Source organism: Cebidichthys violaceus, unplaced genomic scaffold (assembly GCF_023349555.1).
Source record: "Cebidichthys violaceus isolate CVI_PGR_0920_01 unplaced genomic scaffold, fCebVio1.0.p SCAF_2, whole genome shotgun sequence".
In the NCBI taxonomy this organism is placed as follows: domain Eukaryota; kingdom Metazoa; phylum Chordata; class Actinopteri; order Perciformes; family Stichaeidae; genus Cebidichthys; species Cebidichthys violaceus.
In genome coordinates this window covers 1,901,019-2,045,197 of record NW_027176372.1, presented here as the reverse complement: position 1 = coordinate 2,045,197, position 144,179 = coordinate 1,901,019, and the positions used below count along the sequence as shown (strand labels likewise).

General features: G+C 41.1%; 3 protein-coding genes and 1 pseudogene across 7 annotated transcripts; 1 reads left to right on the top strand and 3 right to left on the bottom strand.

Moving 5' to 3' along the window:
* The first annotated feature begins 37,115 nt into the window (after positions 1 to 37,115).
* Positions 37,116 to 44,188, top strand: lman2 (lectin, mannose-binding 2). Of its 2 annotated transcripts, none has more exons than XM_068714081.1 (8): positions 37,116 to 37,321; positions 38,576 to 38,694; positions 39,163 to 39,280; positions 40,369 to 40,448; positions 41,088 to 41,249; positions 41,408 to 41,522; positions 41,926 to 42,045; positions 42,209 to 44,188. In XM_068714081.1, the coding sequence occupies exons 1-8, from the start codon at positions 37,186 to 37,188 to the stop codon at positions 42,367 to 42,369; spliced, it is 1,011 nt and encodes a 336-aa protein (XP_068570182.1). In that variant the 5' UTR covers positions 37,116 to 37,185; the 3' UTR covers positions 42,370 to 44,188. The 2 variants fall into 2 exon arrangements, with proteins under 2 accessions (XP_068570182.1, XP_068570181.1); XM_068714080.1 differs by lacking the exon at positions 40,369 to 40,448 and adding an exon at positions 40,217 to 40,299.
* Positions 44,189 to 47,217: 3,029 nt separating this feature from the next.
* Positions 47,218 to 94,736, bottom strand: LOC137875106 (NLR family CARD domain-containing protein 3-like; annotated as a pseudogene).
* Positions 57,147 to 74,612, bottom strand: LOC137875107 (protein NLRC3-like). Of its 2 annotated transcripts, none has more exons than XM_068714079.1 (5): positions 65,064 to 66,199; positions 64,790 to 64,963; positions 64,143 to 64,316; positions 60,344 to 60,517; positions 57,147 to 59,007 (listed from the first exon to the last, which is right to left on the bottom strand). In XM_068714079.1, exons 1-5 carry the CDS (start codon positions 66,140 to 66,142, stop codon positions 58,995 to 58,997), a joined length of 1,614 nt encoding a protein of 537 aa, XP_068570180.1. In that variant the 5' UTR covers positions 66,143 to 66,199; the 3' UTR covers positions 57,147 to 58,994. The 2 variants fall into 2 exon arrangements, with proteins under 2 accessions (XP_068570180.1, XP_068570179.1); XM_068714078.1 differs by lacking the exons at positions 57,147 to 59,007; positions 60,344 to 60,517; positions 64,143 to 64,316; positions 64,790 to 64,963 and adding exons at positions 67,185 to 67,467; positions 69,161 to 72,608; positions 73,575 to 73,748; positions 74,524 to 74,612 and having other exon boundaries at positions 65,060 to 66,846.
* A 4,344-nt stretch (positions 94,737 to 99,080) lies between the features above and the next one.
* On the bottom strand, positions 99,081 to 140,125 carry LOC137875105 (NLR family CARD domain-containing protein 3-like). 3 transcript variants are annotated; one of them, XM_068714075.1, is made up of 22 exons: positions 140,044 to 140,125; positions 137,815 to 137,975; positions 137,360 to 137,462; positions 137,159 to 137,272; positions 136,780 to 136,899; positions 135,480 to 135,599; positions 135,078 to 135,176; positions 134,721 to 134,793; positions 132,625 to 132,841; positions 130,742 to 132,542; positions 130,468 to 130,641; positions 129,819 to 129,992; positions 128,645 to 128,818; positions 118,567 to 118,740; positions 115,601 to 115,774; positions 114,404 to 114,577; positions 111,378 to 111,551; positions 108,409 to 108,582; positions 105,952 to 106,125; positions 103,520 to 103,693; positions 101,638 to 101,811; positions 99,081 to 100,341 (listed from the first exon to the last, which is right to left on the bottom strand). In XM_068714075.1, the coding sequence occupies exons 3-22, from the start codon at positions 137,446 to 137,448 to the stop codon at positions 100,251 to 100,253; spliced, it is 4,638 nt and encodes a 1,545-aa protein (XP_068570176.1). In that variant the 5' UTR covers positions 137,449 to 137,462; positions 137,815 to 137,975; positions 140,044 to 140,125; the 3' UTR covers positions 99,081 to 100,250. The 3 variants fall into 3 exon arrangements, with proteins under 3 accessions (XP_068570176.1, XP_068570175.1, XP_068570177.1); XM_068714074.1 differs by having other exon boundaries at positions 140,031 to 140,120; XM_068714076.1 differs by lacking the exon at positions 129,819 to 129,992 and having other exon boundaries at positions 140,031 to 140,120.
* Between the last annotated feature and the right edge of the window lie 4,054 nt (positions 140,126 to 144,179).

Genomic DNA, 144,179 nt, shown 5'->3' with positions numbered 1-144,179 from the left:
TGATTGGGACGTCTGATGACTCCAATTTGCATATTGTTGCTACAAGACGCAGCGTGACGCCTCTCAGACTCCCGACTTTATTCATGGACCCTTTCACACAGTCTGCTCCTTTGTCTTCTTTACTTCACACTGTTCTAGCCTCCCTCTATCGCCCACCTTTGGTTTCACTTAATCAGAACAAAGTAATGAGAGTCAGAGGAATATTAAACCTGCAACATGTTTTGATCTTGTTCTTATGAATTTTTGTGGTTCATTCTTTAACTCTTAAGAGTTTAGTTTACTACTAATAATTGAAAATCCGGCTGAAAGACGACACATTTTATTTAAAACAATAGAAAGAATCATCTTTGGTTAGATCAGAGCAACATGCAAAATGTACTAAAATCACACGCTCCACAAGAAAAAACAAGTCAGTAATGCAGTGACAGTTCATTCAAAGTTTAGTACCTGAGAGTCACATTTAACATTCATTTAGATTGATTAACAAATGCATTTAAATTTATGATATGGCCCAACTTTAGTCAAAGTGATAGGCTTACAGTGCTGTGAAAAAGAATTTGCCCCCTTCCTGGTTTCTTATTTTTTTGCATATTCGTCACACTTAAATGTTTCAGATCATCAAACAAATTTTAATATTAGACAAAGATAACCTGAGTAAATACAAAATGCAGTTTTTAAATGATGATTTAATTTATTAAAATTAAAAAAGCAAAATTAAGGTTTTGGAGTGGCCTAGTCAAAGTCTGGACTTAAATCTGATTGAGATGCTGTGGCGTGACCTTCAACAAGCCGTTTCTGATCGAAAACCATCCAATGTGGCTGAATTAAAACAATTCTGCAAGACAAAATTCTTCCACAGCGATGTGAAAGACTCATTGCCAGTTATCGCAAACGCTGGATTGCAATTGTTGCCTCCAAGGGTGACAAAACCAGTTATCAGGTTTAGGGGGCAATTACTTTTTCACACAGGGCCAAGTAGGTTTGGATAGCTTTTCTCCCTTAATAAATTAAATCATCATTTAAAAACAGCATTTTGTATTTACTCGGGTTATCTTTGTCTAATATTAAAATTTGTTTGATGATCTGAAACATTTAAGTGTGACAAATATGCAAAAAAATAAGAAACCAGGAACGGGGCAAATACTTTTTCACAGCACTGTAAGTTCAATGAATAAAAATGTCTGAATTTACCTATTTGGGAATTTAATAATGTAGTTTTGTAATGCCGCCTTTAGGTATTTGTTTTCAATGCTTTACTCGTGTGTCACATTAATGTAATGCTTTGAGTTAAAACCTCTTCATTTGAGGCTTTTCCCAAACAAGTGTATGTATATCTATCTCCACACATTTACAGTCTGCTACAGAAGCGCCATGGATAGAAGAAACAACTCAAGGAATGGGGGCCAAGCACAAGATAAGGCAAGGAAACCAGTGTTTTATGGGCCCTTTTGCAATAGCGTTTGCTAGGAAGTGGGCTGTACCCCCACCAATGTGGCCATCGCCGGTCGATTGGTACCATCCCCGAGGTTCTAGGACCTTGGGAAGGGCATTTCCGTGGTCACACTTGATCATTTTTCGTGCCCCTCCAAACTGGTTATGTTTAGTAAACTTTCACTGGCAAGGTTGTAGATACTTGAACTTAACCTTGACCAATACCCTTATCCTAACCTTAACCCCATCCAAATTTCAGGTCATTTGGAGCAAGCAGAGTGGAGTTATTAATTTTTCACACAAATAAGTAATAGCTTTTGAAGAGTTAGTGCCAGACTTACAAAATGTACTGTGTGTGTTTGTCTTATGCCAGTTGTTACGCGTCTTGTGTTTTAGCGCTCTCCCTCCGCTTACCCTCAGTGTCCTATCGGGTGCCACCCTCCGTCCCGGATGCCAGCTGCAGCGGCTGATTGGACGCGGCTGTGTTTAATCGCGATTAGCGGTGGTTAAAAGGAGAGGAGCTCCTCATGGACAACCCCCGACATAGCTCAGATGGATGTGGAAGATGAGCTTTTAGATGTGGGCAGCAAAAAAATACCACAATTCTCTTTGATAATTTTGAAGAGAATGAAAAAGTCATAAATTTCATGAATGCCGATTTGCATGTGCCTGTGCACTGCGGTCTCATATCCACATCACTTTCTGAAATATGTTTGACATTGATGGTGTGGTAGCCTTCACAACCTCCTCCCCAGCCTTTTCCCAAAGACATTACCATTTTCTAAAAAACAAACAAACATGTGGAGCTTAGCACTTACAGCCAAGCTGGTGAAAGGGCACTCCGAAATGCAGTTGGCCACACCCTGGGATATATGTTGATAGTGGATACCATCTTGTGATGACTGCCTTACCTGTCAGCACCACCGCTCCAGACTTTTTAGAAAAGAGCTGTACAACGTAATGGCCAATGACCTGTTAAAACAGTGGTGTACAATTTCTAGAAGTTGCTGCACAGCATCTCTTCTGAAGATAAAGCCAGGTCCACTGTTCATTACATTAGTCATTTAGCAGACTCTTTTATCCAAAGCAACTTACAATAAATTCAACATTGGTAATCAAAAGAACTACTAGTCACCAGAAGTCATAAGTACATTTCCTTTTCCAAACAATCTAAGAGCATGAAGCGGAGCATAACTCAGAGCCAAAGTACAGTGCAGAAACCAGAAAAACAGTTAGTGCTATAAGTAATACGAATACAATAAGTGCAACAAGCTAGTATGAATACATTAAGTGCTAAGTGGAAGGCTCAGGGTAGCACTTCCTGAAGAGGTGGGTCTTCAGCCTGCGCCGAAAGATGGGCAGCGACTCCGCTGTCCTGACGTCAGTGGGAAGTTCATTCCACCACTGTGGGGCCAGGACAGAAAACAGATGTGACCGGGTCGATCGGCCGCCAGGACCTCTGAGCGACGAGGCGACCGATCGCCCCGAGGCATCAGAGCGAAGTGGTCGGGCAGGGGTGTAGGGCTTGACCATGGCCTGGAGATAGGAAGGAGCTGTTCCTTTCACTGCCCTGTAGGCTAGCACCAGAGTCTTAAACTGGATGTAAGCTCTTACAGGTAGCCAGTGTCGGCGGCGAGTAGCCGGCGAGTAGAGAGTTGCAGTAGTCCAGGCGGGAGATGACAAGAGCCTGGATAAGAACCTGCGCCGTCTCGTCAGTGAGGAAGGGCCGAATCCTCCTGATGTTGTGGAGCAGGAATCTGCAGGAGCGTGTAATGGATGAAATGTTTGCTGAGTGACAGTTGGTCATCCAGGGTCACACCCAGGTTCCTCGCAGTCCGAGTTGGCGTCGTCACGGTATCATCAATGGTGATGGACAGGTCCCGGTGCGGGCAACCCTTCCCCGGGAGGAACAGAAGCTCGGTTTTGTCTAGGTTGAGCTTGAGGTGGTGTGTCGTCTCCACTTTGAGATGTCAGCCAAGCACGCAGCGATGCGCGTCTCCACTTGGGTGTCACCGGGGGGAAATGACAAGACCAGCTGGGTGTCATCGGCATAACAATGGTAGGAGAAGTCATGCAAGCGAATAACAGGACCCAGAGATGTTATGTAGAGCGAGAAGAGAAGGGGGCCCAGGACTGAACCTTGCGGAATGAAGCTCTGTTCAGAAACAGAGCTCTGGCGACATGGTGAGGTATTGCGTGTTGAGGCAGGACCTCAACTTTATCCTGTCCTTACTCAACAAGGCAGTTGAGGAGGTTAATACCGGCAACTTCCTCAAGGTTGTTGAGGTCACTGATTTTGTGGATCCAAGGGATGTCAATCCACTTTGCTTGTAAATTTGTTGCCAGGGACCCTGACACCCATATCCTGTTCTCCAGGTATGGGTTGTAATAACTGGTGGATGTCAGGGGAACACTGTTCTCCACTCTGGGATTCAATGAGGCAACAAATTTCCAAAACAATTTAGACGCCAATGGAATGGATGAGAGCCAAAAGTTGCTGAATGTTCTTGGGAAGGAAGGCAAGGTGACGTTTCTCCAGCTCTATGTCGACTCACCACATGCCCACCTCCAGACTCCTTTCAAGTACTCTGTCACTGGTGCTATCGTTACATGTGGGTGAGCGCACCCCAAATTTCAAACATCCCTCTTCATCAGGGCAGAGAGCTACCTCAGGCACATGAGGCACATCAGGGCCAAACTTGTGTGTCAGTTGGGGTGCCGCATTGAACAGTGTGCAATTTGATGGGGAAATCCCAGTCTTCCTTGGACCCAACCGAACATTTCAATTTAGAAGCCCTACAGTTTCTTCTTGCAGAGCATGCCGTTATTGTTCCCTTCAAGGACACCATCCCTGGTATGGGTCTGCTGTCAACCACAAACAGTGTGCTTGGCTTTCTGCTCGAAACCCTCACAGAAGTATACTCTTCCAGCCAAGGAGTGGCATGGTATGATGCGTCCTGGAAGTCATATCAGATAGAACTGGCATTCAAAGAGTTGTTTTATGGCCGCCCCTCTCACCCCTGGACTTCCAGGGTTAGGGGATCAGCTATTGATCGTGCTAACAGGCACATCTACAGTCTGACTTGTCAGATAAACACTGACTGGATTCAAGAAGGCGACCACCTGCAGGGGCTTATATAGCGCATGGAGCTCTTTTTTGAGTCCTCTGAGACCATCATAGAGTATGAGGATGAAATCTCCCATCTCAAAAAACAGAAATGAAAAGAAAAATGTTCAAATAAGGAGATGGAAAAACAGGAGAAGAGCAAGATGGAAGGGTTTTCGGAGCTGGATGGACCTCAACGAGACGTGAGCAGAAACCTGGAGGCTTCTGGCTGTTCATCTCAGGCTGGACAACAGTAGCTCCCTCTTCCTCCCCCTTCACCCTCCTCCTCCCCCTCAAACCCCTTACCCCTTACATCATTGTGTGAACGGGTAAATGATAACGGAGTTTCTTATATTCTCCGTGCCCGTTTTTCTCCTGGTGCTCAGGTCTCCCACACTGCAGGCTAATTTCTTAAAAATAAAATAATCAAATACAAGGTCACTGTATTGGCCTCTCTGAATGAATAAATACAGTATAAATACAATACCTTGATGTTTTGGTGAATATAAAGTGCTAGTATCTTTTTAAGTTTTTGTCGTCAAGGGAGTTCTGGGCACGACCACGAGACAGAAACTGATTTATTTCATAAGGTAGAGCATGCAGGATCGACGGTGTGGTTCTCCGTGGGCCGATACCGGAAGACAGGCAGAATTACTGTGTGGATCCCTTGGTCCGACACAGGGTTGCAAGCAGATCATTAGTGGGATCTGGATCTGGTCTGTCAGCCTGCAGGAGGTAATTAACTGAAGTGTCTGCTGCTGTGTGGCCATGAGAGGCGTCTGGTCCGACAGGGAACTTGACAGTTGTGATTTAAACACTGAAGCTGATCAATAAAACAAAGTATGTAAAATATGTTGTTAGGTGCTGATTAATAAGGTGCTGGTTGGCTATTAAACAATAACCCTGCAGCGAAGAAAAAACAAAACAAAAAACAGGCATATAAATATTTTTTATAGTAAACGATCACTGGTAATTATTTAGCATTTAATTATAAACAAGACAGTTGTAAACTGCTTTAACATCTTTTCTTTCTAAATTTTGAATCACCAATATAGCTTGAAGTGGGCCAGTACTTTCCAGAACACAGTACCACTTCTAAATTTGACTGTTTGGCGTAAAGTGACACGAGGTGTAGGTACTCCTTTCCGCCCTCTCTGCATGTCAGGTTCTCTGGTGATTCAAGATCAAACGGGGCAGCAACAGTGCTTTATTGTGCACCTCAACACTATTCTATCTCTGCTCTTATAAATTTAAGAATTACAGGGCAAACTTCATCAGAATAATTACATGTTTCGATGAAGGATGTTAAGTTTCTTGTTAAGCTTTTAGGGTTTAACTATATACTAATAGTAGTCATCCAAAATTTTTTTTTTTTTTCAGTCAAAAGCTTTCAAATTCACTTGAGAGTGGACCCCAAAACTCAATACCTCCTAGTATCTTTTATTCACTGTAGAAACTCATAATGTGTCTCTTTATCCTGCTGCATCATATGTACGAGCATTATTCATAGGTATTGGCTGGAAGGTCAGGCATAAATGCGGCGAACGATCTGGCTGAGAGAGAGAGAGAGAGAGAGAGAGAGAGAGAGAGAGAGAGAGAGAGAGAGAGAGAGAGAGAGAGAGAGAGAGAGAGAGAGAGAGAGAGAGAGAGAGAGAGAGAGAGAGAGAGAGAGAGAGAGAGAGATTTAAATAGTGGGTGCAGCAGACTGAGCAGGTGAGAGTAATGAGCTGATGAGGTGGGTGTGACTAGCAGGTGCACTGAATAAGCTGATTAGGTGAGCGGGAGACAGATAAACTGGACAGAAGTACTACTAAATTAACACTATGGGTAAATATTAATAACATAAACATCTATACCTGTAACGTATCAGTTGGAACATTATCAAAGTACTATAGGCCTGATATGAAAATGCAACGCCCAAGTATAATATCAATAAAAGCACAACTATCTATGGTCCGTCCTATTTGCTGGAGCAGTGGGCAGCCTTCCCATCGCATAACAACCTTACTGGAGGGTAACGTTTATGATTGTTCCAGGTATCAGGAAACCCTCAGCGTTACCAGGGAAAAGGAGTGAATAGTATATGAAAAAACATCAGATTTTAGTTGCAAAATGCATGCAAATATAAATTAATGATCTTCATTTTTTTCTTCAGTAAGTGGCCATGATATGAGGAATAATGTCTTCATGCAGGAAACAAAAAATGTAATCAAAGACATTTTGAAAACGCACTAAAAACTAGTTTTTCTCTGACAGTATCACACATGTCACTAAAGTGAAGAAAACGTAAAAGCTGCTGTGAACAAAGACAACGTCTTTTATTAAATGAGTGCGGCGGTTCTCTGGCTTCATGTAGCTACATGTCAAACAGGTATAATTCCCTAAACCGACCTTCCTGTGAAGTCACAAGTTTGTTTTGAAAGGATACTATGAAGGTGTTGGTAGCTAACGTTATGGTACAGGCGTACGTAACCACGTGCACATTTTCATTTTCAAGATAATACTCACAAAGGCTAAATATTACGAGCAGGGATGAGTTGACATTGCGATGGTGGATTAAACGGAGAAGGAGGGATTTGTGTAGAGTAAGAATACAGTTTCTATCAGCATTGAAATTACAGAAGTGACACGTTTGTAAAGTCTCTGATCATTCCAGAATATTTTTTGCATTTATTCAAACTGCTTTATTTTCATTGATGCATCACATTCCACCCCCCCTTTGTTCTTTGAACATGTTTTTCTATATTTATGTCCATATTTTCACAAACTTGGAAGCTTTTCTGAAACTTAATTACCTTATTATCCCATTTAAGTGTGTGCCAAACATCTCAATCCCCATGAAATTGTGCTCACGTGTAGAAGTCTGCATGTCTACTCCCACAATTACCCCCAGATGGATGTTAACCCACTCCTATTTGACTGCACTCGGACATAAACCAGACTCACACCGCCACTTTGGATGGCTCCGGTGATTTGCTGTAACAGTGCCGAAAGCAACTTTTGTGTCATTAGACACAGCGAATATGTGTTTCCGAACTGTAATAACCTACTGATTGATGACGCATAAACGTGTTTAATTTATGATCCAATGAGCATTATTCTCATTCTCACATCTCTATGTACAAACACCAATAAAGTGATGCTGACGAAGGAAACGCGTTGAGCTGCCAATAAATTCTCACCGTCATTTCCTCTTTTTACCTTCTCTCAACCAGTTTGCTGTGTCACACTCAGAAAGTCTGTTTGCTGTAATTCGGTCGTGGAGACAAACGTTTTCTGACAGCGCGTTTCTTTTTTTCTCTTTGTAAAGTGCATTTTTGTTTATATATCTGGTCTCAGGTTTAACTTCTGTGATTATTAAAGCAGGTAATCTGAAACGAGACCAACAAGAACGACAGCATACAAATGTCAAACACAAATGAGAATTATTTCTGACACTGAATTTATATAGAAGATACAATTCACAAGGTTTAAAGCATTGCAATATCTCCATTATTACATGAATCTCTGCTGAGTCAAGAGGAAAAAAGATGTTTAAAAGCCCAGAAATGAACGAGAGAATGAACTTAATGTCTTGTGCAAAAGAAAATCTTTCCAACCTGAGACACTTTTGTTTCATTTTGTGGATCCACTTAGACAGAAAATGTTTGATTACTGACATTTCTTTGCCAAAAATGTAATGGCAGTCATTAAAAGCCACAAAATAATAATGGAGACAGTGTTTCCAAAGAAAACATCCATTAAGGGAAATCTCTCCTATCTTGTTCTGTCTTAACACGCATGATAGCAAATATAAAATGTCAACATGAAGTGTTAAAATTATAGACATAATCGGAGGATTGAGAAAATCATGAGGGCTATCCTGCTCCGACCGTCTCATTTCACTCCAGACCAAAACTGCTGACACTGCCGTCATTTTTCAGAAGTCACACAGCTACTAATAAAAGTTCTTCATTCTGACCGCTCATCAAAACCATTCAGTACTACTGCATTACTCTGAATATGTACGCATGTCACCATCTGTTCAGAGGTTCTAACCAAACGACGTTGACGGAAATGCATTCTCCCATGATTTACAAGCACACCAAACGCATTTCCCTCCTTCCTCATCCTGCATTGTTTTATGTTTAGCAGTTTTCTTATTATCTGGCTTTGTTGCCGTGTACTTGTACATGTAAAGCAAATTAAAACAGCGATCGTACCCAGTGAGCACCAACCGGGATTTCAACATCAAGATGCTCAGTCGCAAATAAAACGCATTCCCAGCCGTAACACGCTTCTCCGACGCTGTTAGCCAGGAATACCGTTCGTACAAACCCTTTTCCTGGCTGGGTCAGGGCTGCTAGCTGTGTGGTTGGCCGACCCTTTCTTACATTTCTGGAAATTTCTCCAGAAAGGCGTTGCCAGTAACTATCTAACTAGTAACTTAAGCCATTGAGTGTTAAAAAAACAAAGCTACACCAAGCAAAACGCTAAAAATGTCAAGTCAATGTCATAACTTCAACTTGAACTCTTACTACTACTACTAAGTTCTGCTAGCTGCTTCAGTTTCACAACAGTCACGCTATTCCACTGACCAATCACGTTAATGCTGACGTACTTGTGGGCCACCTAGACAGCTCTGACACGTCAAAGAACACGCCCAACATGTCAAACAGAAAATCTGATTGGTTGAAGACTATAACAATCAACAATATCGTGCAATATCTGTGCAACGAGAAAATAAGCTAATGGGGAAAAATAATGAACATAGTGTATTTATGAAAAAATATTAAATAGCTATAACTTTGTGATTCTATTTAGGCCAGCAGAGAAGGCTTTGTTGGCCCTGACGGCCCACCACTGCTGGGTACACTGTAAACAAGATTCTGTAGTTTTCACAGTATTATTACTGTATACTGGCCAAATGCTTACTGTAGAACATGCTGTATTATAAGTGTTTGCTGTAGATCTGCAAAGCATTATGGTCAAAATTCATTCCCGGGTGAATCCTTAAGTAAATCCATTTTAACTGTGAATCACAATACAGTTATTTTCAGCGGGATTGTTTTTTTTCCAGAAGTGTAAACAATAATCAGTTTTAATTATCTTATTATGTGAAGATAATGTTAACGTTACGTGAGAAAGACACTTTACTGCACTAGTAAACTAACGTTAGTGTTACTAATATTACCACTTTAAATGTTTAAAAAAAATCATTTGGTGTCATTTAGTTGATAAACATTTAGTGTAAATTGAAAATTAATTGGAATTGTTGTGTGTGTGTGTGTGTGTGTGTGTGTGTGTGTGTGTGTGTGTGTGTGTGTGTGTGTGTGTGTGTGTGTGTGTGTGTATATTGGTGCAGTGTATTTGGAGAAGTTTGGTCACGCTTTTCTCTCTTGCTAGCTACCGTGTGGCATGGGTAACGTTACCAAGTAAAATGGGTCATTCTCCATAATTAGTACTTTTACTTTTGTACTTGGTACACTGTGGTATTATTAATTTTACTTAATTATAAAAGATCAGAGCGCTTCTTCCACCACCGTGTATCAGGGAAAGTCATCACACACAAGTTCAGAGACGATAAATGAAGTAAAGAAAGTTGAGATATACAGTTTATTTCGAAATATTCATATGGCATAAGATAAGAATGCTTCTCAAAGTCACATCTGGTTATGAACATTTTTATTCATTTTGCGTTATATCTGAAGGAATAAATCAGTTCCGACATTGACTCGTCGAACAGCAGCTGCATAATAATAATATAAAGTTTCTTTCTTCCATTGCTTATGTCCCATCACCAACAACATTCAGTCACAACTCATCAGATGTGGAAAAGTATCAAATCTGCGCTCACTAATTACATGAAATCATGCTAAAAACCTGCTTTGACAGATTTTTTTTTATCTTTGAGCTCGTTCAAACTATAAGAAAGATAAGGAGATGTGACTTCAGCAGCTGTTTCCCACCTACTCCTAATTGTTTTGTTTTGTTTATTCTATTGTAAATTTTAATATTTTTAAATTGTCTTTGCTATTACAGTGTTTATTGTTATGCATCGATCACCAAGCCAAATTCCTTGTATGTACTTGTCAATAAACCGATTTGATGTGTTTAGGTGAATCATACTTTATTTTTTTTGGAAATGGGTGACTTGATTGAGCTTTTCCGATTTGTTTGTGTTTTTGATATTAAGTCATGCTTCAAATGCAATCAGATGTAAAAGAAAAATGTGTTAATAATCAGCAGTACAAGTAAACAACAGTAAACAAAGAGTTGTTCACCATATACACCGCTCTGTTTTGCTTTGAGAATAAGTTTTGCTCAGCAAGTCCTGTGCAAGTGGTTATTGAGCAAATAGTAAACAACTGTACTTATGCTTTTCTATACATGTGCCATAAACAAGTTCAATTCGAGGACATCAAATCTGTTGGGAACAACAAACTAAATGTTCCGAGATTTTGAAAAATAATTAGAAGATATTCAAGAATCGAACCAAAGCAAATGAGACAAATTGTAATCAAGATAATATAAAGTGCACAAATTAGTGATTCATGCAAATTATTGAATTGAGACTGAGAATAATTAAATCATGCACATGAATTAGTTATTTTCTTTTCCAGGACACTTTCCGGGCTCTTTAGGTTTGTTCTCCAACAACTCCTGAGAAAATAATATGCAACAGAAAGCAAATAAAATGACCTTCTGTTCTGAATGTCACTGATGTAATATGGCTTCATATAGAGCTTTAACAGCAGGACTACATGGGGCAAACGCTGCAATATAGATTGAAGCTTGTAACGTTATTCTGAATTACTTTATCCAGGGAGGTCAGGGTCAACCACAGAACACAAAAGATAGATGGATGGATGGAATGGTAGATGTATAGATGGATAGATTGGTTGATAGATATATAGATAGATAGATAGATTGGTTGGTTGATAGATAGATAGATAGATAGATAGATAGGTTGGTAGATAGGTTGCTTGGTTGATGAGCTGTTGGACTGCCTGGTTGTTTAACTGAATGGCTGCATGACTATCTGATATGTTAATGTCAATACCCTTCCAGCAGTGACATTTGGCAGAAGGCACTATGAATAGCAACCGCCCGGAGGACCCATAATGCATTAGTGTTTTTATTGTGACAGAGCAGTGAGGGTGAAGGTCTCCGTTTGTGTATCCATCTGCACACCAATCTGGGTGTATATGTACAATGTTTGTGGTTCGTAGCAGCAACAATGTCCACGAGTAAAGCCGGTCCTCCGGGGGGTGACCCGTGACCCGGCCCCATGCTGCTCTTTATTTTACCCCCGAGGCCGTCCGCTGTTGAGTGTTCCTATATGCTAACCTCCACATTCTTGTGTTATGTGCTCTTGAAAAGATGAATGTTGCTGACAGAATAGATTAATGCTACCATGTAGGTTTCATAATGAGTCAACCCTCTGTAAGGGAAAAGTACCAATGTCCTGTATCTCCTGTCCAGACCGTAGAAGCCACACGTCACTGCATGCTTGTGAAATGATTGCCTTACTTTAATTTCCTTAAATATTTTGATAAGAAACAGGAAACCAGCATTTGCCATCCCTAATATCTAGCTAGCAGAGACAAACTACAGAGAGTCCTGTCTGGTCAACACATTCTCACTCCTCTCTCGTCAAACACCAACGCTTGTTCAGTGGCCCTACGCTTCAAACTACGTACAGTTTTGTTTTTGTCGGGACAGCACGTCAATAAACTATTGTTACATGCAAGTGTCTTTTCTAGATAAACTTCTGTCTGCAAAGTAACTTAGGGTAAGAAAAGCCATGTAGTTAGGGAAAGAAAAAGACAGTGGTTTGACATTTACTTGACTGACAACTGACAAAATAAATGAATGTTTTAGTTTCACAAGGGACACAAACAGCGGTCTGCTGGGTGAAAGTCCTGTGTATGTTTGACCCAGCCAACCTGCCCAGTACAGTGTTTCTCACTCTATGGGGTCTTATACAGACGCTATAGTTTGCCCGGTGCGTCGGTATCAGACTCAAGAGTCTGAAGAGTTGGGTGTGAGTAGCTTATAGTGGGCTCATAACAGCTTGTTCAGTGAAAACATCTGCCTGCTGCTGCTAGAAATGAGGCCGATTCAAGGATTGTATAACCGGATTGACAATAAACACCTTGAATCTTGAACGCTCGCTCTCATGGATCACAACAAAGTCTCTCTTATCTCCCACAAAGCTGAATTCCTCTATGTGCACGCCATGTTTTGCTCGTATGTGAATAAGAATTGTGATATCCCGCAAATGGCATTTAAAAGGAAGCGGAGCAGGCGTGTCAGTGCTGCGTAGCTCAGCCGGTCTCTGCTGTCTCTTCACATTTCTGCTGAGCTGATGTGAAAAGAGCAGGGTGTGAACGGCTGTTTAAAATGATGTGCTAATACAGCTGGATGGCGGGGCTGAACGTATGCTGGAACATGACTTATTGGTTGTGTTTTAAAACGACGTCTCCTCATCACTCCACAGCGTCTGGGTGAATAGTAGCCCAGGGTCTCCTTGTTTACTCTCCATAACTCTTTCTCTCTGTTTTTCTTACTCACTATCATCTTTTTCTTTTGCATACCTCTCTGCCTAATTGTGTCTGATTCAGTGTCTCTAACACATTCACCCGGACAGAAAGTAGCTATTTCTTCATTTCCTCCAGTTACTATGGGGGTATAGCCTTCATCCCCTCAGGAGGGAGGAAAATATTTACTGTACTTCTGTGAAAAGAGGAATGTGTTTTTTCTGTGTGAAGGGGATTGTTTCATGTATTTATAGTTCATCCAGTAGGATTTGAAAGGTGTACATGAAACGAGGCGGTCGCAGCGGTTAAGAAACCCACAGAACTGTGTGTAATCCATCTTGTTTCGTACGTTGTAACTCCACGTTGTTGTTGTTACGCTGGAGCAGGTGATGGGATTTTGGGAGTTTCATCACGCGCTACCATACAAGGGAATATCATCAAAACCTTTGTATCTCCAGAATGTGAACTTCCCAGAAACAAAACGCCTTGTTTTCAGCTTGGTGAAGATACCCAAATGATTTTAAGATGTTTTGTATAGCTGGACGTTTTTTTTGGCTAATAAGGTCCAGCAGGAACCGGCTTAACACTGACGTATTGTCACCTTGTAAAGTCAAAATTGGGAATTTAGTAGCTTATTTACACAAGTAGCAGTGGGTCGTTGTTTGGCAGCAGCAGGGGGACTCCAGTCTCTGGCATGAATGTCGGCTACATGGACATTCACTCTGACCTCCACACCCTTCACTTTCTGCTTTGCTTCATAACTTACCAAACGGTGGCATTGGACGTAAATCATGTGCAGCAGATTCATCCAACATCAACAGAATTCTTTGGGATATTGTGCTGCCTTATTTGGTAATCTTGTTTTTGTTTTTTTTTAGTTCCATTCTGCCTAAAAATTTCATAAAAAGTCACTTTTTAACAAGACTGTGAGCCTCGCAAGCAGTTTTGCGAGGATGTACCGAGACACGGCGGTGCTTTAAACTAATTGTTTATTAGTTAAGCATGTTAGACAAGGCAGGTTTAAGTTCAGAGTGCTTTACACACATGACTTAAATACATCAGTTAGCATGCTAACATTAGCATTACAAAACAAAGTAGAGCCAGGCAACGACCTCTGGTTCTGAAAAGTGAAAATTTCCCTAAAAAATGTAAAATGTTGAGCTTGTGGCGGCACGAGAGGAAGAGTCGGGATCTCCAAAGTCTGTCGGATTCATCTCAGTGATGCATCCAATAGTAGATATTTCAGTCTGGAGCGAGGTGGTGGATTCACACGACGGTCTCACATCACCATCCCTAAAAAAAGTGATTATTAATATTTGCGTTGTGACCGTTTATGCAAGAACGGCTACGGATCAATACATCTATGTGTTGAAAACATTAATTTGCTGGGCAGAGAGACAACAAGAGAGACTGACAGCAAAGTCCGGCTATGACATTTAATGACTCACAGGGCTGACTTCATCACACACACACACACACACACACACACACACACACACACACACACACACACACACACACACCCTCTCAGAGGACAGAGGGAGTTTGAGGGGTCCAAATGTCTCTGTGACTCGGAGGTCACACGTCAATCACTCTGCTGTGATCTGTTAAATGTCGGTTTGATTCCTGTCCTTTGATTTGATATTGACTGACGAACCTGCTCAGTCTGTCACACACACACACACACACACACACACACACACACACACACACACACACAGAGAACATTAACCCCATCAGGTAAAAACCTCACATCTCCTAAATATTAGTATTTCACAGGGATAAAACAGCCTTGGTTTATTTGGATGCTCAGACATTTCTGACGTTGTCCCCAAAGGATTTAAGAGGTTTGATGATCCTGAAGGGTGAAATTGGTTCAACTCATGGAGCTGCTCAAACTAATAAGTGGAAGAGGAGTGAAAAGAAAGAAAAGGACTTGTTTTTGGAGAGAAAGAACAAGAGGACAGACAAAGTGACATATGCTGCAAACATTGAAGAAAAAAAGAAGATGAGAGAGAAGAAGAAGAGAGGAAATATGAGAGAGGAAAGAGAGGAAGTGAGTCCTGCTTGCCGTCTTTCCTCTTCCTCCTGACCACTGCATTGCCATCCTCCATCCATCCACCAGAGGCCCTCAGACTCTCCCACCTGCTCACCTGTTTCCACTTTCCCTCATCGGCCCTGCAGTTTAAAACCGGCCCATTTCCACTCATTCCCTCCTGCTGCGTTGTCACTGTGGCTGTGTGCGTTGCTCTTGATCTCTTCCTGGAACCTAACTTCTACCTGCCTGTATAAGCTCATATATCTCCCCCTGAATCACTCAACTGTTCCTGTCTGCCTGGACGGCATGTTGACGTTGAGGGCGATCTGTGTTTGGACGTGATGATGACCACACTACACCACACTCACTAATGAGAATGATGACGGTGTAAATTGTTGTGTCCATGGGGAGCTAGAAGCTAATGGATGTGAGGAAGATGTCAAGCAAGCCCAGTTTTGTGAGCAGAAGGCTAATCTGGCAACATAAGTGAAATCACCTGTGGGAATTAGAATATACAGCTTTCTCTATTATCATAAAACCAATATGGAAATATAATAAACGTTCCCACTCCCAACTCGTCACATACTGATACTTGGTGAAGACCCTTGGCGTCACTTTATATCTTAATGGGTCGGCCAGCGGGTTGAATTGTGACACACCGATATTGAATTTTAATAAATACCTTGCTTATGTTTAGGCAACAAATCCAATTCTTTAAGTTTAGGGATAACATCGTGATAAGTACGTAAAACGTAAACGACATAAGTATGGAAAACACATTCACAAACGTCACTATAATAATGTTATGTGGTGGTTATTTTTAACCCAAACACGATCTTTTCCTAAACCTAACTAAGTTGTTTCCTGTGAAGAAGGGAGTTTATTTTGAAAAGACTGTATTCGTGTAACGAGCGGAAATTGACACGTTTTGCTGAACATTTGTAGGAAAACGCAATAAAAATAAGGAGTAACTTTTCGGAAAATATCATACGAACCGTTGTATGAGGCCCAACCGCCATGTGTGGGTCAGTACACTACGACAACAACATTAGATGAACAATTCATTGCGAGTATAAGCGTTACACCTCCAAATTATAAGGAAATGTTAAACACAGTTCTAGTTCTGCCCACTCTCTATTGGAACAGTAAACTTTAAAGAGTTTACAAAATGCTCGTGTCAAAGTCACTGAAGTTATGGAGGCTGCTGACCCGAGTGTCATCACTGTCACCCTGTGATATCCGTTATCCCACCACCTCTGTCAGACTCTAAGCTCTGCTCAGCATTCATTAATAATGCTGTCAACCTCAATTCCCCCGCCGGGCAGAGCTCAAGCAAGCCGGGTGCATCTCCCCCAGAATAATAACTCTCCAATTATGGCTTCAGCATTAATGTGGACTTTAGTGCATATTTAGGAATGATGCATATAATTTCAGAACGATTGGGAGTTATTCTCATGTATGGAAAGTGTGCATTTTGTTTAAAATAACTTTGGGAGATTGGGGAACATTATCAGGAGACATCTCTAATCTTCTTCTACCAAACTTTCCTGCTGAGCAGCTGTTGTGTTGGAGCGATTGCGCGTTTGCCGTTACAGCGATAACCAGCGCTCATCAGTCATGGGATTGACACCAGCTCGAGAATCGCTGACACGTCGGCCCGTGCCGCAAAGGCAATTAGGGCCGAGAGCAAGAGTTGGAGACGACTTTTTTTACCGTCAGGATGCAGATTCAAACCCCATCACTCATGGAGGTGTTCAACAACATCCTGTCCCACACTCGAGTCCGTTTGTGTAAGTTCAAGTGCGCACTTCAGCAAAGTAGTTTTTAAACTTTGATTATTATACCCGTTACATTCATTTGACTCCGGTCGTTTGAAGGCACAGATGGGCCATGCAGTCGCACAATCATCTTACAGCTAACGGCTCTTCAGGATATGCCGGCCGTTTATAGCTTCGGTAACTCTCCTAGTGGAAGTTTAAAAAAACACAGCCCGCCTTTTATTTCAAAGTAATGCTAAAAACACGCGTTTGACAAGTACTTTGAAAGGATAGGAAGCTCAAGAAAGAAGTCATGGATTGTATTTAAATGTGAGCTACAGTCGAGGAACGAGTAGAACACTTGGAGAACATGTTTTATTCATCTCAGAGCAATTAAATAGACACAGCGTGAAGCTCAGAGCTCCTTCACTGTCTGGATCCTGGTTCTGTCGGGAGGAGTGTGACCTTTTTCGTGAAGTTCGCCTTTATCAAATTAACCAAACTTGCTTCAGCTCAGTGTTTTTGTGCAATTTTTTTTATATCTGATTTTGGACATTATTATGATTTAATTGGCAACGTGATCTCATCCGTGTTCCTCATATTTCTTTTTGCAGAAGACTTTTTTTTTTGTGTAGCATGTTGGTGCTCAAGGTTCACGAGTGGTTAACTTTAGAAGAGCAGTCTTCCTATTGAATTAAGAGACGGCACTAATTACGTAACATTTAAGGATAAACAAACAAACAAACAAAAGACTAACTAACCTCATCTCTGGTACTGCCGTTAGACACTTTTACATTTCTGCTACTTTTTAATTAAATTTTATTGTGCTGTTCAGTGTTTTACAGTAGTGCTTGCTGTGGCATTGTATTGATAATATCAGGCCACTACAGACGAAAAGTTTCTCTTTAGCTTAGTGTGGCACGTTTACATCGAGGTGGAAACTGAAACGTTGATTAATGTTCATTGTCTCTAGAAAATAAATTCAAAAAAATAAGAGAGAACTTTATTAATCCCGAAGGAAATTCTTGTGCCAGAGTTTCATAAAAAAAATTACAACAGAAGATCAAAACACTAGAATAAATATATAAAGATATGAACAATAGAATAACAATTCTTAAGTCTAAAAGAAATAATACTAACACCATTGCATATAAGAATACAATAGCAATAAGAGTAAGATAAATAAAGTAGTAAGCAGTAGTAGGTTATATTGCACATAGATCAATGAAAATAATATTGCACATGGATTTGAAATGTAATAATGCACGATGTTGAAAAGAGTACTATTGCACATGATGTGGTTACTATTGTTGAAAGTGTCAGATGAGTTTAAAAATGAAGTTATTACAGTTAGGTTGAGCAAAATGCCTTTGTTTTGGTTGGACAAAACATCGTGAGTTAGTCTAAAATAAGAACGCTTGTTGCAAAACTTAATTAAGTTACGGACTCAACGTTTGGCTGAGCGTTGGTTTGACCCTCCCTCCCTCATTGGACGTTCTCCCTCACTTCATACTACGTAAACGCTCTGAGCGTCTAATAAGCTCTCATGCAGACGCTCAAGGGTACCTTGTGCGTTCGTATCAGGAGCGTTTGGGGATCCGACGCCCTGTGAGCGACGCCAGGCTGTAATTAGAAAAACATCTTTCACAAAAAGGAAAAAAGCCACATCTTGTCTTCCTGAGCTAACGCGCAGCGGTGTTGTGTAGTGACCGAAGAACTCGGAGAGGTCACACTTCACCTTTCATGACGGCACACATCTGTTGTATTCTGGCGTCTTTCAGCAAAACTGAACCCTCGCCAGGTCCACAAATGCTCAGTAGGCTGAATAAAGTTCATGCTCTTCCAGTTTTAGTGTCTTTAGCAGCAGAACTTCCTTTGTGCGGAGCTCTGTGCGTCGTTCTATTTAAGTACTGCAGTGTGTCTGCAGAACAGGAGCTGCCCATTAACTCTTTATGGAGTGAAACTTCTGTATCGTCACATCTGTGCGGACTCATTCAATTACCTTTTTTTTTTTCTTTTTTTTTTTGTCAGCTCTGAGTCCGAGCCAGGTCAGACCTGCTGGCTCATTACGTCTCTTGCGGTTAATGAACCGAGTCCAGAGACGCAGACGGCCACACGTCGCATCACGTCGTCAGCGGGTTCCAGTTAAGTGCCGTCGCTCCATAACGTAAACCTCTACGGCGGTTAAAGTCTGGGCTCCGCATTCGATCTGTTTGAAAGATACCAGCCACCGTGAAAGCGTTGCCGTACGTTTGTGAAGGGCAGTTTGTGCAGATGCACAGTTTAGAATGCTTCCTCAGGTACAGGACAAAAAAAATACTAAACTGCAGGACACACGGGAGGCCTAAAAATAAAGAACAATTATTTATTTGTAGCCTAAAAACGTCTTTTGTGTCCTGCTTTCTTAACCATTGCCAAACTTTGGCGTCGTCCTTCAGTGTCTCGAGGGAGAATGACATGTTGATCTCTTTTTGGGTTGTTTTAAATTACACAAAAAAAGGTGACTGTTTTGAATTCTATATTGATTTGGTCTTTCTAATACGTTGGGATGAAGATAAAGTTCATGGTCCGTGAGCCCTTTGCTGCAGCGGGGATCGAGGATCGGGGCTTTAAGACCCACTGAACCTCGGCTTGTTTGTTTGTTTCGTTTGTCCAACTCGGTCCTCTGAACCGTGGACATTACAAGAGCTGCTTTTTCTTTACGGAGGTCTGCTGCCTTCATCCCTGACTGGAACTGCTGTACACAGTACCATCTGTCCGCCCGGTGCTTTCCTCCTCTCCTGATCCCTTTTCTGCTTTACTGTGTTACAGTTAAAGGGAAGGAGTAAACATGCAACAGTCAGAGCTACTGACGGAGTCCGAAATATTGAGAAAGACCATTTATGGTGGACGTGCAGAGTAATTATGTACAAAACTCAATGCAAAACTGATAGATTGTATTTCCTGAATTGAGTTAGACTGTGTTGAAATATGTGCATGAATCTATACGCATAGTTTATAAAGACTATTTATATCCTGGTCACTGAGAGTTCCCTGATGGATTCATGCTTGTCTTAGACTGCAGGTAAAAAAGCCTCATAAGAACTACATTTATTGTGTTTCATTCCCATAGACTGGGTAGAGACTGACAGGTTTGATAACAGTTTTTGTCGTTGTTGGGCACGTTTCCATGAAACCCTATAGTTTTGGCTGCTTTGCTCTCCTTAATGTCAACGCATCGCTTTTTCTGGGACCGTTCAAGAGCCTTGAGAGGTGAGCACTACATGCAGGTGATATTGTTTTGGGGTGAACTATTCCTTTAATAAAGATGAGTCAGGTCGTATCTCTGGGATTTATAGGAGTTGAAGAAGTGCATGCACAGACAACTGATGGTGGTCAAAGACACTTTGAGTTGTGTGTCGCATAGACACTGTGTCCCATAGAGCTTATTTTCTGCAATAATCCAAAATCCAACAGAAGATTCTCGTTTGCTTTTTGTTGAGTGAACCAGGGGCGACGCTAACTTCCTGTTTGCCTACAAAAATACGTCATCCGTGCGGCTCTCTATATTAAATGTAAAAATATCAAAATGTGAAATATTCACTACGCTGACCTCTATAGGTGACCAGAAGGAATCAGAAAGAAACCGGAACTTTAAGAACTTAAAAACAAGTTCCTGGCATAATATTGTCCTATCTTTAACATTCCTAACGAGCGGTAAAATGATTTGTCGTCAGTTGAATTCACCCAAACACACAGTGATGGACTTGATTGGGGTTTATCCATCATCATGTTCTTCTTAATCATAAAATAAAGTTAACAAACCTTTCTTTGTATCTCCCATAGCTCAGACTTCTCCACATCTGTCTTGGGAGTGGAGCCTCCGCCCGGCAGACACAATGTGGTTAAAAGAAAAGAAAAGAAAGTGAAAGATCTCTTGTGGCTTCATCCGTTGCTCTGCCGTCGGATAGGTTTCATCACAACATGAACTCGTTGCATTTGCACACACCATCTTTTCTGTACAAACACGAGGACGCCAATGCAGCGACCTGTCGTTATTGAGGCCGAAGGTGAGATGGGAGGAATACAGATAAACGGGAGGGATTCTTAGCATAAATCTGAGGTCCAAAGGTTTTACCTGTGCTGTTACCTAAAGTGCCAACAAAGTGTACCGTTCTTTAACCACCTCTCCGCTGGAAACAACGTTTGGCTGACGTAACGCAGGAACACTTTCTCTCACTTTGAGAAGAAAAACAGTGTTCAGATATTCCAGACTTTTATTCTAACACATTTGTCTTGGTCACTTTGAGACATATGGATGTATTCCATGCATATATGTATGAATATAATGTTTGTATATATCATGTTTATGGCTGTTTGTGTGTGGTACAACAGTCCCATCTGTGATTGTCTTCATCATCACTCAGAATGATTTAGAGTCAACACAAAGAGTCCTCCGTCTGGTTTTAAACGTCCTCATCAGTCTTTATTTTGCTTTGTCTTTTTGCATTTAGTCAAATCTGCAATGAGACGTTGTTTGATCTGATGTCCTTCTTTTCATCCTTGAGATGCTTGTTGGAGAAACTCTGTAGCAGCTGAACAATGTTATTTGTTATTTTCATGTCACCCACCAGCCGCCCCCCCGTCACTGTAACGTCATCTGACAGATTCTTTTTTCTTTCTTTTTTCCGGGCAGGGGAACATGGAACGCTGACCTGACGACGACGCTTCCTTTTGTTCCCGAAGATGTCACCTCCCCTCTGGGCCGAGATGCCTCTCGTAGCTGCGCCGCCCTGCGGGAGAAGAAAACACCCTTTCTGATCTCATGGCGTGCAGGAAGGAGCTGGATGACAGCATGACGAGGCACCAACAAGTCTGACCTCAACAGAAGGAAGCAGAGATGTGTGTGTGTGTGTGTGTGTGTGTGTGTGTGTGTGTGTGTGTGTGTGTGTGTGTGTGTGTGTGTGTGTGTGTGTGTGTGTGTGTGTGTGTGTGTGTCACACACAGCAAGCAGGTGAATCCAGGACGAAGATATTCGTTATTTCAGGAAACTGTAGAGACATTTTTATTTTTTTTTGCCTCAGGTTGGTTTCTGTGTTCCTCATGTTGCATTCGACTGAAGCACAACAGAAGCTGTGTTTGGATGGTGAAGCTCTCGCCTCCTGTGGGCTTGAAAGGCGGGTCGCTTCATTATGTGAGGGAGACTTTAACGACGACGTGTTTTAAGAACAGAAACATCCGCTGAAATGGATTAAATGCTTTAACGACGACCACGACACATTCGGCTGAGAGTCACCGGCTGATGCGGTCACTCGTTTAACCAAAACACCGCCTATGGCTGCGAGCTATTAAACGTGTTTAAACCACTGGACTCTTTGTAGCTCCATTTCAAAACCCACTAAAGTGAAACCTGTGAGTGTCCCACTTGAGTTGTGTTAATTTGCAGAAGATTTTTAAACCCGTGAAGAGATCAGCATGTGCATTTGGTTAAGGGGTGAAGACCTCCAGAACACCGACGCTTTAAAACAATACGTTTTCCAACAATTGCACCTCTAATCAGAGGACTTCACTCCACAGACTGGAGACAACAGACACAAATTTCATTCATAACTCTGCAATCCGAGCTGGTTTTGAAGACGGGGGGGCTCTCTTCCTGCGGCCGAACCATTCTATTGAAGTTGCTCCGGTTCTGTCATTATACAGCACATTTACCTCGACCCATGCGGCACTTCTCAGCCAAAAACAAGAGGCAGACAAAGACCAGGGGCGCTCGGTTTTCACCTCGGATCAGATTCCACCTGTCCATCTGGACCGTCGGTGAGGTACTGGTCTGCGGTTTGGCGAGCAGGTTGTGTTTTTTCAGCGGAATGAGGATTTTCTTTTTTTGGTAATTTTATACTTAGCAGTTCTGGGAGAGAGAAGAACAGTCATTTGGGCAAAATATGACACTTTTGACAAAGTGGTTTACAGTGAATGAAGAGTGAAACACAGATGAAGAGGGGCGGGTTCTTCAGCCGGTTCCCTTGCTGTTCTGAATAAGTGTGTGGAGCACATTGGTGGATGTGAGAGCACTTGTTGTAGTAGTTCTGAGTTAAGGCAGATCTTCTTATGGGAAATTTTGTTTAAAAATTCTGCTGTTAACCCCTTAAACCCCACCTGTTACATTTGTTCTCTTTTGCATCATTTCCTCTGGGTCAGTCATCCCCGTCTCCTCGAAAATGACGTGTTTATTTTACTAAAACGTTTTTCTTTTTAAATCACGGTGACAAACATAATCACTGCTTGAATTGCGTCCAGGGTGAACGTTAGTGGACGTACACAAACGTTCACCCTGGACACGTTTGTGCAGGAAGGTGACAACAAACTTTTCTTAAACCTAACTTGAGTTGTTTCCTGTGAAGACCGAAGTTTATTTTGAAAAGACTGGATCCATGTAGCAGAAATTGACACGTGTTGCTGTCATTTTGAAGGAAAACGCACCAGAAATGGGAAGCAACTGCTTTTGTGTCAAACCAAGACTACAAACTTTCCCAAACCTCAACCAAGGTTTACGGTTGTTGTTGTTTTTTAATTTCAATGGCTTTAAAGAAATACTTACACCCACAAAATGCTAATTTTTCATATCAATTGCTTACCGTGTTGCCTTGAATTCTCATGCCTCCACTGTGAACGGAGAATGAAGAAACAGAGAAAAGTCTGATGATGAACATTTAACGACAGTAAAACTAGATCAAAACATCTGCTTTACAATCACATGTATTCAGTTTGTATGCTCCCTGCTTCACAAACGCGTGCATCTTCACTAAAACCTCATTTAAAACAGACGCGTCTGACTGTTTATGTGGAAGTGTTTTCAATATTAAGGCTATTAAGAATTGAAGGAAACGCGGGATGACTAATTGATATACATGTGATCAAGTATTCCTCTAATACACCTTTTTTTTTTTAATGCATGAGGCTCTGACTGGGTAGTTTCTAGTCTTTTGAATATTTAATTTCAACCAAAGGAATAATGAATGCCTCATTCCTCAACCTTTGGAGAACTAATGTTTCCGCTAACGCTGACGGACGATGGCTCTGGTTTCATAGCACACAGAAGACTGGACCCCGTGTCCCCCTGAGAGACACATTTTGAATTTCCAGGTTTGTGGAGGTGTTTGACAATCTAACACAGCTGGGAAAAAGAAAACCACGTTGTTGTGTAAATGAGGTCGGTAAGCCCAGCTGGCTTCCACAGTGAAGTGTCTGGACTCTAATGGGCTAAATAATGAAACGTGAAATCATGGGCCGACTGAGGCCGACTGTTGTCTCCCTGAACCGCTGCTGTCAAAGCCTAAAAGTGTGCTTTTTCTTCATGCCTGCCCCCCGCTGTGGCGTATCCAGGTGTTTGGCTCTGCAGCTGGATGTACGGTTTAATCAGGACTTAATTATGCAGAGTCTCTGTTTAGCGCACGGATCCTTGAGGATCGGCCGTGCACGTAGGGGTAGAAGACGGATGCGGAGCGGTTACAGTTAATTAACCAACAGTAATTGGCAATCCCACCTAAAGACATTGTAGCGCTGCCACTTTTTTTTATTTATTTTTTTACTGCATGCATCAACTGCTGCTGAACTTTGGCTCCAAACCTCAGGAGGAGCTGCTCCCCGAAATCAGGTTTCACTGTCTCCGTCAGTCAAGAGAGTTAAGTTACTGGAACCTTCTATGTACCCCTCATCTCTGCTGGTACTGTGCATTTATTCATCTGAATCCAGTGGTGGGAGATAACAAAGTATATCTACAAATGTGAGGTACTTGTGCTTTACTTGAGTATTTCCATTTACTGCTACTTTATACTTCTACTCCCCCACAAATCTCAGAGGCAAATATTGTGCGTTTCACTACCGTTTGTCTTGACCGCGTTCAGCCAGGGCTCCTCAAAGTGATGTTCCAATACAATCTTTGTAGGAGACGACTCAAGTTGGGTTCATGCAACAAAACTAGTTTTGATTTAGGAAAGTATTGTGAAATACATCCATATCAACGGTGACTTCTCATTTCACACAGCGGCCTCTTCTCTTTGCTTTTTGCCTGAATTAAATAAAGAAATCAAGTTGAGTCATTATTTTTCAAAAACAGGTGATTTGTAAAACACTAGCTAAAGCGAGGGAATAAGAGAAAGGGAGCGCTCGCGTGAGAAACAATCGTTGAACGACTCATCTAAACACGCAATTTATTTCTTTATCTTCTCGACACTGAAGTGGCGATTATCGTTCACGTCGCCTCACGGGTTTGAACGAATGCTTAACGCAGCGTTACCCGTCACTCCGCATTCACACAGAAGCAGACGACGGACGGGCCTCGGCATCGACTCTGACGGGTGATCATCATCGGACCACGTCACCTCCACGAGCTCAGATGACACGCGTCACATCAGCCGTTTGGAGCCGAGCCGCCACACTGTGACAGACCGTGCTCTGTGGTGTCTCTGTGTACACAGTCCACCACCGTATATTATGTTATACTGCCTAGAACCTCTATAATGCCCCTGAAGTGAATGTAAGCGCCTATTAAACACGTAGAGTCTTTTCATCATGCTGTCAGAGTCAATTCAGCTCCACTGTCCAGTAGCACCGTTTAGTTTTCCTTCCTTCATTCAGACGTGTTGACGTTAATGGATTTCTTATTGGTTTTTCTCTTTTTTTATCGTTATTATTCAGTAGCGACTGGTTGTTTCCATCCCACCAATGTTTCATTTCATTCCTCCAGCCGATGGAAACTCAAAAATACTCAAATAAAAATAGGAAAATCGCGTAAATAAAAATATTTAACATTGATGTTTAAATAGCTGAAGGAATCCGATTTATTTCAATTTGACTCTTGTTATTTATTTTTGCCTTTGATCGTCATCGTATTGTTTGTTGTGTATTTTGCTTGTTACATAAGAAAGGACTAGATCTGATAAGTCACTATGTCTTTAAAGGTTAGATTTGTAAACTTTAGGTAAAGGAATAAAGGAGAATTTATGTGACTCAGATTCAGTCATTTCATTGTTTCTCCAGCTGGTGGAAACTTTGAAGAAGAAAAGTGTGTCAAACAAAAACATGTTATCCTGATATCATACTCCTTTAGCGTTTTAAGGTTTAAAACATCTTGACAAAGTAAAGGACAAATGAGACGAGTGAAAACGCTGACTCAGTGAGACCCTTAGTTAAATGTCGGAGCAGATCGGCTGACTAACTGCAGATGAGTGACTTCAGACTGAAGAGCCGTCAGCAATCTGAAAGTGAATCTCATTTCCATCAGAACAGCAATCTGACGGGTCGAAGATGAACTCAGAGAGCGATATTCCCCCAGCATGCATTGTTCCCTGTGATTAAAGAATAATCAACCCGGGACTTAATACTTTCCATGACTGTCCATCATCCATATTGATTCTGAGCCGCGTTCATTTCTTCATTATGGGCTAATTAAACCACAAACATCTGTTACAGCATATTGACAACATCTCGCTCCTGTTGTTCTCATAGCAGCTTTCATACTAGAAGACAGACGAGAGCAATTCAGCAAAGTCGTATAGTAACAGTACTAGTGTTAAAACAGCATGAATTAAAAAACAGATCAATGAAATGATACACTTTAAATACAGTGTAAAAGTCGTCCAACTGATGAACTGAAGCTCCATTCAGACTGGATGTATGTCTCCATAACAAGCTGTAATTGTTCATCCTCTCACCAGTATTACCTACTTTTATTTAAGTCCCTTTTTTATTTTGTTAAAACTGGTGTTGTCTTTGTCTTCAAGTTCTCAGTAAACGTTTTGATTTGTGTACTTCACTTTGTTCTTGTTGGATCTTTACATTTGAGTCTGTCTGACCTTCTTGAGGCTGAGGACTCATTGTTGATGCTGTTTCATACATGCAATCATTTATAATCACAAAACAATAAAAGAATATGAACATCATGCTGTATTGAAGAAGACTGTAAACTAGAGATTGAGACCATAAACTCATGTTTACAATGTTTACTGAGGGAATAAATCAAGAGAGAAGTAGAGTCATTTTAGACTAGACTTCTATACAACCAGAGGAGTCGCCCCCTGGTGGACATTAGAGAGAATGCAAAGCTGAGCGGTAAAGTACCTTCTATAATCATTACGGTTTACAGACCAGCTAACTGCTACAACTTTGTCACTTAAAGAACTTAAAGTAAAGAAAAACTTAAAGTGCTCGCTCACAGTTTTTCTGTGCAATGAAGAACCATTACAGACATTTCAGGAGAGCTCACTTTCAGTTTTACCTCCTAGCTGTGTGACGGTCTGACGTCTGATTGTTGCTTCGCTGGACTGAAATGGGCTCCAACAAACACCTCAAACTTGCTCATGTCTTTATAATTCGTGCCGACACGTCTTTAAAACCTCTGCGCTCGTTTTATGGGCTCTGCTGCAGAATCAGACAACTCACTGTTTGTTTCTCTTCGCCCCGCTGCGTCTTTTTCTGTCATCTGAAAACATCACAAAGAGCTCAAAAGTTTCACGCTGCTTTCTTGTTTTTAACAGAACGAACCCCGTTGCACCTCGTTACTCCTCCCTCTCCCCGCTGAGGTTTGCCCCGCTCAGAGGAGGAGCGGAGGGGCGGAGGTCATGGGGAGCGATTTGAGATTTGAATATGTGACAGACACGCCTAGCTGGAAACCTGCCGTCTGTCTGACTAAACTAGAACACATAGTCGGCGTCTCCTGACCGGGAAACATTTTGGCAGCCGAAGGTTAAAATCTAAGATGGAGAGAAGAAGAGGAGGAGGCGGAACCCTTTCTATCTCCTTTTCTTTGTAGGAAGGCAAATCGCTGAGGGGTTTGTTAGTTGTGTTTCCTAAACCTGACCAAGTAGTTTTGTTGCTTTAACCTCACATGAGTTGTTTCCTGTGACAACGGGAGTTTATTTTGAAAAGACTGTATGCATGGAACGAGTGGAAATTGACACGTGTGGCTGGATTTCGTAGGAAAGTGCACGAAAAATGAGGAGTACGTTTTTGTGCGATATCGTACGAACCGTTGAGGATGCGTTGCTGTAATGATGAAGCGGAGGAGCACACCAGGATGTGATCTATCTTGTTCTTTGCTCCTTATCTGTTCAAAAGTATCTTGCTTTATGCCGCAGGCTTTACAGTCCTGCATGTTTGGCTCGATGTTCTTCCACCTACGTTTTCAATGTGGTTTGATAAATTATCATCTCTTCCCTACGAAAAGGTCAGCCAACTCGGTACCGATTCTGGTTATGAATGATCAGCAATAACCTGCATTAGAGTAGATTGTGCTTCATTTTCTCAGTAAGCATTTTATGTTACTACAAATGTGTCCCCCGTGTGTTCTGTCCTTTGGTTTTATGTTTTCATGTGTTCATACTGGGACAGAGAATTGTTGTTTGTGGGGGAAAAAATATACATATTTTCAAAATCCTTTAACTTTATTTCACTTGTTTTAAATAATGTATCCCTTGAGATGAAAATTAAGAAAATTGGTTATTTATGCCTCGATGAGTTGGAACATAATAACTTTGTTACACTCATTTAAGACTTAAAAATGTTTCCATATCAACAGAAACTGTAATCTTTCCAGCAGACCTTTAAATGAATTGTATGTAGCAGCAAGAGGTAGAAAGATATTTGGGCCTTGATGTCTTTTAGAACAGAGGTAGACTCACTTCACCGACTGACAGCGCCTGTCTTCACCGTGTCATCCCTGCTTTAGCTCTCTTTCCTCCTCTCTCCTTTCCTGTTCCCTTCTCCTCTTTCACTCTCTCCGCTTCATCTCCTCTTCTTCTTTTGTTCATCTCCTCTCAATAACAAATCCCAACTTCCCATTGCCCCACAACAATGTCCCCATGTGTCCAAATCCTGTCAAACAGATGATGTTTTAGTGCCTCCTTCCCCAGAGCCCTGCAACATATTAACAGAGTGGTTTATGGGTATTTATCATGCCCAGAGGGGTTTGGCTGGTAATCACTTACAACGCGGTGCAATCTATCACTTAAATACACAACGTTATCTCCTCTCTGCCCGTGTTTCCTTTTTATCGCTGCCTCTTCTCTGTTGTTGGGTTTGCTGTAGAGGTTAATAATGTCCTCATTGTTTCTGGGAGTAATATGCCTATTAATAGAAGGGGGGGGGGGGGGGGGCTGAGATGCAGAGGGACAAAGTCTCCTATTAGCAAGTCAGGCTGTTCGCATAGCTTATACCTGCGAAAAGAGATGCACTGTAATTCATATTTAACCCACGGAAATACAATTTTAAAATATAGAGAGACGAACTCTGCGACTTTCACCCGGCAGACAGCTGTCCGTGTCCCGAGTAGAAACCCAAGCTGATCTCATGGGAAGCCGTTTAAATAGCAAGACATTTTAAGGACATTCTGCGTGACCGTAAATTTTCGTAAGATGTTACATCAGATGTTGCATGAGGACACGTTGCACAAGTCTCAAATCTCGGCAATGAAGTCTCAAGTCCTAACGTTTGAGTTTTGATCAACCAAACAACTTATTATGGGATGGTAAACAGCAGCAAACTGAGGCTAACGTTACTGCTGTGACCTTCCCCCGTCTAGAGGATTGATGACTTGATTCCATGATTGTACACATATTTAGATCAACATCATCAAAACAAAGAATGCTCAGCTGTTGGTGGCTAGTCTCACATATCTCAGAGGTTCTGGGGGAAGATGATACTGACCTCAGTATTTCTAAAACCATGTCTACACCCCTGAATGTTACCAAAGAAACAGAAACGGTACATGTTAAGTTTTCAGCAGCTGTAAATGATAAACGCGCTGTTTAAAGTTACGACACACACTATGACAAATAAAAGAGCTTTGATGTTTGGTTTTAGGCCACAAGAATGAAATGCGATCACAGAAATCCAAATCCGATATGCACCAGTCTTGCTTCTGTCTTTGGACCCTTTTTACTTTTTCCACATTTTGTTGTGTTGTTGCAAAGAGTCGCATCAATCAGGCTTTAATGGGATAATCCAAACAGAAACCACCTGGAGGTAAAAGGAAAGTGAACGCCTGCAAGGAGTCTGCCAGATGACAGCGTCGGCATCAGGGAGACTGGAGAGGTTTGTGAGGGAAAACCTGCTCCGTGGTTGATCTGAGACGAAGATTTCAAACGATGATCTGAACGAAAGACGACGCTGGAGGACGGAGAATCAGAGAATCTGTGACGAACACAGGCACAACATTTTGAAACGCAACATATAAATAAAACACATAAAGTGAAGCGGGCTGAATGCTTTTTGAAGCCAGCGGTCGCTGTGTCACTATGACGACAGACACAGGACTTTAGATTGGATCTGCATGGGGTGTTTAAAAATCCTGAATCTGTAAAGACACAGAGAGAGGAGTGGAGAGAGGGAGCTGGAAGATTAGAGGGGTTATCGTGTCTTCTGGGAGTCCAGATGAGTCATTCTTTAGGCACAGAAAGAAAAGCTGCAGGTTGATGAGGAAACAGGGCGAGGATAGTCCACCTTCAAATGAAACGTTCATCTGTGGTTCAGCCTCAGATTCTAAGATCCCAAACTCAAGATGCAAGTTACCAAACACCTCGACTAACAAGTGAACAATGCTACCAGTGTTGCATCGCACTGACCAAGAGAGGATTTACAATCATCAGAGCGTTGTCAAGTCCAAAAGTCAACATTTATTGCAAAATAATAGATGTAATCATGTCCAAAATGTATTTTATCTACGAAATATTCTGCTTCAATCAATATTTGTTGCCGTTTAGCGTTTCATAAACATTTTCACAGCTGTCCTTTTTTCACTCAAAGGAAAAGTTAGAAAATATTTTGGAGAAATCCAGGTTGGTATATGGTTATTAATATTGACTTGAACATTTTCCATATTTAAAGACAAATCAGCTCCGTCACAGACGTTGCTCATAAGAAACAGCTCCCATGAAAAATCTAGTTGTAATCTCTAAAAACGTGATTGCTAGCCTGCGAACATCTAGGGCTTGTGGGTAATGGTGTTTAATAGAGGCCGTCAAAAAAAACACATAAAAACTGCATTGTTTGTTCCTTGTACAATATATTTTTCTTAAGCAGCAGTATTAACCCTCGTAACCTCACTTCTCACACAACCTGTTTGAACTTACAAAGATGTAATTCATAAAATAGATAAGACCGCACACCAGCAGCCTCGTTTGAAATGATCATCAACAAGCTTTATGGAACCTTTGTTTACAGCCTCAGCATTCGACCTTTCCCGGTGTAACGGTGTGTGTGTGTGTGTGTGTGTGTGTGTGTGTGTGTGTGTGTGTGTGTGTGTGTGTGTGTGTGTGTGTGTGTGTGTGTGTGTGTGTGTGTGTGTGTGTGTGTGAGTGAGAGCTGTCATCCATCAGAGGCTGACAGTTAAAACACTGAGCACTATCTCACCACAGCAGAGGCCTGGCATCACACAACACCGCTGGCTTTAGGCTCTGTGTGTGTGTGTGTGTGTGTGTGTGTGTGTGTGTGTGTGTGTGTGTGTGTGTGTGTGTGTGTGTGTGTGTGTGTGTGTGTGTGTGTGTGTGTGTGTGTGTGTTTAGAGGTCACAGGGATTCAAATCATTCAGTCCAAAAAACCGACTGTTATCAAAGCTCTACAGATGAATGGAGCTCTCAGTGCACACGAGGAGGTAAGAGGAGGAGGAGGCATGAAGCTTGAAGCTCTGATCAGACTCATCGTGTTTTAGCAGACCTTTCTTTGTCGATGTTTTTAACGACAGTAAAGCATTTTGCACACTGCTTTTTAAAAAAAAATGTCAACTCAAAGCAGGAAGGCGCCAAACGTCATTGGTGTTTATTTGCAGCGCGCACAAGATCCACGCCTTCCTTACCTTTCACAATAAAAGCTCTAGACATATAATATCCGCAGGGTAATGTTTCGGATTATTGTTTATTTTATAATATTAGTAAATAGTATTTATATTTTACACAGACACACACACACACACACACACACACACACACACACACACACACACACACACACACTAAAAGAGTTACCCAACTCTCCCCACTCTTTCATTTACAGGTGCTCAATCATCCCGTCAGCTGAAACGACAGCTTTAGTTCGGTTTTTTTAATCAAATGCGACTTTAATATCTTTCCCGGCTCGGACTCTGGAGGCTGGTGCGTCTCGCCACGGGTGAAATTAGACCATCAGCCTGAGTTAACAGCCACTGCCTCCGCCATGATTAGAGGTTTAACATCTCACTTGGCAATCAGACCACGCAGCAGACATTTCCAATTCTCATAGACTTTCTGTGCAGCAATGGATGTTTTTTTTTTTAAAACATGGGGGAGAGTACTGAGAGATTAGGCGGAGATTCTCTCTTTTTTTTTTCCCTGCATAATTAATAAGGTGTTTTGTACTCAAAGGGCTTGAATCTGCTGAAGGCTTCATTAAATTCTGGGAGTTACTTGGTTGTGGTTCTCTCTTTTTTTAATGTGAACAGAATATTAAATGCTGCACAATGTGCAGATAAGTCACTCCAGTGTTGACTGTGGCGCATTTAAAGGAGACCTGCAGCATTGAAAGCGCTGGAGTAGTAGTAGTAGTACATGTGTCTAATTTGGAATAATTTGTGTCAGCTGGAGACATCTTCAAATACTGCTCCCATTTGTTTTCTTCTTCCAGTTTCAACATTTCGTCTCTGCAGAAATGAATGACGTATGAAGGGATGCACAGAGCGGAATGTACTCGCACTGTCACAGAACTTTTTCATATTCAGATATATACACACAGCAGGGAATCGCAACTCTCTGATGGCTTCATTTCTAACTTTTTGATACGAACAACTTTAGTTTGCTGAAGTTTACGTCGACGCAATTAAAGAAAAAGCCCCAAAGCTCACATGCCTGCAAAGTGATCACACGCAGACTCATGACAACACAACCTAACGAACTGCAAGCTTAGATGCACACAATCACCAGGATCGGCTGCATGAGGCCAGGTGTCAAACCTCTCTCCTTGGAGCTATAGAGGTCGGCCCCCGTGGGACCTAAATTTGGAAGAAATATGTCGCCAACGGTTTGAGACAATTCCCGTTTGAATTGAAGTGAATAAGCGTGATTAGAAACACTTAACACCCAAAACGCACACCCGTTACATCTCTCTCTGAAGCTGAGATGCCGGTGTGTTTCGTACGAGGATGTTCTACACACACACACACACACACACACACACACACACACACACACACACACACACACACGATAATGGGTTTTATGTTTGTGATTATCTTTCAGTCACTGCAGGTCTTTTTTCAAACACACGCGTATAGGCTTTGCATTCATCGTCAGTGTTTGTAACAGTCGGTGTCTGAATGAGCTTCAGATCTTCTGTAATTATCTAACACTGGGTTCTCATCACTCACGGGGAGATCCGCCCTAAAATAAGACATCTACTCAGACAAAATGGGGTCGGCTGCTATTTTAAAAATTACTGACAGCATGAGATTATGGGTTGGTGCAGTACAGTGGGGACGACTGTAAATGAGACACACTGAGGTCGACCGCAAGTTACTGGACCTCAGCCGTCTGAGGTCTCGTCTAAATTACACCGTTCTCTCGTCCCCGGGGCCCCCGATCAATACGCTGTTGATCGGGGGCCCCGGGGACACTTTCCACGGCACAGTGACGGCCTGCGGGGCTCAGAGAATACACTGACGTGATCGCATTGATCACGACCAGCATCCATACGTCCACCGCACACCGAGAGGGACAAAGAGAGGTTTGAATGCAAATGTGCACTGAATGATATTTAAATAATGAGTTCTGATTTCTTTGATTGATCTGTTCACCAGCCGAAACGGTGACGCTGGTATCGGTTTTTACATTGTGTGTGTTTGTGTCGTCATGGTTAAACCATAGTCTGTAGATAAGAAGTAGACGTAGTCATCGTGACGTCACTCATTGGTTTGTGGACTGAAGTTCAGCGATTTCGCCATCTTGGATTACGGCCGTCGCCATGTTGTTGTTTTTGCAACCAGTGAACAGAAGTGACCATATCTGGACTGAGGAGGAGTGACGTAGAGACGCCGTATATGTCTCTATACGACCTGTCAATCACAGTAAGCCCCGCCCCTAAATCACCCCCTGCTTTATGGTCTGTTTGACTCTAAATGGAGCATAATGTACTAAATGAACATCATGCTGTATTGAAGAAGACTTGAAACTAGAGATTGAGACCATAAACTCATGTTTACAACGTTTACTGAGGGAATAAATCAGTTTGTTCTGCCTCTCGCTGCCTGAACACGGTGTACGACGACACATCAGAGCGTCCGACCTCACCGAACCACAAAGCCATCTGGCTCTGTCTGATCCGCATCAGACCAATCTGAGGCCGTTTACACAGATCAGACGGGGAAGCCAAACAACATGTGAGGGTCATTTCACAGGGAAACGCAGCAGAGGTCTCGAAGAGACGGATGCCAGCTTGTTACTGGAAGGTTGTGACTTCAACCCTCAGATTCACTGGGAGAAATGAAAAGAAATGGACCATGAAAAGTGGACGACAGTGGACCTTTACAAACATGGTGGACTCTGTGAAGAGGACCCATGTAGATATGAAGAGATAATGAGCTGACGAACACACAGTGAATCCTACACACTGTTCCTTTAAGAGGTCTATACTGTCAGGTTTGTTATATGAAAACAGCTTCCACAAACTGAAAGCCTTTCATTGTTTGATTGAGATATAACGGTAAAAAAAAATGGAGGTAGAGGTCACGGGAGAGAGACAAAAAAGCAACAGAACAAAGGACAAGTTAAAAGAGGTTGTGAGTATTTTAGGTGGCACACCAGAGGATTTTCAGGTCACGGCGTCCGTGAGGTGACGTGAGTATGATGAGAGATGAAGGTGAAGTAATAAAACTGCCTCCCTGCTGCTGGTCGGAGGACTCAAACCTCCAGATTGATGCCAGCGACCCTGAGAGGCTGTTACGTCTGAGGCGTTCATACGACATCACACACACACACACACACACACACACACACACACACACACACACACACACACACACACACACACACACGGGAAAGACTCATCCAGGTTCCTTCATCTGTTAAATCATTCAATGCAACTGCAAGTTGTCGAAACTCTACGCCTCTTCCCTGTGTTCACCTTGCTCCTGATGTGAGCTGGTGTTGTCATAACAGTGAAATATTTGCACATCGTACAGTTAAGCTGGAACACTGGAATGTAAAAGTGGATTCAAAGCGTCTCTCTGCTCTCCACGTCTGTTTCAGCCCATTAAAATCAGGAGAGTGTGCTTTTAAAAGCTCAGTTTAATGGCTTTTTGTTGGGGGTTTTTTTTTTTTTTCCTCCTGCAGACTGGTGAGTCACGGAGCTGGCGGTGGAGCAGCCATGACATTTATGGCGTGATTCAGGTGGAGACAAAGCCAGACGGAGAAATGTGAAGTCGGGGGCGCTCGCCTAACTGAGTTGGGTCTCGTCCCACATTATGAGACGGCCGTCTGATGGCTGACGCAGACGGACATCAGACGCATTTCAGCTCCCTGAGTTTGTGAGATTTATGTGTTGTTGTTTTTCAGCCTTTTCCTTCTCAGGCTGTTCTCATACGACGCACATAGTGCATTGTGGTGCATTTTGTAGATTTCCCACTGAATCAATTCATATGTGATCCAAGTAGTAACGAACCAGGAAGCATTTGGGCCGCAAACAAAATACGCAAGTGAGGAGTAACTTGTGTGTAAGATATGGTAGGAGCAGTTGTGTGAGGACACGCTGTTCTTCTTAGTAGTTGGATGTTTGCATGTTGTGTTTTCCTGTGTACAGACCTGGTGTGTCTTGGTGCGTATTCATCCTGGATGCATGCTTTTCTCTGCTGGTGTTCATCTGTTTGTGTTAAGATGCTTTTAATGTGTGTGTCTCTGCGTGTCTATGCACGCCTCGTGTGTGTGTGTGTGTGTGTGTGTGTGTGTGTGTGTGTGTGTGTGTGTGTGTGTGTGTGTGTGTGTGTGTGTGTGTGTGTGTGTGTGTGTGTGTGTGTGTGTGTGTGTGTGTGTGTGTGTGTGTGTACTTCACTGTGTGTGCACATGATTGTCATGTGTGTTCAGGAATTTAACACACATCAGTTAGTTGTTTGTGTTGTTGTGCATCACCTGCAAAATGTAACTCAAAGAGACACGTAGCAACCAGGAAGAGACTCCAAATGACCACAAAGACACATAAAAGGACTACAAAGAGACACACAAAGACTACAAGGAGACGAAAACAACTACAAAGAGACACAAGTCATCAGAGACACGAGAGTCGACGTCTAGCTCACCTGGTAGAGCTCCCTGTGTCGGCCGAGTCCTCGGCAGCTGTCGGGTTTGATTTCTGTCCCGTGGTCTCTCACCTCTTTCCTGTCCTTCTCCAGCTGCTCGAATAAATGCAATAACGTCCCAAAAAGACGACTTCAAAGAGACACAAAGCAACGCAAAATGACCACAAGGCGACACAAAAACAATCACAAGGGGGGAAGTTAACGGGGACTTAGAAGCTTTAGTCTGATATTGTTTTATAAGACCTTCATGCAGACTGTATGGACCTTTTGTGTTTGCATTGTCTGGACAAAACAAGAAGTTGCTCCTGATGTCCTCAATAAATTCCCCCAGTGATGATTTTATGATGCTTATGTTCTAAATTGTGTTGTCATGTATGGTTGTTGATTTTACTTTGATATTATTTGATGCTCCTTGCTCAAAGCAAATTCCCCAAGAGACAATACAGGTTTTATTCATTCACTGACATTATTATTATTATTATTATTATTATGTTTGCCCAGTAAATGTAATAAACTCTTTGACTATGCATTGCAAGTTATTTATAGAGTACTGTAAGTATAGTTTAGCTTAGTTTAGACTACTGTATCTCTGAGAAAACTACACAGACCTCTGTACCTGTTTTTATTGTTTGTCTTTTGTCGCCCTCTAGTGGAAAACCAGCGCATACCAAGTGCTCTCTGATTGGCCTAATTTGCGATGTGCTTTTCTCTGATTGGCTGGTACAATTTTCGCCGTCTACAAAAGTCCTCCGTGCGGAAACACACACAGCTCAACGCTTCCACCGTATTATTTAACTTAGAATATATCAAGCAAATCAGATTTATTGTACCGGTAACATGTTCGTCTTTATAAAAGAATGATTTTTAAAAATAAGAAAGCGAACAATATGACCCCTCGGTTTAAGAAGTGCGGCAACAAACGTTGGACGGGTGTGTTGTTTCCTTCCGGAAGATAATAGAGAAGGGACCGGCTCGATTTATGGAGTTTCGAAGAGGAAATTTGTTTTGAGAGTTTCTCTCCGAGGCTGTTTTGAACCCAAACAATGGGGAACTTTAGAGCATTTCTGTGCGCCCCGCTGGTCTTCTTGATTTTCCAATCGTATCTGGTGTGCTGCGACATAACGGACGGGAACACGGAGCATCTGAAGAGGGAGCACTCGTTAATGAAGCCGTACCAAGGTAACACGGCTCAGCTAGCTCGTTAGCTAACCTGCTGCTAGTTACTACTTCTCTGTTTTTCGCTGCCTTTTTAGAGGATTATATTATATATGGATTATATATGATTATATATGATTATATTAAGCGACACGCGCGACTTCTGTGCTAACTAAACTAACCGACTCTCGTGTTACGACTCGTTCATGCGGACTAAATGTACAACTAGATAGCTTAACATGCATGTGTTGTAATGCAGAGGTTGTGAATTGTTCTTTAACCAAGGACCACCTTATATCATCATCATCATCATCATCATCATCATCATCATCATCATCATCATCATCATTATTATTATTATTATTATTATTATTATTATTATTATTATTATTATTATTCTCTCTCTCTCTCTCTCTCTCTCTCTCTCTCTCTCTCTCTCTCTCTCTCTCTCTCTCTCTCTCTCTCTCTCTCTCTCTCTCTCTCTCTCTCTCTGTGTGTGGCACAAAAGTTCATACTAACAGCATTTAACCAGAGTGCAAAAAGCAGTTAAGTGCTGCACATGCACAGAATAATAGAAGAATTAAAATCTAGAATACATATAGAATGTATGAGAAGAGATTTTTTTTTTTTTTTTTTGCATGTTTCAGTTTATTTGCAAATGATTTAACAACTAACCCACCGTGTTGCTTTGTTTTAGAAATGTAAATACAATATTCTAGATGTGTTATCTGTAGTTCAGGAGCTACTGGTGTGACATCTGATCCACGAGGCAGCTCGTGCTTCTGTGGTGAGTCTCAGCAGGAAGTTCTTTTGTAACGAAACCCTCTGAAGACGAAACTGAAGCACCGATCTAACCGTGCGCAGCAGGGGGCTGGGACTGTTGCAGTCATTCAGGTCGAGCCAAGAATGCCATCATAGTGTAAATGTGTGTTGATGACGACACCTGCGGAGCTCCCTCACCCCGCCCCTCAGCATACGGGAGTGTTTGTCAGGACGTGTCCTTAGAAGTGCAGGTGTGTCTGTTTAATTCAGCATCTCCAGATCGGACTCACAACTAGGGATTCCTGACAATTCTGAAGGTTGACATGTTTCTTGGTGCACCGCGTGTTTGCACAGTAGCTGTTGAGTAACCGTCATGGCGTCCATGTTTTACAAGGGTTCCATTCACACAGGAGCACCGGCCTGTGGCCTTAAGTGGGCCACTGAGCACGGTTTGTGTAGACGAAGCATGGATATTCCTCTGACCGTGTCTGGTCCTCTCATGCGTTGGTCTCTCAGGTGTCGGCAGCAGCCCCAGCAGTCAGTGGGACTTCTGGGGAAGCACGCTGGTGACGAGCTCCTACGTCCGACTCACTCCGGATGAGAAGAGCAAGCAGGGATCCATCTGGAACACTGTGGTGAGGAAAGACTACAAACATGGCTGCTGTCTGCCGGTCTGACTCGGATGTGTTTGTTCATAGCAACGTCAAAAGCTACTTCAGCCTTTGGTTGAGAGCACATCAGACTCATTTTGAACCATTCTCAACCTACATCCAGCCTCATTTTTATATTTTCTCTATTTCTTTGAATGGAAGAGATGTACAAAAAACTCATATAATATAGTTACACTATAAAAGGTTTGTTTCCTCACATTAACTTTTGGTGGATAAAAGGGGAAAATATGCAATTCAGTAATTAAATATGTTTAATTTTATACCTGATCAACATTTGTGTATTATATTCAGACAAATACTCTATGAAAGCTCTTTAAAGATGGCCGGTGATTTTGACCGTTTCTGTCTCTTTGACCCGTTTTTAAAACACTCTGCTGGTCTCAGGATGCTGCTGTAGAAAGTCAATACTTCTGTTCTGGTTCTGGTCCACAGCCGTGTTACCTGAAGGACTGGGAGATGCACGTGCAGTTTAAAGTTCATGGGTCAGGAAAGAAGAACCTTCACGGCGACGGCATCGCAGTCTGGTACACCAAGGACAGACTCCACCCAGGTAACGTTGTCTCCACCCAGCCTGACCTCACTGCAGGTCAAGCTGGTCCTTCTTGCAGCAACGGTAACATTTAGAAGTACTGTGTTCTGGAAAGTACCTCTGAATGTGTGCATGCTGCTGCTACCCTAAAGTGGAGACAGCAGCAGTGGTCAGAATGCCCCGATGCATTCTCCAGTAAACTCCATTCATCCTCCACTCATGTCTACGACTGAAGACTCACCGGGACCGGAGGCCGGCGTCTCAGAGACAGACGACGTCGTTAGACGGTCGTCCTGCTCTAGAGACCGGATTCATGGGAACATGGAGGCTTTAAGGCTGATTTAAAGACAAACACGCAGATGTATGAATACTCGTTTTAACTGGAAGCATTACATTAATGTGACGCACGAGTGAAGCACTGAAAACAAATACCTAACGGTGGAATTACAAAACTAAGTTTTTAAATTCCCATTTAAAGAATGAACCACAAACATTCATAAGAACAAGATCCAAACATGTTGCAGGTTTAATATTCCTCTGACTCTCATTACTTTGTTCTGATTAAGTGAAACCAAAGGTGGGCGATAGAGGGAGGCTAGAACAGTGTGAAGTAAAGAAGACGAAGGAGCAGACTGTGTGAAAGGGTCCATGAATAAAGTCTGGAGTGTGAGAGGCGTCACGCTGCGTCCTGTAGCTTTAAGACAGAGACAACCGTTTAAAAGAAGTCTCCACATTGTTGGGTTTTAATGAAAACCAGCCTCACACCAGCCCAGTTATTGTGACTTACCCTTCACTGTAGATGAACGCTCATCATGCTCGCTCCGTCAGGAAGCTGTTTTATTTGTATTTTTGAATCATGTCCAGATGTGTGTCGACCCGCTCGGCTTCACTGCTGACCACAGGAAAGTGTCTCTTGTCGTCTGCTCATGTGTCGCCTCGTCTCTGCCTCCATCCTAGGCCCTGTGTTTGGAAACCAAGATCAGTTTCTTGGCCTGGCTTTGTTTGTGGATACCTTCCGCAATGACCTCCATGGGATGGATGTAAGTGTGTGTGTGTGTGTGTGTGTGTGTGTGCGGCTCGAGGCGATTGACCGGCTCGTTTCTTTTCAGGGCCTGTGTTTTCCAACAATGCTCTCTTCCACGGGCTGGCCGCTTTTATAGACACGTACTCTAACGATGACGCCACGGATGTGAGTGGTTTGTCAGGTTTTACTCGTCAGCACGCCATGTTTCTTTAACTTTAACTCGGCATGTTGGTAGAATGTTTTAAGCATGTTAACATTTGCAAACCCCACAGAATTAATTTGCCATATTTTCACGTGTTTGTCTTGACTTTAATGACACGGGTCCATGTCTTTAAAGGTTTGTTTCTGTCTCACCAGAACTTGTCTGGTGAATTATGCTTTCTACTTTCACATTGCAGCGGAACGTGTCCAGTTCTTTCTTACCTCTCAAGGGAGACATATCCACAGATTAATAATCTACACTCACACACAAGTCAAAGCTTGTCAAAGATGAGGAGCAAGAAGACTTAATACCGACAAAACATGTAGTTTGCGTTAATTACAAGTCTTTTTGGTAACTTAGAAAATACAGAAAATACAGTAATACGTCAGTTCAAAACATCAGATATGACTTAAAGAATACCTGCAGTGTGAAGGTAGTGTGTGTGTGTGTGTGTGTGTGTGTGTGTGTGTGTGTGTGTGTGTCACGTGGGCTTCTTATATTTTTTTTTCCTGTATTATTTTGTGCATCATCTCCATTTAAGAGTTCATATAATACCTTCTTATCTCCACACGCGCGTTGATTCTCTCGTCCCCCGTCTGTAGCGCTCCTTCCCGTTCATCTCGGCCATGGTGAACAACGGCTCGGTGAACTACGACCACGGCAAAGACGGCCGCTCGTCGGAGCTCGGCGGCTGCTCGGCTGAGATCCGGAACCGAGAGCACGACACGTACCTCGCCATCCGCTACTCCAAAGGAAGACTCACGGTACGCACAGACAGCTTCTCCTCTAGTCCAAACAAGAACGTGTGATCCAGACACACACGAGTGCAGTAAATAACCCATGTTTGTGTCTGGATGTAAACACGCTTTCCAACGTAAAGAGTATTTTCTTGATTATTTAAAAAGTCGTCTTTGTCCTGCAGGTGATGGTTGATGTGGAGGACAAGAACGAATGGAAGGAGTGCATCGACATCGGAGGCGTTCGTCTTCCTACCGGGTATTTCTTCGGTGCCTCGGCAGCTACAGGAGATCTGTCTGGTGAGTTTACACACCAGCCAACCACGGACGTAGAGAAGTCATGATGTTCACGACTGAAGTTCTGAAGCAGACGTTTGTTGAGGGCCATTGTAGGTAAAAAACAAAAAAACAATCTGGCATCTGAATTTTGAAGAGACTTTGCTGTGAATTTGGCCTGTTGAGAACGAGGTAGTGGTGAATCTTAGAGACTATCAGAGTTTTTATTGTTAATTTCTGACTTTGATCTCCGATGTTTTTTTGGAATATTACCCTCTGCCTCCGTAACTTATGTATTTATTATTATGACAGCGTTCTTCTACATTGTCATGGAGTGTTGTCATCAGAGGTATTTATGACATATTTAAAGTAATATGTCGCAGATTGTTACAGGTTTTCTAAGCCCATCGTTTATGTCGTTTTCCAGATAACCACGACATCATCTCGATGAAGCTCTACCAGCTGATGGTGGAACACACCCCCGAGGAGGAGAACCTGGACTGGACCAAGATCGAGCCCAGCGTCAGCCTCCTCAAGTCCCCCAAAGGTAGATTCAAGTTCCCCGAGTTCTTTAAATACTCTAAAGACAGCGTGCTCTTGAACAGATCTTGATATTTTTTGGTGTCTAGCATCTGTAGAAACATCTGCACTAACCCTTTAAAAACACAGCGCCTGAACCAGGAAACTATTTTTTTTTTTTTCCTTCGTAGACAACATCGACGATCCCACCGGAAACTTCCGTGGCACGCCGCTCACGGGCTGGAAGGTCTTCCTGCTGCTGCTGTGCGCTCTGCTGGGGATCGTGGTGTGCGCCGTGGTGGGAGCTGTGGTTTTCCAGAAGAGACAGGAGAGGAACAAGAGGTTCTACTAGAGGAGAGGAGAACCCCGTCCAGAGAGGTGTTTGTTGCGGAATGAACTGGTTCCAGATGACGGCACATTCAATGTGAATTCTTTTCTAAAGATTGTACAAATGTTTATATCTTTTTGAAGCACTGCGTTTCGGAGGGAGACGTGGTAAGTCGTGACGGCGGTGAGAAGGCCCGTCACGATGCTGTCTCTGTTTTCTTTAGTTCCAGGGTTAGAATATAGACTTGCTGTCCTAAACAAACTTTAAAGAGTTTCTATTGGTTTCTCGGCTGCAGACGTGAGGCTACAAAATGGCGAATTAGGCTGTTTCAAGCTTCATACAAAAACAACCACATCAGATAAAAACGTAGCGGGAACAGGAAACGTCCTCGTGAGAGTCTGAAGCGTTGAGCTGGAGGCCTTATTGACTCACGACTCGTGAAGCGTAACTTCTTCCTGTTCCGTCTTCCGGTCTGATTGCCGGTTACGTGATTGCGTAACGTAGCGTTTCTCTGACATTTGAACCGCCTGAGTCGCACGTCGGCGCTACGATGTCTCTGTCCCTTATGTTCGACTCATGGAGTTAGATGTTTAGCTGTGTTGGTCTCAGCCGCGTTAACGCTCTCTGTTCATGCTACAGGTCTTCTGTTTCATCACCTCTGATGAAGGACAGACCACTACTGCTGCAACCGACCACCGTTTCATCCGTCAATCTGGTTCTCAGTTCATGATTTGGTCCAGAAAATGTTGAGAAATTATGAAATATAAATATACGGTATGAAATACCCAAGTGCTCGTTTTGTCTAACAGAGAGGTTTCGTTGAATCTCAGAGAAAAATATTCACATTCTAGTAGCTGGAACCTTTTTTTGGTTTGATAAACGATTTGATAATTCGTCATCAAAGTAGCTTTCATATAGTTTTATGAAATGAAACGTTAACGTTTAGGGCGGAAGGAGCAGAGGCGCTACATCACGCAGCAGATACCTTTTTATATTCAATGAGTTTAGGTCGGGGTTCGTCTGGATCTGTGTGATTTACCACCTCTGCTGAACCCTTAAAAACACCACTGGTGGTAGTAAATGTCAGATAGCACATGGCCAGAGAGTGGAAAGCTTCACAAACGGTTCTGTCAGAGTTACAGAGGTTGTGAATCTGCATTGATCAATTTATGTTATTATACCGTTTAAAGTCAGTTAAATATGAATGACAACTCGTGAAGCTCGTACCAACTAGCACAACAACTTTTTATATATATATATATATATATATATATATATATATATATATATATATATATATATATATATATATATAATTACAGCAGGATGAGGCCACTCTAAGGGTTCAGTGCACACATGGATGCATCTTCAAAACTGAACACGCTGAAATATTTTCTGCTTCTTTTCTTCATTTCTCTTTAGGGTCTTTTGAGCAGCGTTTTTTTTATCCACAATATGCCTTTGTTGTTTTTCTAAGTGTGTTTGGGTTGAATTAACTTCTTCAGTATAATGAACATTAGAATAAAACCAGTGACTGATGAAATGCTCGCTTGCTAGTGATGAAGCTTAAAGGAACAGAGGTTGTTGAACCCTCAAGTCCATGAATGATTTCAGACACATTTACATTTGATCAGTTTCTTTCAGTGTCATGTTTACTTCCTCCATTTCAGAAAGTAAAATTTGTTTGTAACTTTTCGTTATTGATGAAATGCAGCGTGCTCTTTCAGCCTGACTCGGCGTTCTGGATTTGTTTCTGCCACATCAGTTGTTTTTCGTGATGGGACTTAAAACAGCTCGTCTCAGCAGTATAAATGTATTCAAATAAATGAAGAAACCATTTGAATGTGAGTCGTTTTCATTTTGACAACCATTTATTTAACTGGAATAATCATAAATCATCAGCAAATAATTCAGGTGTTAGTCCCTTAAATGCTTCTTACTCAAACATTGTAATTTAGAAAGATTAGAATAATAATAAATAAAAAGGGAAGCTTTAACAAATTCACAGTATATATACTGTATAACAGAACTGGATTATTGAAGTATTATCAGGTAAAAATACCTGTGACAAAAGCAAAAGTCAGGATTACAAGTGCCCCCTTTTTAAAGTGCTACAACTAATACATGTTATATTTTATATTTATTACCATAATATCACGTAAACGGTATTCTGATGTAGCTGTTGGGTTTAATCAAAAACAATGTCATATTTCATAAGATCACATGATGTCTGCACATAGCTGTCAGATAAATATCTTGCAGTAAAGGAAACAGTGTTTTCCTCTGAAATTGAGTGCAGTATAATTATACAGCATAATGAAGATACTAAAGTAAGTATTAATTCACATGAGTTGAATAATGTTTATTTCATTCTTGAAAGTAAATACGTAACCAAGTCTAGTAGCTAACAGATGAAGATCTATGTACAGTGCCCTCCAGAATTATTGGCACCCTTTAGTAAAAATCAGCAAAACGAGATGCAAAAAAATGTCTTTATTGTTTATCCTCACCTTTCATTCAAAATATTCACAAAAATCTAACCTTTAACTGAAGTAACATAATTGAAAGAAACATTACATTTTTATCATGAAACAAATATTTTTCTCAAAAATATGTGCCACAATTATTGGCACCCCTTCATTCAATATTTGGTGCAGCCTCCCTTTACCAAGATAACAGCTGTGAGTCTTCTCCTATATTGCATGATGAGGTTGGTGACCACATGGCTCTGGATCTGAGACCATTCCTCCATGCAGAATCTCTCCAGATCCTTCAGATTCCGAGGTCGACGCTTGTGGACTCTCCTCTTCAGCTCATCCCACAGATCTTCTCTGGGGTTTAGGTCGGGGGACTGTGATGGCCATGGCAAAACCTTTATTCTGTGGTGGGTGAACCATTTTTGTGTAGGTTTTGAGGTGTGCTTCGGATCATTGTCCTGCTGGAAGGTCCAACCACGGCCCATTTCAAGCTTCCTGGCAGAGGCTGTTAGGTTTTCATTTAATATCTGCTGGTATTTGATGGAGTCCATGATACCATGTATCCTATCAAGATGTCCAGGGCCTTTGGAAGAAAAACAGCCCCACAACATCAAAGATCCACCACCATACTTCACAGTGGGTATGAGGTGCTTCTCTGTGTGGCTATCTTTCTGTCTACGCCAAACCCACCTTTGATGTTTGTTGCCAAAAAGCTCTATTTTGGTCTCATCTGACCGTATAACCCGGTCCCATTGAAAGTCCCAGTAACATTTGGCAAACTGTAGGCGCTTTAGCTTGTTGTTGATTGACAGCAGAGGCTTTTTTCTGGCAACTCTCCCAAACAACTTGTGGTGATGTAGGTGGCATCTGATGGTAGTTTTGAAGACTTTCTGACCCCAAGACTCAACTAACCTCTGCAATTCTCCAGCTGTGATCCTTGGAGATTCTTTTACCAGTCGACTCATCCTCCTCACGGTGCGTGGGGTCGATGTACACACACGTCCTCTTCCAGGCTGATTCTTAACATCTCCTGTCACTTTAAACTTCTTAATTATTGCCCTGATAGTGGAAATGGGTATTTTCAACTGTTTAGAGATTTTCTTATATCCATTTTCTGATTTGTGAAGCTCAACAACATTTCGTCGTACATCGTCACTGTGTTCTCGGGTTTTTCCCATTGTGATGAATGACCAAGGGAATTTGGCCTGTATTATCTCATATTTATACCCCAGTGAAACTGGAAGTCATGGTTGACCACTTAAGAGTTCCTAATCAAACAGGTGAACTTACAAATGTAAAATATGACTGGAATTATACTAGTTAGATTTTAATCATGATATTTTCTAGGGGTGCCAATAATTGTGGCACACATGTTTTGGAGAAAAATATTTATTTAATGTCAACATTTTTTTTTCTTTCAATAATTTTACTTCAATGAAAAGGTAAGATTTTTGTGAATATTTTGAGTGAAAGACCAAGAGGATAAACAGCAAAGACATTTTTTCACAGCCTGTTTTGCTCATATCTACTAAGGGTGCCAATGATTCTGGAGGGCACTGTATATGAGTGATAATAAACAATAACTTGGAGTAATTTGAAGTGTTGATGTAGCAGCTACACTGTTAGCATAGCATAGCCCTGATCGATTCAGAAAACAAGCATTTTTTAAAATTGTTTGCTAATCTTGTGGACAGACTCTACAACGCATTCATTTTTTACAATTGCAGCAATTTTTTGGGTTGTTCGTACAGTCGTAATAAGCCAGATGAATTCAGCCGATGTGTACCAACAAATATTTTATTTATAGTGTAGATGAGATAGATGGTTACTATATTAATCCTCGCTACCGCAGCAATTATGGTACAGGTAAATAAAATAACAGTAAAAATATTGAATATAAAATCCACAATATATACAATGAAATAGAATAATATTCAATAAACTACCTAAATAGTAGTGCAAAGCATATGTATGATTTGTGTCTTTTATTATAATTGGGTCAGATCAAGGCGATTAAGCTCACCTGGTCCTTCCAGACTGTAAAATATAATTTGTAATATTGTCAAAATGTGCTACAGTTTCCCCAAAATGTCAGTTTACTCCCCAAATGTACAATTTACACAGCCACAATATTCTGTATTTGAGTGTTGTACAGCCCCAGAAACTTATTTGTTACAGTCTAATCTAGTCTGTTGTGTTGTTGAGTGTTGGAGATGGTTATTGTAATGTGTATTATGCTTTCTCAAACCAAATCCAGTTTTCACTGAGTCCTTCCTTTCCTTTATAACGCGTCCTCACAGCGAGCCAATCAGACAAATCACAGATGAGGTGATGTAGTTCTCCTATCTGTCCACCAGATGATGCTAACTAACCATCTAAAGAGATAAAGATCAGCTCAGTTCAGAAAGATTTAATGAAGCAGCAGCAACTTGGATCACATGCATGTCTCACTGATGAGACACAATGTGACATTTACATGTATTTATTTATAAAAGTGTTACTTTGAATGTTCATCAATCACATTCTTCTATCATGATTTATAACCTGCATGTTGTAACTTTTCTGAGCAGCAGTTTATAAAAGTTTACAGTCAAAACAATCAGTGTGAACCCGTGAAATAAGCAAAAGATCACATGACGATGAAGAAGTATAGAAACAAAAAATACTTTCAGAGTTTGTTTCAGTCACTCTTGTGGACAATTTCTGCAAGTTTTGTGGAGATTGGAGTTTAGGAGGAGATAGCAAACATCTGTATACGGTCCAAAAGGCTGTTTTGTAGAGCAGACTGAGCTGAACATGGGTGTCAAATGTCCAGTCAATGGGTCTTCTGGTGTGAGGGGCGTGGCTTTTCAAAAATTGCATTTGGGGACGTTCATTACAGCGCCACCATGTGGCCGATCAGAGTTCTATGTCTTGAGAAGCACATGAAGATCATTTCCAGTTATTGTTCCAAGTTTCATTTTTCTACCTCATTCCAGCTCACGGGAGTTTGAGGTGAAGCGGCAGACAACAAATATGAACCCTAACAAAAATAATCAGTAGAATTTCCAAAGGTCCTCGGGCCTTAAATAAGAGTACATCTGTTGTTATATGAGGCCCAATGTCTTCATATGTGAGAGGGAGTAAGACTTTAGTCTTTTAAAAGTCTTCTGGTGTTTGGTACACTAAATAAAATCCAGGTGGAGGAGGTGGAGCAGTCTCCAGTCTCCAGATGCTCTCTGGATCATCAGGACTCAGCTTACAGAGATCACTTCCATATGCTGAGAGAAGAAGAAGACAAGAGAAGAGATGAATGAGTGTTTACAGAGACTCCCTTTCATCAGCCGTCAGTCAGTGACAGCACATCCAGTAGAAAGAGCAGCTTCCTCTCAGCTCTCATGTTAACTACACTGAGCTCCAAGCTCACACACCTGCAGACACTTTGGGCCTCCAGTCTGTTGACTCTGCAGGTTTCACTGAAATAAAGTGCTGAGGGTCCTGAACGTATCATGATTGCAGAACCAGAGAGGTGTTCACTGCTCACTGTAAAGATGGATTTAACCCTGTTATGGGGTGACTGTGGCTAAGTGGAGAGCAGTTGTGCCTATGGTGTGTAGATAGATACTGAATTGTAAATCGCTTTAGATAAAAGCACCTGCTAAATAACTGTAATGTAATGTAATGTTGTGCTGTGTTCACAACAAACGCCAAGCGGATTTTTCCCGGGATGCGATTACATACAAAGTAAATGCAAAGTCGCAAATACACGTGAGGCTGTGTTGTTAAAGCCTTTCAGCGGTGAGCTTCTCCTCCTTCATCACTGACGTCCTGATGGTGTTGAATCAGAAATGGAGGATAAACATATTGTATCCGTCTGTGTTCACCCAGAGGTCTATGATACCTCATACAGAGACCAAACTATGTGTATAAATGTATGAGTATGAACCACAGACTGTCTATGGTACAAACAATAACCACACTGACCTATTTACGCCTAGATGATGGAGCAGCTACAATGTTAGCATAGCCTAGCATTTATTGATCCAAACTTCATTCAGAAAACAACCACTTTAACAGTTGTTTGCTTGTCATCTTGTGGACAGACCTGACAAAGCATGAATTCAGACTTTTTACAAATCAACATCATTATATAGTTATTTCAGCATCCTTTGAATGTTTGTTGAACTGAAATCACAGCTGAATCTGTTCATTCTGGGTTCATACAGCTGTAGTAAACCAGCCGACGAGTGTCTGGATAGATACAGTGAATACAGCCTCCAGATGATGTTATGAACCAGACATGATGTTTGGTTTCAGATATCTGGGACTTCCTCAACTTGTACAAAGCAGCACTAGTACTTATTTCAGCCATGATTGATGATTGGCTACATGTAACGCTGGTTCTATGAAGTGAGAGACAGTGATGTGCAGGCTTCAGTCAGACTGATCTCAGAGCTGTGACAAAGATGAACTGATCAACAGTTTGCTAGTTTGATGAATGAGGACCACTGTCTCTAAACATCTGGTGATGCCGTCAGCTGTTAGCAAGCTTCACTTCCTGTAGACGTGAACAACAACACATCCACTTAAACACAATCACAACAAGCCTGTGGATCTGTGTTTGGTACAATACTGCAGAAACTGGAATGGACTGACTCCAACCCTCTACTGACCCAAAAGTCTCCAGTCTACAATGTGGACTCCTCTTAAGATCAGACAGCAGCTTCACGTCTGAATCCTTCAGGTTGTTTCCTCTCAGACTCAGTTCTCTCAGATGGGAGGGGTTTGACTTCAGAGCTGAGCCCAGAGAAGAACAGCCTTCCTCTGTGATCTGACACCATGACAGCCTGCAAACACACAAAACAACATACAGAGTTTCTTATATTGATACACAATGAAGAATTATATTCATCATAAAAATGAGTGGCTTTCATTTTGGTTTCATCTTCTTTTGTAAACAGACATTTTGTGAAAATCCTGTCACTGTAAAGACATTTAAAATCATTGATCAGTATTGATCCAGATTCTTCAGAGTGGATCAGAAAATTAAATATTTATTCAAAGTGTTGGACGAGCCATCCAACACTTTGATCCCGAGCAGGATAGTGGTCAGTTCACCATTCAGTTTACACCATTATATCCAAACGCATATGAGCAGAGACACTAGTAGACATTGTTATCCCACAGTCACACAAAAAAGAAAAGCTAAATGTTTTGAAAAAAAGTCAGTATCAGAAATATATTTTTTTAAATATTACTTTAATAGTTATTTTCCTACAACTTAAAAAAAAGTTTGGTTCTTTACGTGTAACTAAATTACATTTCCTTTGTTAGAGTGAACATTGAGTCACTCAAGTATAGTATACATTATTCATCAGGTATAGTATAGTATATTCAAGTAACTTGTATTGTCTCTTTGTAGTCTTTGTGTCTTTTTGTTTCTCTTTGTGTCTCTTTGTAGTCATTTTGTGTCTCTTTGTAGTTTTTTTGTGTCTCTTTGAGTGACATTTCGTAGGTGAAGGTCAGAGACCAAAAGACCAAAAACAAATAAATAAAGTAACAAAGAGGCTACAGGGACCTGTGGCTCTCCAAAGCGTGCACCTGCTGCACACATATCCTACACTGAGTGCAGTCCGAGACACACACACACACACACACACACACACACACACACACACATATACACACACACACACACACACGCACACACATAGTGACCATGAATGGTCAAATTTCGAATACATACAGTAATTTCAAAACGCACACACAAAGACGATTGGCAAAGATCAGGATCAATCTGGGGCCTCTTAGTTCCTCTTGTCGTGTTCTTTTGTTGATATTTCATGATCAAAAAGAGTAATCTAAGGGTTAAGCAACCTAAAGTTCTTCTGTTGTGGTGTGCTACAGGTTGTATCAGGCACCTGAGGACCATTGTAACCTTTTAACCTATGAATTGTATGAACCATATGAACTATCATTGATCACATATTTTTTTAATTGCTTGATGGAAGTTCACTTATTGCTTGGGATAGGGCTCCTACCTCATAAAGGTAGCAGTCAGACAACCCTGCCTAAAGAGTACATATATTAAAGAGTACATATATTTGGAAGTTTACTCTGTTATATACCTGTCTTGGCCAGGTCTCCCTTGAAAAAGAGATTTTTAATCTCAATGGGACTCTCCTGGTTAAATAAAGGTTTAAATAAAAAAAAATATATGTAATATATGCTTGGCAACAAAGCTCATATAATCGGCTGTTACTGTAATATCATGTTCTCATTGTGTTGTACCTAACAGTGAGCAAGAGTGTCATAAGTCCAGAGTGAAATTAGGAACTACTAAATTCAGTCTTAAAAGAAAAGTTCAACTAAAGGCCGTAACCAGGCCACATAGCCTGTCCGGGCGGGGTGCAGTGCTCCGAGCTGTCTCGCAAGACCGACACGTGAGGGCAGCACTTCCTCTGGTGCATGCTCAGACTGATATAAACCATTGATTTTGAAGAATTGGAGGCTGGCTTTTTGGCTTGCGTGCTGGCAGAGGAAAGGGAAGGTGCAGGGATAGGTTTATCTCTTTAAAAATGTATTCTTAGAACGTGCAGGAGAGAAAGGAGAAGCACGTGACAACATATTACCAGAAAATGTAACACTTTATGGATCTACACGTCGATAAATCAAAAAGAGTTATTGATGAAACATGAAGGTGCTGCACTAGCAGCAGACAGTGAACCCACCTCAGAGTCTCCAGTCTACAATGTGGACTCTCCAGAAAACCACTCAGCAGCTTCACTCCTGAATCCTTCAGGTTGTTGGAACTCAGATCCAGTTTTCTCAGATGGGAGGGGTTTGACTTCAGAGCTGAGACCAGAGAAGAACAGCCTTCCTCTGTGATCTGACAGCCTGACAGACTGCAAACACACAAAACAACACACAGTTTCTTATATTGATACACAATGAATAATTATTTTCATCATAAACATGAGTGGCTTTCATTTTGGTTTCATCTTCTTTTTTAAACTTTTTGAAAATCCTGTCACTGTAAAGACATTTAAAATCATTATTAACAGTGAAATACATTATTCCAGTGTATTGCTCTAACAAACTAAAAGCACGACTTAAACCGTCCTGGTTCCCTGAAAGCAGGTGGGCCAAAGGATGTTCATGTTGGTTGGACAAGCCATCCAACACTTTGATCCTGAGCAGGATAGTGGCCAGTTCACCATTCAGTTTACACCATTATTTCCAAACACATATTAGCAGAGACACTAGTAGACATTGTTATCCAACAGTAACATTTTGGTAACACCACCATGGACTTAGCAGATCCGACACTTAGACCACTTCGTCATCTTTGTAGTAAATCATCTGATCCTGACCTTAGACTTTCAAGTGTACAGTGTGGACTCGCCAGTCCAGCAGAGAGCAGCTTCACTCCTGAGTCCTGCAAATTGTTGTCAATCAGGTCTAGTTCTTTCAGACTAGAGGACTGGGAGCTGAGGACTGAGGACAGAGCTCCACAGCTTCTCTGTGAGAGGTTACAGCTTCTCAGCCTAGGGGAGGAACAGGGATTAATACAAACAAAATGTTTAATCAAAGTAAAATATCAAACATATTTAGTAATGGTAATGGATCTGTAGTGTATCCGCCTACAGAGCTTTGTTGGAGGCTTTGACCACTGGCAGCAGCCTCAGAAAAGCCTTCTCTGAAGCAGAGTATTTTTTCAGGTCAAACACATCCAGATTTCTTTCTGATGACAGTAAGATGAAGACCAGAGCTGACCACTGAGCAGGAGACAATTTATCTGTGGAGAGACATCCTGAACTCAGGGACTTTTGGATCTCCTCCACTAGAGAACCATCATTCAGTTCATTCAGACAGTAAAACAGATTGATGCTTTTCTCTGGAGACACATTCTCACTGATCTTCTTCTTGATGTACTGGACTGTTTCCTGATTGGTCTGTGAGCTACTTCCTGTCTGTGTCAACAGACCGTATAGGAGTTTCTGATTGGTCTCCAGTGAAAGACCAAGAAGGAAGCGGAGGAACAAGTCCAGGTGTCCATTTGGACTCTGTAAGGCCTTGTCCATAGCACTCTGATAGAGATGTTTAGGTTTGTTTCTGAAGACTTTAGACCACCAGGACAGCAGCAGGTTGACACCAGAGTTGATGAAGGTTAGATGGACATGAAGAGCAGCCAGAAACTCCTGAACAGTCAGATGGACGAAGCCGAACATCCTGTCCTGGTACAGTCCACTCTCCTCCCTAAAGATCTGTGTGAACACTCCTGAGCACTTTGAGGCTGCTCCGATATCGATGCCACACTCTGTCAGGTCGGATTCATAGAAGATCAGGTTTCCTTTCTGCAGCTGATCAAAAGCCAGTTTCCCCAGAGACTCAGTCATCTCCCTGCTCTCTGGACTCCAGTGTGGATCTGTCTCAGCTCCTCCATCATATTTGACGTTCTTCAGTTTGGACTGAACCACCAGGAAGTGGATGTACATCTCAGTCAGGGTCTTGGGCAGCTCTCCTCCCTCTCTGGTCTTCAACACCTTCTCCAAAACTCCAGCAGTGATCCAGCAGAAGACTGGGATGTGGCACATTATGTGGAGGCTTCGTGAGGTCTTGATGTGGGAGATGATCCTGCTGGCCTGCTCCTCATCACTGAATCTCTTCCTGAAGTACTCCTCCTTCTGTGGGTCAGTGAACCCTCTGACCTCTGTCACCATGTCAACACACTCAGGGGGGATCTGATTGGCTGCTGCAGGTCGTGTGGTTATCCAGAGGCGAGCAGAGGGAAGCAGTTTCCCCTTGATGAGGTTTGTCAGCAGCACATCCACTGAGGTGGACTCTGTAACATCAGTCAGGATCTCAGTGTTTTGGAAGTCCAGAGGAAGTCGAAACTCATCCAGACCGTCAAAGATGAACACAACCAGGAACTCTTCAAAGCTGTAGATTCCTGCTTCTTTGGTTTCACTGAAGAAGTGATGAACAAGTTCCACCAAGCTGAACTTTTTCTTTTTCAGCACATTGAGCTCTCTGAAAGTGAATGGAAAGATGAACTGTATGTCCTGGTTGGCTTTGCCTACTGCCCAGTCCAGAGTGAACTTCTGTGTTAAGACTGTTTTCCCAATGCCAGCCACTCCCTTTGTCATCAATGTTCTGATTGGTTCCTCTCTTTCAGGTGAGGCTTTGAAGATTTCTTCTTGTCTGATGGTTGTTTCTGGTCTGTCTGGATTGCTGTATGCTGTTTCAATCTGTCTGACCTCATGTTCATCATTGACCTCTGCAGTCCCTCCCTCTGTGATGTAGAGCTCTGTGTAGATCTGATTCAGAAGGGTTTTGTTTCCTGCTTTAGCAATTCCCTCAAACACATTCTTGAACTTCTTCTTCAGGTTAGATTTGAGTTTCCGCTGACACTCAGTAAGAATCTCTGGATGAATAAAACAAAATCAATGAGGGGTTGTTTCAGTGAATGTGAGTAATTTCTAACAAGTATACACATTTCTGTATTAATGAAATCTATTTATCTCATTTGATAACTAAAGGCTCTGAATAGGTTATTGATTGTAAAATGGCTTAGTATCATTTAACATCAACTGACATGTTGTGCTTCATGTGTCCATGAACTCTGTGTTCTCCAAATAACCAGAAGGTTTATTACTTAATTACAGAGGGAATCAATGACGTCCAAGCAGTACCTTACAGTCACACCAGTGTGCTAATTCTAAACATTAGAGGCAACAAAAACAGGATTGTCTGCCTTTGTTTCGTTGCTTTTTCTGAAAATTTTAAATGTATTTTCTCCGGTGGATGTGTGTTTGGTAGCTTCTTCTGAAAGCTGCAAGATGCAAGAAAGATGAAAGATGCAACTCGCTTTTTTATATTTAAAGTCTTTGTGAGATGTAAGTTTGATCTTTTTGTTCATACCATGACTTACCTTTGGGTTCCGATTTGCTTTTTGATAAACTCTTCACGAGATCGTTCTCACACATCTCCACTAAAACTATTCGGGTCACTTTAATAGTGTTTATGCTGTAGTTCTTGACCATCTGATCCACTGTGTCCATCCGGTCTGCATTCTCCAGTCGACTCTTTGGGATTGCTTGAAAGCCTTCTAGGACCTCCTGCTCCAAAAACCACTTGAATTTTTTAAACTGGTCGGCTCCTAACTTCTCCAAAGTGTCCAAGAGGACCTTTTTAGGTGTCTCCATCTGTCCTCTCTGTCAAGATACAATATATATTGTTTCATAATACTATAATTCTTACATTTTAAAATCATGTGATGAAAGAATAATAATCATGCTGTACATATTTACTGACAATCAGCCACTTAAAGGAGAGGATGAAGGAGATTGCTTGATTGCGTAATGTACATGTGAGGATTAATTACAGGCCTGTGGATGTTTTCTGAGGTATAACAGGAGATTCATAAGATGGCTAACATGCTGTGACTTATTTACAGTCTATTACATACATTTTACAGGGTATTATAGCATTTTCCCTGTTACTACACCATCAGACACACAGGTCATCTAGGACTGGTTTTGTCCTCTGGGACAGTTGAGACATGAACTGAGCAAACAGGAGAATATGTGAATAATATTTGAATGGTCCCTGCTCTTCAGTGTGTGGATGAATATGTGTTTTAGCGCCGCAGTGTTGCTGGATTGATTTGTCATGCTTTGTTGTTATATAAATATATGTGACTGGTTCTTGTGAGTTTGTTCTTGTCATTGTGTTAATTGCCTTGATTTTGACTATATTGTGCGTTAATAACAAAGCATCTTGTCATGCGTGTATTCATGTATCTGCACGTAGTGTATTTGTAGGTGTTGAGCTTCAATTTTTCACAAAACAAATAATAACCTGTATGGGTTAGGGGTCGGACATTTGGTTCTCTGCTTGGGCTTTTGTTTTCTTTTACAAAGCAGGAATTATGCTCTGGAGAAATGGGGAGTGTGTTTCTCCGCTGCAGGGAGAGTTTGTAGCGTGTGTGCTGTTGGTTTTCCTGCTAACCTAGTTTAGCACAGCTTCCCAGAACACACGTGCCTCACCAGAGTACAATGTTGTTCTTCCATGGTGGGCGTGTCAGACAGCACGTTGTCTGTGACGTTGGGTGGGTTTGCCATCTCTCCACTGAGAGAGCATTAGATTTCCCACAATTTAAGCTTCTGCATTTCCCAAATTAACTAGTTTCATACAAATGTCTTGTTTGATTCATAATGCGTACTGAACCGTGAGCCTCGTACTGAACGGTTCAATACGAATATGTGTTTTGTTAGACCCCTAATAACCTGTGGCTGTGGCGTCATAATGAGGTTATTAGGAGGTGGCTCAACTGTAGTAGGACAGCACTGAAGGCCCAGGTATAAAACACACGGCCTGCCACTCATAAGCAAAACTAACAAATAGTTTATTCTCAGTTTATGCAGTGAAATAAATTTACTCTCAAAACATTTTTTTTTTGCGTAATAAAGACAAATATACCTTCATATTCCTCATATCCGTTATGTTAACAAACATGCACGATCATCACTGTGTTGTGAAACAGAGAAGCAGCTCTGAACTCTTACAAAATGTTGAGCAGAAGAAGATTCAACTGTTTCACCACCAGGAAGTGTGTCTCTCTGTTCCTCTTTTCACTGAAAAAACAGACTTCTACAGCCTGGAAATGTGAAGAAGTTACAGAAACACACTTTACCTTCATTCATGCTGACAAAAACACACTTTACCTTCATTAATACTGACATAAACACACTTTACCTTCATTAATACTCACAGAAACACACTTTACCTTCATGAGCTGAGCATGTTTGTTGAACTGCACTTTAACACTGAATAAATAATGTGCAGTTGAAGCCCCGCAGCCTCAGGTAGAGTGGCCACACCTGGACCGACTTCACATCATCCAAAGAGTCAGAAACATCCAGCAAAGATCCTCTCTGGTGTCCGCTCCTCACCGCTCAAGTGTTTCCTCAGATCTGTATCAAACTCCGGGAGAAGTTACGAGGCTTCATGTCTGTGATTTGATCTGCAGAGGAAGGGCCTGGAGCACCGACAGACCCGTCACATTCCTCCGTCCTGCTGCTGCTGCAACCACCTGAGCGGGGCGGAGCCACGAGCACCTCTCACTCCGCTGCTGTTTCCAGGAACCAAAGTCTGACGAATGAGCAGAAAGTCCAGGAAGTTCCTTTCTTTCAAATTTAAACACCGGTTTTATTTTGCCAAACATTTTCTTCAAAAGAAAAGTAACATTTTCAAGGATATTTTCTCAAGAACTGCACTTGAGTACAAGAGCTACTTGTACTCAGTGGTGTAAGAAGTATTCAGATCCTTTACCACAATAAGTACAAAGTTACTATTTATTATTAATATTTATTTCTGAGATCTAGTACAGTAAAAAATACACTATTTACCTCTGAGATGTAGTACAGTAAAAAGTACACTATTTACCTCTGACATGTAATACAGTAAAAATGCGACAGGTAGTGGAGGACTGGAACTAGTCCAGGATGGACCTGTTTAAAAGGCCACCACAGGAGGAGGAACCCCGTGGGGTTGGGATCCTCCCTCGGTTATGAAGGTCAGCTTCAGGACTCTGACCCTAACACCCTCAAATTAGGAACCAATCTGACCCCTACTGCTTCACCACAAACACAACAGTTATGTCTAAGTCCTGTAATCACATGAACACCAAGCATGATAAACCAGCAGAGCATCAAAACTATCTGAGGCAACCAAGTTAGTAAATCACATAGGTTTGAACAACACCATTTAAGATCAGCTTGTAGCAGGTCTGTTATTCATATTCATATCCAATCATTCACTGCTGTCAGCCTCTCCCAGGAGAAGAGCTCTCTGACCTTATGGAGACTACGCAGACACCCTCAGAGACCAGCAACACTGGACTTTGGTTGGAATGTACAAATTACAAACCAGTTTAATTGGTTTATACAATAAAAAGAAGATTACAAGTTACAAAAATGGATAATATAAAAAGCAAATAATTAAAAATTAAAAAGTTCAAATCATCAAATAATCCTCGTCAAGAAGACTCCAAGCTAGAAACACCTGAATAAGCCCAAAAAGCCCTGATTGTTTGTAGTCTGCTCCTATTTCTACCTTTTTATTTGGAGCATTGTTAATCTCTTGCTCCATATATCGTCGACTACTTAACATTAGTAAATAATTGGATGAAGCTGTTTACGTAGTCTTATAGTTCATGAAAGACTTCTTTAGGTTAGCACTTATTTCTAAGGTTCCTGTCTGGTCTTCCTGGTGGAACATCAGTCAGGGTGTTTCCTAAACAGTTACCATGGTTACAGCATCTGACCTTACATCCTGTTTCTTTTGCTGACTGACAAAGATCAGAGCAAAGTATGTCAAACCAAGATTATCTCATTAAATCATCTGAAACCGATTATGGTTCACAAAGCATATCAGATATGACATCGATAAACTATTTTCACAATAGTTTTACAAATGTGGTTGAACATTATCATGAAACAAATCCTGCAAGTTTTGTGATGATGGGATTTATAGTCTGATTTATGTTATGATATGACCAGTTTTGGATTTGTAGCGCCCCCTGGTGTCTGATTTAAAAATACTTTCAGAGTTTGTTTCAGTCACTCTTGTGGACAATTTTCTGGTTTAGACAGTTTTGTGGAGATTGGAGTTTAGGAGGAGATAGCAAACATCTGTATACGGTCCAAAAGGCTGTTTTGTAGAGCAGACTTAGCTGAACATGGGTGTCAAATTTCAAGTCAATGACTTCTGGTGTGAGGGGCGTGGCTTTTCAAAAATCGCATTTTGGGATGTTAATTACAGCGCCACCATGTGGCTGATTGGAGTCATATTTCCTGAGAAGCACATGAAGATCATTTCCAGTTATTGTTCCAAGTTTCATTTTTCTACCTCATTCCAGCTCACGGGAGTTTGAGCTGAAGCGGCAGACAACAAATATGAACCCTAACAAAAATAATCACTAAAATTTCCAAAGGTCCTCGGGCCTTAAATAAGAGTACATCTGTTGTTATATGAGGCCCAATGCCTTCATATGTGAGAGGGAGTCAGACTTTAGTCTTTTAAAAGTCTTCAGGTGTTTGGTACACTAAATAAAATCCAGGTGGAGGAGGTGGAGCAGTCTCCAGTCTCCAGATGCTCTCTGGATCATCAGGACTCAGCTGACAGAGATCACTTCCATATGCTGAGAGAAGAAGAAGACAAGAGAAGAGATGAATGAGTGTTTACAGAGACTCCCTTCATCAGCCGTCAGTCAGTGACGCAGCACATCCAGTAGAAAGAGCAGCTTCCTCTCAGCTCTCATGTTAACTACACTGAGCTCCAAGCTCACACACCTGCAGACACTTTGGGCCTCCAGTCTGTTGACTCTGCAGGTTTCACTGAAATAAAGTGCTGAGGGTCCTGAACGTATCATGACTGCAGAACCAGAGAGGTGTTCACTGCTCACTGTAAAGATGGATTTAACCCTGTTATGCTGCGTTCACAACAAACATCAAGCGGACTTTTCACGCCACGCGATTACATACAAAGTAAATGCAAAGTCGCTAATAGACATAAATTTGAGCCAAAAGACGCGATGCAAATTTAAATATTTCCAACGGAGTAAGAAATACACCTGAGGCTGTGTCATTAAAGCCTTTCAGCGGTGAGCTTCTCCTCCTTCATCACTGACGTCCTGATGGTGTTGAATCAGAAATGGAGGATAAACATATTGTATCCGTCTGTGTTCACCCAGAGGTCTATGATACCTCATACAGAGACCAAACTATGTGTATAAATGTATGAGTATGAACCACAGACTGTCTATGGTACAAACAATAACCACACTGACCTATTTACACCTAGATGATGGAGCAGCTACAATGTTAGCATAGCCTAGCATTTATTGATCCAAACTTCATTCAGAAAACAACCACTTTAACAGTTGTTTGCTTGTCATCTTGTGGACAGACCTGACAAAGCATGAATTCAGACTTTTTACAAATCAACATCATTATATAGTTATTTCAGCATCCTTTGAATGTTTGTTGAACTTAAATCACAGCTGAATCTGTTCATTTTGGGTTCATACAGCTGTAGTAAACCAGCCGACGAGTGTCTGGATAGATACAGTGAATACAGCCTCCAGATGATGTTATGAACCAGACATGATGGAGTTTGGTTTCAGATATCTGGGACTTCCTCAACTTGTACAAAGCAGCACTAGTGCTTATTTCAGCCATGATTGATGATTGGCTACATGTAACGCTGGTTCTATGAAGTGAGAGCCAGTGATGTGCAGGCTTCAGTCAGACTGATCTCAGAGCTGTGACAAAGATGAACTGATAGTTTGATAGTTTGATGAATGAGGACCACTGTCTCTAAACATCTGGTGATGCCGTCAGGTGTTAGTAAGCTTCACTTCCTGTAGACGTGAACAACAACACATCCACTCAAACACAATCACAACAAGCCTGTGGATCTGTGTTTGGTACAATACTGCAGAAACCGGCATGGACTGACTCCAACCCTCTACTGACCCAAAAGTCTCCAGTCTACAATGTGGACTCCTCTTAAGATCAGACAGCAGCTTCACGTCTGAATCCTTCAGGTTGTTTCCTCTCAGATCCAGTTCTCTCAGATGAGAGGGGTTTGACTTCAGAGCTGAGCCCAGAGAAGAACAGCCTTCCTTTGTGATTTGACAGTGTAACAGCCTGCAAACACACAAAACAACACAGAGTTTCTTATATCGATACACAATGAAGAATTATTTTCATCATCAACATGAGTGGCTTTCATTTTGGTTTCATCTTCTTTTGTAAACAGACATTTTGTGAAAATCCTGTCACTGTAAAGACATTTAAAATCATTGATCAGTATTGATCCAGATTCTTCAGAGTGGATCAGAAAATTAAATATTTATTCAAAGTGTTGGACGAGCCATCCAACACTTTGATCCCGAGCAGGATAGTGGTCAGTTCACCATTCAGTTTACACCATTATATCCAAACGCATATGAGCAGAGACACTAGTAGACATTGTTATCCCACAGTCACACAAAAAAGAAGAGCTAAATGTTTTGAAAAAAAGTCAGTATCAGAAATATATTTTTTTAAATATTACTTTAAAAGTTATTTTCCTAAAACTTAAAAAAAAAAGTTTGGTTCTTTACGTGTGATTAAATTACATTTCCTTTGTTATAGTGAACACTGAGTCACTCAAGTATAGTATACTTTATTCATCAGGTATAGTATATATAGTATATTCAAGTAACTTTTAGTGTCTCTTTGTAGTTTTTGTGTCTTTTTTGAGTCTTTTTGTCTCTTTGTAGTCTTTTTGTGTCTCTTTGTGTGTAATGGAGTGAGACCTCTGCTCGCAGGAGGCCGCGGACCTCTCGCTCTTTCGTTGTTGTTTGAGCAACGAAGTCACGCTAAGAAAAATCAGCTGGATCCGGCTTACAATGAAAAAGTATTTATAATTCACAAATGCTAAAAAGACAATTACAAACTGAATTACACTGTCGACAGTAAGGAATTGCGAAACCGAGTTCAAACACTCTCCCCCCCTAACCGGCCAACAAACGCCAGTTTACAGTAAAGAAGATCGCCAAGAACTGAACAGCGTCTCTCCGAAAAATGTTTTTATACCCAAAAGTCAACGGTTTACATTCAAAATCTAGTAACAACTTCAGTGGCTGGCTAAAATTCAATTGTCTCCTCCTGGCCTCAGACAATGCTCTCCATTGGTCCATATGATGATCCTGGTAATGTCCGTTGGTCCACCTCCTCGTAAAAGCTCCGTCCATCCGACCCCTGCTTGACCACCGTCCTGTATCCCGCGGCGCCGATTCACCTCCGACCCATCACATCTCCATATATGGTCATGAAAAACTCTGAAACTCTCGCCCTTCCTCTCCTTGCCCTCTCTCTACTCTAAACAGTCAACTACTATACTTCTAGTCTAATACATTCAATTGATTAAGATTGTGTGGTTTAACACTTTTGTAAGTAATATATGTTACACTTATACTATCCTTTACAAGTGAATATACTGTAAACCTATTCTACATTTCATAAGTGAATATTTTGTGAACATATGATATTTTATACTTTCTTTAGGTGTGCTTTAAATCAAACTATTGTACTTCTAAACTTAAATTCCTCACAGTGTCTCTTTGTAGTCATTTTGTGTCTCTTTGTAGTTTTTTTGTCTCTTTGTAGTCTTTTTGTGTCTCTTTGTTTCTCTTTGTGTCTTTTTGTAGTCTTTTTGTGTCTCTTTGTAGTCTTTTTGTGTCTCTTTGTTTCTCTTTGTGTCTTTTTGTAGTCTTTTTGTGTCTCTTTGTGTCTCTTTGTAGTCATTTTGTGTCTCTTTGTAGTTTTTTTGTGTCTCTTTGAGTGACATTTCGTAGGTGAAGGTCAGAGACCAAAAGACCAAAAACAAATAAATAAAGTAACAAAGAGGCTACAGGGACCTGCTCTCCAAAGCGTGCACCTGCTGCACACATGTCCTACACTGAGTGCAGTCCGAGACACACACACACACACACACACACACACACACACACACACACACACACATACACACACACACACACACACATACACACACACACACACACACGCACACACATAGTGACCATGAATGGTCAAATTTCGAATACATACAGTAATTTCAAAACGCACACACAAAGACGATTGGCAAAGATCAGGATCAGTCTGGGGCCTCTTAGTTCCTCTTGTCGTGTTCTTTTGTTGATATTTCATGATCAAAAAGAGTAATCTAAGGGTTAAGCAACCTAAAGTTCTTCTGTTGTGGTGTGCTACAGGTTGTATCAGGCACCTGAGGACCATTGTAACCTTTTAACCTATGAATTGTATGAACCATATGAACTATCATTGATCACATATTTTTTTAATTGCTTGATGGAAGTTCACTTATTGCTTGGGATAGGGCTCCTACCTCATAAAGGTAGCAGTCAGACAACCCTGCCTAAAGAGTACATATATTAAAGAGTACATATATTAAAGAGTACATATATTTGGAAGTTTACTCTGTTATATACCTGTCTTGGCCAGGTCTCCCTTGAAAAAGAGATTTTTAATCTCAATGGGACTCTCCTGGTTAAATAAAGGTTTAAATAAAAAAAAAATATATGTAATATATGCATGGCAACAAAGCTCATATAATCGGCTGTTACTGTAATATCATGTTCTCATTGTGTTGTACCTAACAGTGAGCAAGAGTGTCATAAGTCCAGAGTGAAATTAGGAACTACTAAATTCAGTCTTAAAAGAAAAGTTCAACTAAAGGCCGTAACCAGGCCACATAGCCTGTCCGGGCGGGGTGCAGTGCTCCGAGCTGTCTCGCAAGACCGACACGTGAGGGCAGCACTTCCTCTGGTGCATGCTCAGACTGATATAAACCATTGATTTTGAAGAATTGGAGGCTGGCTTTTTGGCTTGCGTGCTGACAGAGGAAAGGGAAGGTGCAAGTCTTAACTTGTGTTCAATTTTAAATTGAACTTTTCTCCGGACTTTTGGCACGACACTTTGCTCACTGTTGTAGGCTTCATTCTATACGGGTGTTGCAAACTGTTTGTGAACCATTTTTTCCTCTATATTTGTAACAAAATAGATATACTTTGAATTGATTTAAATACACAAGTTAAAGCTTAACTATTTTCTACGGCTCCATCTTTTCATCTTGATCCGGACAAAGAACCTAGAGAGAGGGGCCTCTTCTACGGGGTGCCGCTCAGCCCCTGAGGTAAGCTGTAGAAATACTCACACTACGGTGCATGTACTGATTTCACACACGCACACACACACACACACACACATACACACACACACGCACGCACGCACGCACACACACACACACACACACACACACACACACACACACACACACACACACACACTCACACACAAAGTCACAGGCAGCAGGGAAGGAGGAGAGACCTGGTGACAGTGTGAAAAGATTCAAACCAGTGGATCACAGAGTAGGAAGATAAAAATGATTCTTCTTGCCCGTAATAGCTATCCGAGCACTATAGTACATCAAAACCAAAGTATCAGGAGTAGAGGGTGAATCAGAATAGAATTAGAAGAAGAAACAAAAGATCCATGTTCCGCGGTCTAAAACAATAAACTAGCAAACCGCTGTTATAGGTTTATCTCTTTAAAAATGTATTATTAGAACGTGCAAGAGAGAAAGGAGGAGCATGCGACAACATATTACCAGAAAATGTACCACTTTATGGATCTATACGTAGATAAATCAAATAGAGTTATTAATGAAACATGAAGGTGCTGCACTAGCAGCAGACAGTGAACCCACCTCAGAGACTCCAGTCTACAATGTGGACTCTCCAGAAAACCACTCAGCAGCTTCACCCCTGAATCCTTCAGGTTGTTCCAACTCAAAATCAATTGTCTCAGATGGGAGGGGTTTGACTTCAGAGCTGAGACCAGAGAAGAACAGCCTTCCTCTGTGATAAGACAGCCTGACAGCCTGCAAACACACAAAACAACACACAGAGTTTCTTATATCGAAACACAATGAATAATTATTTTCATCAAGTGGCTTTCATTTTGGTTTCATCTTCTTTTGTAAACAGACATTTTGTGAAAATCCTGTCACTGTAAAGACATTTAAAATAATTATTACAGTGAAATAAGTTATTCCATTAGAAGTAGATTGCTCTAACAAACTAAAACCACAAGTTAAACCGTCCTGGTTCCCTGAAAGCAGGTGGGCCAAAGGATGTTCATGTTGGTTGGACGAGCCATCCAACACTTTGATCCCGAGCAGGATAGTGGCCAGTTCACCATTCAGTTTACACCGTTATTTCCAAATGCATATTAGCAGAGACACTAGTAGACATTGTTATCCCACAGTAACATTTTGGTAACACCACCATGAACTTAGCAGATCCGATATTTAGACCACTTCGTCATCTTTGTAGTAAATCACCTGATCCTGACCTTAGAGTTTCAAGTGTACAGTGTGGACTCGCCAGCCCAGCAGAGAGCAGCTTCACTCCTGAGTCCTGCAGGTCATTTTTACTCACGTCCAACTCTTTCATACTCGAGGACTGGGAGCTAAGGACTGAGGATAGAGCTCCACAGCTTCTCTGTGAGAGGTTACAGTCTCTCAGCCTAGGGGAGGAACAGGGATTAATACAAACAAAATGTTTAATCAAAGTAAAATATCAAACATATTTAGTAATGGTAATGTATCCGTAGTGTATCTGCCTACAGAGCTTTGTTGGAGGCTTTGACCACTGGCAGCAGCCTCAGAAGAGCCTTCTCTGAAGCAGAGTATTTTTTCAGGTCAAACACGTCCAGATTTTTTTCTGATGAGAGTAAGATGAAGACCAGAGCTGACCACTGAGCAGGAGACAATTTATCTGTGGACAGACATCCTGAACTCAGGGACTTTTGGATCTCCTCCACTAGAGAACCATCATTCAGTTCATTCAGACAGTGGAACAGATTGATGCTTTTCTCTGGAGACACATTCTCACTGATCTTCTTCTTGATGTACTGGACTGTTTCCTGATTGGTCTGTGAGCTACTTCCTGTCTGTGTCAGCAGACCATGTAGGAGTTTCTGATTGGTCTCCAGAGAAAGACCAAGAAGGAAGCGGAGGAACAAGTCCAGGTGTCCATTTGGACTTTGTAAGGCCTTATCCACAGCAATCTGATAGAGATGTTTAGGTTTGTTTCTGAAGACTTTAGACCACCAGGAGGACAGCAGCAGGTTGACACCAGAGTTGATGAAGGTTAGATGGACATGAAGAGCAGCCAGAAACTCCTGAACAGTCAGATGGACGAAGCAGAACACCTTGTCCTGGTACAGTCCACTCTCCTCCCTAAAGATCTGTGTGAACACTCCTGAGCACTTTGAGGCTGCTCTGATATCGATGCAACACTCTGTCAGGTCGGATTCATAGAAGATCAGGTTGCCTTTCTGCAGCTGATCAAAAGCCAGTTTTCCCAGAGACTCAGTCATCTCCCTGCTCTCTGGACTCCAGTGTGGATCTGTCTCAGCTCCTCCATCATATTTGACCTTCTTCAGTTTGGACTGAACCACCAGGAAGTGGATGTACATCTCAGTCAGGGTCTTGGGCAGCTCTCCTCCCTCTCTGGTCTTCAACACCTTCTCCAGAACTCCAGCAGTGATCCAGCAGAAGACTGGGATGTGACACATTATGTGGAGGCTTCGTGAGGTCTTGATGTGGGAGATGATCCTGCTGGCCTGCTCCTCATCTCTGAATCTCTTCCTGAAGTACTCCTCCTTCTGTGGGTCAGTGAACCCTCTGACCTCTGTCATCATGTCAACAGACTCAGGGGGGATCTGATTGGCTGCTGCAGGTCGTGTGGTTATCCAGAGGCAAGCAGAGGGAAGCAGTTTCCCCTTGATGAGGTTTGTCAGCAGCACATCCACTGAGGTGGACTCTGTAACATCAGTCAGGATCTCAGTGTTTTGGAAATCCAGAGGAAGTCGAAACTCATCCAGACCATCAAAGATGAACACAACCAGGAACTCTTCAAAGCTGTAGATTCCTGCTTCTTTGGTTTCACTGAAGAAGTGATGAACAAGTTCCACCAAGCTGAACTTTTTCTTTTTCAGAACATTGAGCTCTCTGAAAGTGAATGGAAAGATGAACTGTATGTCCTGGTTGGCTTTGCCTACTGCCCAGTCCAGAGTGAACTTCTGTGTTAAGACTGTTTTCCCAATGCCAGCCACTCCCTTTGTCATCAATGTTCTGATTGGTTCCTCTCTTTCAGGTGAGGCTTTGAAGATGTCTTCTTGTCTGATGGTTGTTTCTGGTCTGTCTGGATTGCTGTATGCTGTTTCAATCTGTCTGACCTCATGTTCATCATTGACCTCTGCAGTCCCTCCCTCTGTGATGTAGAGCTCTGTGTAGATCTGATTCAGAAGGGTTTTGTTTCCTGCTTTAGCAATTCCCTCAAACACATTCTTGAACTTCTTCTTCAGGTTAGATTTGAGTTTCCGCTGACACTCAGTAAGAATCTCTGGATGAATAAAACAAAATCAATGAGGGGTTGTTTCAGTGAATGTGAGTAATTTCTAACAAGTATACACATTTCTGTATTAATGAAATCTATTTATCTCATTTGATAACTAAATGCTCTGAATAGGTTATTGATTGTAAAATGGCTTAGTATCATTTAACATCAACTGACATGTTGTGCTTCATGTTTCCATGAAGTATGTTGTCTCCAAATAAAGAAGGTTTATTACTTAATTACAGGAATTAGGAACAATAACTGGTTAGGGAATCAATGACATCCAAGCAGTACCTTACAGTCACACCAGTGTGCTAATTCTTTTTGTTCATACCATGACTTACCTTTGGGTTCCGATTTGCTTTTTGATAAACTCTTCACTAGATTGTTCTCACACATCTCCACTAAAACTATTCGGGTCACTTTAATAGTGTTTATGCTGTAGTTCTTGACCATCTGATCCACTGTGTCCATCCGGTCTGCATTCTCCAGTCGACTCTTTGGGATTGCTTGGAAGCCTTCTAGGACCTCCTGCTCCAAAAACCACTTGAATTTTTTAAACTGGTCGGCTCCTAACTTCTCCAAAGTGTCCAAGAGGACCTTTTTAGCTGTCTCCATCTGTCCTCTCTGTCAAGATACAAAATATATTGTTTCATAATACTATAATTCTTACATTTTAAAATCATGTGATGAAAGAATAATAATCATGCTGTACATATTTACTGACAATCAGTCACTTAAAGGAGAGGATGAAGAAGATTGCTTGATTGCGTAATGCACATGTGAGGATTAATTACAGGCCTGTGGATGTTTTCTGAGGTATAACAGGAGATTCATAAGACGGCTAACATGCTGTGACTTATTTACAGTCTATTACATACATTTTACAGGGTATTATAGCATTTTCCCTGTTACTACACCATCAGACACACAGGTCATCTAGGACTGGTTTTGTCCTCTGGGACAGTTGAGACATGAACTGAGCAAACAGGAGAATATGTGAATAATATTTGAATGGTCCCTGCTCTTCAGTGTGTGGATGAATATGTGTTTTAGCGCCGCAGTGTTGCTGGATTGATTTGTCATGCTTTGTTGTTATATAAATATATGTGACTGGTTCTTGTGAGTTTGTTCTTGTCATTGTGTTAATTGCCTTGATTTTGACTATATTGTGCGTTAATAACAAAGCATCTTGTCATGCGTGTATTCATGTATCTGCACGTAGTGTATTTGTAGGTGTTGAGCTTCAATTTTTCACAAAACAAATAATAACCTGTATGGGTTAGGGGTCGGACATTTGGTTCTCTGCTTGGGCTTTTGTTTTCTTTTACAAAGCAGGAATTATGCTCTGGAGAAATGGGGAGTGTGTTTCTCCGCTGCAGGGAGAGTTTGTAGCGTGTGTGCTGTTGGTTTTCCTGCTAACCTAGTTTAGCACAGCTTCCCAGAACACACGTGCCTCACCAGAGTACAATGTTGTTCTTCCATGGTGGGCGTGTCAGACAGCACGTTGTCTGTGACGTTGGGTGGGTTTGCCATCTCTCCACTGAGAGAACATTAGATTTCCCACAATTTAAGCTTCTGCATTTCCCAAATTAACTAGTTTCATACAAATGTCTTGTTTGATTCATAATGCGTACTGAACCGTGAGCCTCGTACTGAACGGTTCAATACGAATATGTGTTTTGTTAGACCCCTAATAACCTGTGGCTGTGGCGTCATAATGAGGTTATTAGGAGGTGGCTCAACTGTAGTAGGACAGCACTGAAGGCCCAGGTATAAAACACACGGCCTGCCACTCATAAGCAAAACTAACAAATAGTTTATTCTCAGTTTATGCAGTGAGATAAATTTACTCTCAAAACATTTTTTTTGTTTGCGTAATAAAGACAAATATACCTTCATATTCCTCATATCCGTTATGTTAACAAACATGCACGATCATCACTGTGTTGTGAAACAGAGAAGCAGCTCTGAACTCTTACAAAATGTTGAGCAGAAGAAGATTTAACTGTTTCACCACCAGGAAGTGTGTCTCTCTGTTCCTCTTTTCACTGAAAAAACAGACTTCTACAGCCTGGAAATGTGAAGAAGTTACAGAAACACACTTTACCTTCATTCATGCTGACAAAAACACATTTTACCTTCATTAATACTCACAGAAACACACTTTAACTTCATTAATACTCACAGAAACACACTTTACCTTCATTCATGCTGACAAAAACACACTTTACCTTCATTAATACTCACAGAAACACTCACAGAAACACACTTTACCTTCATTAATACTCACAGAAATACTCACAGAAACACACTTTACCTTCATGAGCTGAGCATGTTTGTTGAACTGCACTTTAACACTGAATAAATAATGTGCAGTTGAAGCCCCGCAGCCTCAGGTAGAGTGGCCACACCTGGACCGACTTCACATCATCCAAAGAGTCAGAAACATCCAGCAAAGATCCTCTCTGGTGTCCGCTCCTCACCGCTCAAGTGTTTCCTCAGATCTGTATCAAACTCCGGGAGAAGTTACGAGGCTTCATGTCTGTGATTTGATCTGCAGAGGAAGGGCCTGGAGCACCGACAGACCCGTCACATTCCTCCGTCCTGCTGCTGCTGCAACCACCTGAGCGGGGCGGAGCCACGAGCACCTCTCACTCCGCTGCTGTTTCCAGGAACCAAAGTCTGACGAATGAGCAGAAAGTCCAGGAAGTTCCTTTCTTTCAAATTTAAACACCGGTTTTATTTTGCCAAACATTTTCTTCAAAAGAAAAGTAACATTTTGAAGGATATTTTCTCAAGAACTGCACTTGAGTACAAGAGCTACTTGTACTCAGTGGTGTAAGAAGTATTCAGATCTTTTAACACAATAAGTACAAAGTAAAAAGTGCAATATTTATTTCTGAGATGTAGTACAGTAAAAAGTACAATATTTAGCTCTGATATGTAGTATAGTAAAAAGTACACTATTTACCTCTGAGATGTAGTACAGTAAAAAGAACAATATTTAGCTCTGATATGTAGTACAGTAAAAAGTACACTATTTACCTCTGAGATGTAGTACAGTAAAAAGTACACTATTTACCTCTGACATGTAGTACAGTAAAAATGTGACAGGTAGTGGAGGACTGGAACTAGTCCAGGATGGACCTGTTTAAAAGGCCACCACAGGAGGAGGAACCCCGTGGGGTTGGGATCGTCCCTCGGTTATGAAGGTCAGCTTCAGGACTCTGACCCTAACACCCTCAAATTAGGAACCAATCTGACCCCTACTGCTTCACCACAAACACAACAGTTATGTCTAAGTCCTGTAATCACATGAACACCAAGCATGATAAACCAGCAGAGCATCAAAACTATCTGAGGCAACTAAGTTAGTAAATCACATCAGATTGAACAACATCATTTAAACTCAGCTTGTAGCAGGTCTGTTATTCATATTCATATCCAATCATTCACTGCTGTCAGCCTCTCCCAGGAGAAGAGCTCTCTGACCTTATGGAGAGTATGCAGACACCCTCAGAGACCAGCAACACTGGACTTTGGTTGGAATGTACAAATTACAAACCAGTTTTATTGGTTTATACAATAAAAAGAAGATTACAAGTTACAAAAATGGATAATATACAAAGTAAATAATTAAAAATTCAAAAGTTCAAATCACCAAATAAACCTTGTCAAAAAGATTCATTCTTTGTTGTCTCCTCCTATTTCTACCTTTTTACTTGGAGCATCGTTAACTTCCTGGTCCAGATATGGTCCAGTCAGGGTGTCTCCTCAACAGTTACCATGGTTACAGCATCTGACCTTACATCCTGTTTCCTTTGCTGACTGACAAAGATCCGAGCAAAGTATGTCAAACCAAGATTATCTCATTAAATCATCTGAACCAATTATGGTTCACAAAGCATATCGGATATCACATCATAAATGACTGGAAGTCACTTCAACATTATCATCATTAAATGATCACTCAGTAATAATAGAAATCAAAGAAGTAAAATCATGACAGATTCATTGATAGGAGAGAAATCAATAGTAACTCACTGAGTAGAATACAACTTAAAAGCATCAAGACTTTATGAGTCTAAAATAGAACTAAAGAAAACAAGCCAAGTCTGTTTCACAGCGCCGGGGTTACAACTAAAAGAATAAGACTAAAATATTGTTATTCATGTCATCAGAATACATCTGCAACACGTTAATGTAACAGAATACACACATGTAGTAGATGTTGTGCTCTACATGAGACAGTGATATTATAAATCTGTTCATTTCATCATTCACACAGTCTGTGATTTATTGCCAGCTGTTCTTTCTGCATTAAGCAGTTTGAACTGCGTTACTTTTATGACTTAACTTCTTATTTGTTCAATATTTCCTAACGATCCACGTACTGAGCTCTGATTGGTCAGTAGGCGGTGCTTTTATACGAGTTGATGTCTCATCTAGAACGTCACCTACTAATAACCAATAACAGCTAATATTTTATTCTGACCTATGAATGTAATTGGTGGGCGGGGCTACACCAACATTACAGAGTCAAGACTCCTGCTGCACAGAATAAAACCTCTTTTTGTGAGTAGGAGTTCTTTAACCCTGAGACTCTGTGAACACAGTTGATGTCACCCGTCACTGATCAAACCTAATTCACATAATATTGGAGATTATATTTTAATATTTATGAGTGAGGATCGTGGTGCAGAAGCAAATTTTAGTTTGAAAGTTACTTTTTTTAAATAAGGTTGTGTATAGTGAACGTATTTTAACAACATTTTAGTGACAGTTTTTAACTTTACTACGTACTTAAAATAACTGAAAAGGACCATGCACATCATTACTACTGGTGGTGCCCCCTATTGAACATTTTCACATTAGTTTTACAAATGTGGTTGAACATTATCATGAAACAAATCCTGCAAGTTTTGTGATGATGGGATTTATAGTCTGATTTATGTTATGATATGACCAGTTTTGGATTTGTAGCGCCCCCTAGTGCCTTATTTAAAAAAACGTTAATTTTGTTTCAGTCACTCTTGTGGCCAATTTCTGCAAGATTTGTGGAGATTGGCCAAAGAGTTGTTGACTTAAGTCTGGTTATGTGCTGAGCCACGCCCCTTTTGATGTTCTACGGGTCAATATCTTGAAAACTAAATAAGTTATCCACAAGATTTTGTTAAGTTGTGAAAATGTTTTAGCATTAATGATTCTCAGAACATTTGGTATCATCAGAGGTAAGGTTTAGGAGGAGATAGCAAACATCTGTATACGGTCCAAAAGGCTGTTTTGTAGAGCAGACTGAACATGGGTGTCAAATATCCAGTCAATGGGTCTTCTGGTGTGAGGGGCGTGGCTTTTCAAAAATTGCATTTTGTGACGTTAATTACAGCGCCACCATGTGGCCGATCAGAGTTCTATGTCTTGAGAAGCACATGAACATAATTTCCAGTTATTGTTCCAAGTTTCATTTTTCTACCTCATTCCAGCTCACGGGAGTTTGAGGTGAAGCGGCAGACAACAAATATGAACCCTAACAAAAATAATCAGTAGAATTTCAAAAGGTCCTCGGGCCTTAAATAAGAGTACATCTGTTGTTATATGAGGCCCAATGTCTTCATATGTGAGAGGGAGTAAGACTTTAGTCTTTTAAAAGTCTTCAGGTGTTTGGTACACTAAATAAAATCCAGGTGGAGGAGGTGGAGCAGTCTCTAGTCTCCAGATGCTCTCTGGATCATCAGGACTCAGCTGACAGAGATCACTTCCATATGCTGAGAGAAGAAGAAGACAAGAGAAGAGATGAACGAGTGTTTACAGAGACTCCCTTCATCAGCCGTCAGTCAGTGACGCAGCACATCCAGTAGAAAGAGCAGCTTCCTCTCAGCTCTCATGTTAACTACACTGAGCTCCAAGCTCACACACCTGCAGACACTTTGGGCCTCCAGTCTGTTGACTCTGCAGGTTTCACTGAAATAAAGTGCTGAGAGTCCTGAACGCATCATGACTGCAGAACCAGAGAGGTGTTCACTGCTCACTGTAAAGATGGATTTAACCCTGTTATGCTGCGTTCACAACAAATGCCAAGCAGATTCTTCACGCAACGCGATTACATACAAAGTAAATGCAAAGTTGCTAATAGATGTAAATTTGAGCCAAAAGACGCGATGCAAATTTAATTAAATATTTCCAACGGAGTAAGAAATACACGTGAGGCTGTGTCGTTAAAACCTTTCAGCGGTGAGCTTCTCCTCCTTCATCACTGACGTCCTGATGGTGTTGAATCAGAAATGGAGGATAAACATATTGTATCCGTCTGTGTTCACCCAGAGCTCTACGATACCTCATACAGAGACCAAACTATGTGTATAAATGTATGAGTATGAACCACAGACTGTCTATGGTACAAACAATAACCACGCTGACCTATTTATCTGGGACTTCCTCAACTTGTACAAAGCAGCACTAGTGCTTATTTCAGCCATGATTGATGATTGGCTACATGTAACGCTGGTTCTATGAAGTGAGAGCCAGTGATGTGCAGGCCTCAGTCAGACTGATTTCAGAGTGAGGACCACTGTCTTTAAACATCTGGTGATGCCGTCAGCTGTTAGCAAGCTTCACTTCCTGTAGACGTGAACAACAACACATCCACTTAAACACAATCACAACAAGCCTGTGGATCTGTTTGGTACAATACTGCAGAAACCAGCACGGACTGACTCCAACCCTCTACTGACCTCAGAGTCTCCAGTCTACAATGTGGACTCTCCTCAAGATCAGACAGCAGCTTCACTCCTGAATCCTTCAGGTCGTTTCCCCACAGATACAGTTTTCTCAAATGGGAGGGGTTTGACTTCAGAGCTGAGACCAGAGAAGAACAGCCTTCCTCTGTGATCTCACAGTTGAACAGACTGCAAACACACAAAACAACACACAGAGTTTCTTATATCGATACACAATGAATAATTATTTTCATCATAAACATGAGTGGCTTTCATTTTGGTTTCATCTTCTTTTGTAAACTTTTGTGAAAATCCTGTCACTGTAAAGACATTTAAAAATCATTGATCAGTATTGATCCAGATTCTTCAGAGCGGATCAGAAAATAAAATGTTATTATTATTAATTAATATATATTATATATTAATATATTGAAAAATACCAAATGCTCTGAAAAAATGGCAGCATCAGACATGTTTTAAAGAAAAATTACTTTAGCAGTTATTTTCCTAAAAATTAAAAAGAGGTTTGGTTCTTTAAATGTGATTCAATTAAACTTTCTTTTTTTAATAATGAAAATTGAGTTTTTCAAGTATAGTATATTAAGTATATTCATCAAGTATAGTACATTCTACTGTATTCAATTAACTTTTTGTGTCACTTTGTAGTCTTTTTGTGTCTCTTTGAGTGACATTTCATAGGTGAAGGTCAGCGGGGCCCCTGCCACTTTGGGCCCCTGGGCCTGTGCCCGGTCGGCCTGTTCAGTAATCCATCCAACAGCAGGAAGAAGCCAGACAAGTTATACATTTCATGATTGTAGAGGATGACATGCAGACGAGGCAGCTGATGTGAAGTGGAACATATTACCAGAAAATGTATCACTTTATGGATCTATACATAGATAAATCAAATAGAGTTATTGATGAAACATGAAGGTGCTGCACTAGCAGCAGACAGTGAACCCACCTCAGAGTCTCCAGTCTACAATGTGGACTCTCCAGAAAACCACTCAGCAGCTTCACTCCTGAATCCTTCAGGTTGTTTCTACTCAGATCCAGTTCTCTCAGATGGGAGGGGTTTGACTTCAGAGCTGAGTCCAGAGAAGAACAGCCTTCCTCTGTGATCTTACAGCCTGATAGACTGCAAACACACAAAACAACACACAGAGTTTCTTATATCGATACGCAATGAATACTTATTTTCATCATAAACATGAGTGGCTTTCATTTTGGTTTCATATTCTTTTGTAAACAGACATTTAGTGAAAATCCTGTTACTGTAAAGACATTTTAAAATCATCATTACAGTGAAATAAGTGTAGCGCCCTGCTAATTTGTTTACATGTGTTTTTTGAAATTTCTGTAAAATAGTACATTTGCATTTGTGTTCATAGGCAGAGAAATATAGTTTGGAAAAGTACTCAAGTGTCCTACAGTTCGAGTTGCCCTAGTACCTATCATGTCCTTACCGTATTGGTTGGTCAGGTGTCAATGTGTTTCCAGCCAATCAGGAGAATCAGAGGAGACTTTTTGGTAACCTACTGGGTTCTTAGAGGGGCGGAACTAACGACCGGAGAGTGCGAAGCGGAGAAAGAGAGAGAAAAAGAGGGAAAGCGGGTGAAGATAGAGAGAGATGTAGCACTAGTTATAAGTTCAGAAAATGTGTGTTATTGTTCTTAGTTGATGGAGTTAGAACCAGAGTATTTTGTAGCCGTGTATGGTCCAATAATACCAGAAAGTGAGCCGTGTTGGAAGCCGGGTGGGTCGGTAAAACTTTTAAGTGCCGCTGAGGTCATCGCTGCATCTGGACTTAGCTGCTAACAAGCTAGCGGCTTCGCTAGCTGGGTGAAGAGAGCCAGCGTGTGCGCGGGAAAACCCCTTTGTTTTGCACCGAGTGTGTGAGTGAGTCTGGGAGATAAACATGTGATGACACGGACCTTTGTAGTAGCAACATAGGAAACTCATTGGGGTTTGTGAATTTCTGGCTAGTGTGTGTCTAGAACTGCCACAAGCTGCTGCAGTAGATGTGCTCAGGACTACGCTGCAACCGAGAGATAGAGACGCAGGACAGATGTTCCTCTCATCACAGCGCCTCCTGCTGGACCCAGGGTTTACCAAGTCTGTTATCTACCGCTCTCTGAGTAACTGAAGATCAGTGAGTACTGACCACAACTTTTCCTTGAGGAATCAAATGAGCTCCAACAAGCGCGCCAACGTTATGGTACCATCACACTGACTATCAAATCCCAGGTACTGTTATTGTGTGATTTTTATTTTTCTGTGGGTCACAATTTTGGTGTTATAATAAATGTTGACTGTTTAGATATTCATGTGTTAAAGTAATGTCTGTCAATGTATAAAGTAAGGGCTAAACAGGGCTACAAATGAATGCATGGGAGTTTGAACTCACAGGACAGTATAGCTGTATCATCAGCTACATCCCTCTCCTACACCCCATAACTTCAATGTCCAGCTGAAGAATGATTATGACATTCTTGCCGTACACGACTTCCCTCCTCTGGCTAGGGACTCCCAGCTTCCTACACCATCCCAGCTGCCGCGTCAAGGGACCCACAGCCCCGGGTCCCCCGAGATCCCTATGCCAGTCATTCCTGAGCCCTCCTCTCGCACCGGGACTTCGGTCCCCCGTTCTCTCAGTCCTTGCCCGTCCACTCCGCCACCACTGGTTAAATCCTCGGCTCCATCCATGCGTATTACATGCGCAGTGTTGTCGCCTTGTCCCCTCTTCACCCCGACGACACTGATAATCAAGGACTCCATAATCCGGAATACCCGTTTCTTCAACGCGGCCACACACTGTTTCCCCGGAGCAACGGCTCAAGACATCCTGCTGAAACTGCCTGGTCTGCTGCACACCCTCCCGTCTACCATTCGGCGAATTATCGTTCATGTGGGAATCAACAATACAACCCTCCACCAGTCTGAGTTGACCAAGATTGATTTTAAAAATCTTTTACACTTTTTAAACAGTTGTGGACTGCCAGCTAGCGGCTAATTTACAGCATGCTGTATAATCCTGTCTTCATGACTGACTATTTACTTTCCACACACATGCCCCTTCCTCTTCTTCTACGCTGCCACCTCAGAGCACAGTTTCCCGTGACTGCTCCCCCTACTGGCCCTCCCTGTCATCAACCCCTTCAGCTGCAGCTCTCCCCATCCAGACTATTGTGACATAGAGGTTGCCCTGTTCACACCAGATTCACAAATCCATAAACAAGAACAACCTCTGCTACATCCGTCCCAGTGATGTTCATATTGGTTCCCAGCACAAGTTCACCATCTACAGCCCCACTTCTGTCAATTCCATCCCGTCTCTGTGGTCTCAGCACCGGCGTACAACCACTCCCTCATTACGTCATCATACCAAACAGCACGTGAATCCAGCCAACCTCAGAACCCTCCCCAAATCCCCACAACCAATCACAAAACACTCCATGAAACTTGCTCTGTTCAACACCCGGTCATTAAGCAACAAAAGCCCAATCATCAATGAATTCATCACTGACAACAACCTTGATATCCTCTGTCTCACTGAAACTCATCAAAGTCACCAACGACCTCCTCCTCTCCTCAGATGACCACTCTCTCAACATCCTGGTACTGCTCGACCTCAGTGCAGCCTTCGACACCATCAACCACTCCATCCTCCTTTCCCATCTCGAGTCCTCCCTCCACATCACTGGCACAGCCCTCTCCTGGTTCAAATCATACCTCCTCATGCCTCCTCTCCGACCGTGAACAGTTCATTACCATCAACAAATTCAAGTCTGACACAGCCCCAGTCTCTCACGGTGTCCCCCAAGGCTCAGTACACGGTCGCCTCCTTTTCATCCTCTACCTGCTCCCCCTTGGCAACATCATCCGCCACCATGGTCTCCACTTCCACTGCTATGCTGACGACACCCAGCTCTACATCTCCACCAAATCCATCACCCCCACCATCCACTCCACCATTATTAACTGCCTCACAGATATAAAAACCTGGATGCAAGCCAACTTCCTCAAACTCAACAGCGACAAATCTCAAATCCTCATCATCGGCCCCAAATCCCACCACAACTTCTCCCTCTGCATCGATATGGCACCACTGTTCCTGCCTCCACACATGTCCGTAACCTTGGTATCATTTTTGATCAAACCCTCTCCTATGAACGCCACGTCAATCACATCACAAAAAACGCCTTCTTTCATCTCAAAAACATCGCCCATCTCCACCCTTCCCTCTCCTCTGCTGCTGCTGAAACACTTATCCACACCTTCATCACCTCTCGACTGGACTACTGCAACAGCATCCTGTACAGCTCACCCACCAAAATCATCAACAAACTTCAATACATCCAGAACTCAGCTGCCCGTCTGCTCTCCCACTCCCGTACCAGAGACCACATCACCCCAGTCCTCCAAAACCTCCACTGGCTCCCCATACAGCAAATAATCCACTTCATGATTCTCCGGATCACATACAAAGCCCTTCACAACGTCGCCCCTTCATACCTTTCAGACCTCCTGCACCGTCACGCTCCCAACCGCAACCTCAGATCCGCCGACGCTAACCTCCTTACCCCCCCTACTCTGTCCAAGCATCGGACCTGGGTGGACAGGGTCTTTTCCATTGCTGCCCCCTCCCTCTGGAACTCCCTTCCCCAACACCTCAGACATTCTCCCTCACTCGCCACTTTCAAAACTGCACTTAAAACTCACCTATTTAAATCTGCTTTTAACCTGTAAAGTCAGTTATGTATGTTTTCTTTCTTTCTTTTTGTGTTGTTCCTTACTGTTATGATTTTGTTCTTAAAGGAAATGCTTTTATTGGTTTGTGTTTTTACCAAGTGTCTTTGAGTGCCTTTTAAAGCGCTATATAAATAAAATGTATTATTATTATTATTATTATTATTATTATTATTAACCAGGCCTCTCTGCACCTTAGTCACAGTCATTCACTTAAATTGAGCTATTGTAGACCCTCTCCAATTCACCTCCCATGAAACAGGGGTATGATATGAAGACCTTGAACTACAATTGGAATTGAGAAGGTGGGCTATAAGTTATTCCAGTGAAGTAGATTGCTCTAACAAACTAAAAGCACGACTTCAACCGTCCTGGTTCCCTGAAAGCAGGTGGGCCAAAGGATGTTCATGTTGGTTGGACGAACAATCCAACACTTTGATCCCGAGCAGGATAGTGGCCAGTTCACCATTCAGTTTACACCATTATTTACAAACGCACATGAGCAGAGACACTAGTAAACATTGTTATCCCACAGTAACATGTTGGTAACACCACCATGAACTTGTATGCAGTAGATCACGTCAGAGCACTTCAGACTTCAGAGCTGAGAGCAGAGAAGAACAGATGACCTCTGACAAACTGCAGTAACTCAATCTGCATAAAGAAGAAATGATGAAGAGAAACAATCTGTTCATAATCCAATCAGATGTGTTCATCTTTTAAATGTGGAACTCAACTTCACAAGGGTTTTCTGCAGCGTGGTAGCAGACGTGTGAAAGCAGCTTAAGTCAGGAGAATTCATGACTTGTTTAAAAAAAAAAATTCAGGACAAACTGATCACAAAGCAAATGTTCAAATGAACCTGGAGCACAACAGGTTGGTAAAAGATGTGAAATGGATGATGCTTTACATAACTTTGAGACATCTGTTACAAAATGTATTGTTCCAGATTCTTCAGAGCGGATCAGACAAAAAAAAGCTAAATGTTTTGAAAAAAATCAGTATCAGAAATGTTCATTTTAAAATATTACTTTAATAGTTATTTTCCTAAAATGTTCCAGAAAATGGATCACTTTATGGATCTATACGTAGATAAATCAAATACAGTGATTGATGAAATATGAAGGTGCTACACTAGCAGCAGACAGTGAACCCACCTCAGAGTCTCCAGTCTACAATGTGGACTCTCCAGAAAACCACTTAGCAGCTTCACTCCTGAATCCTCCAGGTTGTTTCCACTCAGATCCAGTTTTCTCAGATGGGAGGGGTTTGACTTCAGAGCTGAGTCCAAAGAAGAACCGCTTTCCTTTGTGATCAGACAGCGTAACAGCCTGCAAACACAAAACAACACACAGAGTTTCTTATATCGATACAAAAAGAATAATTATTTTCATCATAAACATGAGTGGCTTTCATTTTGGTTTCATCTTTTGTAAACAGACATTTTGTGAAAATCTTGTTACTGTAAAGACATTTTAAAATCATTGATCAGTATTGATCCAGATTCTTCAGAGCGGATCATAAAATAAAATATTATTATCATTATTATTAATAAAATATATTGAAAAATACCAAATGCTCTGAAAAAAGTCAGCATCAGAAATGTTTAAAAAAATTACTTAAGCAGTTATTTTCCTAAAAATTAAAAAAGGTTTGGTTCTTTAAGTGTGATTAAATTAAACTTTCCTTTTTTAATGATGAACATTGAGTCTTTCAAGTATAGTATATAAAGTATATTCATCAAGTATAGCAGGGCTCACTAATAGGCGGATCACGGTCCGGATCCGGACCCAGACGCTGTCCTATTCGGACCCGGACATATAACTGATGGATAATTGAGAAATATACATATTGGCGGAGCGCTTCTATTTTAACCTGCACAGCTTTTCTAGCCTTTACGGCACTCGGTCAGCAGTCCAGGAAACACACAGACCAATTACATGCATTGTAAATCATCTCACGTGATGCTACTCAGCCAATCGAATATCTGTATTCTGAAACGCATCGTGAGCCGAGTGAGATTTACACACGGACACGGGAGAGACGAGGAGAGGGAGAGAAGTGGGAGAAGTAAGTTGGAGAAGCAGTTTCACATGGCGTGCTCTAAAAAGAGAGAAGTGGACCGCGAAAACAGTGCTTTTAACAAAGAATGGACGGACTCTTATTTGTTCGTTCTTCCTGCTGGCGCTACAAAACCACTGTCTCATATGTTCAGATACCATGGCCATTATTAAACACGCCAATGTGAAACACCGCAATGAGACCAAACATGATTCTTTTGAGCAAACATACCCACTCCAATCTGAACTGAGGGCAAGATGTTAAGATGTGTAGAGATTGTTTATTATAAAGTTGACTGAGACCGTTGTGATGTGAAATGGAGTTAACAAAAGAGAAGAAAAAAGTTAACTCCAGCGACATTTTCCTTTTTTCATTTTCATTCATTTTTCTAAAATCAAGCACTTTCTTTGAAGATGGAAGCTTTTCAAAAAATTATTTTTGTGTATTTTATTTTCAAATGAAGCCCTTATTTTACTTGAAATGAGAGAAGAACATTTATGTATTTCTATATATTATTTATAATCCATCGTGTTAAATTTGAAAACTGAGAATAATTGTTAAAATATAATTGATGTGTACTTTCTTTATTTGATTTGACAGTTGTTGACTACACAGATACGTTACTACTACTAGGCTTCTTGAATATATATATATATATATATATATATATATATATATATATATATATATGGCACTACATAGCGCAAGTTAGATATTATTGTAATGTTCCGGACCTTTGCACTCGGATATTTTCTCAATCTGGACCTTTTGAAATTTTAGTTGAATACCCCTGGTATAGTATATTCAAGTACATTTTTGTGTCTCTTTGTAGTCTTTTAATGTCTCTTTGTAGTCTTTTTGTGTCTCTTTGTAGTATTTTAATGTCTCTTTGTAGACTTTTTGTGTCTTTTTGTAGTTTTCTTTGTGTCTCTTTGGAGTCTTTTAATGTCTCTATGTAGACTTTTTGTGTCTCTTTGTAGTCTTTTTGAGTGACATTTTGTAGGTAAAGGCAAGGAGGGCCCCTGACACTTTGGGCCCCTGGGCCTGTGCTCGGTAGTCCTGTTCAGTAATCCATCCAACAGCAGGAAGAAGCCAGACAAGTTGTACATTTCATGATTGTAGAGGATGACATGCAGACAATGAGGCAGCTGATGTGAAGTGGAACATATTACCAGAAAATGGATCACTTTATGGATCTATACGTAGATAAATCAAATAGAGTTATTGATGAAACATGAAGGTGCTGCACTAGCAGCAGACAGTGAACCCACCTCAGAGTCTCCAGTCTACAATGTGGACTCTCCAGAAAACCACTCAGCAGCTTCACTCCTGAATCCTTCAGGTTGTTTAAACTCAGATCCAGTTCTCTCAGATGGGAGGGGTTTGACTTCAGAGCTAAGTCCAGAGAAGAACAGCCTTCCTCTGTGATCTGACAGTCTGACAGACTGCAAACACACAAAACAACACACAGAGTTTCTTATATTGATACACAATGAGTATTTATTTTCATCATTAACATGAGTGGCTTTCATTTTTGGTTTCATCTTCTCTTGAAAACAGACATTTTGTGAAAATCCTGTCACTGTAAAGACATTTTCAAATTATTGATCAGTATTGATCCAGATTCTTCAGAGCAGATCAGAAAATAAATTATTATTATTATTACTATTAATAAAATATAGTGAAAAATACCAAATGCTGTGAAAAAAAGTCAGCATCAGAATTATTATTTTTTTTAAATTACTTAAGCAGTTATTTTCCTAAAAAATAAAAAAAGGTTTGATTCTTTAAGTGTGATTCAATTAAACTTTATTTTTTTAATGATGAACATTGAGTCTATAATGTATAGTATATATAGTATATTCATCAAGTATAGTATATAAACTATATTTATCAAGTATAGTATAGTATATTCAAGTAACTTTTTGTGTCTCTTTGTAGTCATTTTGTAGTCTTTTGGAGTATTTTTAGTCTTTGTGTCTCTTTGTAGTCTTTATGTGTCTCTTTGTTGTTTTCTTTGTGTCTATTTGTAGTTTTCTTTGTGTCTCTTTGTAGTCTTTTTGTTTCCCTTTGAGTGACATTTCGTAGGTGAAGGTCAGTGGGGCCCTGACACTTTGGGCCCCTGGGCCTGTGCCCGGTAGGTCTGTTCAGTAATCCATCCAACAGCAGGATGAAGCCAGACAAGTTGTACATTTCATGATTGTAGAGGATGACATGCAGACAACGAGGCAGCTGATGTGAAGTGGAACATATTACCAGAAAATGTATCACTTTATGGATCTATTTGTAGATAAATCAAATAGAGTTATTGATGAAACATGAAAGTGCTGCACTAGCAGCAGACAGTGAACCCACCTCAGAGTCTCCAGTCTACAATGTGGACTCTCCAGAAAACCACTCAGCATCTTCACTCCTGAATCCTTCAGGTGGTTTCTACTCAGATCCAGTTTTCTCAGATGGGAGGGGTTTGACTTCAGAGCTGAGTCCAGAGAAGAACAGCCTTCCTCTGTGATCTCACAGCCTGACAGACTGCAAACACACAAAACAAAACACAGAGTTTCTTATATCGATACACAGTGAATAATTATTTTCATCATAAACATGAGTGGCTTTCATTTTGGTTTCATCTTCTTTTGTAAACAGACATTTTGTGAAAATCCTGTCACTGTAAAGATATTTTCAAATTATTGATCAGTATTGATCCAGATTCTTCAGAGCAGATCAGAAAATAAATTATTATTATTATTAGTATTAATAAAATATATTGAAAAATACCAAATGCTGTGAAAAAAGTCAGCATCAGAATTTTTTTTTTTTAAATTACTTAAGCAGTTATTTTCCTAAAAATTAAAAAAGGTTTGGTTCTTTAAGTGTGATTCAATAAACTTTATTTTTTTAATGATGAACATTGAGTCTATAATGTATAGTACATATAGTATATTCATCAAGTATAGTATATAGACTATATTTATCAAGTATAGTATAGTATATTCAAGTAACTTTTTGTGTCTCTTTGTAGTCATTTTGTAGTCTTTTGGAGTATTTTTAGTCTTTGAGTCTCTTTGTAGTCTTTATGTGTCTCTTTGTTGTTTTCTTTGTGTCTATTTGTAGTTCTCTTTGTGTCTCTTTGTAGTCTTTTTGTGTCTCTTTGTAGTCTTTTTGTTTCCCTTTGAGTGACATTTCGTAGGTGAAGGTCAGCGGGGCCCCTGACACTTTGGGCCCCTGGGCCTGTGCCCGGTAGGCCCGTTCAGTAATCCATCCAACAGCAGGAAGAAGCCAGACAAGTTGTACATTTCATGATTGTAGAGGATGACATGCAGACAATGAGGCAGCTGATGTGAAGTGGAACATATTACCAGAAAATGTATCACTTTATGGATCTACACGTAGATAAATCAAATAGAGTTATTGATGAAACATGAAGGTGCTGCACTAGCAGCAGACGGTGAACCCACCTCAGAGTCTCCAGTCTACAATGTGGACTCTCCAGAAAACCACTCAGCAGCTTCACTCCTGAATCCTCCAGGTTGTTTCTACTCAGATCCAGTTTTCTCAGATGGGAGGGGTTTGATTTCAGAGCTGAGTCCAGAGAAGAACAGCCTTCCTCTGTGATCTGACAGCCTGATAGACTGCAAACACAAAAAACACACAAAACAACACACAGAGTTTCTTATATCGATACACAATGAATATTTATTTTCATCATAAACATGAGTGGCTATTTTTTTGTCTTCATCTTCTTTTGTAAACAGACATTTTGTGAAAATCCTGTCACTGTGAAGACATTTTCAAATTATTGATCAGTTATGATCCAGATTCGTCAGATCGGATCAGAAAATAAAATATTCATAAAATATATTGAAGAATACCAAATGCCCTGAAAAAAAGTAAACATCAGAAATGTTTTTTTTTTAAATTACTTTAGCAGTTATTTTCCTAAAAATTAAAAAAAAGCTTTTGTTCTTTAAGTGTGATTCAATTAAACTTTCTTTTTTTAATGATGAACATTGAGTCTATAAAGTATAGGATATATAGTATATTCATCAAGTATATTATATAGAGTATATTTATCAATATATTTACAAAAATTACTTTGTAGTCTTTTTGTGTCTCTTTGTAGTCCTTTTGGAGTCTTTTTGGAGTCTTCTTGTCTCTTTTTAGTCTTTGTGTCTCTTTGTAGTCTTTTAGTGTCTCTTTATCATCTTTTTGTGTGTCTTTGTGGTCTTTGAATGTCTCTTTATGGTCCTTTAATGTCTCTTTGTAGTTTTCTTTGTAGTCTTCTTTGTGTCTCTTTGTAGTCTTTTTGTGTCTTTTTGAGTGACATTTCGTAGGTAAAGGCCAGGGGGGCCCCTGACACTTTGGGCCCCTGGGCCTGTGCCCGGTAGGCCTGTTCAGTAATCCATCCAACAGCAGGATGAAGCCAGACAAGTTGTATATTTCATGATTGTAGAGGATGACATGCAGACAACAAGGCAGCTGATGTGAAGTGGCAGCAGACAGTGAACCCACCTCAGAGTCTCCAGTCTACAATGTGGACTCTCCAGAAAACCACTCAGCAGCTTCACTCCTGAATCCTTCAGGTTGTTTCAACTCAGATCCAGTTCTCTCAGATGGGAGGGGTTTGACTTCAGAGCTGAGACCAGAGAAGAAAAGCCTTCCTCTGTGATCTCACAGCCTGACAGACTGCAAACACACAAAACAACACACAGAGTATCTTATATTGATACACAATGAATAATTATTTTCATCATTCATCAGGCCTTCATTTTGGTTTCATCTTCTATTGTAAACACACATTTAGTGATAATCCTGTCACTGTAAAGACATTTAAAATCATTATTACAGTGAAATAAGTTATTCCAGTGTAGTAGATTGCTCTAACAAAATAAAACCACGACTTAAACTGTCCTGGTTCCCTGAAAGCAGGTGGGCCAAAGGATGTTCATGTTGGTTGGACGAGCCATCCAACACTGATCCCGAGCAGGATAGTGGCCAGTTCACCATTCAGTTTACACCATCTATTATATATGTATATTAGCAGAGACACTAGTAGACATTGTTATCCCACAGTAACATTTTGGTAACACCACCATGAACTTAGTAGATCTGACACTTAGACAACTTCATCATCTTTGTAGTAAATCACCTGATCCTGACCTGAGAGTTTCAAGTGTACAGTGTGGACTCGCCAGTCCAGCAGAGAGCAGTTTCACTCCTGAGTCCTGCACGTTGTTGTTACTCAGGTCCAGCTCTTTCAGACTAGAGGAGTGGGAGCTGAGGACTGAGGACAGAGCTTCACAGCTTCTCTGTAAGAGGTTACAGCCATCCAGCCTAGGGGAGGAACAGAGATTAATACAAACAAAATGTTTAATCAAAGTAAAATATCAAACATATTCAGTAATGGTAATGTATCCGTAGTGTATCTGCCTACAGAGCTTTGTTGGAGGCTTTGACCACAGGCAGCAGCCTCAGAAGAGCCTCCTCTGAAGCTGAGTATTTTTTCAGGTCAAACACGTCCAGATCTTTTTCTGATGACAGTAAGATGAAGACCAGAGCTGACCACTGAGCAGGAGACAATTTATCTGTGGAGAGACGCCCTGAACTCAGGGACTTTTGGATCTCCTCCACTAGAGAACCATCGTTCAGTTCATTCAGACAGTGGAACAGATTGATGCTTTTCTCTGGAGACACATTCTCACTGATCTTCTTCTTGATGTACTGGACTGTTTCCTGATTGGTCTGTGAGCTACTTCTTGTCTGTGTCAGCAGACCTCGTAGGAGTTTCTGATTGGTCTCCAGTGAAAGACCAACGAGGAAGTGGAGGAACAAGTCCAGGTGTCCATTTGGACTCTGTAAGGCCTTGTCCACACCACTCTGATAGAGATGTGTCAGCTTAGGTTTTGTTTTCAATACTTTAGTCCAAAGGGTTCTTGGTTGTTTTTCTGCCATCAGGTTGACACCAGAGTTGATGAAGGTCAGATGGACATGAAGAGCAGCCAGAAACTCCTGAACAGTCAGATGGACGAAGCAGAACACCTTGTCCTGGTACAGTCCACTCTCCTCCCTAAAGATCTGTGTGAACACTCCTGAGCACTTTGAGGCTGCTCTGATATCGATGCCACACTCTGTCAGGTCGGATACATAGAAGATCAGGTTGCCTTTCTGCAGCTGATCAAAAGCCAGTTTTCCCAGAGACGCAGTCATCTTCCTGCTCTCTGGACTCCAGTGTGGATCTGTCTCAGCTCCTCCATCATACTTGACCTTCTTCAGTTTGGACTGAACCACCAGGAAGTGGATGTACATCTCAGTCAGGGTCTTGGGCAGCTCTCCTCCCTCTCTGGTCTTCAACACCTTCTCCAGAACTGTAGCAGTGATCCAGCAGAAGACTGGGATGTGGCACATGATGTGGAGGCTTCGTGAGGTCTTGATGTGGGAGATGATCCTGCTGGCCTGCTTCTCATCACTGAATCTCTTCCTGAAGTACTCCTCCTTCTGTGGGTCAGTGAACCCTCTGACCTCTGTCACCATGTCAACACACTCAGTAGGGATCTGATTGACTGCTGCAGGTCGTGTGGTTATCCAGAGGCGAGCAGAGGGAAGCAGTTTCCCCTTGATGAGGTTTGTCAGCAGCACATCCACTGAGGTGGACTCTGTAACATCAGTCAGGATCTCAGTGTTGTAGAAGTCCAGAGGAAGTCGAAACTCATCCAGACCATCAAAGATGAACACACCCAGGAATTCTTCAAAGCTGTAGATTCCTGCTTCTTTGGTTTCACTGAAGAAGTGATGAACAAGTTCCACCAAGCTGAACTTTTTCTTTTTTACCACGTTCAGCTCTCTGAAAGTGAATGGAAAGATGAACTGTATGTCCTGGTTGGCTTTGCCTTCAGCCCAGTCCAGAGTGAACTTCTGTGTTAAGACTGTTTTCCCAATGCCAGCCACTCCCTTTGTCATCACTGTTCTGATTGGTTCCTCTCCTCCAGGTGAGGCTGTAAAGATGTCTTCTTGTCTGATGGTTGTTTCTGGTCTGTGTGGTTTCCTGGCTGCTGTTTCAATCTGTCTGACCTCATGTTCATCATTGACCTCTGCAGTCCCTCCCTCTGTGATGTAGAGCTCTGTGTAGATCTGATTCAGAGGAGTTTTGTTTCCTGCTTTAGCAATTCCCTCAAACACACTCTGGAACTTCTTCTTCAGGTTAGATTTGAGTTTACTTTTCCACAGTACAGCACTAGTTCCTGAAATTAAAATAAATAATAGAATGGAATTAGTGAGTGGTTGTCTTCTATTTCATTTTAACGTTTTTAAAATCATCTTACTACTCTGCAGACAGTCAGCCAGCTCCTCCTGCTTCATTCTCCTCAGGAAGTTTAGTGTGATCTTCAGAATTGCCTCCTTGCTGCTCCTCTTTTGCTCCTCCTCCTCACCGTCCAACACCTCCTCATTATCAGAGCATTCTGGGTAATCTGGACTCAGAACCTTTTGGAACTTCCATAACTCGTTCTTCACAAAAGTGACAATGTTTTCTTCAAGCAACTGAAACAGAAACATATTTAAATGTAAACCAACAGAAAATAACATCACACCTGTCCGTCATGGACTGAAAGACTATTGCTAACTGGTGTGTTGTGGTTCATTCAGAGCATTGATACATTTCTAGTTTGACAGTGTAGCTTTCAGTTTGTAGCTTTCATCTTTCATCTAGATTTGGTAACTAAAACAAAAACTCTTTCCTCATGGGAGTACTTTACTTTTTTAACTTACCACATCAAGACCTAAAAAACACAACACAAACTAGACACCTCAAGTTGCCAGACAAACTTCGCCTCAGTGTGCGGCTGGTATTGTTTTCACCTTGTATGTCATGGACATTTTTTTATTTTCCACCAAATAAAATCCGTCTGGAGCCGGAAAAGCTATTTGATATCACAGCTTATAATGTTTTATATATATAGTTATATTATACATACAAAAACTATAGTTTATTGTATTCATGAAATTATAGAACAAGAATCTTGACATTTTATTGCAATTTTACCTGTTATAACAATATCAAACTCGTATGAAGAGGAGAAAAAAACTAGCTCAGTTTGCTGAAGCAGTTGAGAAATCGTTCTTTTTTCGCTCATCTCCAGCTTGATACTGTTCAGCAAATGCTGTGCGATTGTTCTGGAAGTGTCTTTCAACATTACATTTGGTTGTTTGCAAATTTCTCACCACATATCAAGCATACAGGTAAGCCAGCATCGTTAGCAGTGAAAGCAAATAAATACGTCCACGCAGAATTAAACTCTCTATTTTCCGCCGTGACTTTTCTTTTTTTTAGATTTATCCATTGATAGTTTACCGAGGGCGGGGGTCTGCAAATCATGATTAGCCACCTGCAGGGATAGGAGCTTGACAGCGACGTAGTGTGACACACATTTTAGTTGACAAAAAAAACAATAACATTTTTCAATTTATTTTCAGTGACACAGTATCACCACAAACTGCACGATAAGAAGTGTTCCCTTTGAAAGATAGTCCACTGTGCAAAAAATAAAATTAAAATAACCGTTATTTATTTCCATGTTATTTTTTGTCAAAGCCTGAGGCCATGTCCACACTACTACGTTTCCATTTGAAAACGCATATGTTTTGCTACATTTACACTGAGCGTGTCACGCCCCTATCACGTGACTCTTTCCCTGAAGATCACAACCAACAGTATGAGCAAGGAGCAATATATTCACAAGGAGGGTAAATATGTTGCTGCTTGCCCGGTGTGCCCCCAAGACATAGTTTCTTGTTGACCTCCTACTGTCTTTTTAATTTCCCTGGACTTCGTCGCTGGCCTACCTCCCTCCAAAGATAAAATAGCAATTTTTTTCTGTTGATAGATTTTCTAAAATTGTACTTCATTTAATAGTCAATAGTCTGGCCCTCTCCAATGCAGACAGCACTGATACTGAGTGGAATTTGATTTGAGTTCTTATAGCTCTGACAATTGAAAGGAGCTTTTATGGCTCACTAGCACAAGCACAAATATAACTGCTGGTTTGAATGTTAAATGATAAAGTGGATTTATAACATGTATATCATGCCTCTCACATGGGTCAAATTTCCCATAGAGGTGCACACATTCTCCTGTCAAGTTTGTTTTTAGAGATCCCAACAAGCCTGTTTTAGGCCCTGCACACTGATGGCAGAGGTTGCCATACAAGGTGCAAACCTGCACATCAGCAGTGGTTAGACGTTCAGTGTCACATGCTCAAGGTGTACAGAAGAAATAGAGGTGGGTTTTTTAACGTACAAAACATACAATTAATATGTTCTGCTCAGAGCCACCAGACTCCATTTAAAAAAGGAAATCTTACCTCGACAATGGTAAAACACATTTCATTCAAACTCGACAGAAAATAATTAAAACTCATCAAAACCGTAGCTGCATCTACTGTTACAGGTGGACAGTTTACACAGGTCAGAGTTCAAATGTACACACCTCAAACACTGAATCCGAGTTTGCCTGAGGCTTCTGGACATGCCGACTACTGGGAACATTTAATCTCTGAAGCCTGTAGAGAAAAAGGATTTAGGCTTAATGACAACAAAGTAATTCATGTCATATTATGAGAAACCAGAAAAATAAAGACTTATATAGAGAGAGAGGCGTTCTTTTAGGCTTCTTAACATTTTGTCAGTATGGATGATTCCTCTCAGACAGAGAGCTGGGTGCAGGATATTCTGCTGTCTGCTCATCAACACTGATAGAAACACATTACTATTAAATGATGACATGTTCAGCTAAATTCTTCATATGAAATAAGAGAAAAAAATGTCTTTTGGTTTAAAAGTTTACCCTTGTTTATCGGACTGATGTCCATGTAGGACAGTACTGGACCGGTCACTCTTCGTGGACACACAGCTGGGTTCAGAGTCTGCTCTCTGCTGGTCGACACTGATAACAGAAACAGTACTGATAAGTACAAATTCCAGAAAAGTGTTTCTTTTAGTTTACGATTCAATCATTTGTGGAATTTGTCTTGGTGTTTGCTCGGGGCAGACAAAATGTGACAAACAATACAGATACAAAACACAAGCGTTTGGTACATTCAGAGACCCGCTAAAGGACACAGTTTAAGTTGAGTTCATACACTGAACTGTTGAGGAGGAGTTAAGAGCCTTGATTGCTTCAGGATGCTGTTACATTTTCACAACCATCCTAAGCATGAAGGAGTGAAAGTATCACAGATGCTTTCCATACCTTATTAAGCTCCTTTCTGTTATCGACTGATCATCTTTGAATAAAGCAGGGCGACTCATAGATCGGTCGCTCTTCATGGACCAGCTGCGTTCAGGAGAGTCTGAGTTCTGCTTCTTGAACCTGATTGAAAGAAGAATAAAGAACTTTAAAAAAGCCATTTCACGTTCTTCCCAAAGATGGAAAATGTAGGCTGCTGTAAACAACCAGCAACACACTGTGAAGACAGATAAACTTCAATCCTGTAAACCTTCCTTGAACAGACGGATTGATTTTAAGGCTACATATTGTCATTAATAATACACATGTGTGCTACTATATATGTATGTAATGTATATGCAAGTGTTCATCAGCTAGAATGATGTACAATATCTTAACTCACTGAGTCTCTGAAGGAAGTTTTCCTTTAAAAACAAGAGGAGGGTGCATGGACGCTTCACTCAGTTTAAGTTGAGTTCATACACTGAACTGATGAGGAGTTAAGAGCCCTGATTGCTTCAGGATGCTGTTACAGAAAAAAGCAGTTCTACTCTTAAAGTTACTACAAGGACCTTTGACTTTGTGTTGTTTCTGTTGGTCCCTGTGGACTAAAGTGGTAGTGTTTCTGAGCACCAGAGTCCCTTTAGAAAACCTCTCATTCTACTGCAGCAGGGTCTAACGGTCTGCCCCGTTCAGTCCTGGTTCTGGTTCTCCCGTTGCCTCCCTTCCCTCCAGCGGGTCCAGCAGTACGTCCTGGGTCTCCAGCAGCCTGGTGTCGGTGTTTGACTCCCAGAGAGGAGAAGCTCTGCTCCTGGAGGAGGAGGAGGAGGAGGAGAAGCTGTTGCTGCTGCCGAGAGCTGAGCTCTCCTCCTCCCTCCGGAGCTCCAGACTACAGGTCCAAGGCTGCAGGTGAAGCCGGATCTGGGTCTGTCAACGGTGGACCGGTCTCTGCTGGAGGCCCTGCTGGAGTCTGAGCTGAAGGAGTTTCTGGTGAACCTGCATGATGTCATCTGATTTCACCAGAATCTGACCCAGTGGCACCGATGACGAGCATTAAGAATAACTCTATAGAAACAGACCATCTTCTCTTTGATGGTCTCATTTACTGATGGAGGTCATATAGAGGATCAGGACTAAACTGAGACTGGTTCAGGACCAGTTAAGAGTTACTCACTGTAACTTTAGTACTACGCAGCCTTTTTCCTGAAGAAAAGGGACTAAAAGTGATTTGGAGTGAGAGCGGCCTCTGATCATTTTCACAAACATCCTAAGCATGCAGGAGTGAAAGTATCACAGATGCTTTCCTTACCTTATTAAGCTCCTTTCTGTTATCGACTGATCATCTTTGAATAAAGGAGGGGGACTTGTAGACCGGTCGCTCTTCATGGACCAGCTGCGTTCAGGAGAGTCTGAGTTCTGCTTCTTGAACCTGATTGAAAGAAGAATAAAGAACTTTAAAAAAGCCAGTTCACGTTCTTCCCAAAGATGGAAAATGTAGGCTGCTGTAAACAACCAGCAACAGACTGTGAAGACAGATAAACTTCAATCCTGTAAACCTTCCTTGAACAGATGGAGTGATTTTAAGGCTACACATTGTCATTAATAATACACATGTGTGCTACTATATATGTATGTAATGTATATGCAAGTGTTCATCAGCTAGAATGATGTACAATATCTTTACTTACTGAGTCTCTGAAGGAAGTTTTCCTTTAAAAGCAGAAGGAGGGTCCATGGACGCTTCACTCTTAATGGACATACAGCTGGATCCAGGTCCATGTTCAGGAGAGTCTGGTCTGTTCAACACAACACACATAGAGCTTAGAGGGTGAACAATGATGGTGGAGTGATGTGTCCTGGACAGTTAGAGATCCTCATCTCACCTCTGAGCTTTGGTCTGGCTGTCATGTTCCCCACACAGAGCGGTTTTAGAGGGAGGGACTCCCTCCTCTCTGTCCTCACAGAGACTCATAGCAGAGTCCTCACCTTCTCACAAACACAACAACATGCAGTTATTCATCACTACAGAACTCACATGACTGGAAACAAACACTGTACAAAAGCTGTCAAACACGTTCTGACACATATTTCATGAGTGAGTCAAACTCAAGTTGGTTCTAGGCGCTTTTTCTAATACATGCAAATCATTATCAAATCACTGTCTTTCAACTTAAATAAAAACTATAGACAATATTTCCACCTGAAAGCAAAAATAAATTATCAGCCAATCAGCATCAAGAACCATTTCTGCCACCCAGTGAAACAGAAAAACAACACAAAGAGATCAAAGTGATCCTGATGATCAAACATGTACAGACTCCTCTGGTAGGATTCTCACCTGCTGAACTCACTTCAGGTCAGTTTACAGACACGTTCCTCCTTCATGTGTGGAGGAAACACTGGAGAGAAGAAGCTGCTCATGTCCTCCTGTCAGTCCTGGTGTCTGTGTCCATTTGATCTGAGGACGCCGTCACACCCTCAGCACTTCAGAGTCCAAGTCTAAAATAAAACCAGGAAGACGTCAAAACCTGTCCAACAGGTGGTAGATGTCGACCTATCAGAGGAGTTTGTATTTCCTCATTCGTCTCCCTCACCGTGTAGCTGATTCATGTTGTGTTGTTGAGTGTTGGAGACGGTTATTGTAATGTGTATTATGCTTTCTCAAATCAAATCCAGTTTTCACTGAGTCCTTCCTTTACTTTATAACGCGTCCTCACAGCGAGCCAATCAGACAAATCACAGGTCAGGTGATGTAGTTCTCCTATCTGTCCACCAGATGATGCTAACTAACCATCTAAAGAGATAAGATCAGCTCAGTTCAGAAAGATTTAATGAAGCAGCAGCAACTTGGATCACATGCATGTCTCACTGATGAGACACAATGTGACGTTTACATGTATTGATTTATAAAAGTGTTACTTTGAATGTTCATCAATCACATTCTTCTATCATGATGTATAAGTGTGAACCCGTCAAATAAGCAGAAGATCACATGACGATGAAGAAGTATAGAAACATGTGAACATCTCATGTTATCACCAACAGACCATCAAACTGAAGGACTCGGATCAAACTCAGCGCTCCTGTTTGAAATACAAAGTCCAGCTAACACGAGACACTGGAGACACTCTGGATGTTGGATCTGATCCTGGAGCAGTGTCATTAAAGACTTGACATTAAGCTCTTATACACGCTCTCTACATGCATGTCAATGGATCAGCAGTATGCATCGTGTTCAGTCAATTTAAATGATGTAGCTCAAAGTCACAGAGCACAAGTTCACCTCAGGGGGCTTTACCACCGCGCTGCAGCGCTCAAAGAGTTAAAGTGTTTGATGTAGTCAAAATGGTCACATCTGATTATTTATTTTAATTATAACAAATACTGAAGAATTCAAAAAGAGACATAAAACACTGAAGTAAAAAGTATAGAAGCTTTTGCTGATTTAATTCAATAACTGGAATGAGACATAAACACACTTGATGAGTGATTAAGGAAAGTGGTGACTATGGTTTCAGAGGTAGTCCTAGGTTGTCCTGCTGTTCATCAGATAAGAAGTGACAGCAGCTGATGTGAAATGGGATAGTGACTCTGATAAAAACACTGTTAGGCCTGGACGGTCTGTAGATCATTAAAACCAGATACACCCGAGGGTCCCCCATTTGGACGCAGAGTACATCAAAACTTAGAGAGTTTTGTGTTAAAAGTAACTGGCAGAGAACCCACGAAGAACGAATATAGTGATGTTATAGTTCTGCAGAAACCTCAGCGTCCTGGGAACAACATGAACTAGGTCACTTCTACATGAGACAAACACATCTCCCATCAGCCAAGCAAACAAATAACAAAATATCATAAATCATACTCGATATGACTGGGACAGACCGGAGAAAAAGGCTGCTACACTCCGTTAGCAACGTGCTACCTACGAACATGCAGCATGAAAAAGCACGAGCGCCTGACGGAGATTACGGACATAGTTTCCATTTCTCTCCCCGGTAAACCATCGCAGAGATATTCAGCTTCGAACACAAAAAGTCACACAGCTTTGATCGAATATTGTACTTACTTTTGGTCGAATCTCAGCGAAAAAATGGAATATCTCCGTACTTCCAACGCATGTTTGTCCAGCTGCTGGTGCTCCGTGTGAATCCGTTCGATTCGTGTCTCTCCGACACTCCTCGGATTCTTGGGAGGGTTGGAAGCTCAGCAAATCAGATTTCAGAGCTGGACCTTTTTGAGCTTTATTGGCTAATAGTGCTGTCAATCATCTAGCTTTCAATTCCAGGCAATTCTATTGGCTCCTACGGTTCGAAGGATGTCTCAATGGTGAAAATCGGAGAAGGGGGGGCTGAGATACAGCCCTGAACAGAGAGTCGAAGCAGGATTTGACCTTAAACTAAATAACTAAAAAGGGCATAGAAAGAGCTTAAAACACTCAAAAAAGGTCCAATCTTCGGTCTATTGATTCAATGAACATCATGAGTGATACATAGAAGTGATATAGAGTGTTTTTGAATTTTAAAAATACTTTTTTATTCAAATATTGGAGTATTTGATCAGTTTTCTAATTTGAAATGCTCTATATTTCATAAATGTTTCACTGTATCTATGTATAGCTGTGTATATAGAGCCTATATCAGTTGTTCTAAGAGCCCAGCATATTAAAAGTCTTGGATACCCATACTTTCCAAAAAACAATACCCTAAAAGTGCTGTTTTTCAAGATCGAGCTTTTGAGTTTTCCAAGTTCTGCTGTGTTCCATCCTTATCTTATGTGAACCAGTAACATGTATTCTGATAGTTCCATGATTTTTCTCATCTCAAAAATATATTAAAAAAAAATATTTATTTTTTTATTTTTTTATTTTTTTTTATACAATTAATTAGGTATTTCTTATCTTTATTCGAGCTGAGGCCTGCAAATAGGCCTCGTTTTTAAAAGGTTTTAAAATGATCATTGGATCTTTAGAGTTCACTATAAAACCAAGATGTTCAAATGAAGTAAAACTGAGATAAAAACGACTCATTATTTAGAGATGTGATATTTAAAAGGCCCAGATTAACAGATTTATAGTCAGGAGCAGGAGGCAGCAGAGGTTCCAGAGGGACTGTGATTAAATAGTTGTGGTTAGCAGCAGAGGGGTTAGACATAGAGCGTGCTGCAGAGGGTCTGTGATAGGAGGTGATGGTTCTAGGAATGAGTTTCTCTCAGGAGAGGATGAAGGAGATTGCTTGATTGCGTAATGCACATGTGAGGATTAATTACAGGCCTGTGGATGTTTTCTGAAGTATAACAGGAGATTCATAAGACGGCTAACATGCTGTGACTTATTTACAGTCTATTATATACATTTTACAGGGTATTATAGCATTTTCCCTGTTACTACACCATCAGACACACAGGTCATCTCGGACGGGTTTTGTCCTCTGGGACAGTTGAGACATGAACTGAGCAAACAGGACTCCACTCGTGAAACCAAGTGTGTGTGTCAGGTTTGTTAAGATGGTTGCGTTGTGAACATTCAGTTAAAAAAGCTCAGGTTGATCCAACCTGTCAGACCAGTTCAGACACTCAGATTACAAACTCCTGTTGAAACTACTTGAGAAACATGAACATTATATTTCTAAAAATCATTGTTCTTTATCTCAGAGAGAAATTCTACTGCATATAACACATATATCTTTTGAAACGTTGTTCCATTCACCAGTTAAACAGAAACAACATAAAGAGATCAAAGTGATCCTGACGATCAAACATGTACAGACTCCTCTGGTAGGATTCTCACCTGCTGAACTCACTTCAGGTCAGTTTACAGACACGTTCCTCCTTCCTGTGTGGAAGAAACACTGGAGAGAAGAAGCTGCTCATGTCCTCCTGTCAGTCCTGGTGTCTGTGTCCATTTGATCAGAGGACGCCGTCACACCCTCATCACTTCAGAGTCCAAGTCTAAAACAATAAAACCAGGAAGACGTCAAAACCTGTCCAACAGGTGGTAGATGTCACACCTATCAGAGGAGTTTGTATTTCCTCATTCCTCTCCCTCACCGTGTAGCTGATTCATGTTGTGTTGTTGAGTGTTGGAGACAGTTATTGTAATGTGTATTATGCTTTCTTAAATCAAATCCAGTTTTCACTGAGTCCTTGCTTTCCTTTATAACGCGTCCTCACAGCGAGCCAATCAGACAAATCACAGATGAGGTAATGTAGTTCTCCTATCTGTCCACTAGATGATGCTAACTAACCATCTAAAGAGATAAAGCTCAGCTCAGTTCAGAAAGATTTAATGAAGCAGCAGCAACTTGGATCACATGCATGTCTCACTGATGAGACACAATGTGACGTTTACATGTATTGATTTATAAAAGTGTTACTTTGAATGTTCATCAATCACATTCTTCTATCATGATTTATAACCTGCATGTTGTAACATTTCTGAGCAGCAGCTTATAAAAGTTTACAGTCAAAACCATCAGTGTGAACCTGGTGTTGGATCTGATCCTGGAGCAGTGTCATTAAAGACATGACATTAAGCTCTTATACACACGGTGGATGTTGTGATGGAAAAGTGTCACTTCTCCTCTACTGTGACATATGTTTCTATTGTCAGCCCGTTTGGGGGTTTGAAACCTCTTTGTTTCCGTAGATAACAAGGTTTGAGGACTCCCAGTTATAAACAAGGGTAATAAAAGATAGATGTCTACGTGTGACGAGTCTCAGATTAGATAAGAGGAAGGGGCTGAATGGTGGTGTCAATGGGCAGTTAGAAACTGTTGACCAGATGTTTTAGTGTGAACTCATCCTGCCTCACACCCTGTGCTCAGGTCCTTTATAAGCTACACAGACGGGCCACTCTCGGCTCATCCTCCTGCAGACTACACTGCACTCCGTATGACGATGGAGCCTTCTCTGCGCAGAGAATCAATACTCCAAAGACAAACTTCATTTCTCAATGTTCCTTACTTCAGTATTATAAGACTCACTCGATACTATTACAATTTTTTTCCGCCACAAACTTGGCGTCACGAACAGGATCCCTTGAAAGATTGTCGGGAGCCAACGGCGGTTGCTGAACTGGCCCTCCAGAAGGAGACTCCTTCTGCCTCTACCTCCAAACTAAATAAAGACAGAGAGGACCGATCCCCCTGACTGTCTTCACTGGGATCCTGAAGAACCTGATTGAGTCCAGATAGACTTCTAAACATCCGATGAGATACTGAAATTTGGAAAATTGACCCTGAAAGACCATTTATTGAAAGTCAAATTGGGATTCCAAATTGTACTGAATTAGCATTAACAGGCCTTTGTGGATATTTGTTGACCTCATTTCATAAAATGCTGTTGAAAATTCAAAGTCAAAGAATGTCGTAATGTAGAATACTACCTTGTAAAGGGATTCAAAATATTGCTGAGTAAAGGAGGACGGGAAAACAAAGGTGAATATTTGGTCAAGTTTTATACCTGTGACAGCAGAGAACATAAGGTAACATCAAATATTGAAGTCTTTTGACCTAAGACTGGAAAACAAGGGTGAGTGTTTGAAAGTCACGTTGAGTACCTTAAAGGTTGAATATCTTACAGGTAGACGTTAAACATTGAAGTCCTTTGACCGAAGAGATACATGTGTCTAGAGTAACGGCTTTGACTTTGATTGTGCCATAAACAAATCTAAAGATGACTGTATTTAAAGAAATACTGCGTTAAAGACGAGGTACCTCCGCCTGATGGGCCCAATGTAGTTTGTATGTAACAAGTACGGTGAAGTGAGTTGTCAACATCTGAATGAAGGGTTAATGAATGTGGGTTTTCTTCAAGGAGGATCATTTAGCATAAATCAGATACAAATTTGCTCCCACCACCCGATGGGACCACAGTCATGGCAGACTACCACGCAAGACTCCATGTTGTCTTCAACGAGACAGCGGCCTTAGGGAGCCTGCAAACAGAAGAGATGCAGCAGTCAACTGGGAGAAGTGCTTCCTAGATGGATGATGCCATCTGAAACCACTCTTGTGATTGGTGGAAAGGCAATCACCTTTGTTGTTGACTCAGGAACTCACTCAGTAGTTGCAGAAAAGGATCTTCCAAATCCAAAACTTAGTGGTCAGTATGTTTATTCTCTGGGAGCTTCAGGACTAACACTCAAAGAATGATTTACTGTCCCTATGACGTGTTATGTCTCCAGTACACTTACATTGCACCGCACATGTGTCCCATGGCCCTGATATATTTTATCAGTGCCTGAATGATCCTCTCCTGTGTTCTACTCGGTTTTGGTCCACGAAGAAAAACGCTGTTTCAGTGAGATTGACACCTGCACAACAGCGTGTGTTCCTGGTTGATGATTCCTACCCACACATCTCCCTGTCCAAATCAGCAAATGACCAGTGGAGAAACCTGGGTCCTAAAATGCTCTTCAAATGCTCTCCCAAGAGAAGAGCTCTCTGACCTTATGGAGACTACGCAGACACCCTCAGAGACCAGCAACACTGGACTGTAGTTGGAATGTACAAAATACAAACCAATTTTATTTGTTTATTACAATAAAAAGGAGATTAAAAGTTGCAAAAATGTATAATATGACAAGCAAATAATTCAATATTCAAAAGTTCAAATCACCAAATAAGCCTCGTCAAAAAGACTCATTGTTTGTAGTCTCCTCCTATTTCTACCTTTTTACTTGGAACATCTTTAACCTCCTGGTCCATATATGGTCCACAACTAAACATTAGTAAATCATTGGATGAAGCTGTTTACGTAGTCTTACAGTTCATGACAGACTTCTTTAGGTTAGCACTTATTTCTAAGGTTCCTGTCTGGTCTTCCTGGTGGAACATCAGTCAGGGTGTCTCCTAAACAGTTACCATGGTTACATCATCTGACCTTACATCCTGTTTCCTTTGCTGACTGACAAAGATCAGAGCAAAGAATGTCAAACCAAGATTATCTCATTAAATCATCTGAACCGATTATGGTTCACAAAGCATATCAGATATCACATCGATAAATGACTGAACATTTTCACAATAGTTTTACAAATGTGGTTGAACATTATCATGAAACAAATCCTGCAAGTTTTGTGATGATGGGATTTATAGTCTGATTTATGTTATGATATGACCTGTTTTGGATTTGTAGCGCCCCCTGGTGGCTGAGTTAAAAAATACTTTCAGAGTTTGTTTCAGTCACTCTTGTGGACAATTTCTGCAAGTTTTGTGGAGATTGGAGTTTAGGAGGAGATAGCAAACATCTGTACACGGTCCAAAAGGCTGTTTTGTAGAGCAGACTGAGCTGAACATGGGTGTCAAATTTCAAGTCAATGACTTCTGGTGTGAGGGGTCGTGGCTTTTAAAAAATTGCATTTTGGGACATTCATTACAGCGCCACCATGTGGCTGATTGGAGTCATATTTCCTGAGAAGCACATGAACATCATTTCCAGTTATTGTTCCAAGTTTCATTTTTCTACCTCATTCCAGCTCACGGGAGTTTGAGCTGAAGTGGCAGACAACAAATATGAACCCTAACAAAAATAATCAGTAGAATTTCAAAAGGTCCTCGGGCCTTAAATAAGAGTACATCTGTTGTTATATGAGGCCCAATGTCTTTATATGTGAGAGGGAGTCAGACTTTAGTCTTTTAAAAGTCTTCAGGTGTTTGGCACACTCAATAAAATCCAGGTCGAGGTGGTGGAGCAGTCTCTAGTCTCCAGATGCTCTCTGGATCATCAGGACTCAGTGACAGAAATGACTTCCATCTGATGAGAGAAGAAGAAGACAAGAGAAGAGATGAACGAGTGTTTACAGAGACTCCCTTCATCAGCCGTCAGTCAGTGACGCAGCACATCCAGTAGAAAGAGCAGCTTCCTCTCAGCTCTCATGTTAACTACACTGAGCTCCAAGCTCACACACCTGCAGACACTTTGGGCCTCCAGTCTGTTGACTCTGCAGGTTTCACTGAAATAAAGTGCTGAGAGTCCTGAACGTATCATGACTGCAGAACCAGAGAGGTGTTCACTGCTCACTGTAAAGATGGATTTAACCCTGTTATGCTGCGTTCACAACAAACATCAAGCGGACTTTTCACGCCACGCGATTACATACAAAGTAAATGCAAAGTCGCTAATAGACATAAATTTGAGCCAAAAGACGCGATGCAAATTTAAATATTTCCAACGGAGTAAGAAATACACGTGAGGCTGTGTCATTAAAGCCTTTCAGCGGTGAGCTTCTCCTCCTTCATCACTGACGTCCTGATGGTGTTGAATCAGAAATGGAGGATAAACATATTGTATCCATCTGTGTTCACCCAGAGGTCTATGATACCTCATACAGAGACCAAACTATGTGTATAAATGTATGAGTATGAACCACAGACTGTCTATGGTACAAACAATAACCACGCTGACCTATTTATGCCTAGATGATGGAGCAGCTACAATGTTAGCATAGCCTAGCATTTATTGATCCAAACTTCATTCAGAAAACAACCACTTTAACAGTTGTTTGCCTGTCATCTTGTGGACAGACCTGACAAAGCATGAATTCAGACTTTTTACAAATCAACATTATTATATAGTTATTTCAGCATCCTTTGAATGTTTGTTGAACTGAAATCACAGCTGAATCTGTTCATTCTGGGTTCATACAGCTGTAGTGAACCAGCTGACGAGTGTCTGGACAGATACAGTGAATACAGCCTCCAGATGATGTTATGAACCAGACATGATGTTTGGTTTCAGATATCTGGGACTTCCTCAACTTGTACAAAGCAGCACGAGTGCTTATTTCAGCCATGATTGATGATTGGCTACATGTAACGCTGGTTCTATGAAGTGAGAGCCAGTGATGTGCAGGCTTCAGTCAGACTGATCTCAGAGTGAGGACCACTGTCTTTAAACATCTGGTGATGCCGTCAGCTGTTAGTAAGCTTCACTTCCTGTAGACGTGAACAACAACGCATCCACTTAAACACAATCACAACAAGCCTGTGGATCTGTGTTTGGTACAATACTGCAGAAACCAGCACAGACTGACTCCAACCCTCTACTGACCTCAGAGTCTCCAGTCTACAATGTGGACTCTCCTTAAGATCAGACAGCAGCTTCACGTCTGAATCCTCCAGGATGTTTCCCCTCAGATCCAGTTCTCTCAGATGGGAGGGGTTTGACTTCAGAGCTGAGCCCAGAGAAGAACAGCCTTCCTTTGTGATCTGACAGCCTGACAGACTGCAAACACAGAAAACAACACACAGTTTCTTATATCGATACACAATGAATAATTATTTTCATCATAAACATGAGTGGCTTTCATTTTGGTTTCATCTTCTCTTGTAAACTTCTGTGGCCCCTGGGCCTGTGCCCAGTAGGCCTGTTCAGTAATCCATCCAACAGCAGGATGAAGCCAGACAAGTTGTACATTTCATGATTGTAGTTATTTATTTACACACATATAGATATATGTTTATGTATATATTTTTGTTTGGTTGTCGTATTAAAGTCCTTAGTCCACACTCCAGATTAGTGGGTGGAGGTAATGCACCCGAAAGCTGTTTGCCAACCGCCATAAAAAACAAAAGAAGAAGAAGAAGCAGGCGGCTGGAAACGGTTCGACTTTTACGCAGTTTTTTGTCAATGCCCCCTTCTGATTCCGCCTGCTCTCATCTGCTTTCTAGGCGAGGCGCAGTTCATCTCCAACGAGTCTATTTAGTGTTGTGTTGTAGTTGTGGTAGTGGGCGTGGTCTGTGCTCAGCTGCAGGGAAGAGATCTGTGGGAGTGGTTCAGGGGAACAGTGCCAGGGTTAATTGGCACAGCTGTAACCGGTTGCTAATTGTCCCTCATTCCTTTTCAGCAGTAGCAGGCTGGAGCTCTGGTGGCCGGTGAGACACAGAGAGGAAGAGGAACACCAGCCCACGAGAGTCAGACTGATTGATGCACACTGGCCTGTGTGCGCTCCGAGGAGCCAGGCGGCAGGAGAGAGCGCACGGCAGTGTGAAGTTTTGTTTAAGTTTGTAAATAAAATAGGTTTGAGTAAACCTTAACTGCTGAAGACGGTGTGGTGTGTTGAGGACCCGCGAACAACACGGAGTCTGCTACACTGGAGACTGAACCACTCCCACAGACCTCTCCCCTGTAGCCGAGCACAGACCACGCCCACTACCACAGTACCGTATTTTCCGCACTATAAGGTGCACTTAAAAGCCTTTAATTTTCTCAAAAAACGACAGTGCGCCTTGTAATCCGGAGCGCCTTATATATGGATCAATTGGTTAATTGGTTGATCCATACTGGTTGTACACGGCGCTCTGTCAAAATGTTTCAGTACGACTGGTAAACTACAAAGCCGCACCGCTTGCAGCATTACGGCTACCGTAGTCAGGGGCGTCGCCGAAGTAATAGCGGTAAACACCGCTCGAGAGTTACTATATTGTGAATGCACTAACGTTTGATTTAGTGGTATCAGACTGTTTCTTTTACGTGTTTACTGAATCAGGGAAAAGTTCCCCTCTACGTTTAAGTTACCGTATTGTGAATGAAATCAAAAATCAATAAAGTTTGACTGAATGATTTATCTGACTGTTTTGTTGACATTCCCTTTAGCACAGCTCCATCTAGTGGATGCATAACGCAACCCCAGTCAAACGTTTGACTGTAGTAGCTTCTATTCTATGCGCCTTATAATCCGGTGCGCCCTATATATAAAAACAGTTCTAAAATAGGCCATTCATTGAAGGTGCGCCTTATAATCCGGTGCGCCTTATAGTGCGGAAAATACGGTAGTCTTTTAATGTCTCTTTGCAGTCTTTTTGTGTCTCTGTGGTCTTTTAATTTCTTTTTGTAGTATGTTTGTATCACTTTATGGATCTATACGTAGATAAATCAAATATTTATTGATTAAACATGAAGGTGCTGCACTAGCAGCAGACAGTGAACCCACCTCAGAGTCTCCAGTCTACAATGTGGACTCTTCAGAAAACCACTCAGCAGCTTCACTCCTGAATTCTTCAGGTTGTTTTTACTCAGATCCAGTTCTTTCAGATGGGAGGGGTTTGACTTCAGAGCTGAGCCCAGAGAAGAACAGCCTTCCTCTGTGATCTTACAGTCTGACAGACTGCAAACACACAAAACAACACACAGAGTTTCTTATATCGATACACAATGAATAATTATTTTCATCATGAACATGAGTGGCTTCTGTAAAACAGTCCATTTGCATTTGTGTTCATAGGCAGAGAAATATAGTTAGGAAAAGTTTTTCCACTTAAATGGGGCTATTGTACACCCTCTCCAAATCACCTCCCATACAACAGGGGTATGATATGAAGACCCTGAACTACAATAGAATTGAGAAGGTGGGCTACAAGTTATTCCAGTGTAGTAGATTGCTCTAACAAACTAAAAGCACGACTTAAGAGAACATTAAGATGGAACACAGCACAAATTTAAATTCTTTATCTCCGATTATAAATTAATCCAATTTTGATAAGATATATTTTTTTAATGTTGTAGTTGAAAGCTTTAAACCTCTCCACATCATAGCCCAATGGGTTGAAAGTCTCTCTGAACAATGTTTTTTTTGATAAAGTGAAGCATTCAAGAGCTAGAGAGATTAGAGTGCAGAGATTTCAGCCAAGGTCAACCAAAATGTAATTTGGTTCCAGCTGTTCCATTGTAATTTTATAGAGTATATAATTATATATTTCACTTCTTTTATGACTAATAGTGTTCAATCTATCATATGCAGCAGTTTGGCATCATTTCGAGAGCCTGGATCCTCTCTGAGCCTGTTTATGTCTGTCATCCATGGGATTTTCTCATCTGGCTTCCACTCCAGGTCTCCTAGCTTAGCCTATGGTTGGTCGATTTCAGTCAATGGACCCGCCTTAGAAGCGTCTGAGTCCACAGAATCTAACAAACTCCTCGTGATTTTGATAGACAGAAGCGTTAGCCAGTAGGGAGTAAAACGGTGGCGCGTCACCTGAACCGTGCGCACAACTTCGCCGGAATTCAAACCCATCGCCCCACGGTCCTTTTGTTATTGGGCCCTTGTTTCTGCACGGGGACATTTCAGAGACGCACCGGAAATACGTAGAAATATTGTTGACGGAAATAAGCGGAAATATACAGCAGAACAACGAAAAGGTAAGGAGCTTTAGATGATTTTGAAGGATATTAAGCATTGTGTTTCTGGTGTTTGTTTGCTCACAGCCTTGTGAGGGTTTACCGGAGAGACAATCTGATGGTAGTTCTGGAATGTGTGTCGAATGCTCGTGCTTTTTGCTATCTCGGATGCCTATGCTAACCGTTAGCTTTGTTATGCTAACTCGGAGAAGAGCGAGTTATGACTAGAAATACGTGATTTTGTGACAAATCTTTTATTTGCGTACACTATTTGTGTAGAAGGGTGTTTGGAGTGTGTAAGAATGTCTTAGATTGTTTGTTTTAAGCAGATTTAGATTTTTTTTTTTCCTTTTTTTTTTTTTTCATATTCATAAATACATGCATAAATGGACATTTTTGGATGGTAAATGCTACAGCGGACCCGAATTCGGGTCCGTCGGGCTTAAACCGTCCTGGTTCCCTGAAAGCAGGTGGGCCAAAGGATGTTCATGTTGGTTGGACGAGCCATCCAACACTTTGATCCTAAGCAGGATAGTGGTCAGTTCACCATTCAGTTTACACCATTATTTCCAAACGCATATGAGCAGAGACACTAGTAGACATTGTTATCCCACAGTCACATGTTGGTAACACCACCATGAACTTGTATGCAGTAGATCACTTCAGACTTCAGACTTCAGAGCTGAGAGCAGAGAAGAACAGCTGACCTTTGACAAACTGCAGTAACTCAATCTGCATGAAGAAGAAATGATGAAGAGAAACAGTCTGTTCATAATCCAATCAGATGTGTTCATCTTTTAAATGTGGAACTCAACTTCACCAGGGTTTCCTGCAGCGTGGCAGCAAACGTGTGAAAGCAGCTTAAGTCAGGAGAATTCATGACTTGTTTCAAATAGAATATGAACTTTCAGGACAAACTGATCACAAAGCAAATGTTCAAATGAACCTGGAGCACAACAGGTTGATGAAAGATGTGAAGTGGATGATGCTTTATATAACTTTGAGACATCTGTTACAAAATGTATTGATGAGTATTGATCCAGATTCTTCAGAGCGGATCAGAAAAAAGTTGAATGTTTTGAAAAAAAGTTAGTATCAGAAATGTTCATTTTTAAATTTTACTTTAATAGTTATTTTCCTAAAACTTACCAGAAAATGTATCACTTTATGGATCTATACGTAGATAAATCAAATAGAGTTATTGATGAAACATGAAGGTGCTGCACTAGCAGCAGACAGTGAACCCACCTCAGAGTCTCCAGTCTACAATGTGGACTCTCCAGAAAACCACTCAGCAGCTTCACTCCTGAATCCTTCAGGTTGTTTTTACTCAGATCCAGTTTTCTCAGATGGGAGGGGTTTGACTTCAGAGCTGAGTCCAGAGAAGAACAGCCTTCCTCTGTGATCTGACAGTCTGACAGACTGCAAACACACAAAACAACACACAGAGTTTCTTATATCGATACACAATGAATAATTATTTTCATCATAAACATGAGTGGCTTTCATTTTGGTATCATCTTCTTTTGTGAACAGACATTTTGTGAAAATCTTGTCACTGTAAAGACATTTAAAATCATTATGACAGTGAAATAAGTGTAGCGCCCTGATAATTTGTTTAAATATCTTCTTTGAAACATCTGTAAAACAGTACATTTGCATTTGTGTTTATAGGCAGAGAAATATAGTTTGGAAAAGTTTTTAAGTGTCCTACAGTCTGAGTTGCCCTTGAACCTCTCGTGTCCTTCCTGTATTGGTTGGTCAGGTGTCAATGTGTTTCCAGCCAATCAGGAGAATCAGAGGAGACTTTTTAGTAACCTACCGGGTTCTTAGAGGGGCGGGACTAACGACCGGAGAGCGCGAAGTGGAGAAAGAGAGAGAAAAAGAGGGAAAGCGGGTGAAGATAGAGAGAGATGAAGCACTAGTTATAAGTTCAGAAAATGTGTGTTATTGTTCTTAGTTGATGGAGTTAGAACCGGAGTTTTTTGTAGCCGTGTATGGTCCAATAATACCAGAAAGTTAGCCGTGTTGGAAGCCGGGTGGGTCGGTAAAACTTTTAAGTGCCGCTGAGGTCATCGCTGCATCTGGACTTAGCTGCTAACAAGCTAGCGGCTTCGCTAGCTGGGAGAAGAGAGCCAGCGTGCGCGTGGGAAAACCCCTTTGTTTTGCACCGAGTGTGTGAGTGAGTCTGGGAGATAAACATATGATGACACGGATCTTTGTAGTAGCAACATAGGAAACTCATTGGGGTTTGTGAATTTCTGGCTAGTGTGTGTCGAGTGCTGCCACAAGCTGCTGCAGTAGATGTGCTCAGGACTGCTGCAACCGAGGGACAGAGACGCAGGACAGATGTTCCTCTCATCACAGCGCCTCCTGCTGGTCACAAGGTTAACCAAGTCTGTTATCTACCGCTCTCTGAGTAACCGAGGAACAGTGAGTACTGACCACAACTTTTCCTTGAGGATTCAAATGAGCTCCAACAAGCGCGCCAACGTTATGGTACCATCACACTGACTATCACATCCCGGGTACTGTTATTGTGTGATTTTTATTTTTCTGTGGGTCACAATTTTGGTGTGATAATAAATGTTGACTGTTTAAATAGTCATGTGTTAAAGTAATGTGTCAATGTAGAAAGTAAGGGTTAAACAGGGCTACATGCGAATACATGGGAGTTTGAACTCACAGGACAGTATAGCTGTATCATCAGCTAACCAGGCCTCTCTGCACCTCAGTCACAGTCATCCACTTAAATGGGGCTATTGTAGACCCTCTCCAATTCACCTCCCATGCAACAAGGGTATGATATGAAGACCCTGAACTACAATAGAATTGAGAAGGTGGGCTACAAGTTATTCCAGTGTAGTAGATTGCTCTAACAAACTAAAAGCACGACTTAAACCGTCCTGGTTCCCTGAAAGCAGGTGGGCCAAAGGATGTTCATGTTGGTTGGACGAGCCATCCAACACTTTGATCCCGAGCAGGATAGTGGTCAGTTCACCATTCAGTTTACACCATTATTTCCAAACGCATGTGAGCAGAGACACTAGTAGACATAGTTATCCCACAGTCACATGTTGGTAACACCACCATGAACTTGTATGCAGTAGATCACTTCAGAGCACTTCAGACTTCAGAGCTGAGAGCAGAGAACAGCTGACCTCTGACAAACTGCAGTAACTCAATCTGCATACAGAAGAAATGATGAAGAGAAACAGTCTGTTCATAATCCAATCAGATGTGTTCATCTTTTAAATGGGAACTCAACTTCACCAGGGTTTCCTGCAGCGTGGCAGCAGACGTGTGAAAGCAGCTTAAGTCAGGAGAATTCATGACTTGTTTCAAATAGAATATGAACTTTCAGGACAAACTGATCACAAAGCAAATGTTCAAATGAACCTGGAGCACAACAGGTTGATGAAAGATGTGAAATGGATGATGCTTTATAGAACTTTGAGACATCTGTTACAAAATGTATTGATGAGTATTGATCCAGATTCTTCAGAGCGGATCAGAAAAAAAAGAAAAAGCTAAATGTTTTGAAAGAAGTCAGTATCAGAAATGTTTATTTTAAAAATTACTTTAATAGTTATTTTCCTAAAACTTACCAGAAAATGTATCACTTTATGGATCTATACGTAGATAAATCAAATAGTTATTGATGAAACATGAAGGTGCTGCTCTAGCAGCAGACAGTGAACCCACCTCAGAGTCTCCAGTCTACAATGTGGACTCTCCAGAAAACCACTCAGCAGCTTCCCTCCTGAATCCTCTAGGATGTTTCCGCTCAGATCCAGTTTTCTCAGATGGGAGGGGTTTGACTTCAGAGCTGAGTCCAGAGAAGAACAGCCTTCCTCTGTGATCTCACAGTATGACAGACTACAAACACACAAAACAACACACATAGTTTCTTATATCGAAACACAATGAATCATTATTTTCATCATAAACATGAGTGGCTTTCATTTTGGTTTCATCTTCTTTTGTGCGCGCGTGAAAACCCCTTTGTTTTTCACCGAGTGTGTGAGTGAGTCTGGGAGATAAACATATGATGACACGGACCTTTGTAGTAGCAACATAGGAAACCCATTGGGGTTTGTGAATTTCTGGTTAGTGTGTGTCGAGTGCTGCCACAAGCTGCTGCAGTAGATGTGCTCAGGACTACGCTGCAACCGAGGGACAGAGACGCAGGACAGATGTTCCTCTCATCACAGCGCCTCCTGCTGGTCACAGGGTTTACCAAGTCTGTTATCTACCGCTCTCTGAGTAACCGAGGAACAGTGAGTACTGACCACAACTTTTCCTTGAGGGTTTAAATGAGCTCCAACAAGCGCGCCAACGTCATGGTACCATCACACTGACTATCAAATCCCGGGTACTATTATTGTGTTTTTTATTTTTCTGTGGGTCACAATTTTGGTGTTATAACAAATGTTGACTGTTTAAATATTCATGTCATAAAGTAATGTATGTCAACATAGAAAGTAAGGGCTAAACAGTGCTACATGTGAATACATGTGAGTTTGAACTCACAGGACAGTATAGCGTTATCATCAGCTAACCAGGCCTCTCTGCACCTCAGTCACAGTCATTCCCTTAAATGGCGCTATTGTAGACCCTCTCCAATTCACCTCCCATGCAACGGGTATGATATGAAGACCCTGAACTACAATAGAATTGAGAAGGTGGGCTACAAGTTAGTGCTGGGCCGGTATACCAGTTTTAATATCCCCGTATGTTATGAATTTTTTCGTATACCGTCATTCCAGTATAGACGAAACAACTGCTGTTACTGATCAACAGGAAGCAAAACATATCATTAACCGAATTAGATACGGTTGGAGCTACTTAAGTAGTGAGAGGGACCCTAAGTTATGGTTATAACTTCATAACACAACAATTAATAACCCACAATTAACGCTCTTTAACAGGACAACACCACGGCACACAACAGTTTGTGACACATAAACAATTTGTAACACTAATAATTGTACATTTATACAATTTAACCGCCGAACAGCATGCTGGGTACAGCTCGGTAGCTAGCCCGTTAGCACAACAGTCTGCTAACAGCTGGGAGAGGCTCCGTCGCGTTACTTAAAGAACAGAACAGAGCGATGCAGGAGGAACAACGAGAGACCTGAGATGAACCAGTAGAGTCTGAGCCCAGGAGAGGAGCTGTGTCTGCTGTCTGGAAGGGTTTTGGTTTTAGAACAATCAGACGTTTTGCGAGTTTGGAGCCACTGTTGATGCCGCTGGTGGAAACACGAGCGACTTACGTCACCTCAGCAGAACACGTGAGTTATGTTCATGTGTTCATAGCTGCAATCTGAAATGTACATCTTGAAAACTGCAAACCTATCTACGTCATGTTTTTATGTTTGTTCAATTATCAGTAGTGATAACTAAATGATATGCTTATTATACAAATTACAAACAAAAACACTTTAAAAACTCTAAAAAATAATTTAAATATTTTTTTTTTGCTTTTTGGAGTATTTTGGTTGGACACATATGCAACGCTGATTAGAGTGTAATATGTGTGGTATTTGTTATAAATGTAACGTTACGTTGGCACATAGAGGGTGATAAGAAGCTGTACCTGGAGGAACTTAGGACTCAGGGGAATGCAGGTGAAGGAAGCAGGAGGTGACGGAAGAGACGCCTCACAAACAGCTGTTCACCGCTTGCCGGCAGTTTTTGGCGTTAATTAGTTCATGCATTAACGCGAAAAAAAAATACCGTGATGTACCGTGAAACCGGTATAATCTTACAAAGTACTGTGATATACATTTTTGGTCATACCGCCAAGCCCTACTACAAGTTATTCCAGTGTAGTAGATTGCTCTAACAAACTAAAAGCACGACTTAGACCATCCTGGTTCCCTGAAAGCAGGTGGGCCAAAGGATGTTCATGTTGGTTGGACGAGCCATCCAACACTTTGATCCCGAGCAGGATAGTGGTCAGTTCACCATTCAGTTTACACCATTATTTCTAAACGCATATGAGCAGAGACACTAGTAGACATTGTTATCCCACAGTAACATTTTGGTAACACCATCATGAACTTGTATGCAGTAGATCACTTCAGACTTCAGAGCTGAGAGCAGAGAAGAACAGCTGACCTCTGACAAACTGCAGTAACTCAATCTGCATAAAGAAGAAATGATGAAGAGAAACAGTCTGTTCATAATCCAATCAGATGTGTTCATCTTTTAAATGTGGAACTCAACTTCACCAGGGTTTCCTGCAGCGTGGCAGCAGACGTGTGAAAGCAGCTTAAGTCAGGAGAATTCATGACTTGTTTCAAATAGAATATGAACTTTCAGGACAAACTGATCACAAAGCAAATGTTCAAATGAACCTGGAGCACAACAGGTTGATTAAAGATGTGAAATGGATGATGCTTTATATAACTTTGAGACATCTGTTACAAAATGTATTGATGAGTATTGATCCAGATTCTTCAGAGCGGATCAGAAAAAAAAGAAAAAGCTAAATGTTTTGAAAGAAGTCAGTATCAGAAATGTTTATTTTAAAAAATTACTTTAATAGTTATTTTCCTAAAACTTACCAGAAAATGTATCACTTTATGGATCTATACGTAGATAAATCAAATAGAGTTATTGATGAAACATGAAGGTGCTGCACTAGCAGCAGACAGTGAACCCACCTCAGAGTCTCCAGTCTACAATGTGGACTCTCCAGAAAACCACTCAGCAGCTTCACTCCTGAATCCTTCAGGTTGTTTGTATTCAGATTCAGTTTTCTCAGATGGGAGGGGTTTGACTTCAGAGCTGAGTCCAGAGAAGAACAGCCTTCCTCTGTGATCTCACAGTCTGACAGACTGCAAACACACAAAACAACACACAGAGTTTCTTATATCGATACACAATGAATAATTATTTTCATCATACACAAGAGTGGCTTTCATTTTGGTTTCATCTTCTTTTGTAAACATTTTGTGAAAATCCTGTCACTGTAAATACATTTAAAATCATTGATCAGTATTGATCCAGATTCTTCAGAGAGGATCAGAAAATAACATATTATTATTATTATTATTAATAAAATATATTGAAAAATACCAAATGCTCTGAAAAAGTCAACATCAGAAATGTTAAAAAAAAAATTACTTTAGCAGTTATTTTCCTAAAAATTCAAAAAAGGTTTGGTTCTTTAAGTGTGAATTAATTAAACTTTTGCTTTTTTAATGATGAACATTGAGTCTTTCAATTATAGTGTTTATATATAGTATATTTATCAAGTATAGTATAGTATAGTCAAGTAACTTTTTGTCTCTTTGTGGACTTTTTGTGGTCTTTTTGTGTCTACGTGTAGTCTTTTTGTGTCTTTCCGTGTCGCTTTGTAGTCATTTAGTGTCTCTTTGTAGTCTTTCAGTGTCTCTTTGTAGTCATTTAGTGTCTCTTTGTAGTCATTTAGTGTTTCTTTGTAGTCTTTTAGTGTCTCTTTGTAGTCATTTTGTGTCTCTGTGTAGTTGTGGTCGTGGGCGTGGTCTGTGCTCAGCTGCAGGGAAGAGGTCTGTTGGAGTGGTTCAGGGGAACAGTGACAGGGTTAATTGGCACAGCTGTATCCTGTTGCTAATTATCCCTCATTCCTTTTCAGCAGTAGCAGGCTGGAGCTCTGGTGGTCTTATAGACCAATTGCTCTTACATCACATATATGTAAACTTATGGAACGCATGGTAAACGAAAGATTAATGTATTATTTAGAGAAACAACAGATATTAGTAGGGTGTGAGAGTGGATTTAGGAAAGGTAGGGGAACCTTGGATTCAATTTTATGTCTAGAAGATGAGGTAAGAAAGGCACAGGTTAATAAAGAAACTGTGGCAGCAGTGTTTTTTGATGGAGAAAAGGCTTATGATATGCTATGGAGGGAAGGTCTTTTGATAAAAATGCATTTAATGGGAATCAAGGGAAAACTGTTTAATTGGATAATGGACTTTTTAAATACAAGAATTATCCAGTTAAAAGTAGGAGCTGAAAGGTCGAGGAAATATGAGGTAGGAAATGGGACTCCACAAGGGAGTGTGGTAAGTCCTATACTATTCTCAATTGCAATAAATTACATCTTTGGAACGGTCTCACCAGATATTGGAAGGTCATTATTTGCAGATGATGGGGCTTTATGGAAAAAAGGAAGAAACTTGGAACATATTGTTCAAAAACTGCAAGAAGGGATAAAACAAGTTGAAATATGGGGGAAGAAATGGGGAATTTAAATTCTCATCGGAAAAAAACAAAAGTAATGTTCTTTACGAGACGGAGAACTAGAAGAAACTCTCAGCTGAATCTGTATGAAAACAAGTTAGAAATAGTAGAGTTATTTTGTTTTTTAGGAGTACACTTTGACAGCAGATTAACATGGAAAGACCACATAAAAAATGTTAGTGATGAATGTCAAAAAGTTATAAATGTAATGAGATGTCTGGTAGGGTTGGACTGGGGAGCAGAGGTTGCATCCCTGATACACATTTACAAAGCTCTAATTCAATCCAGATTAGATTATAGTAGTATAGCATATGGTTCAGCATCAGAAACCACAGTTAAACTGCTAGATGTTATCCAGACCAGGGCCCTCAGAGTTTGTATTGGGGCAGTAAGAACATCACCTGTGTGCGCCATCCAAGTAGAGACAGGAGAAATGCCACTGTGTCTTCGCAGCAAACAACTGTTGGTTAATTATTGGATAAATCTGAGAGGTCATGAAGATAATCATCCAACTAAAAAAATATTACAGGCGTGTTGGGAAAGACATAAAGTATCAAAGACAAGTTCTGGCTGGGTAGGACAAGCAACAGGAGAGAAGAAATTACAATAGCAAGATTAGGAATAGGGCACAGCAATCTGCGCAGCACACTACACATGACAGGGAAACATCCAACCGGTCTCTGTGAGCACTGCCAGGCACCAGAAACTGTGCAACATGTTATCACCTCCTGTAGTAGACACAGCTCAGAAAGGAGGGGCATGCTGGGAGAAATGCAAAGACTAGGGATGAGAGTAAGAGAGCTGAATGATATACTGGAGTGGGGATCTAGTAATCTGGGAAGAAGGTGCTTTACAAACTTTTTGCAGGCAACGGGACTGATGGGGAAAGTTTAGTAGTTGGGAACATAGGAACTGATTGAAACCGGAAGATGGCAGTATTGCAACAAAACGAATGCAAGCTGCCGTTAAACACCAAAGAAGAAGAAGAAGAAGAAGAAGAAGAAGAAGAAGAAGAAGAAGAAGAAGCTCTGGTGGCCGGTGAGACCCAAAGAGGAAGAGGAACACCAGCCCACGAGAGTCAGACTGATTGATGCACACTGGCCTGAGTGCGCTCCGAGGAGCCAGGCGGCAGGAGAGAGCGCACGGCAGAGTGAAGTTTTGTTTAAGTTTGTAAATAAAATAGGTTTGAGTAAACCTTAACTGCTGAAGACGGTGTGGTGTGTTGAGGACCCGCGAGTAACAGAGTCAGCTACACTGGAGCCTGAACCACTCCTACAGATCTCTCCCCTATAGCCGAGCACAGACCACGCCCACTACCACAGTAGTCTCTTAATGTCTCTTGGTAGTCTTTTAAAGTCTCTGTGTAGTCTTTTAGTGTCTCTTCATGGATCTATACGTAGATAAATCAAATAGAGTTATTGATGAAACATGAAGGTGCTGCACTAGCAGCAGACAGTGAACCCACCTCAGAGTCTCCAGTCTACAATGTGGACTCTCCAGAAAACCACTCAGCAGCTTCACTCCTGAATCCTTCAGGTTGTTCCAACTCAGATCCAGTTCTTTCAGATGGGAGGGGTTTGTCTTCAGAGCTGAGCCCAGAGAAGAACAGTCTTCCTCTGTGATCTGACAGCCTGACAGACTGCAAACACACAAAACAACACACAGAGTTTCTTATATCGATACACAAGGAATAATTATTTTCATCATAAACATGAGTGGCTTTCATTTTGGTTTCATCTTCTTTTGTAAACAGACATTTAGTGGTAATCCTGTCACTGTAAAGACATTTAAAATCATTCTTACAGTGAAATAAGTTATTCCAGTGTAGTAGATTGCTCTAACAAACTAAAAGCACGACTTAAACCGTCCTGGTTCCCTGAAAGCAGGTGGACCAAAGGATGTTCATGGTGGTTGGACGAGCCATCCAACACTTTGACCCCGAGCAGGATAGTGGCCAGTTTACCATTCAGTTTACACCATTATTTCCAAACGCATATGAGCAGAGACACTAGTAGACATTGTTATCCCACAGTCACATGTTGGTAACACCACCATGAACTTGTATGCAGTAGATCACTTCAGACTTCAGAGCTGAGAGCAGAGAAGAACAGCTGACCTCTGACAAACTGCAGTAACTCAATCTGTATAAAGAAGAAATGATAAAGAGAAACAGTCTGTTCATAATCCAATCAGATGTGTTCATCTTTTAAATGTGGAACTGAACTTCACCAGGGTTTCCTGCAGCGTGGCAGCAGACGTGTGAAAGCAGCTTAAGTCAGGAGAATTCATGACTTGTTTCAAATATAATATGAACTTTCAGGACAAACTGATCACAAAGCAAATGGTCAAATGAACCTGGAGCACAACAGGTTGATTAAAGATGTGAAATGGATGATGCTTTATATAACTTTGAGACATCTGTTACAAAATGTATTGATGAGTATTGATCCAGATTCTTCAGAGCGGATCAGAAAAAAAAGAAAAAGCTAAATGTTTTGAAAGAAGTCAGTATCAGAAATGTTTATTTTAAAAAATTACTTTAATAGTTATTTTCCTAAAACTTACCAGAAAATGTATCACTTTATGGATCTATACGTAGATAAATCAAATAGTTATTGATGAAACATGAAGGTGCTGCACTAGCAGCAGACAGTGAACCCACCTCAGAGTCTCCAGTCTACAATGTGGACTCTCCAGAAAACCACTCAGCAGCTTCACGTCTGAATCCTCCAGGATGTTTCCGCTCAGATCCAGTTCTCTCAGATGGGAGGGGTTTGACTTCAGAGCTGAGCCCAGAGAAGAACAGCCTTCCTCTGTAATCTCACAGTATGACAGACTGCAAACACACAAAACAACACACAGAGTTTCTTAAATCAATACAGAATGAATCATTATTTTCATCATAAACATGAGTGGCTTTCATTTTGGTTTCATCTTCTTTTATGTGCGCAGGAAAACCCCTTTGTTTTTCACCGAGTGTGTGAGTGAGTTTGGGAGATAAACATATGATGACACAGATCTTTGTAGTAGCAACATAGGAAACTCATTTGAGGTTTGTGAATTTCTGGCTAGTGTGTGTCGAGTGCTGCCACAAGCTGCTGTAGTAGATGTGCTCAGGACTACGCTGCAACCGAGGGACAGAGACGCAGGACAGATGTTCCTCTCATCACAGCGCCTCCTGCTGGACCCAGGGTTTACCAAGTCTGTTATCTACCGCTCTCTGAGTAACCGAGGAACAGTGAGTACTGACCACAACTTTTCCTTGAGGATTCAAATGAGCTCCAACAAGCGCGCCAACGTCATGGTACATCACACTGACTATCACATCCCGGGTACTATTATTGTGTTTTTTATTTTTCTGTGGGTCACAATTTTGGTGTTATAACAAATGTTGACTGTTTAAATATTCATGTCATAAAGTAATGTATGTCAACATAGAAAGTAAGGGCTAAACAGTGCTACATGTGAATACATGTGAGTTTGAACTCACAGGACAGTATAGCTGTATCATCAGCTAACCAGGCCTCTCTGCACCTCAGTCACAGTCATTCAATTAACTGGGGCTATTGTACACCCTCTCCAATTCACCTCCCATGCAACGGGTATGATATGAAGGCCCTAAACTACAATTGAATTGAGAAGGTGGGCTACAAGTTAGGGATGGGATGGTATGCCGGTTTTAATATCCCCATATGATATGAATTTTTCATATACCGTCATTACGGTATAGACGAAATAACTGCTATTACTGTTCAACAGGAAGCAAAACTTAACGTTCTCCACATTAGCTACGGTTGGAGCTACTTATGTATTGAGAAGGACCCTAAGTTATGGTTATAACTTCATAACACAACAATTAATAACCCACAATTAACGCTCTTTAACAGGACAACACCACGGCACACAACAGTTTGTGACACATAAACAATTTGTAACACTAAAAATTGTACATTTATACAATTTAACCGCCGAACAGCATGCTGGGTACAGCTCGGTAGCTAGCCCGTTAGCACAACAGTCTGCTAACAGCTGGGAGAGGCTCCGTCGCGTTACTTAAAGAACAGAACAGAGCGATGCAGGAGGAACAAAGAGAGACCGGAGATGAACCAGTAGAGTCTGAGCCCAGGAGAGGAGCTGTGTCTGCTGTCTGGAAGGGTTTTGGTTTTAGAACAATCCGACGTTTTGCGAGTTTGGAGCCACTGTTGATGCCGCTGGTGGAAACACGAGCGACTTACGTCACCTCAGCAGAACACGTGAGTTATGTTCATGTGTTCATAGATGCAATCTGAAATGTACACCTTGAAAACTGCAAACCTATCTACGTCATGTTTTTATGTTTGTTAAATTATCAGTAGTGATAACTAAATGATATGCTTATTATACATATTACAAACAAAAACACTTTAAAAACTCTAAAAAATAATTTAAATTTTTTTTTTTTTGCTTTTTGGAGTATTTTGGTTGGACACATATGCAACGCTGATTAGAGTGTATTATGTGTGGTATTTGTTATAAATGTAACGTTACGTTGGCACATAGAGGGTGATAAGAAGCTGTACCTGGAGGAACTTAGGACTCAGGGGAATGCAGGTGAAGGAAGCAGGAGGTGACGGAAGAGACGCCTCACAAACAGCTGTTCACCGCTTGCCGGCAGTTTTTGGCGTTAATTAGTTCATGCATTAACGCGAAAAAAAAATACCGTGATGTACCGTGAAACCGGTATAATCTTAGAAAATACTGTGATATACATTTTTGGTGATACCGCCCAGCCCTACTACAAGTTATTCCAGTGTAGTAGATTGCTCTAACAAACTAAAAGCACGACTTAAACCGTCCTGGTTCCCTGAAAGCAGGTGGGCCAAAGGATGTTCATGTTGGTTGGACGAGCCATCCAACACTTTGATCCTAAGCAGGATAGTGGTCAGTTCACCATTCAGTTTACACCATTATTTCCAAACGCATATGAGCAGAGACACTAGTAGACATTGTTATCCCACAGTCACATGTTGGTAACACCACCATGAACTTGTATGCAGTAGATCACTTCAGACTTCAGAGCTGAGAGCAGAGAAGAACAGCTGACCTCTGACAAACTGCAGTAACTCAATCTGCATGAAGAAGAAATGATGAAGAGAAACAGTCTGTTCATAATCCAATCAGATGTGTTCATCTTTTAAATGGGAACTCAACTTCACCAGGGTTTCCTGCAGCGTGGCAGCAGACGTGTGAAAGCAGCTTAAGTCAGGAGAATTCATGACTTGTTTCAAATAGAATATGAACTTTCAGGACAAACTGATCACAAAGCAAATGGTCAAATGAACCTGGAGCACAACAGGTTGATGAAAGATGTGAAATGGATGATGCTTTATAGAACTTTGAGACATCTGTTACAAAATGTATTGATGAGTATTGATCCAGATTCTTCAGAGCGGATCAGAAAAAAAAGAAAAAGCTAAATGTTTTGAAAGAAGTCAGTATCAGAAATGTTTATTTTTAAAAATTACTTTAATAGTTATTTTCCTAAATCTTACCAGAAAATGTATCACTTTATGGATCTATACGTAGATAAATCAAATAGTTATTGATGAAACATGAAGGTGCTGCACTAGCAGCAGACAGTGAACCCACCTCAGAGTCTCCAGTCTACAATGTGGACTCTCCAGAAAACCACTCAGCAGCTTCACGTCTGAATCCTCCAGGATGTTTCTACTCAGATCCAGTTTTCTCAGATGGGAGGGGTTTGACTTCAGAGCTGAGTCCAGAGAAGAACAGCCTTCCTCTGTGATCTCACAGTCTGACAGACTGCAAACACACAAAACAACACACAGAGTTTCTTATATCGAAACACAATGAATCATTATTTTCATCATAAACATGAGTGGCTTTCATTTTGGTTTCATCTTCTTTTGTAAACTTTTGTGAAAATCCTGTCACTGTAAATACATTTAAAATCATTGATCAGTATTGATCCAGATTCTTCAGAGAGGATCAGAAAATAACATATTATTATTATTAATGAAATGTATTGAAAAATACCAAATGCTCTAAAAAAGTCAACATCAGAAGTGTTGAAAAAAAAAATTACTTTAGCAGTTATTTTCCTAAAAATTAAAAAAAGGTTTGGTTCTTTAAGTGTCATTCAATTAAACTTTTGTTTTTTTAATGATGAACATTGAGTCTTTCAAGTATATTGTTTATATATAGTATATTTATCAAGTATAGTATAGTATATTCAAGTAACTTTTTGTTTCTTTGTAGTCTTTTTGTGTCTCTTTGTAGTCATTTAGTGTCTCTTTGTAGTCTTTCAGTGTCTCTTTGTAGTCATTTTGTGTCTCTGTGTAGTTGTGGTCGTGGGCGTGGTCTGTGCTCAGCTGCAGGGAAGAGGTCTGTTGGAGTGGTTCAGGGGAACAGTGCCAGGGTTAATTGGCACAGCTGTATCCTGTTGCTAATTATCCCTCATTCCTTTTCAGCAGTAGCAGGCTGGAGCTCTGGTGGTCTTATAGACCAATTGCTCTAACATCACATATATGTAAACTTATGGAACGCATGGTAAACAAAAGATTAATGTATTATTTAGAGAAACAACAGATATTAGTAGGGTGTCAGAGTGGATTTAGGAAAGGTAGGGGAACCTTGGATTCAATTTTATGTCTAGAAGATGAGGTAAGAAAGGCACAGGTTAATAAAGAAACTGTGGCATCAGTGTTTTTTGGTGAAGAAAAGGCTTATGATATGCTATGGAGGGAAGGTCTTTTGAAAAAAATGCATTTAATGGGAATCAAGGGAAAACTGTTTAATTGGATAATGGACTTTTTAAATAAAAGAATTATCCAGTTAAAAGTAGGAGCTGAAAGGTCGGGGAAATATGAGGTAGAAAATGGGACTCCACAAGGGAGTGTGGTAAGTCCTATACTATTCTCAATTGCAATAAATGACATCTTTGGAACGGTCTCACCAGATATTGGAAGGTCATTATTTGCAGATGATGGGGCTTTATGGAAAAAAGGAAGAAACTTGGAACATATTGTTCAAAAACTGCAAGAAGGGGTAAAACAAGTTGAATTAAAGCTGCAAGCAGCGATGGACGGGCCCTCGCACCTTCCCGCGTCTCGGGGGTACTGGCGGGACGCCGGCAGACGCGGCCGCAAATGTCTTTGATCATCGGACAACGCGTCCCGGAGTTTAACATATTTTTCCCGCTGGACTCTGCGATGCTGGAAATTATGTAGTGCAAATATTCCACCAGTTTCTGCATCCACTATGTGGCGCTACAGAACACACGCAAACATGCATTACGTTGCTCTACATCAAGTGCAGACCACATGTCAATGTCACGTAAATCGGATTCCGTCTGTCACATAACGCTGACTTCCTGTTGCCAGTAGATGGCGCTACGACTTTGACTGAAAATTGGCTGGTAGACATCCTCAGGCAGTGACTGTTATCAAGTATGGCAAGTTTGGGACAGATTTAAGCAAGTCCAGTGGAGTTACATCAGCTTGTTGTTTAATGGCGAATCACGTAAAATGGCCGCCACACCACGGCTATGTCATTCCATCAAACGTAAAGCTTTGAGTAACTTTTAATTGCAAAGATCTTTAGATTGTACAGACCAAATTTGAAGTGGATTTGACAAAGTCCCTAGGAGGAGTTTGTTAAAGTATAGCGAATAGAAATCAAGGGAAAATTCACACAAAAATCAAAATGGCCGACTTCCGGTTGATTTTAGAGTATGGTCCCAAGAGACTTTTTTTTAAGTCTATATGTGATACATGTGCCTATTAAATTTCATACATCTAGGTCAAACGTATTTCGAGGGCTGCATCGGCAAAATTTTGTAGGGGGCGCTGTTGAGCCAACTTGCCAATCTGAAACATTAAAATCACATTAGAAAACTACATTCATGATTTTAAATGTGTCTGCCATGTTTGGTTCTGGTTGGAGCATGTTTAGTCGCTCAAAAACACCTTCGTTTTTCATGGCGAATAATGCATCGCTACGGCAACGGCCTTTCACGAAATAACAATCTTTGAGTAACTTTTCATCACAAGGGTCTTCAGACTGTACTGACCAAATTTGAAGTCGATCTGATTAATTCCCTAGGAGGAGTTCGTTAAAGTATAATGACTAGAAATCAAGGGAAAATTCACACAAAAATCAAAATGGCCGACTTCCTGTTAATTTTAGAGCATGGTCCCAAACGACTTTTTTTTAAGTATCCATGTGATACATGGGCCTAACAAATTTCATACATGTAGGTCAAACGTAGCACTGGGGCTGCGTATTTGAATATTTGTAAGGGGCGCTATCGAGGCAATTTGAAACAGTCAAGCCAAAAAGCCAAATTAAATATTTATTTACATCACCTATGACACCTGTGTAAAGGTCCAAGGCTTGTTGAGCATCCTAAGCCACATAAAAATAAGCTTAATTTTTCATGGCGAATGACGCGTTGCCACTGCAACAGCGTTTTGCATCAACTCACAATATTCATGATGAAGCATCATCAATGTCTTAGGGCTTACCTTACCAAATTAAAGACTGATCTGGGTAACTTCCTAGTCAGAGTACATCAAAGTATAAAACTTGTCATTTCCATTTGCCAGTAGGTGGCGCTATGACTTTTTGAAAATATGGGCATGGGAATGTGCTCAAGACTGGACCAGCATCACGCATAACAAGTTTGGGGCAGATTGAATAAAGTACCTTGGAGTTACAACAACTTCCTCTTTCGTGGCGAACGGCACGAAATGTGCGTGACATGGGCGCCACATAAAACGAAGGTCGTTCAATGTCAGTAGACCATTTTTGCAAATTTTCATCATTAAAGTCTTTAGATCACCCTGACCAAATTTGAAGTTGATCGCATACATTTTGTGGGAGAAGTTTGTTAAAGTACAACGCCTGAAAACGATGAAAAATGCCTAAAAATGCAAAAAATGGGAGTATTACTGTATCGCCCCTGAGTGGTTGTATGGAATAAAAATTTGAGTGTTTGTTACAGAACACAATGTGGACATACACACCAGATTTCGTGACGATAGGCCACATGGTTTTGAAGTTATATGAATTGCTGTAAAAGGCAACGCCCCTATGAAATTCATTGGTCCATATATTCCTATTGCAATGGGTTATCAACAAGCTTTACAGCATAGTCTCAAGAGACTTTTTTTAAATCTACATGTGGTACATGTGCCTACTAAATTTCATACATGGGGCTGGGGCTGCTTTGTTGAAAATTTGCAGGGGGCACTAGCGAGGCAATTTATAACGGCCAAGCCAAAAATCCACATGAAATCTGTATTTGCATCACCTATGACATATGTACAAAGTTCCATGAGTTGAGTATCCCAAGTTACAAATAAATCTATCCAAATGAGCATTCCTGATTCTCTCGTACAGTCAAACGTCCGTCTCCTGAATCAAATAAATCATCTAAGCAACAAGTCCATACACTACTTCATGGTGATCTAGCAATAGCTTGTCTTAACAACTGGTTTCAAATGCACAGCTAACAGTATGAAAGCAAAGCTAACGATTAGTATGCTAATGCTAACGGCTAATCGCGATTAGCAACACAACTTGTTTTACACTGTAACATTTAGTCACAGTCCAACGTCCGTCTCCTGAATCAAATAAATCATCTAAGCAACAAGTCCATACACTACTTCATGGTGATCTAGCAATAGCTTAAGCCCCTAGGTCCCCCATTTGGACGCAAGTGTACATAAAACGTACAGAGTTTAGTGTACAAAGTGACTGCCAAAGAACCCACGAAGAACGAATATAATGATGTTATAGTTCTGGAAAAACATCAGAAACTTGGGAACAACATGAACCAAGCCACAACTCCCATCAGCCAAGCAAACAAATAACAAAATATCATAAATCATAACTCAATATCACTGAACCTGACCAGAGAAAACAGCTGCTACGTGCTAGCTACGAAAAATGCATGAAAAAGCATGTCAGCTTGACGCAGATTACGGAGATATCCTCCATTTCTCTCCCCGGTAAACCATCGCAGAGATATTCAGCATCAAGCACAAAAAAGTCACACAGCTTTATCGAATATTGTACTCACTTTTGGTCTAATCACAGCGAAAAAAATTAATATTTCTGTACTTCCACGTCTCTGTATGTCCAACTGCATGTGCTCCGTGTGAATCCGTTCGATTCGTGTCTCTCCGACGCTGCTCGGCTTCTTGGGAGGGATGTAGTCTCAGCAAATTGGATTTCAGATCTGACATCAGATGGGACGTTTTTGATTCTGATTGGCTATCACTGCTGTCAATCATCTAACTTTCAATTCCCTGCAATTCTATTGGCTTATAGGAGGGCTCAATGGCGAAAATCGGAGAAAGGGGGGCTGAGCTGCAGCCCTGAACAGAGAGAGAGGGCTGGATCTGAATAAGTTGAATGAACACAGAGACTTAGAAAGGGCTTAGAAAGGGCTTAGGGCCTTCAAATAAAGCCCAAACTGCTCTATTTAGATGTAGTGAACACCATTAGTGATATATACAAGTGAAATATATAGTTTGGTACATCATAAAGTTAAATTAACACACATTGTGCAACATGTGTAAATATTGGAATCCTCGCCTGAAATTTCTGTACTGTATCCTCTCTAGCTTATGAATGCTTCACTTTATCTAAGTGAAAATGTGAATAGAGACATATAGTTCTATGATCTGGGACAGCTTGAAAGCTTGGATCTACATGATTTCTAAAAAAAAATATCCTGAAATTGCTTTTTTTTCAGGAGAAAGTTAGAATTTTCAATTTGTGCTGTGTGCCATCTTAATTTACTCTTAACCAGTAACATATCTACTGATATTTACACATATTAACACATCTCACAAGTGTTAGGGTTATTTTATTACCGAACGTATTAAAATAGCCCTTACAGTTGCAACACTACACTCATTGTAGTATGGGTATGCTATTTTCGAGCTGAGGTCTAGAAATAGGCTGGGGCTTAACAACTGGTTTCAAATGCACAGCTAACAGTATGAAAGCAAAGCTAACGGTTATTATGCTAATGCTAACGGCTAATCGCGATTAGTAACTTGTTTTACACTATAACATTTAGTCACAGTATAGAAAACAATTCACAAACTTGTATTTACCTCTTGTACATCACAACAGTCCAAACCATAGGATAACTGGTCGTCAGCCATTAAGTTATGAACATTATTGCACTCTCACAATAGTCACTATTCACTTGATGGTGATAATTCGCTTCTCCATTTCTCCAACACACTGAACCTGGCCGCATACGACTAAGCCCCACCCCTCTACATGAGAATGGGCTTGGATTGGCTGTTAGTTTCAGGACAAGCCAATTAAACAAAGTCAAAACAAAGATTGACATATCATACTGCTACACAAGTTAGGCTGTTAGGGAGAACACACGTTCTGAATCATGTACTTATCAAACAAACTATGCTCATTTGCATGAACTGCAACTTTTGAACTGTAAAGCTTATGAGTCTCTTATTGAAATACATTTTATCCACCCATATCTATTTTTACCCATACTTGTACAGTTTTAACTTGGTTTTAGAAAACTATTTATATCCTGATGTCTGAATACATTTTTAACAAGGGCTACACCAATATTCTACTAGTTCCTGAATCCACTATGTGGCGCTAGAGAACACATGCAAACATGCATTATGTTGCTCTACAACAAGTGCTCTTTTAGGGTCTATATCAAGTGTAGACAACATCATGTAAATTACATGTGAATCGGATATTGTTTGTCAAATAACACAGATTTCCTTTCGCCATGAGGTGGCGCTTTGACTTATATGGAAAATTGGCTTGTAGACATCCTCAGGCCATAACTGGTATCAAGCATGGCAAGTTTGGGACAGATTTGAACAAGTCCAGTGGAGATACATCAGCTTGCTGTTTCATGGGGAGTCACGTAAAATGGCCGCCACGCCACGGCTACACCATTCAATCAAACGTAAAAGAATTTGATAACGTTTAATCACAAAGGTCTTTAGATAGTACTGACCAAATTTGAATTGGATCCGCAAAATTCCCTAGGAGGAGGAAAGTATAGCGCCTAAAAATGGTCAAAAATGAATGGAAAAAATTCCAACAAAAATCAAAATAGCAGACTTCCAGTATAATTTAGGGCATAGTCTCAAGAGACTTTTTTTTAAGTCTCAATGTGTTACATGTGTCTACTAAAGTTCATACAGCTAGGTGAAATGTACCGCTGGGGCTGCTCTTTTGAATATTGGTAGGGGGCGCTGTCAAGGCAATTTCTAAAAGAAAAGGCAAAACCCCATATTAGTTATTTATGTTTATCACCTTTGACACATGTGCAAAGTTCCATGACTATTTGTTCATCCTAAGCCACAGAAAACTGAGCTTCCATTTCACGGTGAATAATGCGTTGCCATGGCAACATATTTTAACGAAAACTTCATGATGAAGTATCATCAATGTCTCAAGGCTTTCCTCAGAAAATGTGAGGTCCATCAGATCAACTGGCTAGGAGGAGTACATCAAAGTATAAAACGTGTCATTTCCTTTTGCCAGTAGGTGGCGCTATGACTTTGAGAACATTTTGGCATGGAAATGTGCTCAAGCCTGAAATAGCATTATGCATAACAAATTTTGGGCAGATTGGACAATGTACCTCTGAGTTACAACAACTCCCTCTTTCATAGCGAATGGCACAAAATGTGAGCAAAGTGGGCGCACGCCATGTCAAGGTCGTTCAATGAAAACTCACCATTTTGATACATTTTCATCACAAAGGTCTTTAAATTGTCCTGACCAAATTTGATGTTGATCGCATAAACCCTGTAGGAGGAGTTTGTCAAAATACAAAGCCTGAAAACGTAGTTTAATGGGAGTCGCATAAAATGAACGCCACGCCACAGCTACACCATTCCATCAAACATAAAGCTTTTGATAACTTTTAATCACAAAGGTCTTTGGATTGTGATGAAACTGGTACGATAATAACAATAATAATAAAAAACATTAGAATAACAATAGGTCCTCCGCTCCGACTACGTCGGTGCTCGGGCCCTAATAATAATAATTCTTTGAATTACAATAGGGCCTTCGCCCGACTTCGTCGGTGCTCGGGCCCTAACCAGTACAATTTCAATAGGGCATTCGCTGGCCCGACCTTGTCGGTGGCTCGGGCCCTAATAATAATTCTTTGAATTACAATAGGGCCTTCGCCCGACTTCGTCGGTGCTCGGGCCCTAATTCTTTGAATTACAATAGGGCCTTCGCCCGACTTCGTCGGTGCTCGGGCCCTAATAATAATACCCCATAGAATTTCAATAGGGCCTTCGCTGGCCCGACGTTGTCGGTGGCTCGGGCCCTAATAAAACCCCTTAGAAACTCAATAGGGCCTTCGCTGGCCCGACGTTGTCGGTGGCTCGGGCCCTAATAAAACCCCTTAGAAACTCAATAGGGCCTTCGCTGGCCCGACGTTGTCGGTGGCTCGGGCCCTAATAATACCCCATACAATTTCAATAGGGCCTTCGCTGGCCCGACGTTGTCGGTGGCTCGGGCCCTAATAATCCTTACAATTTCAATAGGGCCTTTGCTGGCCCGACGTTGTCGGTGGCTCGGGCCCTAAAAACTCTTAGAAACTCAATAGGGCCTTCGCTGGCCCGACGTCGGTGGCTCGGGCCCTAATAATTCTTTGAATTACAATAAGGCCTTCGCCCGACTTCGTCGGTGCTTGGGCCCTAATAATAATTCCTACAGTTTCAATAGGGACCTCGCGGCCCGACGTTGTCGGTGCTCGGGCCCTAATAATAATAATAATTCCTACAGTTTCAATAGGGACCTCGCGGCCCGACGTTGTCGGTGCTCGGGCCCTAAATATGGGGGAAGAAATGGAGATTTAAATTCTCATCGGAAAAAAACAAAAGTAATGTTCTTTACGAGACGGAGAACAAGGAGACACTTTCAGCTGAATCTGTATGAAAACAAGTTAGAAATAGTAGTCATTTCGGTTTTTAGGAGTACACTTTGACAGCAGATTAACATGGAAAGACCACATAAAAAATGTTAGTGATGAATGTCAAAAAGTTATAAATGTAATGAGATGTCTGGTAGGTTGGACTGGGGAGCAGAGGTTGCATCCCTGATACACTACTGTCATGTGGCCAGTAACTCCTGTGTGGCTGCTTAAAGAACCAAAGGTGGACATGGAGTTGATGCAAATTAAGGTAAGAAATAAAAATACTAATTTAATTAATGAGTTCTATGAATACACAGATAAAAATACTCAGAGCATGTGCATGTTTTTACTGATGGATCAAAAGATCCATCTACAGACAGTACAGGATCTGCTGTTGCAATTCCTAGTTACGAATATGAAATATTTAAACGCACTTCAAATTTTTTAGCAGTGTATACAGTTGAGCTGTATGCAATTTGTTTGGCCCTAGAGTGGGTTGAACAACACAGACCAGGCAAAGTCCTTATTTGCAGTGACTCCATGTCTGCACTCGATAGTCTGAAGTCAGGTATGTCCAATACTCTACAAGATCTGCTATTAAAAATAATGTCAATTCACTCTAGAGCCATAGAATGAGGCACTGACGTTATATTTATATGGATACCGGCCGATGTAGGTATCAGAGGAAATGAAAAAGTGGACAAATTAGCCAAACAAGCGCTAAAGGAAAACAAAGTAGACATATGTATCAAGTTATCCAAAGCAGAGGGAAAGGGCATCATCAGGAAAAATATCAACTAAATATGGCAACAACACTGGGACCAGGAGACGAGGGGGAGACATCTCCATTCAAATCAGAGTAAAGTGAGCAGTGCAATATATAGAGGAGGAAACAGGAGAGAAGAAGTTACAACATCAAGATTGAGAATAGGGCACAGCAATCTGCGCAGCACACTACACATGACAGGGAAACATCCAACCGGTCTCTGTGAGCACTGCCAGGCACCAGAAACTGTGCAACATGTTATCACCTCCTGTAGTAGACACAGCTCAGAAAGGAGGGGCATGCTGGGAGTAATGCAAAGACTAGGGATGAGAGGAAGAGAGCTGAATGATATACTGGAGTGGGGATCTAGTAATCTGGGAAGAAGGTGCTTTACAAACTTTTTGCAGGCAACGGGACTGATGGGGAAAGTTTAGTAGTTGGGAACATAGGAACTGATTGAAACCGGAAGATGGCAGTATTGCAACAAAACGAATGCAAGCTGCCGTTAAACACCAAAGAAGAAGAAGAAGAAGAAGAAGAAGAAGAAGCTCTGGTGGCCGGTGAGACCCAGAGAGGAAGAGGAACACCAGCCCACGAGAGTCAGACTGATTGATGCACACTGGCCTGAGTGCGCTCCGAGGAGCCGGGCGGCAGGAGAGAGCGCACGGCAGTGTGAAGTTTTGTTTAAGATTGTAAATAAAATAGGTTTGAGTAAACCTTAACTGCTGAAGACGGTGTGGTGTGTTGAGGACCCGCGAACAACACGGAGTCGGCTACACTGGAGCCTGAACCACTCCTACAGATCTCTCCCCTGCAGCCGAGCACAGACCACGCCCACTACCACAGTAGTCTCTTAATGTCTCTTGGTAGTCTTTTAAAGTCTCTGTGTAGTCTTTTAGTGTCTCTTCATGGATCTATACGTAGATAAATCAAATAGAGTTATTGATGAAACATGAAGGTGCTGCACTAGCAGCAGACAGTGAACCCACCTCAGAGTCTCCAGTCTACAATGTGGACTCTCCAGAAAACCACTCAGCAGCTTCACTCCTGAATCCTTCAGGTCGTTTCCACTCAGATCCAGTTCTTTCAGATGGGAGGGGTTTGACTTCAGAGCTGAGCCCAGAGAAGAACAGCCTTCCTCTGTGATCTGACAGTCTGACAGACTGCAAAAACACAAAACGACACACAGAGTTTTTTATATCGATACACAATGAATCATTATTTTCATCATAAACATGAGTGGCTTTCATTTTGGTTTCATCTTCTTAAATTCTGTCACTGTAAAAACATTTAAAATCATTATTTCAGTGAAATAAGTTATTCCAGTGTAGTAGATTGCTCTAACAAACTAAAAGCATGACTTGAACCGTCCTGGTTCCCTGAAAGCAGGTGGGCCAAAGGATGTTCATGTTGGTTGGATGAGTCATCCAACACTTTGATCCCGAGCAGGATAGTGGCCAGTTCAGCATTCACTTTACACCATTATTTCCAAACGCACATGAGCAGAGACACTAGTAGACATTGTTATCCCACAGTAACATGTTGGTAACACCACCATGAACTTGTATGCAGTAGATCACTTCAGAGCACTTCAGACTTCAGAGCTGAGAGCAGAGAACAGCTGACCTTTGACAAACTGCAGTCACTCAATCTGCATGAAGAAGAAATGAAGAGAAACAATCTGTTCACAATCCAATCAGATGTGTTCATCTTTTAAATGTGGAACTCAACTTCACCAGGGTTTCCTGCAGCGTGGTAGCAGACGTGTGAAAGCAGCTTAAGTCAGGAGAATTCATGACTTGTTACAAATATAATATGAACTTTCAGGACAAACTGATCACAAAGCAAATGGTCAAATGAACCTGGAGCACAACAGGTTGATGAAAGATGTGAATTGGATGATGCTTTATAGAACTTTGAGACATCTGTTACAAAACGTATTGATGAGTATTGATCCAGATTCTTCAGAGCGGATCAGAAAAAGGTTAAATGTTTTGAAAAAAAAGTCAGTATCAGAAATGTTCATTTTAAAATTTTACTTTAATAGTTATTTTCCTAAAACTTACCAGAAAATGTATCACTTTATGGATCTATACGTAGATAAATCAAATAGTTATTGTTGAAACATGAAGGTGCTGCACTAGCAGCAGACAGTGAACCCACCTCAGAGTCTCCAGTCTACAATGTGGACTCTCCAGAAAACCACTCAGCAGCTTCACTGCTGAATCCTTCAGGTCGTTTCCACTCAGATCCAGTTTTCTCAGATGGGAGGGGTTTGACTTCAGAGCTGAGCCCAGAGAAGAACAGCCTTCCTTTGTGATCTGACAGCCTGACAGACTGCAAACACAGAAAACAACACACAGAGTTTCTTAAATCAATACATAATGAATAATTATTTTCATCATGAACATGAGTGGCTTTCATTTTGGTTTCATCTTCTTTTGTAAACTTCTGTGAAAATCCTGTCACTGTAAAGACATTTAAAATCATTATTTCAGTGAAATAAGTTATTCCAGTGTAGTAGATTGCTCTAATAAACTAAAAGCACAACTTAAACCTTCCTGGTTCTCTGAAAGCAGGTGGGCCAAAGGATGTTCATGTTGGTTGGACAAGCCATCCAACAATTTGATCCCGAGCAGGATAGTGGCCAGTTCAGCATTCAGTTTACACCATTATTTCCAAACGCATATGAGCAGAGACACTAGTAGACATTGTTATCCCACAGCAACATTTTGGTAACACCACCATTAACTTAGTAGATCCGACACTTAGACCACTTCGTCATCTTTGTATTAAATCATCTGATCCTAACCTGAGAGTTTCAAGTGTACAGTGTGGACTCGCCAGTTCATCAGAGAGCAGCTTCACTCCTGAGTCCTGCAGGTTGTTGTCACTCAGGTCCAGTTCTTTCAGACTAGAGGACTGGGAGCTGAGGACTGAGGACAGAGCTCCACAGCTTCTCTGTGAGAGGTTACAGTCTCTCAGCCTTGGGGAGGAACAGAGATGAATACAAACAAAATGTTTATCCAAAGTAAAATATCAAACATATTTAGTAATGGTAATGTATCCGTAGTGTATCCGCCTACAGAGCTTTGTTGGAGGCTTTGACCACAGGCAGCAGCCTCAGAAGAGCCTCTTCTGAAGCAGAGTATTTCTTCAGGTCAAACACGTCCAGATCTTTTTCTGATGACAATAAGATGAAGACCAGAGCTGACCACTGAGCAGGAGACAATTTATCTGTGGAGAGACATCCTAAACTCAGGGACTTTTGGATCTCCTCCACTAGAGAACCATCATTCAGTTCATTCAGACAGTGGAACAGATTGATGCTTTTCTCTGGTGACACATTCTCACTGATCTTCTCCTTGATATACTGGATTGTTTCCTGATTGGTCTGTGAGCTACTTCTTGTCTGTGTCAGCAGACCATGTAGGAGTTTCTGATTGGTCTCCAGTGAAAGACCAAGGAGGAAGCGGAGGAACAAGTCCAGGTGTCCATTTGGACTCTGTAAGGCCTTGTCCACAGCACTCTGATCAAGATGTGTTAGCTTAGGTTTTCTTTTCATTATTTTATTCCGAAGGGATCTTGATAGTTTTTCTGTCATCAGATTGAAACCAGAGTTGATGAAGGTCAAATGGACATGAAGAGCAGCCAGAAACTCCTGAACAGTCAGATGGACGAAGCAGAACACCTTGTCCTGGTACAGTCCACTCTCCTCCCTAAAGATCTGTGTGAACACTCCTGAGCACTTTGAGGCTGCTCCGATATTGATGCCACACTCTGTTAGGTCGGATTCATAGAATATCAGGTTGCCTTTCTGCAGCTGATCAAAAGCCAGTTTTCCCAGAGACTCAGTCATCTCCCTGCTCTCTGGACTCCAGTGTGGATCTGTCTCAGCTCCTCCATCATACTTGACCATCTTCAGTTTGGACTGAACAACCAGGAAGTGAATGTACATCTCAGTCAGGGTCTTGGGCAGCTTTCCTCCCTCTCTGGTCTTCAACACCTTCTCCAGAACTGTAGCAGTGATCCAGCAGAAGACTGGGATGTGGCACATTATGTGGAGGCTTCGTGAGGTCTTGATGTGGGAGATGATCCTGCTGGCCTGCTCCTCATCTCTGAATCTCTTCCTGAAGTACTCCTCCTTCTGTTGGTCAGTGAACCCTCTGACCTCTGTCACCATGTCGACACACTCAGGAGGGATCTGATTGGCTGCTGCAGGTCGTGTGGTTATCCAGAGGCGAGCAGAGGGAAGCAGTTTCCCCTTGATGAGGTTTGTCAGCAGCACATCCACTGAGGTGGACTCTGTAACATCAGTCAGGATTTCATTGTTGTAATCCAGAGGAAGTCGAAACTCATCCAGACCATCAAAGATGAACAGAACCAGAAACTCTTCAAACCTGCAGATTCCTGCTTCTTTGGTTTCACTGAAGAAGTGATGAACAAGTTCCACCAAGCTGTACTTGTTCTCTTTCAGCACATTGAGCTCTTTGAAAGTGAATGGAAAGATGAACTGTATGTCCTGGTTGGCTTTGCCTTCAGCCCAGTCCAGAGTGAACTTCTGTGTTAAGACTGTTTTCCCAATGCCAGCCACTCCCTTTGTCATCACTGTTCTGATTGGTTCCTCTCCTCCAGGTGAGGCTTTAAAGATGTCTTCTTGTCTGATGGTTGTTTCTGGTCTGTCTGGTTTGCTGGATGCTGTTTCAATTTGTCTGACCTCATGTTCATCATTGACCTCTGCAGTCCCTCCCTCTGTGATGTAGAGCTCTGTGTAGATCTGATTCAGAAGGGTTTTGTTTCCTGCTTTAGCGATTCCCTCAAACACATTCTGGAACTTCTTCTTCAGGTTAGATTTGAGTTTACTTTTCCACAGTACAGCACTAGTTCCTGAAATTAAAATAAATCATAGAATGGAATTAGTGAGTGGTTGTCTTCTATTTCATTTTAACGTTTTTTAAAGTCATCTTACTGCTCTGCAGACAGTCAGCCAGCTCCTCCTGCTTCATTCTCCTCAGGAAGTTTAGTGTGATCTTCAAAATTGCCTCCTTGCTGCTCCTCTTTTGCTCTTCCTCCTCACCGTCCAACACCTCCTCATTATCAGAGCATTCTGGGTAATCTGGACTCAGAACCTTTTGGAACTTCCTTAACTCGTTCTTCACAAAAGTGACAATGTTTTCCTCAAGCAGCTGAAACAGAAACATATTTAAATGTAAACCAACAGAAAATAACATCACACCTGTCCGTCATGGACTGAAAGACTAACCACTAACTGGTGTGTTGTGGTTCATTCAGGGCATTGATACGTTTCTAGTTTGACAGTGTAGCTTTCAGTTTGTAGCTTTCATCTTTCATCTAGATTTGGTAACTAAAACAAATATAACTCCTTCTTCATGGGAGTACTTTACTTTTTTAACTTACCACATCAAGACCTAAAAAACCACAACACAAACTGGACACCTCAAGTTGCCAGACAAACTTATTATATTTCGCCTCAGTGTGGACATTTTTTTATTTTCCACCAAATAAAATCCGTTTGATATCGCAGTTTATAAAGTTTTATATATAGATATATTATACATACAAAAACTATAGTTTAGTGTATTAATGAAATTATCGAACAAGAATCTTGACATTTTATTGCTATTTTACCTGTTATAACAACATCAAACTCTTATGAAGAGGAGAAAAAAACGTGCTCAGTTTGCTGCAGCAGTTGAGAAATCGTTCTTTTTTCGCTCATCTCCAGCTTGATACTGTTCAGCAAATGCTGTGTGTTTGTTCTGGAAGTGTCTTTCAACATTACATTTTTTGTTGTTTGCAAACTTCTCGCCACATATCAAGCATACAGGTAAGCCAGCATCGTTGGCAGTGAAAGCAAATGAATACGTCCACGCAGAATTATACTCTATTTTCCTCCGTGACTTTTCTTTTTTTGGATTTATCCATTGATATTTTACCGAGGGCGGGGGTCTGCAAATCATGACTAGCCACCTGCAGGGATAGGAGCTTGACAGCGACGTAGTGTGACACACATTTTAGTTGACAAAAAAACAATAAACCTTTGTTTATTTTCAGTGACACAGTATCACCACAAACTGCACAATAAGAAGTATTCCCTTTGAAGATTGTCCACTGTGCAAAAAATAAAATTAAAATAACCGTTATTTATTTCCATGTTATTTTTTGTCAAAGCCTGAGGCCATGTCCACACTACTACGTTTCCATTTGAAAACGCATATGTTTTGCTACGTTTACACTGAGTGTGTCACGCCCCTATCACGTGACCAACAGTATGAGCAAGGAGCAATATATTCACAAGGAGGGTAAATATGTTGCTGCTTGCCCGGTGTGCCCCTAAGACATAGTTTCTTGTTGACCTCCTACTGTCTTTTTAATTTCCCTGGACTTCGTTGCTGGCCTACCTCCCTCCAAAGATAAAATAGCAATTTTTTTCTGTTGATAGATTTTCTAAAATTGTACTTCATTTAATAGTCAATAGTCTGGCCCTCTCCAATGCAGACAGCACTGATACTGAGTGGAATTTGATTTGAGTTCTTATAGCTCTGACAATTGAAAGTAGCTTTTATGGCTCACTAGCACAAGCACAAATATAACTGCTGGTTTGAATGTTAAATGATAAAGTGGATTTATAACATGTATATCATGCCTCTCACATGGGTCAAATTTCCCATAGAGGTGCACACATTCTCCTGTCAAGTTTGTTTTTAGAGATCCCAACAAGCCTGTTTTAGGCCCTGCACACTGATGGCAGAGGTTGCCATACAAGGTGCAAACCTGTACATCAGCAGTGGTTAGACGTTCAGTGTCACATGCTCAAGGTGTACAGAAGAAATGGAGGTGGGTTTTTTAACGTACAAAACATACAATTAATATGTTCTGCTCAGAACCACCAGACTCCATTTAAAAACAGAAATCTTACCTCGACGATGGTAAAACACATTTCATTCAAACTCGACAGAAAATAATTAAAAGTCATCAAAACCGTAGCTGCATCTACTGTTACAGGTGGACAGTTTACACAGGTCAGAGTTCAAATGTACACACCTCAAACACTGAATCAGAGTTTGCTTGAGGCTTCTGGACATGCCGACTACTGGGAACATTTAATCTCTGAAGCCTGTAGAGAAAAAGGGTTTAGGCTTAATGACAACAAAGTAATTCATGTCATATTATGAGAAACCAGAAAAATAAAGACTTATATAGAGAGAGAGGCGTTCTTTTAGACTTCTTAATATTTTGTCCGTATGGATGATTCCTCTCAGACAGAGAGCTGGGTGCAGGATATTCTGCTGTCTGCTCATCAACACTGATAGAAACACATTACTATTAAATGAAGACATGTTCAGCTAAATTCTTCATATGGAATAAGAGAAAAAAATGTCTTTTGGTTTAAAAGTTTACCCTTGTTTATCGGACTGATGTCCATGTAGGACAGTACTGGACCGGTCACTCTTCGTGGACACACAGCTGGGTTCAGAGTCTGCTCTCTGCTGGTCGACACTGATAGAAACAGTGCTGATAAGTACAAATTCCAGAAAAGTGTTTCTTTTAGTTTACGATTCAATCATTTGTGGAATTTGTCTTGGTGTTTGCTCGGGGAAGACAAAATGTGACAAACAATACAGATACAAAACACAAGCGTTTGGTACATTCAGAGACCCGCTAAAGGACACAGTTTAAGTTGAGTTCATACACTGAACTGTTGAGGAGGAGTTAAGAGCCCTGATTGCTTCAGGATGCTGTTACATTTTCACAACCATCCTAAGCATGAAGGAGTGAAAGTATCACAGATGCTTTCCATACCTTATTAAGCTCCTTTCTGTTATCGACTGATCATCTTTGAATAAAGCAGGGAGACTCATAGATCGGTCGCTCTTCATGGACCAGCTGCGTTCAGGAGAGTCTGAGTTCTGCTTCTTGAACCTGATTGAAAGAAGAATAAAGAACTTTAAAAAAGCCATTTCACGTTCTTCCCAAAGATGGAAAATGTAGGCTGCTGTAAACAACCAGCAACAGACTGTGAAGACAGATAAACTTCAATCCTGTAAACCTTCCTTGAACAGACGGAGTGATTTTAAGGCTACATATTGTCATTAATAATACACATGTGTGCTACTATATATGTATGTAATGTATATGCAAGTGTTCATCAGCTAGAATGATGTACAATATCTTAACTCACTGAGTCTCTGAAGGAAGTTTTCCTTTAAAAACAAGAGGAGGGTGCATGGACGCTTCACTCAGTTTAAGTTGAGTTCATACACTGAACTGATGAGGAGTTAAGAGCCCTGATTGCTTCAGGATGCTGTTACAGAAAAAAGCAGTTCTACTCTTAAAGTTACTACAAGGACCTTTGCCTTTGTGTTGTTTCTGTTGGTCCCTGTGGACTAAAGTGGTAGTGTTTCTGAGCACCAGAGTCCCTTTAGAAAACCTCTCATTCTACTGCAGCAGGGTCTAACGGTCTGCCCCGCTCAGTCCTGGTTCTGGTTCTCCCGTTGCCTCCCTTCCCTCCAGCGGGTCCAGCAGTACGTCCTGGGTCTCCAGCAGCCTGGTGTCGGTGTTTGGCTCCCAGAGAGGAGAAGCTCTGCTCCTGGAGGAGGAGGAGGAGGAGGAGGAGGAGGAGGAGGAGAAGCTGTTGCTGCTGCCGGGAGCTGAGCTCTCCTCCTCCCTCCGGAGCTCCAGACTACAGGTCCAAGGCTGCAGGTGAAGCCGGATCTGGGTCTGTCAACGGTGGACCGGTCTCTGCTGGAGGCCCCGCTGGAGTCTGAGCTGAAGGAGTTTCTGGTGAACCTGCATGATGTCATCTGATTTCACCAGAATCCGACCCAGTGGCACCGATGACGAGCATTAAGAATAACTCTATAGAAACAGACCATCTTCTCGTTGATGGTCTCGTTTACTGATGGAGGTCATATAGAGGATCAGGACTAAACTGAGACTGGTTCAGGACCAGTTAAGAGTTACTCACTGTAACTTTAGTACTACGCAGCCTTTTTCCTGAAGAAAAGGGACTAAAAGTGATTTGGAGTGAGAGCGGCCTCTGATCATTTTCACAACCATCCTAAGCATGCAGGAGTGAAAGTATCACAGATGCTTTCCTTACCTTATTAAGCTCCTTTCTGTTATCGACTGATTATCTTTGAATAAAGGAGGGGGACTTATAGACCGGTCGCTCTTCATGGACCAGCTGCGTTCAGGAGAGTCTGAGTTCTGCTTCTTGAACCTGATTGAAAGAAGAATAAAGAACTTTAAAAAAGCCAGTTCACGTTCTTCTCATAGATGGAAAATGTAGGCTGCTGTAAACAACCAGCAACAGACTGTGAAGACAGATAAACTTCAATCCTGTAAACCTTCCTTGAACAGACGGAGTGATTTTAAGGCTACATATTGTCATTAATAATACACACGTGTGGTACTATATATGTATGTAATGTATATGCAAGTGTTCATCAGCTAGAATGATGTACAATATCTTAACTCACTGAGTCTCTGAAGGAAGTTTTCCTTTAAAAACAAGAGGATGGTTCATGGACCGTTCACTCTTAATGGACACAGAGCTGGATCCAGGTCCAGGTCCATGTTCAGAAGAGTCTGGTCTGTTCAACACAACACACACAGAGCTTAGAGGGTGAACAATGATGGTGGAGTGATGTGTCCTGGACAGTTAGAGATCCTCATCTCACCTCTGAGCTTTGGTCTGGCTGTCATGTTCCCCACACAGAGCGGTTTTAGAGGGAGGGACTCCCTCCTCTCTGTCCTCACAGAGACTCATAGCAGGGTCCTCACCTTTTCACAAACACAACAACATGCAGTTATTCATCACCACAGAACTCACATGACTGGAAACAAACACTGTACAAAAGCTGTCAAACACGTTCTGACGCATTTTTCATGAGTGAGTCAAACTCAAGTTGGTTCTAGGCGCTTTTTCTAATACATGCAAATCATTATCAAATCACTGTCTTTTAACTTAAATAGAAACTATAGACAATATTTCCACCTGAAAGCAAAGATAAATTATCAGCCAATCAGCATCAAGAACCATTTCTGCCGTCCAGTTAAACAGAGAAACAACACAAAGAGATCAAAGTGATCCTGATGATCAAACATGTACAGACTCCTCTGGTAGGATTCTCACCTGCTGAACTCACTTCAGGTCAGTTTACAGACACGTTCCTCCTTCATGTGTGGAGGAAACACTGGAGAGAAGAAGCTGCTCATGTCCTCCTGTCAGTCCTGGTGTCTGTGTCCATTTGATCTGAGGACGCCGTCACACCCTCATCACTTCAAAGTCCAAGTCTAAAACAATAAAACCAGGAAGACGTCAAAACCTGTCCAACAGGTGGTAGATGTCAGTCTATCAGAGGAGTTTGTATTTCCTCATTCCTCTCCCTCACCTGTAGCTGATTCATGTTGTGTTGTTGAGTGTTGGAGACGGTTATTGTAATTTGTATTATGCTTTCTTAAATCAAATCCAGTTTTCACTGAGTCCTTGCTTTCCTTTATAACGCGTCCTCACAGCGAGCCAATCAGACAAATCACAGATGAGGTGATGTAGTTCTCCTATCTGTCCACCAGATGATGCTAACTAACCATCTAAAGAGATAAAGATCAGCTCAGTTCAGAAAGATTTAATGAAGCAGCAGCAACTTGGATCACATGCATGTCTCACTGATGAAACACAATGTGACATTTACATGTATTGATTTATAAAAGTTTTACTTTGAATGTTCATCAATCACATTCTTCTATCATGATTTACAACCTGCATGTTGTAACATTTCTGAGCAGCAGATTATAAAAGTTTACAGTCAAAACAATCAGTGTGAACCAAATAATCAAATAAGCAGAAGATCACATGACGATGAAGAAGTATAGAAACATGTGAACATCTCATGTTATCACCAACAGACCATCAAACTGAAGGACTCGGATCAAACTCAGCGCTCCTGTTTGAAATACAAAGTCCAGCTAACACAAGACACTGGAGACACTCTGGATGTTGGATCTGATCCTGGAGCAGTGTCATTAAAGACTTGACATTAAGCTCTTATACACGCTCTCTACATGCATGTCAATGGATCAGCAGTATGCATCGTGTTCAGTCAATTTAAATGATGTAGCTCAAAGTCACAGAGCACAAGTTCACCTCAGGGGGCTTTACCACCGCGCTGCAGCGCTCAAAGAGTTAAAGTGTTTGATGCAGTCAAAATGCTCACATCTGATTATGTATTTTAAATGTAACAAATACTGAAGAATTCAAGATGAGACATAAAACACTGAAGTAAAAAGTATAGAAGCTTTTGCTGATTTAATTCAATAAATGGAATGAGACATAAACACACTTGATGAGTGATTAAAGAAAGTGGTGACTATGGTTTCAGAGGTAGTCCTAGGTTGTCCTGCTGTTCATCAGATAAGAAGTGACAGCAGCTGATGTGAAATGGGATAGTGACTCTGATAAAAACACTGTTAGGCCTGGACGGTCTGTAGATCATTAAAATGATCATTGGATCTTTAGAGTTCACTATAAAACCAACATGTTCAAATGAAGTAAAACTGAGATAAAAACGACTCATTATTTAGAGATGTGATATTTAAAAGGCCCAGATTAACAGATTTATAGTCAGGAGCAGGAGGCAGCAGAGGTTCCAGAGGGACTGTGATTAAATAGTTGTGGTTAGCAGCAGAGGGGTTAGACATAGAGCGTGCTGCAGAGGGTCTGTGATAGGAGGTGATGGTTCTAGGAATGAGTTTCTCTCAGGAGAGGATGAAGGAGATTGCTTGATTGCGTAATGCACATGTGAGGATTAATTACAGGCCTGTGGATGTTTTCTGAGGTATAACAGGAGATTCATAAGACGGCTAACATGCTGTGACTTATTTACAGTCTATTACATACATTTTACAGGGTATTATAGCATTTTCCCTGTTACTACACCATCAGACACACAGGTCATCTCGGACGGGTTTTGTCCTCTGGGACAGTTGAGACATGAACTGAGCAAACAGGACTCTTGGACTAGTGAAACCAAGTGTGTGTGTCAGGGTTGTTAAGATGGTTGTGTTGTGAACATTCAGAGTGTTAACAGTTAAAAATAAGCTCAGGTTGATCCAACATGTCAGACCAGTTCAGACACTCAGATTACAAACTTCTGTTGAAACTATTTGTGAAACATGAACATTATCTTTCTAAAAATCATTGTTCTTTATCTCAGAGAGAGATTCTACTGCATATAACACATATATCTTTTGAAACGTTGTTCTATTCACCAGTTAAACAGAAACAACACAAAGAGATCAAAGTGATCCTGATGATCAAACATGTACAGACTCCTCTGGTAGGATTCTCACCTGCTGAACTCACTTCAGGTCAGTTTACAGACACGTTCCTCCTTCCTGTGTGGAGGAAACACTGGAGAGAAGAAGATGCTCATGTCCTCCTGTCAGTCCTGGTGTCTCTGTCCATTTGATCTGAGGACACCGTCACACCCTCAGCACTTCAGAGTCCAAGTCTAAAACAATAAAACCAGGAAGACGTCAAAACCTGTCCAACAGGTGGTAGATGTCACACTTATCAGAGGAGTTTGTATTTCCTCATTCCTCTCCCTCACCTGTTCATGAGAGCTCAATGGGGTGCAGTAGTAGAGGATGAGAGAGTTGACCTGACATCTGCTACTGTGAGGGACCTATAAGGGGAGCTCTCATGGGATTCAGTGTGCGGAGGTTGTGATGAAGAGGAAGACAGGGGATCCGTCTGCTGGGTGTTTGTGTGACATGGGGTACATCCCAAGTCTCTTAATTGCATCCCCGTTTCCCTCACTTGTGTCCTTTCCTTGTGTCCTCGTCCCTCCCACCAGGGATGCATGGAGAGACGCAAGGAAACCATACGAGGAGAGAGGAAACGAGGAAATATGTTTTAAGACACATGAGACGTCCTTTCCTGTGTATCGTCACATGAAGCGACGTCTGTTTCTGATGACGGAGGATCAGCTGTCAGTATTGTTTTATTCTGTTGTATTGTTGTTAATTATAGATTAACATTAATATCTTAGTATTAGCTGATTCTTCAGTTTGAAAGCGTGTTGTTGACTCGTGTTGGTGTCTGTAGTTCAAGGTGATTAGTGAACATATGACGTATTGTATGTTGTATTGCACATATCCATTCAGGTATTTAATGACCTGCAGTATTGTCTTCATGGGAAATTACAAAAACAAGTGACTTGATGTATGAGTCTTCAGACTGCTGAGCTCAATAATGTGAGATTTATGATTTGTGTACATAAATATGTCCCATGTGAGTTGTCTCATTTAAAAGCATTTAAAGGTAATTTACTGTATTGTTATCTTATCCCCAGATGTTTGTCTTTAATTCAATATCATTCATCAAAAATAATGCAATATCTTCTTATTCTTGATATTAACAATAATTCTGTGTTTAGTCACTTTTAATGATACAAATTCAGTATAATGCATTATTATTATGATTATTATTATGGTTATTATAATTATACGAAGCTTGACATATTTCATGGACTTTATTTCAATTTTTGTTACAGTATTCACATATTTCTGTCATTTTTCTGTGCATATATGCAGCACAAATTGAGATTATCGATGACGTTCTGTCTTTTTTAACCACAAGATGGTGACATAGTATTGATTTTCATCTTCTGCCAGACCAGTGCAGTAACATGCGTGTGTGTGTGTGTGTGTGTGTGTGTGTGTGTGTGTGTGCGCAGTTCTATAAAGTAGGCCACTGGTCTCAATTTTATATTATTTTAGATAAATAAATCAGCCATTGTGAACATGTTCAACCCAAAATGATTTATTCATAAATTCCATTTGCCATTAATTACCAACATTTCCAGCAAATGTAGATTTTTTTGTACCTTATTCATTATTAAAGGAAAGCTCAAGGTTGAAAATGATATATATTTCAAAGCATATCTGTCAGAATCAATAATTTTAACATTACAAATGTATATTTTCTATTTACTACCTCACACACACACACACGCACGCACTCACGCACTCACGCACTCACGCACGCACGCACACACACACACACACACACACACACACACAGTCTAAAGATCCTCTCCTGACCCTCTGGCTGAGATTTAATACAGATTATGTGAAAACTTCTTCTCTCAGCTTCTCCCGACCCTTTCAACACGACACTGGAACAGTATTCAAGCACTTCATCGTGTGTGTGTGTGTGTGTGTGTGTGTGTGTGTGTGTGTAGCAGTTTAAATAGCCCAGGGTTGATACCTCCACCTGGTAACTGTGATTGACTGGAAACCTGACAGAGTGAGATGTTACCTCGGGGTCGCCGGCCTTCATTTTAGGAAACCTTCCCACCTGGGACTGACTGACATGTTAGTCACAGCGCAGACAGGAGACATGTCCGGCTCAGGGTAGCCTGTAACTAAACATTATTTACATTCATTCACTAGTATTATTATTGCATGAATAATGCCCATTATATAGAAGTTATAGAAGCAGTTTGATGAGATATAGATATAAGCTTAATATCCTCACGTTTGAGATTGTGGACCCTGATGTATGACATTGTTTTATTTTCTTAAAACTTTGAATGGATTTCTTGAACTCTGTGTTGTTGATGAACAGTAATATGAGGACATCACCTTGGGCTTCCTGAGAATGTGTTGGACGTATTCTGGCAATTCATGAAGCTGTAAACAAACAATGAGAATAAACTGATGTCGCAGCCCTAAATTAATAAGCCTATTATTTGCTGCTTATTAATATTCTGATGACCATCCAATTGATTAATTGACTCACATGCTAGATTTAACTCTCTTTGTCTCTCAGTGCTTTGTTAGTAAATAGTTTTATAAATCAGTAGAGGCCAACATGCAGACTGAGGCACTGAGTGTCAAACAGCTTCAATGTTACTACAATTTAACACAAAAACATGTTGGGCAGAAGTTGATGGACTTCATGTTCCTTCTGTGAGTCATAGAAATTCACCAACTCTTTGAAATAACTTTAGACAAACTCAGCAGGATGAAGGTCACTCTGGCACCAAAGTTAATGTAACGTGTTCATGAAAAAGAAATGCTGGGCCAGAGATCAGAGGCTTTCAACTGTGGAAAAAACACACAATTGTTAATATAAGTGAGGATATGGTACACAATGAGTCCTCCAAAATATGTAGTAATGTAGCTTATTGTTTCAGACTGTCCTAGTCATGGTCAAACGTTATAGTCATATCACGTCATAGGTGTGATTTAAACGACAGATCGACAATCTCTCTCTCTCTCTCTCTCTCTCTCTCTCTCTCTCTCTCTCTCTCTCTCTCTCTCTCTCTCTCTATAGCACTTAAAGTATAGAAAATGATCAAACCTGTTTCCTTATAATGCATTTAATACTTGACTTCTTGTTTTACAGGACTTGTACAAAGGCATTAAAGTAGCCCATGAATATGAGATATGAGTTTACAGATAATTACAATCCCTCCTCAGCATTGTGGAGGTTGGTTTACGGCGTTTTGCACCTACAGTCTAAGGGCACAGCTCTGGGTTACACTTGTTGTCTTTTTGAGTGCAGTTAGTGACAGTGTGGGCTCCATGGTAATGAAGCTCTATAGTTTTAGTGCACTGGTTTTGTAATGTTTATCAACCTGTGTGGATGAAATGGTTGACCACGCCTATCCTCACTGATCATGGTGTATATATGGATGTACTTACTTATATATTTTTTTACATTTTAACCTGACAAAAATCTAAGCCCATTACATGTTAAGATGTTCAACTTCTTCCCATGAAACTTTTGAGGTTTAATTTAAATCGGTGTTCTCGGTATCCCACAATCCATTGCATGCTGCTCAGTTGTTTACGACTTAACAAGGACTGCCCGAAAGCAGGAAATACCATGTCGTATTTGTGTCGGGTGTTTGCCTTCAGGTGGTTGTCAATCACTGGGAAACCTATCGTATGAACAACACCAATGAAAGCTCCACAGATCAGATGGGTGAATGTCACTGAGGGCTCATGTTAGCAGACATGTTGTTGGTCACAGGGCAGTAGTTTTGTTGATGCTTGTTCTACCAATGGTGAAGATTCTCCTTTCATGGCTATTGAGTTCAACCCAAGCACTTACCAGTTTTTGGGGATGAGCTTAGAGATGTTTGACTGTAGAAGTGGTCATGGAGAGCGATAGAGAGCATCGATATCCGCTAAAACAATGCTCCCCTTAATCACTAAACTCCAACGATGACTAATGTCTCTGTTTCAGCAGTTACCAGTGGTAGGTCATAGCGGCTGTCGCTAATGCTTCGCCACGCTAAGACGTAGCTTTCTTGCAGCATCGTTAACGCTCATTCTGTAACTTTATGGCCCAAATATTGTTTATGAGAGAAAAGAAGCTCCACTCTGCACAAGCTGGAGCTCCACATTGTAGTAGTTCCAATAACAGAGCCTCTAGCCGATCGCTTCAATTTCAGGATTCACATTCTCCCGGTTAAACTTTTTTTT

Coding starts and splice junctions, on each gene's coding strand:
- LOC137875105 (XM_068714075.1), bottom strand. CDS start 137,448: ATGAGTCTCTGTGAGGACAGAGAGGAGGGAGTCCCTCCCTCTAAAACC. Junction 129,993..130,467: donor TGTACACTTGAAACTCTCAG/GTTAGGATCAGA, acceptor CTGTGTTTGCAG/TCTGTCAGGCTGTCAGATCA. Junction 118,741..128,644: donor TGTAGACTGGAGACTCTGAG/GTGGGTTCACTG, acceptor GTGTGTTTGCAG/TCTGTCAGACTGTGAGATCA.
- LOC137875107 (XM_068714078.1), bottom strand. Junction 66,847..67,184: donor AAGCAAATCGGAACCCAAAG/GTAAGTCATGGT, acceptor TTATTCATCCAG/AGATTCTTACTGAGTGTCAG.
- lman2 (XM_068714080.1), top strand. CDS start 37,186: ATGGGGAACTTTAGAGCATTTCTGTGCGCCCCGCTGGTCTTCTTGATT. Junction 39,281..40,216: donor CAAGGACAGACTCCACCCAG/GTAACGTTGTCT, acceptor CCTCCATCCTAG/GCCCTGTGTTTGGAAACCAA. Junction 42,046..42,208: donor CCTCCTCAAGTCCCCCAAAG/GTAGATTCAAGT, acceptor TTTCCTTCGTAG/ACAACATCGACGATCCCACC.